General features: G+C 41.6%; 1 protein-coding gene across 2 annotated transcripts; it reads right to left on the bottom strand.

Moving 5' to 3' along the window:
• Positions 1-4406: 4406 nt before the first annotated feature.
• Positions 4407-99856, bottom strand: LOC118790863 (spectrin beta chain, non-erythrocytic 1). Of its 2 annotated transcripts, XM_036547970.1 has the most exons (36): positions 99733-99856; positions 69381-69575; positions 40890-41041; positions 36320-36493; positions 35835-35926; positions 35007-35087; positions 34631-34746; positions 32925-33037; positions 32478-32665; positions 31906-32023; positions 29957-30115; positions 29024-29326; positions 28202-28355; positions 27110-27980; positions 25764-25901; positions 24350-25106; positions 23071-23273; positions 22695-22785; positions 22083-22229; positions 20418-20681; positions 19707-19931; positions 18543-18632; positions 17841-18119; positions 17459-17589; positions 16910-17114; positions 16222-16596; positions 15484-15728; positions 14192-14330; positions 13155-13239; positions 12743-12939; positions 12085-12191; positions 11591-11645; positions 7867-8075; positions 7366-7539; positions 7115-7157; positions 4407-5841 (listed from the first exon to the last, which is right to left on the bottom strand). In XM_036547970.1, the coding sequence occupies exons 2-36, from the start codon at positions 69523-69525 to the stop codon at positions 5626-5628; spliced, it is 7041 nt and encodes a 2346-aa protein (XP_036403863.1). In that variant the 5' UTR covers positions 69526-69575; positions 99733-99856; the 3' UTR covers positions 4407-5625. The 2 variants fall into 2 exon arrangements, with proteins under 2 accessions (XP_036403863.1, XP_036403871.1); XM_036547978.1 differs by lacking the exons at positions 69381-69575; positions 99733-99856 and adding an exon at positions 56269-56404.
• Positions 99857-111748: the final 11892 nt, after the last annotated feature.

The raw sequence follows: 111748 nt of genomic DNA, 5'->3' as shown, positions 1-111748 counted from the left end.
TGTACAATTACATTAATATCCACAGCTTTCATTTGCTTACCAGTTGACTTCATCAGAGCTTAAATTTGACCAGAAGGGCAAGAAGCCCTCAGAGCTTAGTGGCATCATTTAGATAAAACCCTTTTCAAACTCTAAAGCACTATTAGTCAGCAGATGAAGTATTTTATGTCCTCAAAGTGTTACTTAATAAGGCAACTACTGTTCATATGTGAACTCTAAAATGCATTCTTTTTGTGTATATTCACTAATAATAATGCTGCAGTGTTAAGATAATAGAAAAGAACAGATAGCATTTGTATCACATGATAAAATCTTATAATGATATGATAAAAAGGACCTTTGTGATGAAGTTTAAGAATGTATAAGTATTTAAAATTAAATGAATTACAGAATTATTTTAGTGGGCCAACTAGCCAGAAGTGTGCAATGTTTTGTAAGTAAATTTTAAAATAATGAATTTAATAAAACTGCTGGGGAAAATTATACAAAAATAATATTTTGTGATCAAATCATATTAGGTGTGATTGACCTAGGTGTGTGATGTGACAAGTGTTTTATGCCTGATAAATGCCAAACATGAGATGAATAACAAAAGATAAAGGTGTGAGAAGCTATTGAAATGTGTGGAAAAATAGTTTGGCACACATATTTAGTATGGCCTTTTACTGTGGGTCAAGGAAAGGGCTTTACTAAAGCATACTTGCTTTCCAGATTCAGCCAAAAGTATAGCTCAGTCTATAGGAGTTCATTCCATATATACTACTCCTGTTGATGCTTAAGTGTATAAACATTGTAATTTACCACAAGATATTTCTATTGCAGTTCAAATCCACCACCACATATTTCTATTCCATTGACTCAGAAGAGCTTTTTTCCCCCTTTACAGTGCACCAGAGTATGTCACGTTTTGCCCAGTCGCAAAACCTGTATAAATAGGTCAAGGGAATGAATAACATTTTTCATTCATTCAGCTCTCTGCACTTGCTCCCATTTTGAAATTAATTTTCTTGACCCACAGGCTATCTATTATCTAGCTATCTATACAACACAACTATGTCCTCAGATGTTGTGTGCTCACTCCGAAGTCTTTGCTGTCTGTCTAGACAAATTGTTGATGGATTTTGGAATATGGGAAGAAAAAAAAAACAACTACACCAAAAAGCCAGAAGGCAAACTCTGTAAGGCCACAGATTTTTTGTACATCAATTAGATAGTGAGCTTGGCATTTGTCACGTTGTAAAGTCTGTTTCTGCAATTGTTGAAGCTACAAGTATTCTGATTTACACATTCATTGTGAACATTCCTGAAGGGGTGCAGTGCAAAGTAGAATATTCATAGGAATGCATAGGAAGGGAAACAGTGTCAGAATCTCCTGTTTCAAAACAAACATATGCATAGTACAGGTTGAGTGCAGGAGTTGAATATCTGGTCACGAAAGACTGGCTGTGATACCCCCCCCCCCCCCCCCCCCCCCCCGTGAACAGCACTGGGAATTACTCTCAAGGTGGTCTCAAAAATCACCCTGACTCACCAATGCAGTCTAAACAAAGAGAATCTCTGCCTAGTATAGCATGATCTGCCTTCTGTCCTGGCACTGAGTGATGCCTAGCTATAGCTGCAGAAACAGGATTTAATGCCCCCTAAACATTATGATTGGTATACTAATGCAGGTATATACTAATGGTCAGTTCATGTCACTTTGTAGTTGCAGCTGCTGCAGAGTATGGTGACATGACTGTCTTTTTATTGATAAAAAGAAAGAAAAAAAAATACTGCCATCAACTGATACCAAGCTCGACTACAATGCCTCTGCAACGTGTCTCAATACTGACCTCCTGTGGGCTGACACCAACAATACAGTTTTGTGATCTGGAAAATCATTTATAGAATAAAACCTTAAATATTTATTGCCTTCAATAGCTTGGTGGAGTGATATTCAAGTATATGGACAGCAAAAACAAGAAATTTGACTGAAGTCACAAACTGCAAAAACTGACCTCACACGTCTGGGCTACATATTTTTGTAAGGTATGGCAATGCAACACACTTTGTCATCATATTGACTGTACTGTCACCACAGGGCCTGCAGATGTATCAAATGTTTGAATTGTGGAATAAGATGTCTGCTGCAGCCAATCAAAACAGACACTTGTGCGAATTCAGTCTCCAGGGCCTTATTATATTGATAAAGATCAGAGAGATGGTGCTCATTCAGATTCAATGGATTTTCTGTGTCTTCTCTTCATGCGTTGGCTCTAACAGTCTAGGCACTGCCTATCAATGTTTTATGTTTTATGATCATTTCTGGGAAGAATTAGGCAAAAACTCTTCTAAGCATAGTGCTTACAATTCAATAACCCTGTCATTAACCTCCCCCTCAAACTGAGTGAATTTCCCCTTTAACCCCATTAGTGCAATGTTCCCCAGAGCTTTGCCATCTGTGTGATTTTAAAGTGGCTGGTCCTGATTGACCTGTGTGAAAATAGATATCCTGTAATTCTCCTTCCCCCTTATGGGTTGTAGCGAAGGGCAAGAGCAGTCACCCCACCCGGCCTCAAACCCAGGTCTACGGGGTACCAACCATGCGACTTTGACCGCAACGCCAAAGAGCCTGGCTAGTTCAAGCTGACAGAATGGCTACAGTAACTCAGATAACCACTCTGTACAATTGTGGTGAGCAGAAAAGCATCTCAGAATGCACATGTTGAACCTTGAGGTGGATGGGCTACAACAGCAGAAGACCACGTCAGGTTCCACTTCTGTCAGCCAAGAACAGAAAGCTGAGGCTGCAGTGGGCACAGGCTCACCAAAACTGGACAGTTGAAGACTGGAAAACCTTGCCTTGTCTGATGAATCTCGATTTCTGCTGAGGGACACAGATGGTAGGGTCTGAATTTGATGCCAGCAGCATGAATCCATGGATCCAACCTGTTGTGTCAACAGTGCAGGCCAGTGGTGGTGGTGTAATGGTGTGGAGAATGTTTTCTTGGCACACTTTGGACCCTTTAAAACCAATCAATCATCGCTTGAATGCCACAGCCCATTTGAGTATTGTTGCTGACCATGTGCATCCCTTCATGGCCACAATTTACCCATCTTCTAATGGCTACTTCCAGCATGATAATGCACCATGTCACAAAGCAAATGTTGTCTTAAACTGGTTTCATGAACATGACAATGAGTTCAATGTTCTTCAGTGGCCTTCGCGATCACTGGATCTGAATCCAGTAGAACACCTTTGGGATGTGGCAGAACGGGAGATTCACAGCATGAATGTGCAGCTGACAAATCTGCAGAAATTGTGTGATGCAATCATGTCAACATGGACCAGAATCTCAAAGGAATGTTTCCAACATCTTGTGGAATCCATGCCACGAAGAATTAAGGCCGTTTTGAGAGCAAAGGGAGGCCCTACCCAGTATTAGTATATTGTTCCTAATAAAGTGCTCAGAGTGTATGTATCGCCTGTATATTAAGGAAATACACATCAAGTAAGTTGTTTTTATTTTATGCCTTCCTATGATCACATGGACAGTGCATATGAATTGTTGATTCAGTGCTGAACATCTCACTGCTTCCTGCTCCACTCTCTCATCCTGACCTTGGGAGTTTCCTGGTGAGTTTCTTGGACTCCAGATAAGCCATGACAGCAGGGTACTCATAATCCCCTAATAACCCATGACAAGGTCCTTATTAAGGTAATCTAGTCTCCTGAGCAAGTTTCTGGCTCAGATGCAAAAAAATGGATACCTCTTGCATCTTATTTGATACATACACACGGTGTCCTAAATGTCAGCTCTATTGTATGTTTTATCCAACTGAAGTTGGTCTCTGGGATACTGCAAAATTTCCTAAAAGGTTTGTTTTTTGAATGAGTATATTGAAGAATTTTTGCAGATCTACCAATGCAGCACAAAATGTTCCAAAAGCAAATGAAGATTAGAGTTTTAAGAGTATTAAGAGTATTAAGCTTAAAAACCAATCATGAATTAGCATGTGAGTGGGTTACAGTTGATATCAGTATAGATTTACTCCACAACAAAAAATTGCTTCCACAGTCATGGTCTATCATTACAATTCAGCTCTATCTGAGTGTCTATCTGAGTTCAAACCAATTGGGTCACAGCCACTCTACAGCTCCAGGGTAAAACTCGTACCAGTGTTTCACTGTAACCTTCAAAATCATGACTCTGTGTTAAAATACAATGCAGATACTTATAATCATTAATTCATTCATTCATAATTCATCCATACATCTATTCATTTGTTCATATAATCATGAATCAAATTAATATATTTTACGTAACTAAACTGATGCCACTTCCATGTACTTATTACAGATATTTAACCTAAATGGCCAGTCACCCTTGGGGACAAAGCTTAAAAACACACCAGAAAATGTACAGTCATTTTTAAAAGCATTTTAATGACATCGCACATATTTAACAGAGAGGGTAAAAGTCTACAGGTGCAGTTCCATACATCTGACAGCCTGGCCCATGTTTACTATACGCCTACAGGCCCAGCCATTGCAAAGGAGTTCATTCCTATTATGCCATTTTTGATTGTGCAATAAGATGAAAATTTTCATTACAATAGTTACAGTGACAGAGAAATGCACACTATGTATCAAATAGCGAGATAATGTAGCAAAAAATTATGACACGCAGTGCTATAGCCAACAAGCAAGCAACCGTTTTTGAGTAACATTACTTATTTTTTCCAGTAAATGCTTGGGTTCCACTTTTCCACTTAACATCAATGCTTTAAAGTGTTTATAATACATCTAGTTCTTATACTCTGTACTAGAATTATTTGAAACATATATTATAATGCAACTCAAGATCAACAATGAACAAAACAAAAACGATAAAACAGAGGAAAAATGTGTAAAATTACAGATTTAAAATTCATTCGGAGTACTATCCTTCATGTGTATCCAACACTTTTACATTTCACATTTGTTGTACAAGAGCCCCAGCATATGGTTATTGGCTGACATTTGAGTATGGGTTCTTATCCAAATGAATTCAAGTTTATACTAAGAATTAGCTAAGACAGTATACCATCTTTCTATAATGGATGGAAGTTTCATTAGTCAAGACTTAGCATAGCTACCTTAGTAGATGGAATTCAACAAACGTCTGCATTATTGGAATTTACAGATCATGAATGTGCAGAGTTATTGTTTTCAAAGCACCGCTGCCTTGCTTTCCAACAGCATAAAAGGATATAAGTTGTCCTCCCAAGACAGCCTCACAAAATTGAGGAAATGTTTTAATATCCAGACCCTACCAACTACATACAGTTAAACCAAAAAAAGAGAGCAATATCAAAAATCTGTTAAAAAAAAGAATAATAACAAGACAAAGCAACAATCTGGTCCTGTTTTGACATTTAAAATTATTTTAAGAGGGAAGCTGCCCAACACACCTCATACCCTGGCTTCAAAATCAAATATTTTTTGTGTCTGCGTTTTTGAAAACTCTCCGTAAGTTATTTCTAAAACCAATTGGAGGAACATTAGGCACAGAGAGTGGTGTCTTGGTTCTGAGCTTGCATGCTGGAATATCACCGGAGGTGACAGAAAAAAAAAGACTGCACAAAGGAAGGTAGGGGGGGCCTCTACTTCTTCTTGCTGAAAAGGCTGAAGCGCTTCTCTTTGTCCTTCTCCTTCTCCTTCTCCCTCTTCCCAGGGCTGGACTCTGTGGTGAGGGTGACGGTGGCTGGCAGGGTCTGGGCCCGGCTGGAGGCTGGAGTGCTCTGGTTGCTGGGTGTAACCTCTGACTTATCAGAGGTCACCGCGCTTGAGATGGCCTGAATCCAAGTGTTCATCTCCTCCTGTGGATTGAAAACGGTCATTTGGCCTGAGGTGACACAAGAAACATCCTTGGGATGCAGTGAAAGGCAGCCCTAGATGTTAAGATCTACTGCATTGATTGATTTCTCTTACACTTGGAAACTTTACCAACTTTTATTCACTATACCTAACAAGCCAGTGTCTCTCCTTATTCACATAAATAACCTAGACTTGTTCTAGGTGCCTGTTTCAGAAGTGCTGGAAATCAAATAAAACCAATGCACTACAAATGCAATGGGTTGCATATAAATTTAACATGTATTTTTGTCAAATATGGATTTAAAAGCACCCTGACCACTCTCCTCAGCAGACAGGCTTTACCTCATACATAGAGCAACTGTACTCAACATCAACACGATATCTGCACATATGATTGTGAGGATGTGGACTGAAGAACAAATCCTGTTTGTCAGCATTACCAGTTCTGTTTTTTCAATTTTTACTGCATGTTTTTTTTCCTCAATTTGCTTCTGCATATATTTTTAACCCCTTTGCCTCATTTACTGACCTTACATGTACTCAAAAAAGGTACAGGTAAAAAAAAATTGTATAAAACGTTCATGGAGACACATGGACTGACAGATTCAGTAAGTAATGTAGCTATGACCGTATAATTGCCTTCTCTTGGGTGCAAAAATTTCTCATGGTTGCCACGCTGCCACTTCTACCCACAGTGGTCAAGCTATCAGCCATTTGGGAAATCAAAGCGAAGTACATTTCTGAATGTATGTTTTTATGAAAAAACACATCAGTAATTTCAGTAATCAGTACTGAGGAGGCAGAAACACAAGTTACAGTTGATTAATTAATACTTCTGATTTAGTGTACACCTGTGCTTCTATTTAACTTAAATTACAGGAGTGTACATGCCATAAATTGCATAGCAGTAGAAACTATGTGATTCCATTTTGAAATGTCCAATACAAGAGTGCAAAAATCAAGCAAAATAGTGCAAAAAGCACAAACAAGCTAACATTCTTTCAACAAGTAACTGATATAACTGCGCCTGTTTTTAGCCTGTGCATGTAGTGACCACTAGGGATCAATGTAGAGCAGCATAACACAGCAACCCCAAGACCCGATTTGACACTCTCATTGTCTCCCTCCTCAATGCCTAAATAGACACTGAGCTCCATAAAAACACCGTTCAGCCACCCGAGTCTTACTTAACAAGGATGGGTTAAGGATAAGCACAGCACAGATCACAAAATTTTTGGAAGCACATTGAAAGCATATAAAAATAAAAGGACTTACGTCATCTTTGGCTTGGAAGAGATATTCATTCCCATCTGTTACTCTGTAAAGACAAAAATGAATGCGTTCGATTTCAATGTATCTTATACCTCCTCACATTTGTGGATCTCGGGGGAGATGTGCTGGTGAGTGGCAGTGATACAATACTAAAACACAATTATTAGTCCCCCATTTAATAAAAAAATCAGATGTGACAATAAATGACTACACAAGGTTTCATGTATATTTTCATCATGTTTGACTATCATTACCTGAGCTTGAAGACATGCTTCTTTTTCTTGTAGTCCACGGCGACCTCACAGACCGCATCCTTCAGGCTGATGGGAATCTCATTGTGGTATGGAATGCCTTGACTTGCGTTCTTATTGTCTTTATAGAAGCCCATTTCTTGATTATTGATCACACAGTACACGTTATGCCAGGATCTGAAAGAGCATGCACAAAAGGGCCTGGGTTAGGCTGAGAGCCGCAGTCATGGAAACACAGGACTGCTCCTCTCCAAAATGGGATGCCTGTACGCATTCTGGCCTTTTCTCTTATTGGTGAATTCGAGATATCATTATAAAAAAAGAAGCATGGAATGCCTAAAATTGTGGCTATTTATCTATACTTTTCCATTCATTCATCCATACATCTTTCAAAAGAGCTGATTTGCTTCTAAAAAACTAAAGCATGACCCTTGTTTTGTCCTATCCACCACTGGTTCTTGTCACTCCCATTCACTGTGCCCTGAAAAGGGGTGGGGTCCATACCTGCTGGAGGCCTTCTTGTTGTGTCCCTCCCACTCATGCTTGCGGTGCAGGAAGCCCTCCAGCTGGGAGGAGGGCGAGTCCTGAGATTTGGCTGGCAGAGTGGAAGCCTGCTTTCCCTTGCGGTCCGCAGTGGGAGACGGGATGGGACTGGGCTCCTTGGAGCTCCTCTCCGCCACGCCATTCACAATCTCTCCTCCGTCCACACCGTCCTGCCAAAAACAGCCAGAGAGAGGGAAAGACGGGGGGAGAAAGACAGAGACAGAGAGAAAGAGGGAGAGTGAGTTCACTACTGGACATGCCCACCAGTGGCATGCTAAACCACACTTGAGCTGCATGCACGTTAGGGTCAGAGACTGTGTGGAAACGTGAAGAAGACAACAGCAAGCAGCAATGAAGGTGAAAAAACAATACAAAATGACTGAAGGGCAAAGGGATAAGAGGAGAATTATGTGGCTATACCAAGGCACACAACCTCCCTCTTACAGTAGGGAACATACATAACCTAAATAATTTATATTCTGTGCTAATGGAATGAATACCTGAGGAGGTTAGGAGTAAAAATAAAAGATTTAACAAATCAATGTTTCCACTTTTATGACAGGTGAATGCAATTTTTCAGAGAAAGCATTGTTTTTTTCTTCCATTGAGCAATCAAAACCTATATTCACTAACTACTTCAAAAATGCATAAAATCCTGTCAACAGGGCACTACTGGAATCTGTGACAGGGTTGTTAGATAACAAGCCCTGACATACAACTAGGTTAAACTGATGCCCATACAGCAGTCTCAAATTGTTAAATCTGTGGTACATTTAACAATTGTGCCCTAGATCCACAAACTAGGGATTCGCATGAGATTCACTGCTGCACAAGGGTCTACACAGTTCTAAAGTTCACACATCAACGTACTGAAGAAAAGTGAACAGAGATTGGCTGACTTTGAGCTTTCCACTCCAGTGCAATGATATAGACAAGAGCAATATCATTTGAAAGAGAATTAAAGTGAGTAAAAAAACAAGACAAAAACAGAAGTGGAACGCTCATTCACTTGCTCAAGCTCATACACTGAATTCTGACAATGTCACTGTATGAGGCATGTCCATGTCATATATTGCAATGGCTCTGAAAGCTTTCTTGGATCACTATTGCTCTCACATTGAATTCACATGGATAGCACAGACCCATGGATATTTTGGGATTACATGATTAGAGGAGAGCAGAATGAAAAAAGTGACATCATCTCCAAAGCATGCAGTAAAATTTAGATTAAAACATGCACACAACTGGCACTGCCACCCCAACAAGGAAATCTGATTGACACCATACAGCACACATCAAAAGACACATCAAAAAACACATCAAAAGAGTGAGAGCTAAAAAAAAAAAAAAACAATTCAAAAATTGCTTGATTGACACTCATAATAATTAATCACTACTACCATTGTTGTAAAATGGTAGGAGAGTATAATGCTAAAAGATATGCAGACACCACATTCACTCCAAAGTATGGAAACCAGTTACCCCAGTACAATGACCACAACGAGGATGATGGGATGCCAATCCCCACCCTCTGTGGACTGTTGCTGTCAAGCTGCACACCCTTTCATGGACGGAGAGGCTGTCGCCCCCCCCACACCTCCACTAGAGCACGTACCACTAAAATCCTCATGCCTACGGAGGCGACTGCATATCCAGGTACACTCAATTTTCCTGCAGTCATCCCTATTTCATCGCTATATCTTTTTTTTTCAAACAGAGTTTGGGAACAGCTCACAAACAGCTCATTGTCTCACAAAGGAGGTCTCTTTCAGGTATGCATTCACTCAATCAAGCAGATTGGGAGGTTTGTTTTGACATTACAATAGTGAGACTCCTGTCAGTTAGAAATCACAAGGATTTTAATTTGATGATTTGAAAAATGATTGAGTTTGATCAAACAAGCCTGATTTACGCAAAACCTTTGTAAATTGGATTTTCCTATAAGATGGTTGAATGGACTAAGATAGGAGCAGCTTAAAAATTTTAAACTTGACAGTTCTGTGGATTAGTTAAGATGCAGTAGGAGTACAGAGTCATGAGCTAAGGATGAAAACAACTAATGAACATCCAGCTAGTCTGACCCTGAAATGTGATCTGATCTGTAAACCACAAAACATAAAGGTAAATCACAGAACAAACAAGCAAACACAAAAATAAATACATATATGAACAATCAGTGGTTGGTGACAACTTGCATGTAAGACATGCACTGATAAACATGGCACGGACTGACATTAGTCACAAACAGAGGGTTATTACTCAGACATGGGAAACATAAACATGTGGACACTGCCTGTAATGAACAGCTCACTGACTTGGTTTTATTGTTAGTTAAGGGGGGGGGGGGGGGGGGTTGCGTAAATGATTCCGCTGTCAGGCAACATGCAACACAATTTTGACAAAATGAACAGTCGTAGCAGGGGCAGAAAATAGAATTTAAAAAGGCAGGCAAAACACAAGAAACAATAAAATCACATTGGTTGTATTGGTTATTAACATTAGCATTAGCATTTCGTAAGTTAAATCCGCAGATGAGCAATGAATATTTTCGAAAAGGACAAGAAATCAGAACAATGGACAAAAAAGGGACAAAACGTGATGACTGGCTCCAAAAGAATCATTGATCATAATCAGGACATTAACCTGCTGTAAATCACTGCTCATTCTGCTGCCCTCTCCACCTACACAACCCTACTCACACAGACACATAGGACTTAACTGGACACTGCGGGGCCTCAACAATTCACAGGCTGACATACAGCTGTTCACCGGCTGACAAACATGCAGCTGTATGGCTGACTTTATTAACTGGCCACCAGCACTACAGACATCTGTGGACATTGACATCAATGAGCCACGTGCTGGAATCACAATTAACAGATTATTATTGTGGTTCAAGGTTATTATGTGGGAAAATCCCTGGCTGTATTCATTGTAACATCTCTCAACATGGTTTCAGATCTGGGGATTCCTCCAATGGGGTTTCCCACACTGGGAAAGACATTGCCATGGTTGACATCATCAATTAATTTTCATGACAATAAGAGAGGCCAATCCCCTTCTACATACACTGCCCACTGTGACCATACATTACATTGTGCCATGGTGCAGTCACTACACACCTTCATGCCTGTTGCCCTCTCTATAAATCAGAGAAAACAAGATACTAATTAACTGCCATCTATCCCTTTACTGAATGACAAAGATTTGTGTGTCTTCCCATAACTGAATTAATTTGATTCCCACAACTGTATCAGACACTTCATCATATCGAAGTTTGCAAGGCAAAGCTTTAGCCTAGGACACTATATACCTGATTTCAAAAAGGTGTGATCCACATTGACCAGGCTTACTTGACACTACTTACTCTTCCATTCTTATCTCCGTTTTACTCACTGCTAAAATCTATTAATGAAAAGAGAACTGCAAACATCTAACCTACATCAGATTACAAGTCTGAGGCAAAATTGCAGGAAAGGTAAACAAGCTTGTTGGGTGGAAGCTGGGAGAACTGCAAGCTGACGTTGAGAAGCTGAAGGAACAGAACTGGACTGTGCATATCCTTAAGGGGTGAGGGTCTGACAGTTACGATCAGGCACAAAGGTCACAGTCCACCACGCTCGTTGCCAGTTCGTCGGCTCTGAAAGCTGGTGTAGTTTTGGTAGACTCTGGAGCGGTAACTAACCCGTGGGGAGTCCTGGTCTGATGGCAGCCCATTCTGAGCAATCTGCTCACCCTCCCTGTGGAGACACAACCAAGCGCACAAGCTCTGTAAGGCCACACAGTGAAGAGCACTGAGCTCACATGCAAGTGATCATCATGCACCATCAAAGATGCTGAAATAGAAAAGAAAAACTAGGATGTAAAATATTACGACCATGAGTGCATGTGTGAAGCTGGGAGAAAATGATTCCTCTCTTTTTCTCTTCTGAGTGTGCAATATCTAACATTATATGGAGACCATGTAGGTTCTCAATCTATTACAGCCAGTTCTGAGTCATCTGAACTGTGTGCCAGGCTGTTAACTGTTATAACGAGACAAATCGACAGAGCGGTGGCAGTAGTGTAACTGTTCATACTGCACTGATAATAACAGAGGGCAACGGTGCCACTCTCTATCTAGCCTGTGTAGCAGATGGAAAGCAGTGTGTGTCCCCTCCTTTCAGGGAGAGATTTTACCGCTGCTGTGGGGAGTCCGAGTCGGGTGCATGCACAGGTTCTGGTGACGGGGGTTGCCTCCTTCTCTCTTCTTCCTCTTGCTGTCTTCTCACTTCCAATAACTCCATCTGCATTGGGACAAAGTATAGGCCAATATTGAATGTTTTATAATGTTGCGCAGCCATCCATTCACTGTTGTCTCAATGCAGGAACTGTATAATGACACCTGACTAGAATGAAGAACAATATTAAATGATAAAGTCAATACCATCTGAAACAGACAGACAGCCGGCATCTTACAGTCAGCATTAAAGTCTGAGCTTATATCATAATGCACCACCTGTCCTTTTTCCTGGTCCAGGAGCTTAAGATAGATGCTGGTGGTGCTCCATCTGAGCGCATAATTATCTAAATGAATCATACAGTTCTTTGAGCAAGTCCAGACATTGTCCTTCCTCTTGACGAGATGCAAAGTTTCTAACAGCATTTAGATTAGATTTAGATTGGTGCCCTCCTGGACAAAAAGGAAATAAACAGACTGAAGACATCACCTAATGTGATTGTGGAGGGTTAACATACAGTGTAGCAGCACCATTCCATTTGGAACCTTGGTGCCGAGCCTGTCCACCCTTCAGGCCCCTGAAGGTATCCCTCTTCCAGACAGCTTCCCTGCACCCACCGTGGTCAGCCGCTCCAGCGCAGAAAAGCGCTCCTCCCAAGTAGCAGCTGACTTCTCGAAGGCCTCGTGCCTCTTGATCAGCTTCTCCACTTCGTCCACACTCTGGCCCATCTCCCGGCTGGACAGGTAGGGCTCCTGTCCCAGCAGCCACGCCTCCGCAACCCCCGCGTCCCGTGAAAACTGGTGCACTTCCAAAACTGGATGACAACAGAGGCCACAAAGAGAGGGTCAAATTACACAATCAAAGGGAGCTAGCACTCTTTCCAGCACAATGGGATATATAATAGAAAAAGTAAAACTAACTCATTGCATAACTCAATTGCAATTGGCCGAGGACAGAAGTCACGTGGTATGAATTTAAACAGACACACCAAAGCACATGCAAAAAGAGATATTGCACAAATGACTTTACTCAGTCTCAGCCACTCCCATCGGTCCTCCCACTTGTCAATCATGTCTTTCCTCTTGTCTGTCAACTGTAGCAACTTCTCTTTGATCTGAAAAATGGAGACATCAGGTGGTTAGAAGACTCTCACTCTAACTTTTTAAGGGTCTTACTAAAACAAAATGCATGTTTGGTCTATCCAGCAGGACTATAAATACAAATAGTTATATATGAAATGATATCTGTATAGTGTGCAGCTGAAACAGTCTTGCTATTGCTATCACTGTAGGACCAGTTAACTGTACAATTTGCATAATACTAGTGTTACCAAATAATGAACAGCTATCAAACACTCATATGCTCCCATTTTAATGCTGACATACCCACTTACATAACTATTTAAAAATACACATATAGTCAGGCTATATTTGTATAACATGTCTAGGTAAACAGGGGTTTATTTTGATTCTGGATAGATGTCTAGAGTGCCACCTGGAATTAGAATTGAAGGTAAATCTTGCTGAATTATTCTGGATTGTGAAAAGCTCACAGTAACTTATAGAACTGAATTATTGTATTGCCTCAACACCAATGAGAAATAAGAACTAACCACAAATGTAAAGCCAAATGTAAAGCCAAATGTAAAACCTTTGACAATTAAGTATAAACACTTTTTCAACAGTATTATATTCATACAGCATTATACAAAATAAATCTACTAGACTCTAGAACACATCAACTTGGGCAAAGAGCTGCCCCTCCATTGCCTACAGTCTCATCTGCCTCACATGATCCATGGTGCTGCTGTTCATTTGCAGAGTCTTACACAACATCACAGGACCTGTTCTCCATCACCAAATGACATATTCCCCAAGAAAATCACCCTGTAAAAACTGAGTCCCAGGCTTCAGGGCAAAGCAAAATGACACTGAACATTATGCTTTCAAGCTGCACTCCCTTCCCAATTATGTACACTCTGTCTGTCTAAAGCCAAATACTCAAATGACAGGGGAACATTCAGGGCCCCATCCTGTTGTGAAAGGGTGTGTGGTGATGTGACCCACCTCCTCTGATGCATAGTGCTTCCGTGCCAGCAAGGACTTGCCCAGCTCGATGCAGGCCGTGAAGCTGTCGTTGCGTGCGTCAATCTCAGCCTTGATCCCTTGGTGATTGTTCATCAGCAGCTCCACCGACGACACATCCCTGCAAGGCAGCACACAATCACATGGTTAAACAGTGGGAGCACACACTCAGGAGGGGGAGAAGCTGGTTAAACTTATGGAATTCTGACCACAGGATTGTGGGGCCATATTCCAGCATGAGACACTGAGAATGGTACTGGGTCAGCAACATGGATAAGCGGAGGGAGTGTGGAGCAATGGAAATGGGTTTTGCCAATAAAATCCCATTTAGGGCTTTCTTAAATCCTTGCGTAAGGCGTTTCATACACATACAGGCACTGCAGAATAAGAAAAACAATGGCTATCATAATGTACATGCATACAAAATAACCTGTATAACATGTCATTTGTAAAACGTGTCTTCAGATGTTTTGTTCACTATGCCGCAGCATCACAGGAAGTGCAAGAGGTCCTTTCTCATTAGACAGCAATGTTAATGCCTGGCTAGAGTTTCACCCTCTCTGCCATCTAACATCATTAATCAGACATGTGATCAGCAAGCAGACTTGGGTGTCTCTTAGGCACAGATAAGGGCCGGTCAAAGTGTTAACAGAAATTTATTGTTCTTCCTTTTGTGCCAATTGAAGTCAAACTGGTAGTCAGTAACTGATTAACTGATTACAGTAAAACTGTAAATCCAATACAGATCAAACGCTGGTTCAGAGACAATGCTAGACTTTACCGTGGCAACTGAGTGCAACTATACAGCTGTAATTATATATTATTTTCAACTACTTTCTTGGGACCCAGTTAAGTCAGTCTTTCTGCCCCTGACCCATATACTAGACTCAACCTATAAACTCTTCATGAATTTGCTTTTGACAACCCTCCAGATGAGACCTCATGGGATGATACTGCTGCGAAAAATTTGGATGACTTAGGAAAAAGCTGAACATGGCAACAAAATCAATTTCAACTTCATGGCATTTTTACTTCCGTGGAAGTACATGTTGGAAATACATATGACATGCTATCATTGGTCCCAGCAGATCCAGTTTACAGTTCACAATCCAGTTCTGAATTAATTTCTGCTTTCAATGTAAGGGCTGTCTGCCATGTAGCACTGACTGCCTGCTGTCCAGAAACCATCATGATGCATTAATGAAGATTTGCTTGGATTCGCTGTTGTCTGCTTCATGTGTGGTGGTGATTGGGCTGATTTTGTTCAGGCATACCTGGGCTTCTCCTGGGCCTCGATGAGGCGGATGACATCCTCCATCCAGAGCATGAGGTCTCGCACCATGCTGAAGAAGCGGAACTTGTCGCCTGTATCCAGCAGCCGGACCCGGCGGCCCTCGCAGGCCTCCAGCAGAGTCTTCCAGGCCTCCAGCACCTCGTTCTCCCTCTTCTGGATGTCGTCTGCCTTGTCACCGGCATAGGCTGACTGGAGGCGAACAGCGTCCTCCTGCAGCTGCCTCACCTGGGAGCAAAACAGACACCTTCATCACATGCACACTTATCACTGAGATAAACGCATTCATACAAATACTTGCGATTTTCAGTCCTGAACTCCTATGTTACTATGTTGCTATGTAACAGTTTATCTGGTGTTAAATTAAATGTGGGCTCCTACTGTCAGTTGCATTAAATGTTATAATACTGTTGTCTGTCCATAACTTTTTATGTAAAACTTATGTGTTACTTACTTTCACAATATTTACAATCTTAAAAGTTTGCAATCAATGAAATTAGAAAAAAATACATATAAGCACTGAGAAAAGTAAGACCAATTTCTTCATTCAAAGCGATGGGAAAATCACAGTGTGTTTGTACTGAATTTATGAAGGATTAACCAGTAAATCGCATCAATCCCAAAAGGTTCTCACTGTGTTCAGTGGATGTGTGATGGTATCTCCCTCGTCCCTCCCTCATTCCCTCCCCCAAAACCAGTGTCAGTGGTTCAGGGACCCCACCTGCGTTCCCAGGGCCTGGATGTCGTGCTCGAAGGTGGTGTGCATCCTCTGCAGTGTCTCCACTGTGTTCTGGTCGCGGCCCAGCTCCTCGGGCAGCTTCTTGTGCTTGTCCAGGATGCGGCCCAGGATCTCCTTGGCGTCGTGGTAGAACTTGTGCAGCTCGTAGGAGGCGGCCAGGATCTGCGTGCGGGTGTCGATCAGCTCCAGCAGGTCTGCCCACGCCTCGTTCAGCCCGTCCTTCCACTCGGCGATGGTGGCCGCGTCCGAGTGGCCCGAGTTGATCAGCTCGTCCGCCATCTGGTTGACGGCATCCACGCGCTCCTGGCCGATGTTACCCGTGTCACGGGCGAACTCCCGGAAACGCTCCTGAAGCATCTGCAGGGATGCACACATGTCAGTAATCCTGACAGCAGATTCACCTCATACTGAAACTCTCTCTCCCTACTATCTATCTCTCTGTCACAAATGCTCTAATAACATTACACGGCAGCAAATCATTACAATGGAATAAACTGATAATTTTTTTAATATGTTCAATGAGCACCATTGTCTATTTCTTTTCTTGCTTTACATTTCTGTTCACGCCTCCATTTTGTGTTGGTTAGCTTGGCTTTCCCATGACACCAATGCACTCACAATGTCAGTCTGGTCATGTTACGGGCATATCACAGGGGGTGGAGAGTCTTACAGTGACATGCTCGTAGTCCTGTCCCAGCTCATGGGAGCCAGCCACCACCTCCCGCTCAGCGATCCACTGCTCCAGGTCATCCACCTCGCGGTTCAGCTGGAAGAGCCTGAACCTCTCGTCCAGCTTCCCTCTTCTCTCCTCCGACAGGTCCTTCAGCCCTGCATACAGCTTGTCAACCTGGGACTGGCGCATGCTTATCCTCTCACTGAAAGGGGAGTCACAGGGGACAGACGGTAAGGGACAAGGAAACCACTGGTAAACCTTCAGCAAGCAACAACCTAAAGGTAATTTTCTGACATTTCTTCATGTTGTTGCAATAATTATATGTTGGTGGAAACTGAAAGTAATGCTGTTACATTGTAATGTGTTAACTTGGCCAGAGAGAGAGAGAGAGAGCATTAAGCAATAATAATGTAGGAGTAAGCTACTGACTTCATTAGTTCTGCTCTGGCGGAGCAAAATATTATCATCAACTAACGGTGGGTCAATGAAGATAACCATGGCTGCATCTGCTCTTCCGATTTCCCACAGTCTAGGTGCCTAACTGACCTCTCTGGATGTCCCGCAGCCACCAGAGCCCTACTGGTCTTGGACAGTTGGTGGACAGTCTCAGCATAATCCTCAACTGCCTGCTCAAGGATCTGGTGTTTCTTCAACATAGCAACTGAGCTCTGCTCATCCTGAGAGAGAGACAAAGAGGGTGGTTGGTCAGTACAAACAGCAACAGTGTCGTAGTTTAAGGTCAACAACCTTGTCCTCTGCAGGTTCTTCCCATATCCCAGCTTCCTCCCTGGCCCAACTCCCTTTCCCTTCACTATCCAGACTGTCAGATCCTCCATGATCCCTGAAAGAATTTTAAAATCCAGACTCCCTCCCCGCCAAGTCCTGCCTCTGTGACAATGGAAAGTACCATCCCTATTCCCACCCGAACCTTGGCCTTCTCCTCTGACATCATGTAGAGCTCCTGCTCACTCATCCAGGCCTCGGCCTCGGCTGCGTCGAAGTAGTACTGCTGGGCCTTGTGGGCCTCCTCCAGGCGGCCGTGCCGCTTCTCCGTCTCCTCGATCATCAGGCCCCAGAGCCGCTGCAGGTCAGCCAGCCGCTGCTTGATGGCCTCTGCGCTGGGGCTGTCATCTTTCAGGATGTTCTGACTCCTCTCAAAGATGTCGTCACAGCGGGGCTGGTGGCCTTGGATTTCCTTCTGCAGGGTCTAAGGAGGGGGGTACACAAGGTACACAATGCATTTTAGAAATGAAAATGGACACGTGGCCAGACCTTCTTAATATAGGCCTGTAAATCTGTAAACCAAACATTACTGTTTATTACTATTATTTATGCACTTCGCAGACACCCACACTTAAAATACTTAAAATTCAAACACATTTACAGATGCTGTATTATACATATACTATAAAGAGAGAACTGGTTCTCAATTGATCCTAGCTGATAAAATAAAGGTTAAATAAAAAATAAAAATGGAACAACGTGAGCCATTCACACAGATGAATTTTTCTGTTGAGTGACTAAAGTGGCTTGTTGAAGGACAGAATAGCAGTCTGCTATATAGGCTCAGACCCACAACCCATTTGCCTGCAAAATGTTTTACCAATAAGTCAATTTTACAGCATCTTACTTGATTTTTCTTGATGAGAAGCTGAACAGTTTGTAAGTTGTGACCGTGGTCTGTGGAAGTTGCAAGTGGCATCCTCTCTTCAACCCAGAGCTGTGGATAAATTAAAAATATATATAATCAGGTCCAAGTATTTAGCATGAGACAAAGGGATGTTCATTTAAATGGTATAGATACAATTATACACCAACAAATCAGCAGGGACTTGAAACTTGTTTCAGAAACAAGTCGATGTTTAGAGTATGGCTACAAGCATTCTATGTATTCAGGCCATCATTTTGAAAGAGGCCTTGATGATGAAATCAGAAATGCGGGAGCTTCTTCCCGCTCCACAAGCCAAATCAATGTGCATGACCATGTGAACAAGGCCACTGCAGTCTTCTGCATAAATAAATAACTAACCCAGGCCTTGCATAAGTGCACCTGGTACTCAAAAGCACAGCTGCTTCCCACAACAACAGAAGCAAAAGCCTACATGAAGATGACATACTGTAGCTTATTCACACAAGTTCTGCTGCTGCATAGCGAGCCTCTTGAAATGGTGCGTTCAGGAACTTACACCCACATGGGCTGGATCTACACCTCCTCAGTGAATACATTATATTGCATCATATTTTTATCTGCTCCACAGAGGCCCTCGCCCAGGCTTACGTTGACTTATAATGACATCCAGTGACTTATAATTGTAACTGTTTTCACTGATGAAATTTGATGGGCCAGTACTGAGGCCACTTTGAGCTAGATTATGAATGTAAACATTGGTCTATAATAATTCACGTCCTACTTTCATAAATCACTTACATCGTTAATCATAAATTACTCAACTCTTTTCTTTCACTGTGGAATAAAACAAAACCTATTCAATTGCCCACTGCTAAATGAAAACCTACGAAAAAAGGAACAGAAAAAAGATAACTACAACTAAGAAAGGCAAAACTGACAGACTTCCACTGAGTAAAAACCTCTTTTTCAGAAGTCAGAATTTTGTTTTGTGAAACTATGGCATTTTATCTCACCGTTTAATATAACACGTAAACTCGGACTGACATGCAACACGGATTGCCCATAAACAGAAATCACCAGTCCAAACTCACAAACACCAGAGCTGGAATCAGGTGTTCAGAACATAACCCCACACACAACCCACTGAGAGATTGTGTCACTCACAATCTCATCCTCCACATCACGGTTGAACTGGTGGATCTCACGAGAGGCCATGAGGAAGTTCTTCCTTTTGCTTAGAGGTTCCAGCAGCTCCTGGAACTTCTTCTCCACCAACCGGCGGCGCCCATCCACCTCGTCTGTGTCCTTGCCCTCCTGGCTCAGGGCCTGCACCTGGCTCTGAAGCTCCTCCACCTCCTTTTTGCGCACATCTACCTGGTTCTCCAGCATCTGGAGGCATGGTGAAACAGGGATAAAGTTCAGGGGTGAAGCATGCAAACCCCAGGGTCAACAGCTGTTTTGCAACACATAACACAGGCATAGAGCTGGCCCCAGACCTCACCACGATTTCACATCGAATTATGTAAACTGTCTTCTCTCACTTCCTGGGGCTTTGCGGCTTTTGTAAGCTAGTATTCCACAGAAGATAATGAGCATGCAGTCTGACTGTCTTTTGGGGTCAAGACTTTCTTTGATGTATTTCCAGTTTATTGAATCAATGGCAAAAAACTCTATCTTGTACTCTACATGCGGTCTGTAGCTGCAGGGTACAAAAATGAGCAATGTTATTGTCAACAGAATAAGGGCTCTGAAAACCATGACCTGAAATGAAATTCATCACATACTGAAATGTGTGGGAGAGTCACATTTCCTTTTTGCCAAAAGACAAACAGAAGACTGATCGCCCCAGTGCTGACAGAAGGAAATAATGCACACCTGCTGCTTCTTGAGCAGGATGTTGACGCTGGTCAGGTCCTTGCCGTAGTCGTCCGACTGGATCTGGCCCTCCAGGCCCACCAGCCACTTGTCCAGGTCGGCGCAGCTCTGGGTGAAGAGCTCCGCCTTGTTGGCATCAAAAAGGCACTGTGCCTTAGTCTGCGTGGTGGACTCCAGCTCCTCCCACATCTTGTGCAGAGCCTGCAGCTTTTCCTTCACCACCGCCTCGGTCTCAGGCTTCTCCGCCACCAGCTGCATCCCGTCCTGCATGGAGCCGAGGGAAAAGGGTCACACATACTGTGGAGTGTGTGTGTGCGGGGGCATATGGGCAACAATGCTGCTGACCCCAACTGAATTCATTTAGCAAGGTCAGGGTTGTGCACTGGGGGTCACCACTGAGAGAGCATTATAGATGCTTTTGAGTTAATGTGCTTTGAGAATGTCCTGTGTGACACAACTGAATAGGATGAAACATTCCCTGAATTGACCCAAAAGTCTGTCCAGGAAAAAAGTTAACCCCCAAAGTTTATGTTGTGAAAACGACTTTCTTTGTTTGTGAATCATGTGAGTTCTCTATAGCTTTGAGATAAAGTGAAACCTCAAAACATGACACCTCAAGATGATTACTTTCACAGTCATGCTTACAAAAATGTCTGTGTACAAGAAATTTCTCATTGAATTGAACAAAATGAAAAAAAAAAACAGTAAACCATAATCTTAATGTTCATAGATAAAGAATGAAATGAATAAGTAAATAATTATCCCTAACAAGGTGATATCTAATGCATCCATATCCCTGATTATGACATTCTAGCAGTCATTTATGTCCAAAACTACACAATAATCTGCATGGAATATATAAAAATCAGATCCTCCCCTTTAGTAAATGAACCCTTCATCACATAAGAAATACATGGAAACAATTTACTGGGCACTAGGAAGAACTGCATATGAAGAATATGCAGAATTAGCATATTCTACAACTAGCAAAATGAAATCATTATTTTTGTGTTTTACAATCCTCTGTATCATCCAGTCTAAATTAAAATAAATTTCATATAATTTGGATTCTTTTACCATGGATTTTACCATGTACTGACAGTCATAGCGAAATAATTGTATTTACAATCTCAGTTTGAAGTCACAGGAGAATTTATAGGAAAAATACATACACCTCTTCTAAAATGAAAATGAATCTCAAATTCTCCATTTCTATACTCTGCCTGTACAGTACTCTGCAAAATAATGCAGTTATACATTTCACTTATATCATTTGCATCTATTTTTCATATAACAGAATAGAAACTCACTGCATCAAATCACTCTCCATTTCAGCAGAATCTTGCCCCACTTAGCATTCACAGCCAGTATGGCTCACAAGGAGAGAAAAAAATCTCCTTTGTTCCGAACATGTAGCTGAAAGCACTCAGTTGAAGGTGACTTCCTGTCCACTGCTGAGCCAAGGGACCTGCATTTTCAAGTCTAAAGCTGAATTTTATTTGGATCGTTGCTTGCTGAGGGAGAAGCCACACCCACAGAGCTATGGCAGAAAATATTACTGCCCTTAACTGTTGCACTACACATCGTTTAAAAAAAACACAAAGCCCCCATAATCTGAGCATCACACGGTTTCCCCTGGGTGGAGTGGTGGGAGGGCACACTTACTTTCTCAATTTTGTCCAGCCACTCCTTGTTGGACTGCAGCTCAGCCATGAAGGCCTGGTGTTTGAGCCACTTGCTATGTAGGTTGCGGGCCTCATCGTAGGACATGTCCTGCGCCGTGAGCATCTTCTCGTTGATCCAGAGGGACAGCTGCGCAGACAAGGGGAGCAATTAGAAGCACAGATGGGGATGGAGCTGTCACTGGCACAGAGCCTCATTCTCTACTGTGTGACACTCTTGCTGGGGGATTCCACTGGAGAGTCCACGGTTGGCTTTGTACACCTATACGTGTGGCTGTTTCTTTTGACGAAGCCCCTTGGAAATCAGCCTTATGCATTGTATAACGTAGCACAATGCTCAGAGATTATTAAAGCCATTCTGTGGATCCTGATAGCTTCACTACTCCAATACCATACACAAACCCTGGATTCCACCCTACTGTAGTGACACACTTTCATGACGACTTGCTACTCAAAACTCTGGATCAAACCAATTTGCCCTGTTGTGAATCACATGTGACAGCGTGGTCCAGTGATTTGGAATACATCCTCCTGGCTTCTATCCACATCTACAGTGGAACTAAAACAGGCCAGAAATGCTCGTGCAGCTGCTCACCTCCTGGCAGTCCTGAAGGAACTTCTGCAGGTCCCGGTTATCCTTCAGCCTCATCAACAGCTCACTAGCTGCCTCCCGGTTCTTCTTATGCCTGTGTGCATCGACACACACACACACACGGGTCACTCTGGCCAGCAGTGTCTCACAAAGAAATACTAGCATTCTATATGAAAAACTCAGAAACGCTACTGTGTACTTTATGAACTGCCAAGTGAATGTGCGACCATCCAACCTTATGTCGCAAACGATGAGTTGGGCATTAGGGGAATACCATATTCTCATGCCTCTGGCTTGCCTGATGTATACGTGACCTACAGCTTTGGCTCAATCAGTGCTTGGGCATGCAGTTATATCGGCCACCGGCTGGGTACGTTACCTGTCGTCGATTGAGTCCACCTTCTCCTGGATGCGGTCGGCACTGATGTTTCCATCGCTCACCAGCCTCCTGCCTGTCTCCACCACTGCATTGATCTTCTCCTCGTTGGCATCCATTGTTGTCATGAAGTCCTCCTGCTTCTTGATGGCTGCCTCAGCAGCTTCGAGGGTGGTTGGCATCTCGGTGTGAGCCAGCACATACTCCTGATGAAGAGAGGAAGAAAGAATGTGACATGCATGCATGGCATTGTCACACCCAGAACAGTCCAACAAGTCAGCAGACCCAGGAAAGGCAATGGAGAAAGTACATGGTATAATCACTATCCTCCAGAATAAATAGGGTCTGGGGACAACTGAGAAAGGAAGGACTCCAAAAGTTGCTTGTTTTCAATGATGCAAGTACACCACCATTTCCTCACATTCCTCACGTGATCACCATGACAGAGGCATAGATGTGCTGAAATGCTGGTGTGTAAAAAAGCATTAAAACCTTCGTATATTAGTATGTGCAACCTTAATTTATTTTTTGTTTACAATTGCCATCAGTCTACATCTTATCTATTTTCTTTTTGTTGTGAAGAGGAATTAACAAATCATTTAAAATTAGTGCAAAACTCAGTGGGTGTTTGCCAGAGAAATGTTGACCCTGACATATGTTTTATGACATTTTTTACATCTGTATAGAAAGCAAAAGTAAAAACAACCAAAATACTTCAAAGTAATATTTTTGTTGTGATTTAAACCACACGAGGTACTCACATTACAAAAACATACTCCATCAAAGCTGTCGGCGCTGTAGAATTATTTTTCCTCCATTTTTACCATACTTCTCTTATTGTAATAGGGCAACAACATGCTTATGTGATCATTTAGATTATGGGGGAGTGGTTATGTGGAGGGGTTAAACACACCTTCAACAGTGTGTTGTATTTTCAAGATTAAATGAAAAACATTTTGTCACAAATGTATATGCACATGCCCTTGCTCACAGTGTATAATGTGTACAAAGTAAATGTGATCAAATTGTAAAATCAAGAGGTGTGGTTCATATTTCATATTTCAGTTCATATTTTTGAGACAAATTCCCCTCATACTCATTTTTTCATTATTTAACCTGTAAATTAGCATATCTCTCCACAGCATGAGCTACAAACTGTGGTATGTATGCAACCTTGAACTTGCTGAATGGTTACATGCTTACAACATATCAATGAACACATCTGTGATCCAAGCTGCAGAGGTTCTTGCGGTTTTCCGCTTGCTGAGGTTGTGTGTCATACCTGGTTGTTGAGGAAGGCTTCAGCCTGCTTGGTGTCCCTCAGGAACAGCTGGTAGGCGTGGGACTGGGACAGCAGACTCTGCCGGTTCTCCCACATCTTGTGCAGCTCATTCCAGCCCGTATCCAGGGCCTGCAGCCGCTGGCGCAGGAACATGTACTGGGCGTCCGTCTGGCCCTGCGTCACCATCTCGCCCATGTCACGCATCTTCTGGTAGTCCTCCTCATAGTTGTTGATCTCGTTCTTGATGCCCTCGTGTTGGGCGAGCAGCTTCTCGGCCTCGGCCAGCGTGTTGGGCATGTCCTCGGAGGCGATGGCAGTCTGCGTGCGTGACAGCCAGGACTGGAAGTCGTCTAGGTCGCGCAGGAACTGCTGCAGCTTGCTGGCCTCACCCAGGGACTCCTCGCGGTTGCGCAGCGTGGCCTTTAGCTCCTCCCACACGCTTGTGATCTCGGCCAGCCGGCCCATGATTGCCTGTGCCTGGTCGGGATGCTCCGCCCCCAGCCGCTCTGCCTCCTTCTGCAGGTCACCCAGCTTGTCCTCAATGGCCGCAAGGTCCCGCTCCATGCCCGTCAACTTGCGCTGCAGGGCCATCACGCCCGCCAGGTCATTGCCCAGCTCCTGGGTGGACTCGATGACCTTGGTCTTCTCACGGATCCAGGACTTGGTCTCATTGCACTCCAGGTGGTAGTTCTGCACTCCCAGGGCGGAGCTGAGGGACTCTTTCTTCAGGTCCACCAAGTCCCGGAACTGGCTCCACCTGGAACAAAAAAACCAGTCAATACCAATTAGTGCAGAAATACCAGACTTTCATGGTGGGAAACCAAGAAGTTATCCACCTATGTCTACTCTAAAAAATGCACATCAAAACAAATGTAATAATATATTGCAAAATGTTTTTAAAACATATATAGCCATATACTATACAGGGACTCATTGTCAACCTAAACAGTTCCCTTAAATGTAATTAATTGAGATCTCTGGAACAAGCTGGAACAAAAGATTGAATACACTGTGTATCCACAGAACCAAGGCTTGAAAACACAGCTGCGTCTTATGATAAGCAATAATACATTGTGCATTTGATGACTTATTTCAGCCCATATCTACAGTCTGAAAGTGTAAAACAATAATTAACATACTTTATTTCAAAAGACATGCTTTTGAAATCAAATGTGCCACTACTTTGTCTACAAACTTTGTCACAAATTAAACAATATGCAAAACCAATGGACAGAAAAATGTAAAATGCATCTACCATTATCACAATTAGACAAATGTTTTACAAAAATGTGCAGTAATAGGAGAAATTAGGTTGTCTTGCTTCACAGTCTAAATATGTTGCTGCCAGTGCTTGTTGTCAGGCTGGGAGAGACACTGTTTTTGTCAAAGAGTCGCCTTAAAGTTGCCCACATACCTGGTGTTGAGCTTGTCTTGTTGGGCTTTGATCTCCTTCTCGCTGGGGTGTCCGCTGTGAATCAGCTGCCTAGCGATCTGGTTGACCACAGCTACACGTGAAGCCTGGTTATTCATTTCAGGCTCCAGGCTCTCAAACCTGGTTAAGACAGAACAGTGTTCCGATGTTCCCTTAAATTCATTTTCAAATACAACAGATTTATTCCCCTTTGGGGTTAGCATGATGGTAGAGATCTGGATACCTGGAACACTGACAAAGTCTTGGAATATGCCAGTGTGGTCCAGCTGCTCCTGAACATGTTGCTGAAAGAGCTGTTTTGCACCAAAGGAATATTTAACAATCTGGCAGATACCAATGTTATTTTGGCTATAAAACATTGTGGTCTAGTTGCTTAAGTCCAGGCTGAACTATAAAAATAAATTCTCACACTCCATGTCTGTGGGATTCATTGATTATAGTTTGTGTTTACTAAAGGTACAGATGTACCACTCCATTGCTGCAACAGAGTAATATTCACTACATTCAGTCCAAATACAACCTTATTACAGTGCAGAGTAGACGTGTTTCATGAAAAATCCTCTGAAGATAAAATATATGAAAATAAAATTAAGCATCCTCTGTTTGAATAGACGTGTCTCTTGCCTGTGTCCATTGTCTTTTATTATATTTTTAAACCAATTGTATCAATCCCTCTACAACGGCTACCGCAAAGATTTAATATCTATAGCAATAGAAAGAGGATAGTTGAAATTAGTTTTCCAGCTAAAAATCTGGAATTACAATGAAATAAATGTTTATTTAATGACTTAAATGAAATTCTGCTCTTTTACATACACAAGACAAAGATGCATGCTGTAATCTTAGATTAGATATTTCTGGAGCACACTGAAACAACAACTAAAATAATACCCTCATGCTGATGATGACCACTAATTCTGTGAAGACCAACACTTCTGATGCCAGTTTTTATAATGTAAAGTCACAGCTAAGGTTCTCCCCTTATTCTCTAAATTTGTATTCATAAAATGTTAAATCTCCAAAACATACCATCTATTCTTTCAAAAGGAAAATCAAAGAATGTCCCATCACATATTTTGGATTAACGAAAACAACAGGAGGTAGTAGTTGTTCCCATTAGCTATCAATTGTAGCTATCAATTATGTTTTAAATTCTGACGTGGTTTCTACTCCTCAGGCAATAAAATCTAACAATTAGTAAATCTATGATGACGCTCAAAGGCTCACTGTGTTTCCATAAGCTCTGAGCAATGATGACGAGTGCTAGAGTCTAGTGGCAGATCTAAGGTTAGTGGGCCCTGATGTGGACAGTTGCATGGATGCGTTACCTGTGTTGTATGACCTCCAGGTCCTCCAGCTTCTCTGGGATCTGCATGCTGTTGAGCCATAGCTCCTTCTCATCGATCCACACCTCGCAGGCGTTGGCCTCGCTGGACATCTTGTAGAGGGCCAGAGCGTCCTGCAGGGCCTGCTTGCGTAGCCGCGTCAGCTCCGCCACCTCCTTGTAGCGCTCCTCGATGCCCGCCAGCCTGCCTTGCACCTCGGGAGACTGGGCGTGCTCGCCGGGCAGCGTGCGGGACTGCTCATGCAGTGCGTCGATGACCGGCCGGTAGCTGCCGATCTCCTCCGCCACATCCTTGTGCTTCTTGACCAGCGCCTGCGTGGAGAACTCGTCGTGGCCCACGTCGGAGCTGGAGACGATGCGAAGCACGTCCAGCATCCAGGTGTCGATGTCGTCAGCGTCAGCCTGGAACTGGTGCATGTTGCAAGCCTCCTGGAGGCGGGCCTTGCGCACGGTTGACAGGCGCTCGAGGGCGGCCCACTGCTCCTGGATGTCGCTGTTGCGCTCACGGATCTTGTCGGCGCCGAAGTGGCCGCCGGCCACCATCTCCTCACCCTCACGCACCGTCTGCTGCAGGTGGCCGCTGCGGCCGCTCATCTCGTCCTCAAAGGCCTTGTGCTGGCTGAGCAGCCGCAGGACGCCCGTCAGGTCCTTGCCGCAGTCGTCCAGGGACAGGATCTGCTCCTTCTCCCGGATCCAGCCCTCCTCCTCCGCCATCTCCCAAAAGAACTTCCAGAGGCGCCGCGACTCCTCCAGCCGTGCCCGCCGCTCCGCCGCCAGCTGACTCAGTTCCTGGTAGCAGTACTCCATGTGTGCCACACGGTCACGGATCACCTGTGGGTCACAGGGCTTGTAGCCTGTAGTGGAGGTGAATTCACAGGTCAGACTAACACAAAATTAACCTACTGAAAGTCCTAGGTTGTTTTCTACATGTTTTGCTGAAGGCTACATTTAATCATGAGCTTCGCTTCCATTGTGAGAAAAGAAATGCTGCTGTGTCACTCGTGTCCAGATAAAAAGGTACTGAGCTACGACCAAAAATGCTACAGGAGGCTTCTGAGGCTCTCCCTTGACTCACCCTCGGTATCAATGGCGAACTTTTGCGCGTTGGCATTGACAGCCTTGACGCGGTCAGCTTGGATGCCAATGTCGGCCTCCACCAGAGCGTGCTTCTGCAGCAGGTCCTCCACTCCCAGCAGGTGCTTCCCATAGTCCTGGGACAGCAGCAGCATCTGTGCAGGAGAGACATGGAGTCATACTGCTCAAGGGACACTACCAAACCCCAAAGAGCATACACGATCTGGAAATACTTATTTCACTTCGTTATCTGTGGGCAAAAATTCAAAGTAGCCCCCATATTGATTAGGGAGACTGCTTTATTCAATACATATATCAGTGTCTTCTAACAACAGCTCGCTAAAACTATTGAACAGCCTATTGACTGTGCCTTTTTGCATTTAAGAAATACTGCATGAAAGCAATGGTCCTATCTTATTTCTTCAGGACTGAGACAAACACTGCAGTTTAACTGAATAAATGAGAGAAAGCAGTGTTTCTCAACCTCTGTGCTCAGATTCTACAATTTAGGCTGGTTCCCGTTACAGCTCAACTACTTAATAAATGAGGCTTCATTGAGCTGCTGATGTCGCTGGATTTGACATCACTTGAGAGTTAGGTGCAACAAGCTGACACCATATTACCTCCAAAAAATACAGAAGAACAAACATTTCTCCTCACTCCTGTTCATTGGTACCCCTAAACAATCCAGTAATGTTGTGTAGTACAGTAGTATACAACTTCAGTAATTACCAGGTTAGTTGGACAAAATAACAGAATTCACAATGAATCCCAGAGAACCAGCACTGAAAGACACTAACTCAGAGAAGCTCTGACTTCTCACCTTCATCTCATCCATCCAGTCCATGATGTACAGCATCTCCTGGAAAACCCTTTGCAGGCCCAGGTTCATCTCCAGCCTCTGTCGCCGTGCCCGCAGCAGCTCCAGCAGGTACTCCCAAAGGCGGATAACATTGTCCTTGCGGGCGGCAATGCGCTTGATGTCATGGTAGTTTTCCGCCTCCAGCTCGCGGGCCACTGCCACCACGGCTTGGACACGCTCCTCATAAGCGGCGATGTCAGTCTCGATGGCCTCATGCTTCTTGGTGGCCGCCTCTACCGCTTGCAGGTCGAAGCCAAAGTTGTCCTGCGAAGAACAAGCAGGAATGAAACTGGTTACATGAAGGTCTTCCAACCTGGGGGTGAAGTGATCTAGGATGAGTTACTAGCACAGGGACATGACGGACTGATACACCTCTTGTTTTTACGCCTTATGATGAATGATTGTAACTGTCTTGTTTTTGTTTTTTAGAATGACAGCAATACCATGCTACAGTAATACTGTGTAATCTGTGTGCTCACTAGGGGTGCTTTTCCATAACATCGGTTCTGAAGGGAATAAAGTGCCAAAAATTGTCCCTCAAGCTATACCCCATCACCTGCACTGCTAACGTTACTGTCTGTCACTCAAAAGAAAAAAATACTTGACCTGGTCTGTAACCATGTTTAAGGGTATTAGTTTGAGGGTTTCCGTAACAGATCACTAATGGGTGTACAGTTGCAAAGTTTATCGCACAGAGTTGCTTAACCCTGGAATCGGACTGCCACAGTGATTGCAGGCCTTCTTTTCATCCAGAAACGTACCCACCTGATGCCAAAAGGCAACATCATAACTATACAAATTTATCTTCCCCACCTAGTGTAGAGAGTGGGTTACTCTGTGGCATCTGGGTGTGCCATGTGCAGGCGGAGTATGAGGTGTAAGTTCAGACTGCACCTGTGAAACGAGGCGCTGATTTTCGCTCAGCCAGGTCTCTCTCATGGCAGCCTTTCGATCGAAACGGCGGGCCAGCTGTTCCAGCTTCTCCTGCCGGATCAGCTCAGTCCTCAGGGCCAGCTCCCGTTCATGCTCCGCCTTCTCCAGCCTCTCCCAAGCCTAGCACACGCCAAAAGACACTCACTGTCACTCAATCAACATCACCAGATTCTGCTCCAACTAAGCCCAGCTTGCCATGGTGTAGTCCACTTCAATCACACACATAAAGGCTATATTATGGGTAGATTACACAATTTCAACAGATCTACTGTAATTTGTTTTTTCATTGGATGAATGGTAGATCCAACTTCAGCCTGGGGTTGGTCAACCAGGATGACCTCTAGGAGGAGCTGACATTATTTCAATGATCATTAAAAATATCTAGTTTACAGGGCGTAAAGCAACAATTTTTTCTGAGCCTGAAATGTTGTTGTTAACAAAATGGTTACAAAATGGGACGCACATACATTTAGCGTTACCACTATAGCTTTAATTCAAAATTGTAAAACAAACAAACAAACAAAAAATACATTAATACAATTTTGCATACCGTGCTCAAATTAAAAGTGCTTCCTTTTTTTTCTTAAATTCTATTAAAAATGAAAAGTGCAACTTCAATAAAAGTTGGCAGAGTAGCAAGATGCTGTGTTACAAGTCATCATCACAGAATCGGACCAAGACATTGTAAATTCTGTCCATGTTGCGGTTTGTGGACTCGTTAATGTTCAGTGAAAACATCTGTTTTGACAGCTTGTGCGCTAAACATTGCCTAATGTGACAGGCAATGTCGTGAGTGGATAGGTAGCTGGCCTGTGTATTTGACACGCTAAGTTTGGAGAGTGCAGTTCTGTCATGTGGGGTTTTGCACAGGTCAGCTAGCGCTGGTGCTATCCTGAAAGACATGTCATGTCCCACTATAATTAAATGTGGACTTTATGATTGCACATGCAGCCTTGGATGGATGGATGAAGTGGCAGCAGCTACAGTGGCCACAACTCCCAGCAACATTGATGTATAAGAGCCCGAACAGCTGCTTTGTGTGAGGGATCTGTATCATGCCGAGACAATACCTTTTGCTGCTTGTCCCATACTGTATTGTTTTTGGTCCCAGACTCGTTTAATTTGTGACAACATACACCGAAAGCTTGTCCGTCATTACCGTTTCCATCTAACCAAGCCCATCGGCATTTATTTTTCACTCCCCGTTCTATTGTGCTTGTGTCTGAGCGAACCTTCACAAGTTTCGCTTGCATGCTCCATCTATTTCAATGCATGCTAGCCTACTGTGCAGTAATCAAATCATACAGTCCCCGCAAATACTTCCTGGCACCTCCTCACAGAAAGTTGAAACTAGTTGCAGACTGGATAAGAACAGTGCTCTTGTGCCAGTACGTCGCCTAAACAGGCTACCATTGGTTAAAACTCATCCGAAAAAAACCACGTCAGTGATTGTTTTTAATAAAATTGCGTTCCGGTCTGGTAATATCAGAGCCCGTATACACTAGTAATAATTCATTGGCTGATCCAAAATCAGCATGGGGCTGGAGATCTTTAACCCATGAGTTTATGTTCAATAGCTTGTGCAGGTACAGAAGGTAATAAAAAACATCATATTGAAAAATACAATAATATAGCCTCCTTTTTGTTTATACAAGGACATGCAAATAGCTGCTGCAAAAGTGTAAATTCAGCTTCCTGAAATGCCTGACATTCCTTGGCAAGATGTGTACCAGAGACATGCCTCATGTGTTGTGGGCTTAGCAGTACATTGAATTAGCACAAATATGCATCTCGTGAAAGGCAAATTATGAATTTAATGGTGATGCGTGACTTGTAATAAGTGCATGCTGCAGACTGCGGATAACCTGAACTCTTAGTTTAGGTCTGCTATGGGCAGGCCATAGCCTTACCTTGTTGATGTCAGAAATGAGCTTCCCCTCTCTCGGCATATAGACTTTCTGGTTGTTGGCCCTCATTTTGCTCTGGATGGTGAAAAGGAGCACTTCCAAATTCCCCTTTTCTGTAAACCTTGAAAGAAAGGAAACAAGACCATATGATGTCCGAGCAAGGACACCTCATGCTGCTGGAGTGATATTTGAACTTTTGTGAAACTTCTAAATCACATGGACACCATGGTTTCAAACCATTCTAAGGCTGGACAGTCTTGCATTTGTCATAAGGTTATGACAAAGTCAATGTTAAAGAAATACTTTATATTGTTTTATATCGCCCTGCTACGGTTTCTCAGATATTTTATTGGCATAACTGACCACCTTACCCAGATAAATGAGTTTCTCTATGAGCAGGACAGTGCTTTCTCACAGTCAAGGCCAAGACCTTGTCCACACTTTGCTCTCACTGGATTTTAAACAGTAACCCTTAAGATGTCATTGCAGACAGAAGGCAGCTTTCCAGCAAATGGAGTGCTTGGTTACCCAATCCATGAAGTAGAACCTGGTAGCTGGGTAAGAGGGCCACTTACTTGGGGGGCTTCTCCACAGTACGGTAGGTGTTGAAGGCCTGCAACTGCTGCTGGACTCCAACCAGGGAGTTAGCAAACTTGCGGTTGTTGAGGATAATGATGGTCTGTTCGATCCACTCCAGCAAGTCAGAGGCCAGCGACTCATACTTCTCAATCATCTTTTCAGTCTCGATGGCATTGTCCAGTACCTGAAACCAAGGAGAGGAGCATGAGGAGTTGCACCATCACTCCACCAAAGCACCAGCATTGGCTACATTACATTTCAGCTGACTGTTCACAGTGGCTCTGACACACAGATATCTGCTTAATGCATGAAATAATGCCAAGGTATTAATGCAATCACACGGATCTGAAAACATTGCATGATCACATATCACGGCCAACAGTATTTTCCCCGCTGCATTGTCTGTGCTAGTTATTTAACATGGAACCTCAGTTGCTTCTCACCTTCCCAATCCTCTTGCCTTCCACCTTCAGTGCCTTCATCTTGGAGAAGTAGTGGTAGTATGTCACCACATACGTGATGACAGACTTCTCATCAGGGTGGTCTACACTGATATCTGAAACATACACAGGAGTCAACGCTCACATGTGCTTCACTTCACCTCCAGCATGCATGCAAGTTTTCCTCCAAGTCTCCTATCTGCAAACATGCATATAAAGGTTTACAATCATAAGTACAAACATACACATATACACGACAGTGGCTATTGTATACAGGAATTATTACAGCTGGAAATATTTCAACAATTATTTCAAATGGCTGACTGGTCCTTCGCACGTGGGAATTTCTGAGCTTGTACACCTGATACCTCTCCATCAGTTGTGCATGTCCTATAGACATGGAGCTGATGGTGTGACTGTGTAATGAGGTTGTGGGGGAATTTAGATCTGCAGGGAGGAGGTGTGTGCGCCATGAATGTAATTCAGAGAAAAACTATATTGAACCGTGTGAGCTGTGATCAAGACCTGAAAAAATTGGGCTGTGAGATATGTCTGTGACTGGGACATAGCTTCCAGCAGATGGTGTGCTAGTATGTGCTGTAATTAATGACATGGATAACAGGAGCTGTCAGAGAGAGCACTGCCATGCAAACAGCTGGGTTTCAGTAAGTATATTACATTACATTACTGGTATTTAGCAGATGCTCTTATCCAGACAAGTAACTGTAAAAATGCTCATATACAGTCCCCTCCACAATTGTTGGCACCCCTGGTAAAGATGAGTAAAAAGGGTTATAAGACATTCACCTTTTGGTGAATTAGCTTAGTCTCGCACTGAAAAAATGAGAAAAATCCAACCTTTAATTTAAGTACATTTATTCATACCTCATCAAGAAATAATTATTTTTAACAAAATCACTGTGTTTTCCACTCTGTTTTAAAAAAGAAAGGCTGTGTGATCTTGAGAGAGGATCTATGGTGGACAGGACTAGAAAATTAGCTAGTTAACACAGAACAACCATACCAAAACAACACTCACTCCAGTTTGAGGTTTCTATTTTGAGCCACAAAGCGGATTGATTTTAAGACATCTTAAACTCCTTCCTCTCAAGCCAATATCCTATAGTGATATTTTATGGACTGTTTGCTGGGATGTTTATTTGGTATGATATAAAATTGTTACCGCATTCTGTGCCTTAGACGGAGATTCGGAGGAAGTTTATCCTGGATGGTGTCACAAAACTGGTATCGCATACCATGGAAGAGTCGAGCAGTGTGTGTTGATTTCTGTGTGCCTCACTAGATATGGTGTTAATATACGTTCGCCTAAGGTTTCATATTCCCTTTTACTATAAAACATGCAGTTAAACAATATTTGGACCAGAACTACCACAGAACATCTTTAAGGTTATTTGATATTAGTTATTATTTTATTCTTAAATGATAATGAAATTATAATTTTTTCTTTTCTTTTTTCTTACAGGCATGACAAGCTATAAGATCTGTACAGTGGGATTGGGGCAAAGAAGACTAAGTTATCTTGTAATACTATAATCATCACCTTAAATGTAAAAGCCTTTTTCTGCATACTTACAAAAAATGTGCCTCCAGTGAAAAAAATCACATTACATGAATAACAACTTGTTCTATCCAACGATAGTATATCATTAAAAAACAGACAGAGAGACTTGACTGAGGTGATGCCTCACCTTCTGGGTCCAGTAGCTTGGTGAGGCCCAGGTGCTGCTCTGCCAGGTTGAAGGCATTCTGCAGGTTGTAGTGGGCATTCGACTTCTTCAGCTTATCAAAGTCAATTAGGTCGGGTCTGCACAGACATACAAAGGAAAAGATTACATCAGAATACAATGATATGTCAGTGTATGTATGAATGAATGTATATACATTTTTTCACACACACACACACACACACACACACACCAGACACACACACACACACACACACACACACACACACACACACACACATAGATCTGTAAAAGACACTAGGCTTAAAGAAAACATAAACTGAACTGAATGCAGAATGAATCTTTCATCTGTCATTTTGAAATCCCAGAAGTGCCGCACCTGTGCTTGTGGATGAGGGCATTGAAGGCCATGCCATCTCGCCAACTGGTGGTGAAGTTGTGTATATTGACATTGGGATAGCTGCAAAAATAAAATGAAAGTGATCTCAGCAATACCTAACAGGTACAGTAAGATATGCCTTACAAACAATTAACTTTAAAATACTGAATAATGAATATTTTATCTTCATTCTTAAACAATGAACATATAATATTCATTATTATCAGGTACGTTAATATTCATTATGTATCAGGTACATCTTAACCCATTACTGGTTTACATGCATTCCTATCACCATAGTAACTAAATGAGAAATCTGTCTATTTTCTTTGCTTTTTGTCTTACCTAAAAATACCATTCAGTGTACCAACTGTTCAGTTATTTCCTTGTCTCAAGTGATCTGACATCTTGTTTACGATTAACATGCAGCTGACAGTTTGAAAATATTATATCAGGGGAAGTAAATTTAATAATTTGCTGCCTGCAGATAAAACCTCAACGCCATGAAGACTGTGCTGTCTTCTGATTTGTCAGGCCTACTCCAGTCCTCCTGGACTTTGATTAGTTCTGATGTTGATCATCCTGAGTTGAAATGGTTTTATTTGCGTGAATATGTGGGCCACGGTTAGTGGCCACACAGCCACTAATGATGGGGTGGGTGGAGATTGCCATCATCTACCGCCATGGGCTGCAGCAATATGCTGTACTCAGATGAGTCTGTGCTGTGCTGGGTAAGACTGTGCTGTGTTGGGTCAAACTAAGCTGCGTTGGGGGCACTTGTGCTGTCATGGCAGAGAGTGATGGTTGAAAATTATGATGATAACTCACCCTGCAGTCTTCATCTGGCACCAAAGCAGCAGGGCATCCTTGGCAGATCTCTTCTCCTTGTTGTCCTCTGTCTCCACACTGATGTCCTGGATCTGTCACACAGTGTGACCCAATACTCCAGCTCACACCAAGGCAACCATCAAAATAATCCACTGACTGGCATGACTCCTTTCACATGCATTCACTGCTCACACATTTTAACTTAGTGCCTTAATCCCTTCTGAATGGGTGGCACTGACAGCTCATTTATACTCCCTCTGATTTTTCATTTCGCAAATGCATGGATTCAGAGGTGACGAAGAACTGATTTAATCCCCCGAATTTAACCAACGATATATGTATATGCGTTTAATAACTTTTTATATTCTGTGTATGCTCTTGATGGCTTGCAAATTACCATGGGATTTCCATAACTGTTGGACATTTCAGTACAGGGTTCCTCTACCCCTGTGAGAGTCTATAAACAGAACAGTGGTAACACTGACCTGGAACCTGAGGATGATGGTCCAGATGAGGCCCAGCGTGAGGCGGTGGTTGCCGTCGACGATGTCGTGGGAGCCCATGTTCTCCAGGTGTACCCTCTGCTCTTTGAGGAACTGCAGCGCCTTGTCCACGTTCTCCAGGCAGTGGATCCGCATCCTGCCCTTTGTGGGCTTGGGCTGCAAGAAGGTGACAGAGCACACTCACCATATCAGTGACTGAGTGCACGCTACAGCCACTGGCTGCTCAGATTTAGTGCAGCTCATGCTTAAAGTGATAACATCACTTATGCTACTAACACCACTTAAACTACTAACACCACTTAACACCACTAAACTACTATAATCTACCTCATCCTTTGGTCATGGGATCCAGTGCAATATTTCTCATTAACCACGTGGTACTGTATGGCAAACAGGGCCCATGGGACATGCGTCACCAAAAACAAAGACTTACAACATAGAACAGAAAGTTGAAAGTGAAATGAAACATTTCATGGATGATGATCTGTTGCAGCACACTGTAATGTTGACATAATATGGAATATGTACAGCACAGTGTACAACACAGGGGCCTGATTTGTTGTTGCCACAGAAAGGCAGAATCTTGGTACTGGGGAAAATATTTTGTTTGGACTTTCACAATAATATTCAATTAATAAGTTCAGCATGTACAGAGTGAAATATGAAAAATAGTTAGCATTTGCATAAATGCATTATTTAATTAAATTTCAAATGTGATTTGTATTTCTAAATCAGCACATAAAACTGGAGTGCCTGTTGTCTGGACTGGCTCGTATGAGTCTATGATATACAAGACTGTGACATGGTAACATTTCTGCAACAAACTGTTGTTGTTACTAGGGAGATTCTTCAGCCTGAATGTACAGAAGGAGCGTTTGCGAAAACGCAGGGTGAATGAACAGACAGTGCCCCAAAAATCTGAGCAAAATGCAAAACTGAATCTCTGACTGTTCCTGGTTGAAAATGACTGGGCTGCATGAATTCATGAGTCAGCTTTTGGCGGTGCGGAGATTAAGAAACCGTGAAAGAGAGAAGCCCTCTGCCCGCTGCAGTATGCGCCACCTTGCTAAGACACGTGGTATGCAGATGCGGAGAAGTGGGCGGAGCCCAGAAGCATCAGTCGACGGCTGCTTTGCTTCCTGCAGACGCTGACACTGCAGCACTGGGGTGCCTCATTGGGAAGCAGAGCACACAAAAGAGCACAGCCGGCAACAATGACATCAGCACTCCTGTGGACCATTACTTCATGCGCTGCTCCCTTTTTTTTTTCAGCCTCAGTGGCAGACGGTGCACTGAATTCTTAGAATATTCACTGCCTGGTAACATTGGGTACATTCTGAAAATGGCATCACAATAAAACAACATGGAGGTCTTCTCGCTGAACAGCACAGGCAGAATATTTTGGTGGAAATAACCCAGTGTAGATTGTGGCACACTATGTTCCCATGTCTAAATTGACAATAGGAAGGTAAAACAATTTATAATAAACTCCTGGCTCTGTGTTTAATACAATATTATAATCATTTAAAACAAGCTGCTCAAGGAGTTCTTTCTTTAAATATCCTCTCTCCAAGCTAGCTTTCTCTTCTTCACTCAGTTTGACTGTCCTGTCCTTACATAAAGGGTGCCAGCTGCAAGAGGAAGACAACCAAGCTTTAGGCGATTCGATTTATCTAACAAGGGACAACAACAGCTGTAGCTATCAACAACTCTCCGGCCATAAAAATATACAAGGAGCATCTTAACTTGTTAGGACAGCTGGAGTGCTTCAACACCAGGCCAGAGGTCCATACAGCTCTGAGTAAAGAGCCAGATAACAAAGACCAACTGAGCTTTCCAAGAGCTCAAGGAGAGGTAATGTGACTATAGTGACACAATATCACAACAGAGATCTAATTTAGGGGAACACTGTGTAATCTAACTTCTGTAAGAGACAGTGACAGGGTCTTTGGCTAGGATTTGGGTGGTTACAGCAGTCTGTTTTCCTTGCATTTAGGTGATATATGAGCATATATACACACACACACACACATATACACGTATATACACATTTACATATATACACATATATACATATAGCATATATAAAGTCAAAACAAATTAAACAGTGAAGTGCATTGTATACTGTATCATAGTGTAACATGGAGAGATTTTGTTCTGGTGTTACTCTTTAAACAAGCCACAAAGAAGCTCTGAGAGCCAAGGCTGGCTGTGATCCTTTTTAAGGAGCCACTATCAGGGCATTCACAGAGGCCAGTTGACCTTGTGGTCATATTGTTCTCACAGCATGGCCCTGTGAGTACAGTCAAAGGAGGACCTGCAGATTGCAAATTTTACTAGAAGTCATGGGAGGTGAAGGGGGTGGTTAGGGGTGACAGTGGCACTGACTCTAACCTGTTTTGAGTGCAGTTTGATTTCAAATATATCTGCATGGCCCATCAGAGAGCTGCCTTTTTTAAAGGCCAGCAGAGGGGAGCAATGGAGGGGGATACACACTAAAATGGGAAAAAAAACATTTATGGAAATAAGTCGATTACTTGCTGAATCTTTGTAAAGCATGCATTCATTCCATTTTACTTAAATGGCGGCACCTTGCTTGATCACCGTGACTAGGCTAACAATAAACAGAGCCACAAAGAATCAAAATTCAAGTTTCTTCATCTGGAACCAACACAATGTACATTTACATTTGGTTGTCACTGTTCACGCCTGGTTCTGTGATGTTATGGGATTACCTCCGGTCTAGTCATAACGGACAGCTGATACAAGTTCTATTGCTTGAGAGCTATGTGTTACCATAGAAGCAAAAGAGCATCTTGGCCCCTGTGAATCTTTTTGGTTCAACTACACCATGCTAAACGGTTTATTTATTTGCCCTGTTGTCATGTTAAACTGCCATGCCTAATAAAATAATCTTGTAAGATTACATATCATAAATGAGAATTTCATTAGCCTTACCTTTCCATCTTTCCAATAGTACTGACCATACTATTTTCTATACATAAAAATATTTAAGGCATGGGTACTTGAAAATATGATTCATGATTTATTACAAAATCTAATAATTATACAAACTGTAGAATATATTTTAACATGTAATCTAAATTTAAATTGAATTTTATTTTGATTTCAGCATTGTTCCCAATATACAGTATGCATAAAACTGCATATATGGAAGTGGCAATAATTCATATATTAAGGATATATGCAGCAAATTTGAAATTTAGAAATTATACATTTCCCATAGGTAGAATTTCAAACTAAAATTCGTTACATTTTTGTGAAGGCGTATGCATAGATGTGTGCAGGTGTGTGCAGATCTAATCCTCTGCACCTTTGTTACACAACAGGATCCCAGTAATCCAAAACCATACATGCCCTTGCTTGGCAGTTAGCTCCTGGCATTGAATTTCAAGTTGAGCTTTACCTTGAAAAGGAGCAAAACCAAAACCAAAAACAGAAGTAACAGAGCTAAGGAGACCAGGCATTGGAGAACTGACTACTTACTTTCATTGTTAACTTTGTTTAGACTTCCATCCTTAAATGTGAGATACATTCAGAGGCTGAATGGATTAAAAGCAAGTATGTTTAGGGACATTTCACCATAAACATCCTCTCTGAGATCATAGTGGCAACTAGCCTGGTATTATTACAAAGCTCTGCCTCTCACCTGCTCAGCATTACTATCTAATTACAGGTGCAGTACATGTATCAGTCATACCATCTGAGGTTGTCACTGGGGTTATCAACATTTGAATACTCACTTTCACATATGTTTACCTACTCAATGCAACAGAATGATCCTGGTAGACCACAACTGGGCATGCCATGTAAAATACTTTCCCCTAGAGTGTATTTGTCCATTCTGTGTCTGTGTCCAGATATGTGTCTGTGAGATATTATCTTTCAATGTATCAGGAATGTCATTCACCGCACCTGCTCCTCCATATTCAATTGTTCTGTTTTACTAACAGAGAATCGACCAGACAGGCCTAGACTGGAAGTGAAAGTGGAGAGGCCAAGTTCCCATGTCTGTGCTTAGGTGTACAACATATTTGTCAATGCTATATTTGTAAACACACAGATTCTTAAAATAGTGCCTTATAAACCTCAAAGAATGTGCACAGTGTCTAAACTTGGCTCTAATGTGTTAGACTCCAGCTCTCTATAGAACAGCTGTTGGCTCTGTTCTTTCTAACAGAATGGCAAACAGCATGTTTGCTTGTGTCTTTTTAGAAGTGTTGGTGAATTTTGATTGGACCATACCCTTTCATGTGCAAGGGGTGTGGTCCAATTAGACAATAATTGAGGTCAAGGTGCATTGCAGTGGTGAGAGTGAACAGGTGCGTAGATATCTGCAGGATCAAACACACTTCAAGCTTTTAGTAACCTGGGGTAAGAGCCTCTACCTGGACTGCTCCAATCAAACAACACCACAGTGAGCACATCCTGCTGCTTGGGGTAAATGCACTGGTCATGAGCTTGGAGGGGGGGGAGGGGGGGGGGGGGGAATCTGGCTTTCACCAGGGTTCTTTTGTACAGCGGCACTCACCAGTCTCTCCCCGGACAGCACCTCCAGCAGTTTGATGAGCATACGTCCATCTCTGAGGTCCATGTAGAGGTCAGTGATCCTGCAGGACACTCGCGCCAGGTGGGAGTTCACCCATTTGGTGAAAGTCTTCTTCTGCACTGCCTCACGCTCATCTGGAGGTCAAACCACAAAAAATAACTGTCAGGTTTTACTTCTCTAAACCATGACACGCCAGAACACACGGATGCAAATGAGCGCTCTCATCCCCATATCATAGCTACACGACAGGCATTAAAAAGCTTTCACCACGTGGAAGAGCAGTACTTGCCAATCTTCATACAGCTGCGAAACAATTCAAGTGAGACGCATGGCCTTGTAGCTACAGACCTTTGGCTTTGGATGTCAACTTTCCTCTGCGAAACAAAACAAGCAAAGCAAAATGGGAAAATCCAGGGCTATCCTGTTTACGTAAGGTGGCTCTGCGGCTGTCCCACCCTCCTTCCGAAAGTACACACCCGTCTGAAGGGGCCTGTTAATGATCACCCCAATTTTCCTGTTATTGCATTCCTTATCCCTGTAAGACGTAAGCATCTGCTTCAATTGTCCTGAGAATCTGAAAGAATTTCCTCCAGCTGATTTCTGACAATGCAGCTGGAGAGGATTACAGGACTGAAAAAAATCACACCTTCCCATGTGTGAAACCCATTCAATACCAAAGCCTGAACAACACTGCCCATGTCCCAATGGGTCAACATGCATGTCTTCAGAAATTCATGTTTTTAGGAGAATCGTTTGCAGTCTATTGACCGGCTTCCCTTTCACTGCAGCACACCCACAGTCTTGCTACTTTAAAATCAACTCTAATGATCGCAGGGCCACTGTACACTGAGACATGGTGGATCCCTCAAAACTGCTGATTTTGCATCTGCTTAGCGCTTGCTGTTTGCTGTTGTCACACACACAAACTACTGCGCACAGGTTCACGTTTTGCCACAGCGTTGCATCACCGCCAGCTAGCTGGTTGCCTCTTCTCAATTTGCTTCCAGATTTACTATTCTGCAGGTGAAAGGTGCTGTCACTCAGGGGCTTCCCTCGCCTGCTGCTTCTATTAATATCACCCACCGATTCACTGCCCACAACGGCAGGCACTGCCATGCTAGCCAGCCCTCATCACTTCTACATGCCTCATGCTCTCTGCCCAAGTCAACACCTCTGTACCACAGGGAATTAATCACACCCCTAAATAGAGGAGTATGTCTTTTTTTAAGCTGTTAGTCTGAAGCCTGAATTCATCTTGCGCACTTCACGTTGTACTGTGATTGATCTCACATGAGCACCTCACCTAATCGTAACACAATGTCCCTGTCAAACAGCAAAATTAACAATGGGTTATTAGTAGAAGACAGAATTAAATAGACAATATGAGCGCGGTGGGCGTATCTTGTGGTTCAGTAAATATCACTTCCTTGGGGTTGAAGAACTCAGCATCTTACTCTTGATACACAACAAGCAGGAAAAAGGAAGCCACACTCAATGCGGTATTGAGGAGGACTCGTTATCTTGTGCTGACAGCCTTCGGGTGTTTCCCTTGGTGTAAGTCAAAACAACAACAATCTCTTTCAGATTCTGAAATATAAGTTCACGATTTACTTTGCCAGGGCATTCTGGGACATTCAACTCTAGTTGTTTCAATCCACTTTTTCTCTAGGTTACTGTTTCACTGAGTGGGCAGTTGTTTCAACATGTCTGCTTTCCACTTTCATGGTATGTGTGATAGTCACCCCACTGTTGGTGCACACGGACCTCTTTGGACAGGGAATATTCCAGCAAAGAAATCTGCAGTCTAATCTACTATAATGTAACTGTCTCAAGTCCATGGCCCCACTGATGAGCTAATTGTTTAGAGATTCAGGTTGCTACATTGATAGACGGAAGTTGCCAGGGTGTTTCTTTTTCTTTTAGCACAGTTATCTGAAAGTGATTTAAACCGGCAAATAATAATTTTAAGTCATCTAATGTAGTATGACAATTTATTTGGCAGATGCCCTTATCCTGGGGGACATACATATCAAAACTTAATTTCACATGCTATTCTTCTTCAGATGGAAATACTCTGAAGCAATTCAGATTACAGGGCTACAATGCCTCTGAAAAAGGCGCCAAACACGCATGTTTCTGTCATGAGCCATGTTCATGTATAAAAGAATATAACGTGTATATTAAACTCAATATAAAGAATAGATGTCATAGAAATTCTGTTTACTAAACATGTCATATAAATTGCATGGAGTGGTTTTCCGTGCAGAGGTTGGGGTTATTGTACATTATTCATTTTTGTATGCCTTGCCTTAAATAAAAATAAAATAAATACATAAATAAATAAACATTTTAAGTTTGGTGTTTTCAGTTTTCTCCAAAATCTGTAATGTGTTGTGTTCTGTGAAGTCTATACAATTACAGACATTTTTATAGAAAAGAAATTAAATGCATCATTTAACAGTAATGACTATGGTAATATTACTTAAGTCCTAATAAAGCAAAAGGAGCCAGAAACTGCTCAGGCTGAGGAGGGTTTAACAAAGAACCGAAACAGCTGTTTAAAGCCCTTTATGAATCATACAGAAGCAGCAGCTGCTGACTTTGCTGACTTATGGATGAACATAATTAGTGGCTTTCACAATCCCCTCCATTCATGTTTAAGTATGTGAGTAAAGCTGCCATTAACACAGAAATTTTGTCTATGTTCATTCCATTGACTTCATATTCATATCTACAAAGAAGGACAGGATGTTAGTAAATTAAAATACCTTAAATGTCATCATGTCCAGCTATGATCTTTGGCACATTCACTGAGTATGCACACTCTGTAGAGCACACATGAAGAAAATTCAAGAACCTGAACCTTGGTAATGAAGGAACAGCTAAGGGAATAAATGATTTTAGGCACAGGGAATTAGGAGGAGTGGTCAGTCTCCACTGATGATCCTCTGTGGAGTTCCCAGCTGGAAGAACTCCATGCCAGCAGGCCAATATTAGAGCAGCTTATCTCTTAATGTTTGAGAGTGTCTTGTGTGTGTGTGCGCGCGCGTGTGTGTGCATATGTGTTTGTGTGTGTGTGTGTGTGTGTGTGTGTTTAAGGGGGGGGGGGGGGGGGGCTGGAATACCAAAGAACATGTTTTAGAGAAGGAAATTCACAGTACACTAAACATTACCCCCCCACCCCACAGTCAGGATATTCAGGATGGACTTATCTAGACAAGCCATAAGGGTATGAATTACATGAAATTTATGTATTTTTGTATTTCTTCCACAGGACTTTCACAACACAGTGCTGTCTATAGCAGAATCATAGCGATGAGAATAAAAGATGTTACCCAGGTAACAGCTGTTGCAGGAAAATAGACAACGAACGACTTTTGAGCAGACCTGAATTTACATCAAGAACTGGTGGGAAAGCCTACACAGTGGTGATCTCAAAATGTCTGTAGGAAAGTAAGCATTTATTTTCTCATTATCTAATGTGAACAGCTCATACAAACAAAATGATCACTTCATATAAGCATAAGGCGTTATGAACAAACTCTTATTTTTCCTAGATGAATGCACTGATGAGGCAACAGAGCTTTTTGAAAGCTATACTATGCTAAAACTGCATAAAAAGCATTTAATTTTGCAGGAGCTGAAAAAGCAGTTCCTCAGTGATGAAGGTGATCCAAAATGTGCCTCAGAAATAATGCCAAATAAATCAGCGGTTATATAAGGATACCCAAGAAATCCATCTACACCACTTTTGTACAAGTCTTCAGAAATTAAAATGTTAAATTTACAGAGGCCAGGGCAATGGTGTGTGACCTTGACCTCACAGAGCTTTGTCCTTAGGCTGTGAGCACAAAGGAACCTCTCTGGCCAGTTGGGATGGGGCGACACAACATGACCACAACGCCGGGCGGACATTACTGATGCGTCCCAAATCTGACCCTCTCTCTTTCTCTCTTTGTATGGAAAACAGTCTGCTGGGCTAAAACACTATCAGTGCATTTGTAAATACTGTTAATACTTGTGTCACTTAAAAAGCAAGAGAATGTTGTTATTTGGACTTGTTTTCATTACAAATTTAAATCTTGTATTCATGCTAAGTAATGCACAAAATAAAATTGTTGGCCACAATTTAGAGGAGAAGACCTGACACAATTAAAATCTTTTGTAAGTACATGATATATATTTTTTTGAAGTCCAACCATAAAACACCATTCACTACTTAAGAGGCAGGATACATAGGCAAATACAAGGAAATCTAGACCTTCCCCTTTTACAATGCTTACACAATGCTCCCAAAAGCTTCCCTAAAAAATCCCTGGAGTGCTTAAATGGGCGTGGCTTTAAGGACACTTCCTGACTAACATTGCAATAATTCATAAACCAGTCCTCACATCTGGCCTTCGTATAAAACTGTCTTTGCATACAGAAAAGGGCTACCTATGCAAACCGACCATTTCAGTATGTCCTCAGACTGCTCTGTGAATAATATTTCACATGCATACGTCACACTTACTTTGCTGTCTCATCTCAATCGCTATATTCCTCACCAATTTCTTGTAGTGCAGAAATGTGACACATTGTGATATCAACAAAAATTGCAATATCAACAAAAGGAATGACTCAAATGGGTTTTTTGAAAACGCCCTGATGTGTTTCCTCTTCACAGTGTATTCCACAGCAGCTACCTCAGTCACAATGAAATAAAATGTGTACCTCATGAAACATAGTCCTGGCATTGTACAGACAGAGCCTGAAACTTAGAAGAAGCCAGTGGCTATCTTTGTGCTTCAATAACCTCCCTGTTCTTGTAAGGCTGGACTTGGGTGAAAGAGAAGACTTGCTTGAGTTGCATCAACTGCACTTAAGGCACTTTTCTGCCTGCTGAGGGCCTGTGGAACCCCACCCTCACCTTACAAGAAACCCTGCCTGTGCTTTGGTTTATGTGTGTGTGCGCGCATGTGCACTGTGCCTACACGTCTGCATGGTGTAATCCAATAACAGTATAGTAATAATAAAACAACTGAAAACGCATGTGCCATATGTTTGGAAATTATTTATTCACTCTGACAGATTCACAAGGGACATCAACTCTGACTGCAGATGACATGTATTGCTCAAAGGACTTCAACTGTTATAGTATGAGAGTAGTACTTGTACATTATATGTCCATGGGGACATTAACTCACGTGCCATTTTTGTGTATGGTACAAGCAAGCAACACTAAAAATTGGTATTAAACAGCATAATGTATTTATAGGCATGTGAATTCATATTAAATCACGAATGACGTTGAGATCAGGAATACCCGAACACTCTCTTGAAGATAACAGAAGCTTCATGTCTGAATGCCACATCGACCAACATGGTGTTTGAGTTTGATGCTTTCTGAAGATTGTGTGAATGTTCATATAAACTGAGGCCAATCAGAGACTGGAATTCTTTACTTGCAGTATCACCCTCCTCTAACGTGCAAGTCATAACAATGTAATTCCACACACCTCCGGAGTATTGTGAAATCAGCCTATGAGGTGAGGTTGAGATGATTCGTTTTGGGCGTAGAAGACTGGACTGGAGTTGAACTCAGTTGAAAAACAGACTGCTAATGTTGATATAATGTTGAATTTACTTGACCATTCCATGACAGCAAGTCATGTAATTTGCATCGTTCAAAGAGAATAAACAAGACAAAAGAAGGAAAAAAGACAAGCCATATGTGGGGTATTTGACTGCACGCTCTGTGTGTGTGTGTGTGTGTGTGTGTGTGTGTGTGCGCGCGCGTGTGTGTGCATGTGTGTGTGAGTGAATTTGATGTCTGTGTGTTAAGTTATCTGACTGCATTCTGCGCAGGGGTATGTGTTTGTTGGTGAATATGGTGGACATTTATTTCTTTGTTTGCTCTCCTCTCATTACTTGCTTTGATAGTGTTGCAAGGGTTATTGCCATGTGCTCAAGAGAATCTGGTGAGGCATGGCAACACTTCATTCTCAGGATGTCAGTCCTTAAACTCCCATGGGGCAGAACAATAGTGGGCCTGGATGGCTACGGATGTCTACGGTGAAGCGGATGTCTGCTCAGCCCCATGGCTTCCTCCCCTGTCCTTCTGCATAAAATCAGTCCGTCAGAATGTGGGCCAGTGTTATTCCAATAAATTATTCATTTCCCCACTTCCTGCACCACACTGAAGGACAAACAAGCAGGAAGAAGGCCAAAGCTCTCGTAGTGATCTGAGAGGCCATTTCTACATTGACTTTCCATAATCACCACAGAAACAGTATGAACAAAACAGGCTATGGATAACACAGGAAAATGGAAGAATCTCCCTGTATGGTTTTCAGAATGACCACAATCCAAGGTCCATGAATGTACAAACGTCCATCTATGAACTTTAGTTGTATGTTCTACCAAGTTAATGTCATCCCTGAGGGACAGTTTCACCTAATTTAAGATCTACATTTCAATCTACAGGTTCAGGACCATAAAATATTTCCAAACACTTACAATGGTGACATTTCAATTAGTGAGAAAATGGATCTCTTCTGTTTTTATGCAAACAGAGAGGTTTGCTCTGTCTTCTATTATCCATTCTAACCTATTCATTAGGAAAACATAGATTATCCTCCTTATTCAAATACACAGATTAAAAATTCCATTGATAGAAACTCCATTACTTGAACTTTTAATTGGTTTTTACTTTACTTCACAACTTCACAGAAGAGATGGACTGGACTGGGCCTAACAGCTACAAAAAGAAAAATATATACACACACACGCACAGTATATACATACACACATATGTATTATATATAGGCTATTGGTGCATATACTACACATAGGTGCAGATACTACACACAGCTTCTGATTTAGTCTGAAATTTAAGTAAAATAGGCAACAAGCTACTGTAAAACCAGGTGTCCGAAGCCTTTTAGCCATTAACAGCTAGCCTACAGTGTCTCACTATAACAGTACACAATACCACCTATGGAATACATATCAATTGGATCTGAACCAAAGAACAGAGAGTCATCTTCAACACCAAACAAAAAGAAAATATTATAAATATATCATAAAAAATATCATAAAAAAGTAACACTTACTGAATGCAAGTGTTTCTCATTTGCTCTCTGCAGTTACACATAATAAAGCATTTTGAAAAGAAATATATTGCACACTCAACAAGACTACCTTTCTAAGGCAGCAAGACAATGAAGTAAAAACAGCATGATGGTCATAAAATTATATGTTGAGAGCCCCACAGTAACATAGGATTTCTCTGCACTTTTGTAAGTCATTTTGCTGTGTTTTCCTACAGGATGATGCAGAAAAAAAACACACATGGTCTGTCAAGTGGGTGTCTTTCTCCTTCTGGTCACCACTGGCTGTGCTGTGTCCTACAGCGGGGACAGGGACCTGTGACACTAACATTCAGTAGAACATATGATAATGTAGGGTGCACTGTCCAGCAAGAGGAAACAAAACATCTGCCTAACAATGTCTAAGGGAAGGTATCAAGGTATGAAGGTTGGGATGAGATGGTCTACTTGAATGTTCAGCCTCAGGTTTTTGACCTTGTTACAAGCTAAATTTAAAATTACAGAAAAAAAAACCCAGAGTTGTAGGCTTTCCCGCTAATATTCATGAAGTACAGCCATAGAATTCTCTATAAAATCTGATTTTTCAATGACAGAATTTACTTTCCTGTCTGAATGTGTGACTGGGTGCAGATCTGTTTGGAGTGAGTCACTGTTTACACAGCAAGATCTGTAGTTTCACACAATGCTTGGTTTCAAAGGTTTCTTTTTTCTAATATTCAGTTTTAGATGTCACATAGTATTTAAATGTCAAATTATTAGAAGTGCACACCCCCTGTCATATATACACACTTTTACCCTTCTAATTAATTAAAAACTGTTTAACAGAACCTGATGTGTGTATTCAACATTTGAACATATTTTCATCTGAAGCAGACTAAACAGTACCCTTCTCCACCATCCCATCAAAACTAATGAAGCATTGCTGAGGAATACCCTACCCTTTCTCTGACACTCAGGCAACTTGCACATACAGCAGTGGGTCAAAGCTCTCAAAAGCATCCATGATTTTTCAAGAAAGAAGGCGAATACACTGGAGTTTGCCCTTCAGATGGCAGTTTTGGAGGGGGTCACGTTGGAACGCCTTGAGGTAAAAAGGCTCATTATACAAAACATCTGTGTTTAATAATGGAGAATGAGAAGGGGTGGAGGTACTTCTGAAACTGAGGGCTTTTTTCATCACGGAAGATCTGCCACACCCAACAGCAAGCTACACAGATGAAACACCAGTGACCACTGGGGCTGAACCAGCAACTTCTTGTAGTTAAGGGTAAAGACTGCTTTCTCGATCTTGCCTTTAAATAAGTGCAGCTCGCTAATACATCTAATGAACCATACATAGCTAATAAACATGTCTGTGGATCATCCAGATGACTGAGTATTAACATACACAACATTCTTTACAGCTGAACCTTTAAATTCTATGGTACCATGGTTTTGTGGAGTGATGAATTAAGTGTTTTCTGCAGACATTTCTTCAAGTGTTTATTCAGAGTTTCTTAGGTTTGTCAGCCATAGGTCACAAACACAAGGCCTTGTCTTCCACAGTGCACAAAACATCATTCATCAATTCATTTAAGATATGTGATTTTTTACTGGGTGTCCTTGTCATAATACCAGCTTAATACCACCAGCTTCAGAGCAGGTCCATGGGTTGGTCCTGGAGTATAGGTGAATTTCTACCCCAGTAGGGTTGAAACTGAATAATGAATAATAACATAATAATCTCAACCAGTATGTCTGGCAACTGTAAGGAGGGGCCATATGGAAAGTAAAAACTGCAGGTTGTGTTGGAAGTCCTACCACAACACAGAGTAAAACCAAGTCTGGTGTAGATTTGGCCTTTGGGGACTCCACTTTTCTTACACAATCTCTATGTGAATATACCTACATTTACAAACACTTCATACTTTGACAGGTCACAAATGCAACAAATTTCTACTCTGTCTACCTCAGCCATACTCTCAATTCATTCTGTGAAACTTCCCTTTCACTCAAACCATGTCCCATGGCTTATGACTGACCATAGAAATCAAACAGCTCCTCACTCCCCAGCTGAGGTTCAAAAGACAGTTTAATAAAAATGTAAATTAAAGTGCTTTGAAAATGTTTCTCTTCCAAACTACTATCCATATACCTTTACATAATATGACCGCCTATATCATATTTCTTAATCACCTGTGTTGAAGAATGCAACTATGTCATGACTATGCCTGATGGTGTTTTCTCATAGAAAACAGTAGAAAAATCCCAAAACACACTGATTTAACTGCATCGATGTCATTGTTTTTCAAAGAATAGTCTGATGAGCAGCACCTTGTTTGCCTGTGTTATACTGGTACAGGAAAATTATTAATACATATAAATACTTGACGAGGCCTATGGCTGGATAGCTGGACGCCCAGCACACAGAATGAGCTTGCTGATAAAATATGTCAGATTGAGACTGGTTCAATATTGAAACTGACAGTTAGATTAAATGACAGACTTTGGTCTGCTTTTTCTGCTTCCCAGAGTGAACATCATAAAGGGTTTAAATCTGCTGAGAGCAATCGGATACCTCTTGGGATCTTTCCCAGTGTCAGTGTTTGCAGTGCCAACATATTTCTTAATTTGCACCATCTTTCATCTAAGATATGTTAGAAGAGGAGACTATGTTAGAAGAGGAGACAGCCTTCACTTACACTGAACATGTCAGTATCAGTCATGGCTGTTTTTCTTTATAAACAGCCTGATTTTTTAACTGGTTTAGTGGTGTACTGTACCTTAGCTCAGGAGATTAAGACCATTAATTTAAGAAATCACAGACAAATAAATATCAATAGACCAGTAATAATCAGTCTAATTGTGAATCAGATCAAATTTGTTCAATAACCATTACAATTATAACCTTTAAAAAGAGACAGAAATAAGCATAGCCCCCAATCCACCCTCCACAGTGCATTCCACAATCTACTTCATGGATAAACACCCTTGATGTTTATGTCTGAGTGGTTTCAATGCTGGTGCTATAGCTAACTGAAAGTCTAGCTGGCTGAATTCATACTGAAAGCAAAAATCTGAAACAACGGCAACATAACTGATGAGTTTAATTTAGTTTTACATGTCTGATCTCTGATTGCAAGTTCCTGAAATTTATAGTATTTCTAAAAGCAACCTGCAGTGACTTTCTTTGCAATCAGAATGAAACTGTCTCATAGTTTTTCTGGCATCTAGATGAATAACTACACAGTTCAGCATGTGGATACCTCAACAAAATAGACAACTTTGTAAAATGCATGGCAAACAGTATATTATTTTTTGCGTGATTTTTGAACAGGCACCACGCTCACCACAGTGACCCGGAAGAGCTTAATATGAATGTAGACCCAATTTCCCACGACTCCCACGGACCTTACACTGTCTTGGCCACTGCTAAACAAAGCAGCCAAATCACCCAAATCAGATTTTTTTCAACCCAATCACTTGGCACTAACAAAATCTAATGATAGCACCCCACCAAGTCCTCACACCATCAAGCTGGGAACCATTTTTCTTTTGCTGTTGCTTTTCCTCACTCAGGGCTGCATAAAAGCCTGTTGTCAGCTCGAATTATTAATCACCATTTCCTGCATTCCTGAAGCAATTCTAAAGTCCATTCACTTTACTTTCCTCCTCTGTTTTATATAACCCAGCAGAGGCAGGATGGGGTGATGTTCCCATCGCTGTTTGGGGGAGACTCCGCTGCTGTGGAAAGTCAGGCAGACATGCAGTGCTGCGCGGAAGAGTAAATCAAACTCGTCAATGACGAGTACAGCCCACCCCACTGCTCCCTCTTCAAAGCATTCAAAGATGCTTTCAGTTTTGTGACTTTTTTCTTTCCGGAAAAAAGACATTCTTGCCAGCAGTGGAACAGAAGGTCATTGAGATGTGACGGCACAGATAGGTTGGCAGTGGGCTTGGGTGAGGCTGAGGCTCTCCTCTGGACAAAAGCGCTGCTTCAGTTTGGAGGCCCTGCAGTCCAGGCCCTGCATGGTAGGCCGCCTTTGTGCTGCAACCCGCATCCGATCCGGAAAGTCACACGCCTGGGTGAGTTCTGTTTGCCCGCCAGACCAGTCACATTCCATACGCATACAAAACTGTTTGACTTTTCCTCAATTTCTCTAGATCAGAGCTGTGACACAGACAGAGAAGATACAGACACAAACCAGCATACATACATTATAAATGTGCATGTACATGCACACACATCAACTCTATAAATACATGTGTGTATACCTGAACGGCAGCATCATCATCAGAGCTGTGTAAATTCAGGTTACCTGAATGTCCTCATGTACATCAGCACTTTTAACTAAATGAAAACCACACACACAATGTGCCAACAAAGCCTCCTTTCAGATGTGGGGAGCACAGGAGAAGGCTGCTGAATCTGTATCATCTCTGCATATGCTGCTGAACCAGCACTTTTCCAATGCCATTACACAAAATTCCTGTTGGTGGATTTCAGGCAGTGTGCTCGATGGGATGTGTTAACCACTATCAATGTCTTTATTTCTGAGATGTATCCTGAAGCAGGTTTTTGAAAGGTGGATTTCAAAAGTGAGGGACTGAGTGTCCCACATGGTTCTTCATTGTGTCCCTGTGTGTTGCTGCGTTTATCAGCAGAGCAGGGCGCCTCTCAGCCTAAAGACTCCCTCATTGTAGTCTGTAAGATGAGACTGCCCGTCTCAACGTCACCACATATGCCATCATCCCTTAGATATGCCTGTCCTTAAACATATATGGTTTTGCATGTGCTAATAAGAAGCTGATGGTGACTGTGCAGAAGTGAGGCAATGCTGCAGTCACCTTACCACTTCACATGAACTCCACTCACCCTGAGATTCTGCTACAGGAGCATGTACTTAGCTAGTGCGTGATGCATAAGCTACAGTTACAGCAGAGGGCCTTCCAACACTAACGCACTCTGTTGTTTGGCTGAAGCTATCAATGTCTTTGTGGCCATACTTTTTAAAACACCTCAAATTCAGGTTGAAGTCTAAAAATACGAAAAATACGAAAAAGTACAAGGACTGGTAAGTACTTCGTACTGTTTTGCTTCCTGTGACAACAGTGGTTATGAAGAGGGTGAGTGAGTGTCATGATCATCTTCTAGGGTGAATATGGTACCACTTAAGATATGTATCTTATTAGATACCATCATCAGATACGTGTGTGCATCCACAAAGAGAGATGGTAAGTGCAGCCAGCTAAAATGCTATTTTACCCAAAAGTCATCCACATTTATTTATTTAATTAAATAAATAACAAAAACCTGAAGCTAAAATGAAAGTAAATGAAGTAAGTAAAAGACTTATCACTCAGCAGGGGGTATTGAAAGGACTACATGTTTATGGTGATAAAAATAAAATCGTAAAAAAATCGCTATTCCATCAATACTGTGAGGAGTTAAAATAAGACAGCATTAGAGAACATTAGAGAACAAGAGAACAGAAAATTAAGTATCTGGTGAGGGACATAAGCAACTATTCACCTTGGCCTACGCTTGATGCTTTGTGAACACATCACTTTATTGGCCTGTTGTGGGGAAGCACAGTTTAGCACGCCGCTCTGGTCTCCCCGGGTTTCTAAACCTCTGGTGACCCTCCCTAAATGCAGAATACCGCAGGAATTAAGTCATCCGCTGGGAACAAGAGAAAACAGTCACACTTCAGCCTTACGTTTATTCTCACAATATGGTAATCCACGTTAAGAGATCAGAGAGATGTTTTAATGACTGGTGTAAAACCAAAAAGTGCTTTTAATATCAGCAATAAAACATCGGCCACTTGACAAAAGACCAAGTTCCTTACACAGCAGCTACACAATGATGAGAACAAAAACACAATTAGTACAACTTGCATTGTGACAACTCAAGAACTTAACACTCTGCCATACTCATAAGAAGGCCTGAGGAAAAATATTCGAAAATAGATTCATAATTAATTCAGCTACATATAGAAATATAAACATGGATGCTTAGGCTTCATTTGAAAGCTGTTTTGGTAATCCACTGGAAAGCATTGGAACATAATACACTGACACTCTAGATGCAGGTTAAAGTGACAGGAAGCCTCCTTTTCTATCAAGCACATGGTACAGAACAGACCCACTGGCAGAACAATAAGGACACTGCACGTTAAAAGTGCCAGCATTTCTCCATAGCCACCACCAGTGCTGCTCCACACAATTGCTCAGGTCAAATTATGGCATCTTTTGTCCACGTGTTGACACAATGGCCTACAAAAGTAATGAAATGAATAGCTCTTGAGAGGAATTTTAAGTGGAATGTCAGATACTTCAGTCTTCTCACCATTATACAACTCCCTTTTTATTTTCCACGAACTCCCTGAACACGTAACGCCACACAAACTACAAACACTCAGAAGGAAATCCCTGAAATACAGCACATAGAAACAGAAGCAAACTGTTACTTTGTGACACTGACAGTGTGTCACTTTTCAAAAAGTACAGAGACAGACTCAGATTGTAAGCAAACACACCAGAGAGAAAAGGTCTGTTGCTCCCACCTGGCAAGTTTGCAATTTATTACATTATGATCAGGGGTGCACTTCACTGACCATGCTGTCTACTGGATAGACTAGTTGCCAGCTCACTCTAAATTATGTAAAGATGGAATTTTTTCCAGAATGGAGAGCAGTGAACCTCACAAGCTACTGCGATGATTGGTCACAATGACCCATTTTAATCATCAAACTGGGAAGACAAAGAAATTGCAAAGTTGGCTCATGACAGTAGTATTTCTGGTGCCATTGGTTAACTAGGCACTGTTGACATCCCCTCTCTTCAAAATGCTAATTAAGTCCTTGTGAGGTGTGAATGAAACAAAGGACTGACACATTTGCTTTAGGCTCTGTTTAAAGTCATCCACCCCAAACAGTGCTGCAAAAGCATCCCTGTTATTCAGGCCAAAGTCAGGAAGTGTGCATCATTCAAACTATCTACCAAAGTACTGAGACCAAGGCTGTGATTATGGCTTGTCATCAGAAGAAAACAAAGCATTCTAAACCCATTTGTACTAAAATACAGTGTCCTCATTCCATGAAATAAAACCCATACAGCAGTTGCTTGCTGCTTGCTCACTAATGAATTACTACGGATATAGATGCTTGATATAGATGCTTTTCTTGGTTTTCTGTGTTTTCCTCCATCATTCCAACTGTCTATTATGACGTTCCAGTCAGGGTTTAATACGCAAAGTAGTCACAAGTCTGTTTCACCACTAAAAAAACCCCTCACAGGGCTCATGTGTAAGAACCGTACTGTCAGTTCACACCAGATCACACCCTGCCCTTTATTGAAACCAGACCATGTTAAAATGGGATGGAGTGCTTGACACGGCCTCTGCTGGAGAGTATCATGAAAGGGAAGAGCTGATGGTGGTATGGTGTTCCCATACAGTCTAATTGCTGAGAACATTATTTCAAACAGGGGAAAGAGAATGGAGGGCTTGATGTGATGCACATGGTGGTTAGCACTCTCAAATGACATTCCACAAGGAGGGGGGAACACACAAAAAACACATCCCATTTCTGGCCCCCTCAGAAATCTCAAGGTGTCATCTGCACATGGTAGAGACTGGAAGGTACTGTCCCCAACCCTCCGATTCATAATTAATGCACCAGTGTGGATTATTAAAAGGAGCCATAAACAAGCACTCTTTTATGGTGCAATGTGCACACAAAGCAATGTCAAAGCCCCTCTCCCCACCCCCAAATTCAAAGGCACCCAGAAAATGCAACATTTACTGAGGAGGATCATGTCCCCTCCCAAATTCTTCTCCTGCTATTGTTGTCTATGAGTAACCAATCAGGGGCTAGTCATGATATAAGCATTTGGGAGTGGGAGAGGGGGTGGGGGTGAAAGTCAACAGGAGCCTGTGTCTGATGTGCACCTCTTTCTGAAACCACCACTCCTCTCCTGCTGCTATCCAACATCTCACCTCAAATATTACTCCAATGAAACCCTGGATTCAGCCCATCCTGAACCAATAGCTGCTACACCAGATGTGTCATATTCTCATCATTTCTCTTTCTCCCTTTTGAGACTAAGGGGGCTGTTCTGAATTTATGACAAAAAACAAGGACAGAGAAATCCAACTCAGTTGCTCCCCCATCCAGTGTTTCTTTACAAAACACTGGAATTAACACACAACACAGAAGCTGTCCACTGGGCTGGCTGCCACTACAAAGCATAGCAACGTTTATAAACAAAAGGCTTCCAGCCCTTACCTTGCAGCTGCTTAAAGCGCCCCTCCAACTGGTTGTAGTTGAAAGCCACCTGAGTGGAGTAACCTGGAACAGGGCCAGGATCTGGGCCAGGGGAGAGGGGTCCGGACATGCTAGATGCCCGCTCCAGTTCCATCATCCCAACTGAATCAGCTCAGGAACTCCAAACAACAGGAAACAAAAACCGGGGGAGGAGGAATCCAATGTGCAGATATTGTACCCTCAGCCTATACAAACATCCAGCTCAAAGGAGCAAAATGACTTCTTCTACAAGGAAGGGGAGTCCAGTAAGCTCCAGCCCAGCTCGGGGTCTTCACTAGCAGCCGTAGCCTACTGCATGCAGTGGGCTCCGATTCAGAACAGCAGCATGCCTCTCCTTGATTGTTCCGTCTTCCCTCCTCCTCATTCAAAACAGACTCCGCACACACCCCTCCAGCCAGCAAGGGGGATAGCAAAGTCACAGGAGCACAAGTTACAGAGATGTCCCTCCAGACATCTAGAACAAGGAGTCCCTTGCTTGTATCAGCACAGCACAGCTAGAGAATGAGTGGAACTACCAAACTGTGCAATTCTGGACTGAATGAACAGATATTCAGACACAGCACACCTTTCACAAACCTTTGTGGGGAGGGAGGGGGGTGTAATTTAATCAGTAGCCAGTCAGTGCTCATGTATTTAGTGGTGATGTCACTGTCTCATTACCATGAGGAACGGTGGGCAGGAGAGAGGGAGGAGGAAGTGGGCCATACCAAATCTGGTGAGAGGGGGATCCTGGCCAGAATATTCACTATTTCCCATGATCATTGTTCATTTAAACGAAAACAATCACTGCAAACATTTAATACACAACCATCAAGAGGTAACCTTAACCAAATTCCTTCCTAAATTTTCCCTGCAGCGTCCTGCTTTCTGAAAACTTGACAGATATCCCCACATTCCTTTTAGCAAGTGTTTAATCCATGTAAAAAAAAAAAAGCAATGGCTTTTGAACAGTCTCTCCTCCCAGACAAAGCGGAATTACATTCTCTTGTGGAGAGCCCAAAGTAGTGGAAAACTCTCAGATTACAATCAAAAGAAAGTGAGAGAGTGCCCTTCTTAACGCATGGACTTCAGGAACCTCCTGTGTAATCTCTCATTGCTTTTCTCTGCAAGCCAAAAGCACAGACTGGATGAATTCATCGCACTTTCTCTGTCAGCTGTCTTAAAGAGGCAGTGGTTTTATTTAAGAGGTAAAATAAGACACATTTGTCAAATACTGCTGACATTCTTGATATGTGCTTGTCTTTGGGCTCTTAAATGGAGTGCTGTTGATTATTCTGGGTCTGTAAAATGCTTAAGCATAAACCCATTATTTTTCTGATGATACACAGAAACGTAATCTCCAGTCAGGGGAGCAAGAGAAGGGTGCTAAATTATTCACTAAGAGGACTGGCAGAATCATTTTTCAAAGATATGGATCAATGTAATCTTTCCTGAAATGTAATGTTCTTACATTCTGAATTTAGAGGCCTTTCACCAAGGTGTTTTACTGATAAACCTCATTCTTGTCACACTTCGCCAGTTGAGTGTTTGATACTGGTTTTATTTTAATATGTTGACATGGAACAAGTTCTATCCATATGCCACTCACAAAGAAGCACAATGCTTGCTTTGACTCTTCACAGCTTTGTTGCGGTGTGGTCTGCTGGAGATGTAGGTCATGCATCTATACTGTGAGAGCTCTGATGAAAACTGCACCTCATCTTGTACCTGCACCTGCACCTTCACCTTGACCTCAAAGCCCAAAGCCTTGTTGCTAAGCAATCTCCACAAGTTTCCAAAAACCTCCAACTGCTAAAATTACAGGAAGGATTTCCTTTTCCTGTTCTCACTGTTTTCCTCTACAAATCACAACTTACTACAGCTACAGAGGTACAGCTATACTAGTGCTATAGACTGTTCTGTCTTTTGATTTCTGATGGAAGGTATACACACACCAAAAATCAATAATCCTCTCCATCCTGTCTCTTGAGATACCCAAAGTCATGAAACATAAAGGGAGCTATTTATTTAATCATTTATGTTTTATGTTTTTTATAATCATTTCTAATCACTTATAATCATTCACCATTTATTTTTTTATAATTTATGGAATTATTTAATCATTTAATCAATGCATTTAAACTTTGTGCCCCTTATGATGCTGTATGTCTTCAGAATTTAAAAATCACAAGGCCTCCAATGCACTCCTGGTAACCAGCAAATGAAAATAAAAAACAATGTTGGGGATTTGTGAGAAGCCAGAGGAGGTTAGAGTGCAGTCACTGTGAAGGGTTCTTTGAACTACGAGCGCCTGTTTGTCTGTGTGGTCACACTGCCGATCACAAGGCCTCCATGCGCCTGCATCCCCCGGGCCATGTCTTTGCCCTCTCAGCCAGCCTCTTCATTTCTCTAAAGCTATTTCCCTTTAAAAAAGAGGAGAAAGTCTTGTGCTTTACCCACACCAAATATGCCTCCTATTATCGTTTCTTTGTGAAGGGAAGGAAGGAAAGAGAGAAGGAGGTAGGAAGGGAGGGAAGGACAATTTAAATCTCAGTCATGAAACCTCCAGGAAGCGAAGTCATTCAATACTATTTGACAGCCCTCCCTTCCTTGTCTATAAATAAAACTGTGCTGCAGAACTGTTGTAAATCACAGGGCCGGTAAAATCTGTAATGTCACAGAATAAATTTCTCTTCAAGGTTTATGCAGTTATTATTGACAGGCTTCTGATGATTTTAAACAACCTAAATTCTAAAAGTAAATACTCATTTGCTTTTCTAAAGTCACATCTGAAACCTAAATGAAGACATTTAGCAACTTACCAATTAAAACCAATTGTCTTTGTTTAACAAGTCCCATTTGTGATACTACCTCTGACTTCCCATTTCCTTGGTTGTCTTTGTATAAAATGCAGGTCTCAAGCTCTCAACAAAGAAGAAGAGGGAAGAAATAAATAAAGAAATAAGAATAATTAAAGAAGAAGAAGCAGGATACAAAGGCTCTGGTGTGTTGATCATGCCATATTTTTTGCCTTAGGCAGGAAGACACTTCCTAGCATGCTTGACAGACTGTGGCATGATAAGACTGAGCTACCTGGAGGTTGCTCCCTCTTTCAGGCACTCTTCCCTTCTTGAGGTGCTGTTCAGTGTGAAAAGCATGCAGGTGTTGAAGACAGGGTCAGAAAAGTGAGTGCTTCCTGTAAGCAGTTCTCATCTCAGTGCTTCCCTTGGCATTTCTAATGCAGCTATTCCATGCTTGTCTTATGAAAATTCCATGTGAGTATGCATAGGTGATAAACATTACAAAGACAAGGTTATTCTCTGTAAATGAGCCTGTGTGTGTCTATCTCAGGCCTAATCCATCTAATCCAGATGTTTGCATCCCATCCTTGGAAAACCTGAGCAATGATACACTGCAAGGTGATATGTGGGAACACTTCCAAGGATAAAGTGTTACAGATGCTTCTGAACCCCCAATCTGCACCCAAAAGCTGCTTAAACCTTGAGCCCCTCTCTCATTCTGGCTCTGAATCACTGGCAAAGGACTGCATTATCGCTAGGGTTAATCTAATTTGCAGGCTTTGTATTTGTTTCCTTTTTCACTTTATCATGTTACTGTCTTACCATGGGGTGCTGGTATTCAATGTGTTCTGTGCAGAAACTTCTGAAGCCACTGTGGTACATTTCACAGGAGGACTCTGCTTAACATTTAAATGAGGGTGGAATTCTTGCATGGATGCCTTTCATATCACATGTTCATTTTAAATGGCAACAGGAGAGAAATCTGTGGTCTGTTTGACTTCCTTTACTATTGTGAACATCAGAGAAGATTCAGATTGTTTGGAAGGTGCAAGTAAAGGAGCTCTGAGACTGGTTTCAGTTACACAAAGTACAGGACTGGTCTTGTAGAATGTGTCAATATCTTTCAAGGATCTCCAGACAAGCCATTTACCTCATCTGATACTTCTAGATTGTCTCCCCACTGTGATCCATTAAAAGCAGTCTGGGCAGATCAGCAGATTTGTACTGCAGTTTCATACCACCCCATGGCTGAGAATTCACACCGTGGGTGCACCCTATGTTCATATGGGCTTGGCCAACATTCCCCAAGAAGGCACTGGAATGCCCCCCCACACTAGGAACATGAGTTCCACTCCATGTTGTAAGCCCATGATGCTTTCATAGTTCACAATGATAATCACTGAAATGGATACAGACCCTCCTGAGAGGCTTTCAATAACCAAAAAGAGATGTAGTTGCAGAGCCCTACTGCCTATGAGACAGACAGGGGAGTGCAGTGGCCCATTTTTATGACTACAAGTAAAAGGGAGCAGATGTTTTTGTGGGTGTAGAAAGACACCATAAAACTGAGTTTGCGTTTATCATATGAAAAATCTCTGGAGGTAAATTTTCATAAAAGATCTCGACATGTCCTAAAAACATTTTTCTGTCCACAGGCATACGGTATTGTAGAACATACAATGGCTCTAGAAAGTCTACATACCCTTTCAAAATATCTTGTTTTTACTGTTTTGAGGCCTGAAAAGGAAACCAATTAAATCAGATTTTTTTCCACCATCATTTACACATTCTAAATTATGCCCAAAGTTAATTGATTTCACCTATAACCAACTGTATTGATTCTGATTAGTTCATGGTAAAAATCAGCTGCTACTGTAGGTTTTCTCAGCAGGTTTCCTTGTTTCTTAGTGTATGCCAGTGTAAGGAAACAACTATGAGTAACAAGGAGCTACCAAAACACCTCCAGGATCGAATTGTTGAAAAGTACCCTCTACAAAAAAGCTGAAGATGGGGAAGAATTTCACCTTACAGTATGACGATGAGCCAAAGCACACAGCCAAATCCACAGTGGTATGGCTGGAAAAAAGGAAGATCGATGTCCTGGAATGGCCCAATCAGAGTCCTGCTCATGAGCAGTCCCTTTGCAATTTAAGTTAATTCTAACTCTACTGCAAAAAAGAATGTGAGAAAATTGCAAAATCTAGATGTGAGAAGTTGGTAGAGACTTATCCAAACAGACTCACTGCAGTTATCAAAGCAAAAGGTGCTTCCACCAAGACTTACGCAACCAAGACATTCAAATTTTTTCTTTTTTAATACTTTTTTGGAAAAGGTGAGGGATTTGACTTTCACTCAGACATTGTTGGTTTTAATGTGTAAATTGAGATGAAAAATTTCTGTCTTCACTTGCCTTGATTTCAGCCTTTAGGACACCAAAAACAAGAACTTGTGAAAGGGTGTGTAGACTTTCTAGACTCACAACCTGAATTTCAGAACAAGCAGGTACTGAAACTGTTGAAGCACAGACCAATGATCTGGGAAAAATTAACCTGGATGATTTGGGGACTCACCCTTGCATCCTCATCCTTGCTCTGCTCTTCACATTGATGTACCATACTGTGTAATCACTAAAGAAAACCAGCGTCACTAAAGAAGTCAGTAAAGAAAAACAGCGTGATGTCCACGCAGTGCTTATAATGGGTCAACATTAAAGCATGCAGAATGGTGCTGAGTGTGTGATTATGCAGAACTGATTCAGTGCAAGCTAAAATGAACCAAAACAGGCAGCCTATGACAGACTACAGTATATGCTTTACAGATGCTGATGTAGCCAGCTGGCTCAGTAGAGCTGTTGCTGACAGTGGCAATGATCATCTTCAGCTTCAAACTGGGACTGGATATTAATCGTCCAAAGACACAAAGACATTTGAAAATGTCAGCACCAAGTTGGACAGATTTCTCTTTCAGTCTTGGTTGATACAAAAAAAAAAAAAAACAAAAAGGAAACTTAAACCAGTTCTTCAAGTGCTTCCTTTTGTCAATGTTGTGTTGCCTGGTTTGTATACAAAAATGATTGTTGGATATACTCTACAGTACCTTGAGGTAACTTAAGGCAAGGAGAAACTGGATACTGCTCAGTCCCTGAGGGGATAAACCTGTAGTCGAATGAAGGTGATTCTCTAAATTAGGCAGTTTGGTTTTATGTTTCCCTACCTATCAGGTAAACACAGTGGCCGCCTAATGAGCTCACCTGTTCTGAGAACCCCTTGACTGCCTTTCTTCTATATGCATTATTTATCCATTCACATTGATGTGATAGGCTCTGGCTTGAGTGACATTTGTCTGAGGCACTTCCCATATTTCCATTTTCCAACATTCATTAATGTAGGAAATGAGGAAAAAATGGCAAGCTACGTTTCTTATTACACTTTGCTATACATTGGCAAATTGTTAATTAAAGAGCAGCCACATCCCATAAAGGGCCTCTTCTTATGCAAGTAACAGATCTGTAAATTGAATCAAGCTTCTTTTTGACACACTATTGTAGATCGCTGTGGTGTAGTTATACATTCCATCCACCACTCACCTCCTGTACATTAGCATCTTCTACAGACAACGGGTGGTTTACATTATTTCTCTACTTTCACAGTCATTCCTACATTCCTGTAAATAATTAACCTCTTCAGACACAGTGCAGTGAAATTAAAGTGGCAGGCCTCACTAAAGCCGCTTTCACATATGAACTCCGGACAAAGTGCGGAGAATCAGGTCCGCAACTCGGCCGGAATTGCCCTTTCACACATGTAGCACACGACAGGAGATTGCCCGTGACAGACGCGTTCTCACCTACAGGAAATACTCCGGTTAGGTGAGGGGTGGGACCTGGGTAGAGCGTGCAGGAGGCAGGACATGACGCAAAAAGTACGTGGCAGAAATCGCAGTGGCTGTATTCGAAACCGCCTACTGCATACTGTGTACTGCGTACTACACAAGTATATGCTGTATACTGCATGCTATTTTTCAGTGTAGTACCCAGTATGCGACCATTAATAATTACATTTGTAGTATGTTACACTGTCGCTTGAAATCATTGTGAGTTTAGAAATGTCCAGATTTCCGAGTGGTATTTTCCAGTTAGATGCCACTTGCATTCTCACGAGTGAAAAGTATTGACGAGATCGCGAGTTGAAGTATTTTCAGTTTTTTTCTTTTCAATGTCTTACCTTTCGGTGGTACAGGTACATAATGTGGCACGGAGGAGGAGAAGGCGAACATAGCTATTGTACTTTCGGGTAGCCTATAAAAAAAATCACACATAGCCATCCGGTACACATAATTTATTATTAATTATAGATTTATTATAACAGGAAGGTAAGTTTTTGTTGTTCGCTATGTAATGATGTTCACCTATCTCACTATACCTATCACCATTACTTAGCTACAGCTTAGCTAGCTACTAACCAGATAATAAACTACTAACCAACGTTATTAATCATCATAAGAGACAAGTTTTGGCATTATAGCTATAGCTAACTATCTCTTTAATGATCATTGGACTCAAAATAGCATGTATTTGGACATATCCGCAATGTCAACAAAACAGTGGAAAGCAATGTACAGGCACGCGGAAAAGAGTACGAGGCAGATGTTTGTATTCTTCCGGTATCGCGCCAGTCACATAATAGAAACGTCATCAACACGCCCACTCGGTCGCGGTGGATTATCCAGAACGTTGCCTGCTCTATTTACACATGGGCTCACTCCGACATGAGACAGACCTTGTACTAGGGAGCTGGCAGAACGGTGTCCATCTCGTGACCAGTCCGACTGATTCGGACATTTGTGTTCTCACATACAGCTCCTCCGGCTAAGGGCCGGATATGTTCCGGCGTCCAGTGCATGTGTGAAAGGGGCTTAAGTAATCTTAAAGCATGAGAAACATATGAGAGACATTTCTCAAGGAAGATTCTATGATTGGTTTTGGAACTATGCTGACTGCTGACAAGTTCTTTTGTACTAATTAATGTAACTGTAGAGTTTTGTCAAAGTCACTTTGGTTGGAAGTAAAACAACAGCCCTATTGGAAGGCCTCTGAAATGGGCTTTTCAAGTGTTACCATGATATTCTGTTATGATGTCCTCCATGGGGTCACCACTGGCCAGAAAACACTGAAACATTCATGAGGAGATGCTTTTCATTTACAGTACACAAATACATTCTTGCAGTTCTTTCAAATTATTTACTGCTGACCTATGCCAGGGTAGGGCCTTTTGATAAAGCATCTGATTAATGTCTTAAAAAAAACAGGAATCTCTGAATCTGCAATTGTAAATGCTCTCTCACAAATGATGCTGAGAGAGTGGAATGTCATTGCCACAGCTATGTTAAACTCACATGTGGTCCACAAATGCTCAGAGAAAGAAGGATGAGACAGGACTTGGGTGACTGTTGTGGAGTACTACTATATTGAATAGCCAGCAGTTATATTCATGTAAGGTCAGCTCACTGTCACCCCATTAACTATGCCAGCGTCACTATGCAAAAGCTCTACTGGCAACTTAGCTGGCGCATAACCAGGTTTTTGGAGCCGGGTTTCATACTTCCTCCCCTGTTTTATTGCCACAAGTCAATGATTGTACAGTGTTAATAGAGTTGGTGAATTGCTGCCTTTTGCATCATGTGGGCAATGACGTTTACGTGTCAGACATACCACATAGTATTGCCAAACACAGAGCTCAAAAGTGATTCTCCTTGCACAGGTCTGAATACTCCCCATTATGATTTAGAACAACCACGGCAATGGCAACACAGATATTCCCTGCTTTCTCACATCATCTGTTACCACAGCTTCACATAGCCTCCTGCTCCTCCGTAACCATACCTCAAACAATCTCTGCATTTCTGGCATGGCAACACACCAGTGCACTTCCCTTAAGTGGCATCAGACACCAGTGTAAAAGCTCACCTGAGGACGACAACATGTTTTCGGTGGTGGCAAATTGCCAGCATGTTTGGTGTCACTGGATGCTGATGGGTATTATGAACTGCATTTTAGGAACATTTTTTAGAACACCTACACCCTTTGAATATACACTACACAAAATACTGAGAAAAGGAAAATCGTAACTCTTTTTCAACAATCCACACATGATGAAACAAGGTCTCAAGATATAATTACTCCAAAAACAACAACAACATGCTATGCTATGATATTAAATTTTCATTTTTGGCACCCACTGCGCCGTCTTCAAATTTGGAGAGATATGTGCATCTTCATCACTTCATACTAGCTTTTCAGTTTTTCTGCACCTAACCACTGTGTGGGCCTTCAAAGTTATTTTCAATAGGATCCATTAATTGATCTTGTTCAGGACTTGAATATAAACTACCAACTAATGATATCCAACAGCTAAAGTATAGCAGCACTAAACACTCCATTCAAAAGCTGCCAGGTAAAGAGCAATTCTCAAAGTATTACAAAGAAGAAAAATGTCAACTTCCAGGCTCATGTTTAACACACCCAATAAACTGTCTAGGACTAGCAAACTGCTCTCCTGATCATGGTAATTACTTATGATCTGAGCATGCAATGAACTCAGAAAAAGGGATCCACAATGCAGTGTCCCTTTAACGTGTTATCAGCTACCGCCTCTTGCATATTTAAAGGATATGTAAATAATTCAGGTGCTTAAGTTTCCTGGGTGGAACACTAGCACATCGCCCTACAACCTACTGCACCTCCTGGGCTCAGAAACACACTGCAGCTACGGATACTGCAGACGACTCATCTATAATTCAGTGATGGGGCTTCACCAAGATTTGGTGATCTGGTTTCGTGACGCAAACAAAATGAAAAATGTCACTGAAATGGAATAATGTTACGATTGCAACATATATACACATTTTATTTTGCTTATTTTGATTTTGCTCCTCCAGGTTATATGGGAATTAAGGTAAAAAAAAGGGGAAAGACAAGCACACAAGTTTGCATGTTTGTTTCTGCCCATGAACAGACTGGCAGAAATATCTGTTCTGCTAGCATTATACCAACCAGGAAAGAAGGAAAGAAACTGGGGGAAATTGAGGGCTCCACTGTAGCTCCCAGTAAAGCACATGTTACTATCTGAGTTGCACCTCACCTAGAAAGTCTCAATAGCCAGACGATGAAAAACATCAACTTAGAATGAAATACAAATATTGTTTTAGAGTTAAGCTGTGTTTTACTGAAACTCTCTGAGGATTACAGGAATGTGGGCCATGTACAAGTTTAGAGCACCCCAAGACTTGAGCAAAATCTATGGGAAATGCAATCATGTGTGTAATGCACCCTAGCTGATCCTTGGTTGGGGGCCAGCACACTGTTCCCGTCATTGGTGGGGGCACCCACGGCCCTTCTTCATGTATCACTGCCCTCCATCTCCGCTCCAACAGACTGTGTGCATCAGACGTAGTGGATATTGGTGGAGAGAGAAACGAAGGAGGTTGGGAGGCCCGAAGAGGCAGTGCCTTTGAGCCAGGGCCTCCCAACCTGCCACATGGTTTGCATTAGTACATGCACTGACTGTTCGCAGGGATACAAAGACACCGCACCACTGGGACTTCGCTGTACGGTAATGTTACATAGCATTTCCTTCTTCATCTGATTGGAGTCACAATGGCCTGAAGAAGAAATGGCCTGCTGTGATCCAGGTAGGGTTCCAACGCACGGGGGAGGATGGGCCAAGACAGACAGACCTCCTGATAAGAACTGACTCACTTTCTTCAGAACAGCAATAGACATGGCTCTAAGTAAACAACATAACATAGATTTCACAGAGTCATAGGTTAATTTCTGCTAAGAAAATAATCATCAATATCTGAGATGCTGACTATTCCCCCGAAGTGTTAATAAAACATCCAACAGATATACTGTATATCCACTGTGCACTTTAAATTGCACAAGTTTTTCTTTATATTTAAAATGTCTTCTCCCACAATTTTGTTGCACCCCAATGACAATAAAGTCTATTCTGATTCTATTCTGATTCTGATATAATTGTTTTATTAGAAATGACATTAAAATTACATGATGCCATGGCAACGTAATGTAAACACCAAGCGTAGCGCGTGCTTGAACACATAGGGCTCAGGGAACTTCACGCTTCCTGTTTTTCCTCGCCACACAGCAGCGGTGCAGCTTAGGCCTCCCCTCCAGTGGTCTAGCATGTAGGAGAGCACAGTCATGTGAAGGGAGGGATGCTTCGAGGAATGCAGAGCTTTACTCCGCTTTTCTCCTCAAAACAATCAGTGGTTTCTATTCAACGGCTTGGGAAAAAGAAGGGCTTTGCATGTTGCAGCACTCTTGCTATGGGTAATTACTCCAGCAGTTTCCCTGAGTAGGCTGGGTGCTGAGAGCAGTGCTGTCTTCAGAAAATGGGAGCCATCTCTGATTGAAGCTCCCTTTGTTCCTTATCCCCACCTTGGTCCATTGTGGCTCTAATGTGAGCTTTGCAGACGACCACCCCACCCCCACCACATTGCAGACAATAGGCTACATCACTCTGTCCTCATCAGAGGTGTGAAGCTGCCACTGTCTGTCACCCATGATGGGCATACAGGGAAGTAACCAGTGGCAAACACCAGCACCTCTATTAGTCCTGTGCTGTTTCCCAAAGTCCCCCGGGGTCAGGGGCTCCAAATCATTTGTGAGGTGAGACTATGAAACAGACCCTTCCCGTCTAATCTCATTACAAAAGCTACAACCTGAGGCAGGTAGGTTATATGTGATAATTATATGTGATACGTGATAATTCAAAAAAATTGCAAATTTGATTCAAGTATTGTTAACTATCATAGTACCTTTTAGCATGGCATTATCTGACATTTTTTGTCTTGGTATGAGACGCACCAATGAAAACAAATCTGGAAATCCTTCCCTTGCTTTCTTCTGTGGTACTTGCAATGAACACTGAATGACTACTGCCAAGGCTAAAGTAGCCCCAATGCCCTCAAGGCAGAAGTATGTGTTCCATAATGAATTCAGGCAAAATAAAACTGGGCAATAGTCACAATGACAATATGGCAGTCTCAATGTGACCAACTACTGTTATAACTCTAGTTAACAACCACAATTCATTTTGATCCAAAGTAGCCCAGGTTCTTAGTTTCATTTGTTCAACAAGTTTGATATCCTGAAGCCGCGACTGTCATGTACTAATTACTTGAGAAATTAATAAAATGAAGAAACCCTTAAGTCTCTTATAGCCTCTTAGGCATCCATTTTAGGTACACTATACATGCAAATGTGTCACATTGCAACAATTCACCTCCTTTTGAAGGACTGTAAAATGCCTACACACTCACATGGCTCTGTAATACTTAGGGAGTAGTAGTAAAAGCCTTAATGAAAACGCTTTCTGCTTCCGTGAAACATCAGCACTGTTCCATTGAAAAAGAAATGTTATAGTAAATTGCACAATATATTGTAAAATATTTTCTATGATGCAAGTACACTTGTAAGTCGCTTTGGATAAAAACATCTGCCAAATGAATAAATGTAAATGTAAGTGTAAATCAATATGTTGGCTGACACTGATTTTTCATGAAAGCTATGGTATTGCACTACCCCTTCCATTTCAGCTCTTTATTTCCAGCACTGATGGAGGAGACCACAGGAAGTACAGAGCATCACAGTTCTTGGAAACCATACGTACATATTGATTGGATTCACTTGGGGCATCCATTAGGCAACACAGGATACCCAACCACTGGCTGATCTATAAGAATGGATATCACAAGTCCATCTCAACTTAACCTTCCAGAAAATGTTCCTACTCAGAAATATTAGTTAAGATGTCTGCCAAAGCATTTCAAATTAATCAATCAGAAGAGCATTTAAGATTGATGAAACGCCTCATGTACAATAGTACATACATACATTTTGATGTCATCAGCATTGCAGAGAACTGAGTATTCCTCAACTGACTATTACTCAATGGCATGTGTTCACTCACCCTGCATTAATCCAACACTCTCTCTGAACATGCTAATCCCCATCCTCTGGACCAGTGCCAACAATGTTAACCTTTGAGCAAAGTGCATCCACTTGCGATTAACCTGCTTATAAGTCTTGAGGAATGTGTGTACAGAATTATTACACTCGGTTGCACAGTATTTGGACAGGCCCTCTTGGCTTTTTCTCTCCAAATCTTCTCTGTATTTGTCTACCACTGCGATTATTAGTAACCACACAAAACAGTAGTGTGTAGAAGGGGTGCAGCAAGAGCCTGTTTCAGATTCCCCCATATTTTGTACCTGCCAGGGCCTTGATGCGGGAGCGCTCAAACAACCGGGCAGAGCTGTTCTCGTTGTCCCAGTCGTCATCCCACCGATTGTTGACGTCGCTGCTGTACTGCTGCTGAATCTCCATGTGGTCGTACTCTGCGGCTACTGTCGTCATCCTAACCCTTCACCAATCACACTTCGTCATCAGCTTCTTCTCATGAAGCCCTGAAGGCAAAGAAAAGAGGACAGTGCTTCTGTCATCACCTCTCTCCAAAGATCACATGTTGCTGTCAGAAGAAATGTTAGAAGGAATGGGACTCATAATGGTGGAGAGACAGATACAGATGACAGACGGACAGATACCAGTTTTGACCTTGGTTTTGGTTTACTGAAAGAATCCAAACAAAGTTTACTTTATAGTTCTCTTTATAATTGCTTTTATGTTATCACAGGCACAGCTGATATGAAATAAATAAAAAACTTGTTTGTGGTTTCTCCCCAATTTTTTTCACTTCTGACTGAAGTGTGTTAAGAGGCTAGGTGTTCAGACACTGTTCCAAAATATTTTCATGAAACACAGCCCCACCCTCTGGGGAATCAAGAGAACTGGTCCCAGCACATTCACTGGGACAAACCAGTGCTGTGGCTCCATCTGTAGGACACAGTGCATAAAGACAAGATAAAAATATTAGATATGGTTATACAAAAAGCTTGCTTACTGCATTCAGAGCCTTTTGGAGCATGGGGCCATCTTCCATGGTTAAAACAGCTGTCCTTTTTATCTTGTAGCTTTACTTATTTTCTTAACATCCAGTTTACATCTTTAATATGCGTAATTCCTTACTGAGGGCAAAGAAGCTGAAATTTGCATTGCAGCCTTGTAAAATGAGCATTTACAGAAGAGTGAAACTGAAGTTTAATTGAATTTATTCACATTACACATTGTCCTCACTTTCTGAATGTGCATAATCTTTCTTATGACATATGCTGCTTCAAAGTATTATAGCAGTGTTTATATTCACAAGACTCACCTTGTATACATACAAGTCACATTTGTTAGCTAATACTGAACAGATAAGCCACCAAGTGTTTTTCAACAGCCTTTTTAGACTACCTGGACCATATTATGAAGGACAGTGACCTCTGGATGAGTGCTTCACTTTTTAGGGGAACATTTTCAAGAAGAGTCACTTCTAAATCTCATGACAACACAACACTATACCAAAGCACCAGATAAACCCTCAAAAACTGGTTTGCCTTTTTCCTTATTCAGGAAAAAAATAAGGACTGATCATCTAAAGAACCATACTCATCAGTGGAACAATAACAATATCTCTTATAATGTTCTGAGCCACCATGTCCTTTCCACAACACCTCCCAAGAAGCATATGGCCTCCACATCAAATCTACCTATAATAAGTGCAATCTTGTGATGATCTTCAGCAACATAAAATTCACAAAGAGTTGCAGACGTCTCTGGCTGCCTGCTGGCATGACTTGAACTCAGAAGCGTGGCTGTTCTGCCAAAGCATTACGGAAATTCCCTCCTCCCCCTTCCTATTTGCTGCAGTCATATTAGCGGCTAGCCTCCTTAATTGAAATCAGCTCAATACGTTTAAATGGATCAGTCGAGCGCCACTGGTGAGCTCAGCAAATGCTTTGTGTGGAGCCTTCTGTTCAGTGAAAGCCAGAGTCAGCACTGTGACTTGACAGTGGCGAGCACGGAGGAGCCACTTGAACACAGACACAGTGGCATTGTGACGCCCGTGAACATGCACCAAGTGGAATTGTTCGGTGCAGAGTGAGGAAAACACGATTCTCTTTGTGCCTGGTCTATTGCTTGCAGTCCATGTTCGAGTTCAAGAAGCTGGAGTTGCTAATTGCTACCAGAAGTCTAAGATGTATAAAATAAAGCCTGCGGTTTCCTCCTGTGGGAGTTTTTTCTTTTTTCTTTCTATTTTTTTTTTCCACCTCCAGCACTATAAACAGCCATTTTTGTCACTATTTTCCATTGGCTCTCGTGAAGTGAGTGCCCCATTAAAAGAAACCCTGGAGATGACAGGGTACGCCACTGCCCTTCAGGTTACATTGTGCATTAACTCGTTCTGCACCAAAACGGATTAACGAGCTTCCAAGTCTCATATCACTGGGCTAAAAATAAACCTGATGCCAGGACCATTTCTATACGCCGAGCAGCAGCCGGGTTTAGATAATGTGAGCTCAAGCAGAAAAGATGGCTGAAGCCAAGAAGAAATGGTCTAAAAATACAGCACGGGACCTCGAGAGGAGAGCTGCAAAGTACATGACGAAGAGCAAACATGGAAATTGCAACTATGTAGAGTGGAGCAAAACACTGGGTTAAAGGACAATGTACAGACAAACAAAGGCAAAAACAGGATAACAGTATTGATTGACAAAATCTAATCATAACACATTAAACAGAAAAAAGCCTGATACAGTACAGTAACAATTGGTGGTGGTGGTTGGGGGGGGTGATAGTATCATCTAGTGCTAGCAAATTATTGATTTTTTTCAGCCATCAATACTGTGAGGGATGCTGTTGTGTTTGCTCTGGATAATGACTATGTGTGTAAAATAAGAGCATAAGCATCATCAAGGGGTTAATTTCGCTTCAGCTACAGATTTCCTGACAAGGAATCATCTCCTGCCAAATGAAACCTGTACATTGATCCAATCTGAAAAGCAGTGCACCCATATGGGCTGTACCTCAGCATTAACAAGTTTGGCATGCCCAGGATGAATGCAACATTTTCCATGAAAGAGAGACCTTTCTTACCAGCTTCCTGACAAGAAGTCAAGCAATACAGACAGTGCTTTGCAAATCAGATGGACAGAGAGGGAGGCTTACCAGGATTTAGGACATAAAATACTGGTCTTTTGTGCACAAACGCTGGCTTTGTTTTGAGTCTAGTTAATAGCCAGGGTGCATGGTAATAAGCTGTCCAGTCAAAGAGCAGGAGAGCAAGAAGGCAGCTTCACCAAAGGTCCTATTTATAGCCCTTGTGGCGGCAAAGGGCATGTACTTACCCAGCAGTACTTGGGGCAGCACTGCAGTGAAAGGAAAGTAAACAGCAGCAGGGAGCATCGGAGGATATGGAGATGACTTTCTCAAACCTCTCCATCTGCTCACATGACCAAGGGCCCCAAAAACAGCAAGCCCTCAATCGTGGGGCCCAGCTGGGTACTAAGAATCAAAAAAACACCTATTCCGTTTCTTACATTCACATTTGTGCATCAATCGCTGAGGCCAATTTAGTCTCGGTGAGACATAACAACGTGTAATGGGAGCACCACCTCCCCATCTGGGAGCAGCAGCACCATTAAGATCTGAGTGTACCTGAGATGCAAGCTCTTTATCTTATTGAATCCTCCTGTAAATACTCCAGTGACCCCACTGCCTTTATCAAATACCTGTTTGCCACCTGAGCTAATCAATGCTAACTGCTGAGTTATTGTATATTAAACCTTTTTTCCCTTATTTGGCCCTTCAAGATAGCCTTGCTTTGTTTTTGACCTCAGTCTATACCGTGGATCACAGGCATGTACAGTGGCTTTGGAAAGTATTCAGACCTCCTCACTTTTTGCACACATTGTTGTGTAATAGAAAATCTACAATGGATTAAATGCATTCTTTTGTCCATCAGTATACACACATTAACTCATAATGACATAACAAAAACACTTTTTTTATTTTTACAAATTTATTAAAAATCAAAAACTGTTTGCTTTACTTGCATCCTGTTTGCTTTGATTATCATTCAGAGTCTCTAGAACTTGACTGGAGTCCACTTGTAGCAAATTGAATTGATTGGAAATGCTTTAGAAAGGAACATAACAATGTATATAAGGTCCCACAATTCATAGTGCATGTCGGACCAAAAACCAAGCCATGAAGACCAAGGAAATCTCTGTAGACCTCCTCAATCAAATTGGGCAAGTGTATAAAACCATTTCTAAAGCTTTGCATGTTCTCAGGAGCACAGTGGGCTTGTGAAATGGAACAAGTTTGGAACCACCAGAACTCTTCCTAGAGCTGGCCATCCGGCCAAGCTCAGTAATGAAGCAAGAAGGGCCTTTGTCAGGGAGATGACTAAGAACCCAATGGCCATTCTAACCTAGCTTCAGAAGTCCTCTGCAGATATGGGAGGACCTCCAAAGCACTCCGTCAATCAGGTCTTATGATAGAGTGGCTAGGCAGAAGCCACTCCTGACTAAAAGGCATATGAAAGTCCGCCTGGAGTTTGCCAAGCAGCACTTAAAGGACTCTGAATGCATGAGGAAAAAGATTCTCTGGTCTGATGAGACAAAAAATTAACTCTTTGGGTTGACCACAAAGTGCTACATCTGGCAACAGGTACTGCTCATCACCTGGCTAATATCATCCCTACAGTGAAGCATGGTGGTGGTAGCATCATACTATGGGGGCGCTTCTCAGCAGCAGTGGCAGGGAAACTGGTCAGACTTGAGGGAAGGATGAATGCAGCCAAATACAGAGAGGTCTTTGAGGAAAATCTGCTCCAGAATGCACACAATCTCAGGCTGGGGTGAACGTTCACCTTTCAGCAAGACAACGACCCAAAACATACAGTTTTGCCCAGCCAAAGTCTGAACTTTAACCCCATGCAACATCTGTGGAGAGACCTGAAGATGGCAGTTCACAGATGCTCCCCATCCAATCTGACTGATCTTGAGGATCTGCCAGGAAGAATGATAGACACTGCCCAAATCCAGGTGCACAAAGCTTGTAGAAACTTACCCAAGAAGGCTCGAAGCTGTAATTTACTGTAAAAGTGAGGCTGATGCTGTGTTACTGGGGTGGCTAATGACATATCCTTTTTTGGTGGGGGTGGCTGGGGAGACGACGAACTGGACCAAAAACTGGAACAACCTGGCTTGGAATTGTTCTGTCCACTCTGGCTGCCAGACATTACATCCTCAAAGTCACAATTAAGAAATGTTAAAAAGAGAGACATACACTACAGCAGTGCCATAAGAGCATCCACGCCATCAGGACCGCATCATACTGGGCAGGGAAAATGTCTGTTTTTCATTCACTGTCACTGTTGCTCTTTTAAGTCCCACCAGAAAATTAGAATTAAGGGTATTTAATTACCCCTGTATGGTCTTGAGCTTGGACTATTCAATGATATTGTATATAGCCTCTCTTCCTTATTCAAGGACCCTCACATTGGCTGTCTGTTTTGAAAAAAAGGAAATTGATAAAGTAAAGATTTAATCAAATCAAATCCAAGGAGTCCGAGGCCAACCTGTTTATTGTCCATTATCAGATTCATGACTTGCACAAAGATAAAGTGATGAGAAATGAAATTCTGTTCTACGAAAATACAGTAAATACTGTAATATAGAATGAGGAGTCACAGAAATGGCTTAAACCCTTTCGCTGAATGTAAGAATCCTTTTGTAGGCCCAAGGGATCAGACTAAAGAGATGGACAAACCCTGTCATGAAAACCAATATGAACATCAGCTACTAAGGTGCAAGGAAAAGAAGTACTGCTCAAGTGCAAAAGCCACTCTCACCTCTCTTTCTGGTTTGTTATTCTAGAAAAATGGCAATCAATCACATGTGCACAGCAAGGCATTTTTATGTTTTATAGCTTTTCAATGGCAACAGTTTACTGGCACCTGGCAGAGCAAAGCAGCATCAAATCCGATGCTTTAGGGTTTAGGCACTGTCAGCTGCGCTCAGCACAGACAATGACACCGGGCGAGTCTGCCCAACAAGTCGGACAGAAGCCAGAACAGCTGCCCGTCCTAATAGAGTTTCCAGCCCTCCTCTCTGTTCCGGCTCCCGCAGCTATTCCAAACCTTCGCCAACACCCTGTTTGTCTGCAGTTGTTGCATTTGTCACTGTCTGCTCTGCTGTCATGTCCCTTCTCACCAGGGATCCTGACACAGCTGTGGGGCCCACCCAGTGCACACCCTCCCCCACCCACCCATCCATCCCACGCATGCCTGTCTGAGAGACCCTCTGACAGCACTGCTGTGCTGGTGACACACTCTCCATAGCTGAAAATGAAGCTGTGGAAGAGTCAAATTACATACAGAGATGACATGAGATTTTCTACACTGGCTTGTTAATAGTTTTATCAACAATTAACAAGGCAGAGAACCTCATTTGCTCATTCTGCATGCATGGTGCTGTGTGGTAATGATTCTTTGTTTATCCTCAGTCACTTCATTTCAGATAAAATTGTTTCTTTCTCTGTCAGTACAAAGTCCAGCCCCCTCTTCACACGCACACAAAATTATATACCAGATTGTTGGCAACTGCATTCTTTCTCAGCAGAAACAGCCCAGCAGGCTACTTGAGAATGGGTGCCTTCACAGACAGTAGACAATAACTAAAACCACCCTTCCCACTGTACTGTGCAACAGAGTGTGTTTTTAATGATGCAACTGTTTTAAAACTGACTGACAGCACACAGCTTAAATCCAATTTGTAAATCAATTAACAAATAGCACTACTCTGCTCATCAACCATACTTTTGAAACATTCAATATACTTGCATGCAGTGCATTATGTTTTCCTGTTTGTACTTAATTATGAGAGCATATTTAATGCGGAACATATTCAACATCTGCGATGAGTGATCGTTGCTGTGTCTCCTCCTCTCCTTCATGTATAAATTAAGCAGGGGCATCAAGAGCAGAAATGCAGGCTGGAAAAAATCACCATGGATACAGAATACACAGTAACCTTTGTGCTGAAGAGCAGAGGGGGACTGTATTCTGAAACCGTTTCCAGATGTACACAACATATGCCTGGCTAGTGGGACATGAAACAATGTGTGTCCTCTCGACAATTAAAATGGTCTGCATATTAAAAAAGTGCCAGTCCATCCCAAGTGCAATTCTGCACTTAACAGTTAATGAATGCTGTTTTTTTTACCAGCTCCATTTGCATTTGAGTTTCTCATGCTCATAGATTTGTCTTCATAAAAACATGGCAAAGGATTATATTTCACATCCACTCAACAGAGGTTCTTTGGTAACAACACTATACATTATTTAAAACCTCAGGGAGAAATTCTGTTGTATCAATACGACGCCTACTCCACCATTTTCAGGAAAAAGTTCTTCAAGCTCTTTTTTTTCAATTGAGTGATTGAAAATATGCACTTATCTGTAAATGCAGGTGAATCATAGTGCCTGTGGGAGGTTGTTTTTACACAGTTTTCCTCACTGTTTGTATGTGATAGGGCAGCAACCACAGTGCCCTCCCTTGGTGAAATTGTGGGCCATAGCTCTATCTGTGATACCCCCTGTGCTCCCTCCCCCTCCCCTCCCCTGCCAATTCCGTGCTACATCCCACACAGTTCACACATTGCATTCTTGTCTTAACAGCCCCCCACACATTCTGCCCAGTACCTCACACTGGAGAGCGGTGCTATGGATACCAACTGTTCAACACCATCCGCTTATGCTTCTTAAAGCTACAGCAGAGATATCACTCTACCATTGTCTGCTATGCATAGCATTTGGATTAGCACTAACAAACCGACAATACTTCCTTATTTTGCAGCAGTCCAGGAGAAAAGAGTATTTTTAAACAAGAGGCCAGCCTCCTCTGCATTTTTGACAGGCTGTTACACTTTGCAAGTGTGACTGTGCCACCACACAATGCTTCTGAAGCCTCAGCCACAATACATCACTTTTAGACAGGCATGACTCCTTACTTATAACACTTCATGCTGTCACTGCATGATATGATGCAACTGGGATAATTAGAATGAAGGATACTAAAATGGTTTCATTCAATTTTGTTCTATCTACCTAGTGACATCTATGCACCTAGTCTGTTACTGTAGGTACTGTATACTGTATGTTATTGTATGGAATCCAGAATGTATTATTATACAATGAAATTATACATGAAGGTGACATGAATTATGAATTATTGTCATATAATCAGCATATTTTGATATCAACAATTTTTTTAATATTTTGAATGTGACACTTAACATACACTTAACATACTTTTTCAAAAGAGTGAGAGTAATCTTGTGTGTGCTTTGTCTATAGAACAGGTGTCCCCCCACAGTTACTGCTATTTATTTTATGGAGAGGATGTTCCCAATTTAACAATGCCAGGATGGCTATTTTTGCCTCATCTGAATTACTGGTAACTCAAGTGTTTCTTTCAAAAGAGAAATTTAGTATTGTGAGGCCCTGATAAAACCACTATGGAGCTGCATTTTTAAAAGTTACCAAAAATCTGAAAGCTAAGATCTGAAGCCAAGTTTTCTACACTAATCATAAAAATGGAAAATGTATCAATGAAAACATTTCTACAACCTAAATCCCACAATATCACAGATGAAACTCTTCAGATTACTCTCAAGAACAGCATGTCATTTTAAAAGCCACCAATTTTAGTCCAAGATGACAATGACAAGTGAACAGCCAGTCCAACCACAACAGCAAAACAATACACATAAATAAAGCTGGAAACTTCTGCATTCCACGGACCACATCAACCGTTACACTTGAGCTGTACTCACTGCGTGTGAAATGCACAGAAACAAATTGACTTCATTCCATTAGTCCATGTAAAAGCACACTTAACAGTGAGCAACTCTCGCCTTAATGGGACAAAAGGTACAGGCACACTGTGAGACACACAAAGTGACTGAGATAACATCTTCCAATAGGTTCTTCTAACTTGATGGCTACAGACAACCAACCTTTTTACAGATAATTACCAGAAAAAAGAGGCAACCTAAAACCCATGCAACGGTTTCTTACAGGGGTGCTTCTTCACACAGGCATGAAATATGCAGAAATAATCACACATTGACTCTCTCAAAATACATGTGCTTGTCTCTATTACTGCACAGCTGAAATGAATAGTTAACTGTCATCATCTGACATCAAAATACTACGATCCCAAAACACTGGGGACTGCTGTGTGACCTGAAAACATCTGGAGGAGTACTGCTGTACTCCTCCCCAGAACCCTTCCTCTTGTCTGGAGGGTGAATCTATGTGCAGATGGATGGAGGGAGCTGGACCCCACCAGGCACCCTGGAGTCAGTGCTGCAGCCCTGCCAGTGGGGTGGGGGGTGGGGAAAGCCATCCAGAGACAGGCTGGGATATCTGGTCCCATCCCAAGCCCAGGGGTTGGGAGAATCCTACAGCTGACATAGTTGACATCCCTCTATCTCCCCAAACACTTCCGGCTTGTGCAAAAGGCTACTACGCCCTGGTTGCAACAGAAATTCATATAAAGCGGTAGCCTTCAAATCCATTTCTGCAGGTGGAAAGCAAAATATCTTGTGAGCAGGGAAAAGCCTAACCATTTTCTGCATATTACTGGTCTGTATTAAACTGATTTGTTAAGTGAACTGTGAGGGTGGTCTGTAGTTTTACATAATCTATGTTTTCTGTTCATGTAATGGCCAGGAATTTTAACACATATGATAATACTGATAACTACATAACCAAATAGCTATGAATCACAAAATGTTTCTTATACTTTCAGGAATACACTAAGTTTGTGGACAATGTAATTTTTAAAAGCATTTTATACAGCGCAAACAGATGGCTGGTAATTGGCTATGCAAAACTAACAACACCATGTGAATAGTTACACTTTTCCTGCTGTAGCATCTCAAATTCCAGTTGTATGTAATATGCTAGGGTTGTAGGATACAAGAGCATTAAATTAAATCATGTGGGTAATCACTATCAGTTAATATGTTAAACTGTTGCTATGCATTGTGTACATTGCTGAATATGAACATTGCTGTTACAGCATACACACCATAGTTGAACAGTGAAATAAACAAGTTTGACCTTCATATTCAAAAACAACAATGGGATGGAGATTTCAAAGAATGGCAACACCCTCTAAACTAAACACAACAAATAGAGAAATATCATATAGCAAAGGGCGAGAGCAGTCATCCCACCCGGCCTCGAACCCGGGTCTACGGGGTACCAACCATGCGACAAAGAGCCAGTCTCATTGGCATGGCAGTCAGAGCGCATACTCAACCGTAGTGACGGCACTCCGTCACACATCATGATTAAGATCATATTTATATATTTTTTGTATTATGATTATAGGTATAAACTATTTTCTCAATATAAGAAAAGACCACAACGGTAAAAAAAGAAAAACAAATGGTTACAATTAGCTTTTCCAAACCAATCTTGTCACCATTCTCACAGAGGCATGCAAGACTAATTAATTTAGAGTTACTAATCAAAAGATTTGGAGCCATTTTTTTTTGGTCTGGAACACACAATGCCAGCTGTACAATGCTGGATTTGGAAGCAGTTGCAAGCTTGCTGGTTTTGACAAAGCCCGGTATTGGCAAGCCAGAGGACTGTTTGCAAAGGCAGTGGTCCAAAGCTTTTATTGTTATGTTTTATTTAGTTCTTTGCTGGACTTATGAAACATTCAGAGCGTATTGGAAATAGGCTACAGATGTGAGAAGTCTATAATCCTGCACATCATGAGAGCTGAAAATTCCAAGAACACATCGCAGGCTCCGAAAGTCCCAGAGATCTGCTTTATGATTAGTCAATGTTCAATGTTTACACTACAGTCATGTGATTCTTACTCTGCAACCCCTGTAGCAAAAACTAAATGATCTAATGGGCACGTGTTTTACGCTGCAACTGCGGAGACTACGAGCTGAAAAGGGCAAGGGAATTGATAATTACAGTGTAGATCCACAGTGAGTGTTCCCATTCACCTGAAACAAGCCTGTCCCTATGGGGGTTAGAGTTCTGAAGACTGTTTCCCCTCACAGTGACTTCATGAGACAAATCAGAGGTGCAGTTCGTGACCCCAATCCACTCTCTGTCAGTATCCCATGCATCATGTGTCACACACTCCTGAGAATTTCACTGCCACTGTAGTGTTACCACCATCTGTTGAGGAATAGGGGGAGACACTGACCCAATCTTCATTAAGCCTTGGCAGTACATCCCCCCCAGCTGCATATGACTTCACTTCCTGGAACACCCCTCTGGAAAGTGTTATGCAATTCTCCACCCAGTCCCAGGCTCCATAATAAAGAATGAAGTGACTGAAATGCTCCCTGCCCTTATCTGACTGAGGATATCAATGTAAAATTGGCCAGGGAACACCACAACAGATCATTAAAATGAAACAAATCTCTGTATTTACACCCTTTCATAGTTTTACAGTGTATGCTTATGTATTTCCTCCCCTAAATTTATGGTTTTAACATTTAACGTTTTAAAGACAATTGCATGGATTAAATCATTTAAAGACAACAGCACACTTCTTCCGCAGTGATTGTGATCATCCCATTATGTTGATTCTGAACACCTAAAGCTTTCTAGCTCCAAGCAACACTGAAAATCAGTTCACTGAATACGAGACAACAGACATGCTTTCTTTGGAGTTATCTGACAATACAGACATCATACTACTGTTATTAAATAACCTCTCTGTTTTCCATGATTCCAATACGCAGTTGCGTCAGTGGAGAAAGGAGCCATGCGCAGACAGTGAGGTGCCATGCTGGAGAGACCAGAGCAACACATCAGTACCATGTTTTTCAGAATAAACTAAATTATATCTGGGACCATTAGAGGCCCCCTTCTGTATTCCAAGGTGGTCAGTGCAATATGTGGAGTTTTTCTGCCAGACTGGTTAACCAGCTGTCCTATCAAGAATGCTATCTCTATTTCATATTTTTTATGAATATTCTCAGAGCAGCAGAGAGGTCTGCAATCTGAGATCGAATGGTGTTAGAGATAGCTACACACACTAGCTACAAACACAAAATTTCAAAGTGACTCCACCATAATCATGAGAGCAGCACTTGTCTGTAATATACAGTATTTGTCAATTCAAGGGCCACATGCCTCATTCATTAACATATAATTAAGTTTCTGCACCTAACAGATCGCCAGCTGGGTTGGATGTTTTTTTTTTCCTCGACAGCTTCCTGACAGCATGTATACAATCATATAAATGGAAATGATCATCAGATGCAGTCTGTGACAAAGACTCACGATCTGCATTGGAGATATATACCTTTGGACATATGATTAGATTTTATAATAGATTATAATTATACAGTATATGTTTAGTAAGTACATGTTAAAGTAAGAAATCTATTTAATGTAGAAAGGGACAGCAGCAGACAAAGGAGTCCAGAGTGAGTGCAGCTGCGTCAGGGAGCGCGTCTGCGTCAGGACAAATATAGGTAAGAGAGGCAATAGGGAGCCCTACAACTGTTAACATAGTATATTTGCAAATATGGTTTAATCCCCCCCCCCCAAAAAAAAAAAAAAAAAAATTAAAATTGGTCCAAGTGTCCCGGTTTTTCACAAATCAAAGGTGGCAAACCTAACCACAAGGTCAAAAACAACTTTAATCAACTTCAATAACTATCACTATCTGAGGATCAGCTGCTTTACTGATGTGGAACAACAGCAGTTGATCTTAACAGGGAGGAGGAACCTTTTTTTGATAACAAAGGAAGGGTCCATTTTCTTTAGCTGAGCTATGCAGAACAGCAGCTGAGGCCTCTGTCCCCAGGCAAGGAGACTGAGGCTCATTGATTAAGACATTACATGATGTCAGGTCGGCTTTGAACAGAAGTGAAAATATTCAACCCTGGTTCAGAGTTGGCGCATCAACGTGCCTGAAGGTGACATGGAGTGGCCCTTATGTAACAGTCCTCCTTTCCACCTGCCCACTGCGGCTCTGCTGTTTCTGTAGCTGCTGAGAAACACTCGGCTTCTAGCACTTCTAGGTTTGCTTTGAGGCCTCCAAATCTGGCGCCTCCGTGTACACTGCATACCCCCCTAACCTCTTTGACATTGCAAACCCAGCAACATATAAAAAACAGAAATGGGCAGTGTCACTAGACAGGTTGAATTTAACCAAATAAACATCTTTGAATTAAGTGATTAACATTATTATTGCAAAAATACTGAAGATACCAAAATACACTGTCACACAAAAACCACACAACCACAGCAAATCACTGTTACAGGTCTTCATTGATTCAAAAAGGAGAAGAAATTACACGATGTGAAACTATCAGTACTGAGTATGAGACATGGACAGCTGCTATGATTGGACACTGCAATGTCCATTTCCATTTTTACATAGGGATTCCTCATTTCCTCTTCTCTCCAAGATTCTGCTTTACAAACAATCCCAGTTCAACTTGTTCTGGAGGATGGCAGAAAAGAGAATATCCAGCTGGCTAGCCACAAGATTTGTTGTCTTCTTTAGCACAACAGTTTAATAACCCATCCTCCAAATGTCTGCACTAACTGGGCAGTCCTAAGCAGTAAGTATTTATACAACTGTAAAGTGACTAAATCCTGAACAGGCAGCTCTGCTAAGGTTAGGCAGAAAAAGATGTCTATATACTTTGTGTGTGTGTGTGTGTGTGCGTGTGTATACATATACACATATACATATTTTGTATATTTGAGATGAATATCATTAACATAAATTCAAAATCTGATCTACCTCCTAAGATTTGGATACAAGGAATACAGTGCAGAAAGAGCAAGAATTGAACACTTCCCTGCAAATTCAGCCTGCAATTTCAAACACAAGTTGAAAAGCATTCAGCTTTGCACTGAGGTCTGGTTGCCATTATCCTCCCACTCCTCTCTCGGCGCATAAGCGCTCATTCCCACATGCTTCCCACGCTTATGCAACTCAGGCGCACACCCCTTCAGCCAAATCTCTTCCCAGCTACTCTTCCTCTACACAACCAAGTGCACCTTATTCACACAGCCTAGTTTCTTCGCTTTGAGCTTGAGGCGAAACTCACTAAAGAGCCTTTATTTACCTTGTTAATCAGACACTAAACAGAACATAGCACCTTGTAATGAAACAGAATTACGTATAAGGTCTTTACGGGTTGAGGAGACATGGAGGGGGGCAATTTAGAGAATGAGGTTTCTCCAGTGAGAAGTAATGATGTGGGTTGGACAAACCAGTCCTGCTCCCAGCTCTTTGACTCAATGAGATGCTCTTCCAGACCATCTCTCCCAGCAATGAGGGCTAAATCACAAGCTGTAAATGCACACAAACTGTAAGAAGCACATGACCTGTGGAGGTGGAAAAGAGGAACCAGATTGAGAGGTATGCAAACAGCAGAGAGTGCAACATCCAGGGAGGAGTCATTGCCACCATAGACTGATGGAACTAGAAATGCCAATCTATGGCAACAGAAATGAACCCTTTCGTACATAGGTTTTTTATACTATGTAGTGCGTGTTACATTACATGGTTCATTATGTTTTCATTAGCGTTATTAAACTTCTCATAGTTTTTCACCGCCGCATTTGCTATACTTTGTTACATTAAATCACTGTTTCCTCAAAGCTAACGTTAGCTAGAATTTTTCCAATCTAGTGGTCTAATCACATCGGTGTGACCGTACACACAAAAGGGTTAAACCGAAGCCCAAAGGGGAGGGGAAAAAATGGATTCCAAATAAAGGAGACAATGTGAAGAGGATATTGTATTGAACTCAGGACCTTAATAACTGAAGTTAACTGTTCCAATAATGAAATGGGCAACCTTTGTTCAATTTTTGATTTTCAACTTAAAAGCCTTCTGATATCCAGGACAAGGGAAAATTCCGTAAAAATAAAGAAATAAATGAATGAAATGAATATATGGATCTATATACTGACATGTGTGCAGTCTATCCAGTCTATCCAAAAAATGTGTGTTTCCTGCTTACTGTCATTAAAGAAACTACTTCAGAGATGCAGAGATGCAGATTACTGAAAAAGATTTAGTCACGGATTTTCATTAAAATAAGATTCTGTTTTTTTTTTAATTTTCGTTTAAATTTCGTTTAAATTTCATTTCGTAATTGAGGTGATTTCGTGATTGGATGGTGGGCTGCGTCAGGCTCAAACATTTGGAGCTGCAGTGCCTGTTTGTACCTGGCTGCAGCATGCTTCTCATTGTTCTACCAATCCTTTATCAGAGGAATGATTGAGCATCTGTTGCCAGAGATTGGGGAGGGAGAAGCGCTGGTTGCTGCCTACGCACTGGCACATTGCAGCACGTCTTTGCACCAGGCTATGCGTGGGCTACCAGAGAAGCGATGTCACTTGTTGAGTTGTGGGCAATCACACAGCCACGCTTCACAATGGGCTGAAGTGAGGAAGAAGGCTCTGCCCTCTCCTCTCTGTGAGCTCAGTGGAATCTCTGCCCCTGGATTCACAAAAGAAAAAACTCTTTGATAAATATGGCATTTATTTTAAGGAAGCTGGACATCATTTTCAAGATACTATTTCAATTATATTGTCCTGAATAACACTGTCTGCCTGCATGCAAACATGTGCAGTGAATATTAAATGTATACATGAATCAATGAAGCAATACATGTTATGTTAGACATAATAGTATTTCATAAAATTTACATTGTTTGTAGCATTAAACTACAGAACTTTTGAGCATCTCAAACAGAGTTTAAAGCGTTAAGCACTAAATAGATCCACCATCTTTTTTGGCTACAATGTTCATAATGAGAAAGGAGGCACCACAGACACCTCAGTGTCTCTCATGAAGGGGAGTCTAATTTCAGCTGCTTTTATGTGCCTTGAGGCAGAAAACTAGTACACAAAATAAAATAATCAAGAAACTGCTGCCTGAAAAAGAATGTGATCAAAACAGCTCCTTCTGGGTGTGGTTTCTGGAATATGGCCAGGGAATGCTGTAACGTGGACCAGTGTGACAGAGAAAAATCTGCACAGCAAGAAACCAGATGCAAGAGAAAAGCCATACAAAAATACAAGTCAATTGAGTAAAGTTACTATGTATCAGACACAAACGCAACAAGCATCCTAACCAATGAAGAACTTGCCATCACTGCTTTCAGGGGCTTGTAGTAAATACATTAAATACATACAATCAATTGAGCAAAAAATAAAATCCAAATTAGTTGATTCATTGGTTGATTCATCTTATTTTTATGGGATAGTTACACTGGTGTTTTTAGACATTCCAAGACAATCTGCCTTTGTTTACAATGTTTTACAGTTTCCGGTTGTGACTTGCTAATATAACTTCTCAGTATGTAACACTGGTAAGGATTAATTAATATGCTAAAGTATTGTTGTAGGTTTTGAGAGCTCCCCATTAGATTTTTGTGTTTCTATTCTATACTAGTTTTCTCATCATTTTCTCTCAGCTCTTTGCAGTATTTGTTGAATGCTACCAGTCAGATAGCTAAATGTTATTAATTTGCAATGGCAGTAAAAAACCCATCAACCCAATATTCATTTTTTTTCTACCTCACTGCAGTTCAGAAAGAAAGGTTTCAAAGATGCATGTCTTAATCTGCTGAAGTAGATAATGTAAAGATACCTGGGGCTTACTCAGGCAGGATGGCTGCAGCTATGTCAGACCCATGTGCACAGTGCACTGCAATTTCAAACTTGTTCACAGAACTCAATCGATTTCCATCAAAGAATGAGATGTCAACAAAGACTAAACTGATTAATCAGTCCAATTGCTAGTACAGCCCCCAACGTCATACTTTATTTACAGTACATCTACATTTGCTCATTTGTAATAAAGCAATTTTGAGATTTCAGAGCATAAAAAATTGCAATACCACACACACCAAAAAGGAATGATATTAATCAAGAGTGAAACACAAACTCATACAGTTGTTAAAAGCATATTTGCTTGTGTTTCTTGATTACAGGTTGCGCAGAATGACAATGGGCTCAGTCTTGAACCAGGAAGAGATTCGGGGAACTGCAGCATGTTCAGTTTTGAAAATGCACTGGTTGCTGTTTTGAGCTCCCTGTGGACATCATGACCACAGGAAATGCTGATAGCTCGCTGTTAATGGGCAAAAAACAAAGAAATGGCAAGGTGTTGTTGACAGAGGCCTTTGTTCTATTCTGTTTTTCCTCTTCAGCAGCTGTGTCCTGTAATTTAATTACACCTAACAAGAAAACTTCAACAAAGTAACAGATGCCAAAGCTTTCTCAAAACAAACTCTATGGCCAGACCGTCCCTCCAAATGGTGGATAAAAACAAAGGTCAGTGGCTCACACACAGGGGCAAGTGGAATAACCTGTGAAAGAATTTATTGCGTAGGCATTCATGAAGTAGACTAAGTAATGCTTCTCCTCAGATATGTCTTGGAGTCTTCTCAACTGGTTCAACTGATATGTGGTTAAGCATTCCACAGAGAGATTTTTTTGTGTTGCAAGTGGCCTGGGAGCTGGCCAGAGAAAGAGAGGACAAATACACTCTAGTCCTGGAACAACAGGAAAGACAAGGGAAATCTCTTGGGATGGTCAGCAGGGGCCTATGCTGCAGTCCTGGGCACAAAAACTTAGGGACACATGGGAACTCTCTTGGGAAGTATCAGTGCAATGCAGCTCAGCATTAATCAGAGAAAAAAGAGAGGCCAAGCAGATCTGCTGGTAACAGTGAGAGGAAACAAAGCATTGTTTTCAGACAAGCGCTGAAACCACCACCAATCATTTACACTTCAGCAGGCCTCCTGATCAATGTGAAATGAGAGAATGACACTGAGAATCATGTCAGAGTACCTCATCACCTCAGCCATCCCTGCATGTTTCACATGGGAGTGAAAGTAGAGATTCTGCAGGGTGGGGACAGGACACTTCAGTGTTCTTGAGGTTGGACTTCAAATGGTACTTTCTGGAAACTGACAAGAAAGCCAGTCTTACCAAATTCCTACTAAAGTAGAACATTTTGAACAGCTTATTATGCTACACAATTTACACTATACAATTTTCCAATGCTTGTAAAAGGTAGCCAAGGTGTCTCCCAGCTGTGAGCTTCAGTGTAGCCACATATGGGAGAGAACTGAACAGAAGACTGGTACTTTATATATGACAGCTTTACCATGGAAACAAGCTGAGTGGCAGGTGAAAGGGGTAGAGAAAAACCTTCATATGACAATGAAGAGTATGCCTAAAGTAAAGACCATATTTTATCCACGTCCCAGGACCACAGACAGAAAAATATTAATAAAAGAAAGAAATATATAACTTGAGTATTTCATGTTGACACAACTCAGTATGATATATGATATACATAGTATTCCTCAGATTTTCAAATGACATATACTGGAAAAATGCTCCTTCTTCACAACAACCTTGACCAATTGGTCAAGCAACAACAGCAACAAGAGATCGTGGAACGACTGGGAAGGCAAGGGTTCACTGCAGATTAGCATGACCCGGGTGATAAATCTTGTGAAACCACATCACTTTTTCCACCTGCCAGGTCACCCCTTCCTTCTCTTTCAACACAAGGGAGGTTGACAGTAAGGATACAGATAAGAGGCTAAGGCCATGACCCTGGAAATGTCTCTCCCGTAGATGACCTTATCTTTTTCAGAACATCCTGCCTCACTGCCATGAAGCAGACAGGAATGCAACTGAATTTGTAAAGTTTGTCATTAAGATTGAAAGAGACCCGCATATAATTCTGGAAGTTGGCACAGCTATACCTGAAAGGGAGATTTTAAATGTCAGTTTGTTGTGTTATATTAAATGTTATGTCAAAATGTTATGCTAAAAGTTAAATGTACTGAGGTAGCATTTGTAATTTGGACCAACTGATTTTACATCTTTTCAGTTATCTTCTCAATGCTGTTTATTTCCTCATTCTGACTTTTTAAAAACTTTACTGGTATGTGATATAGTCAACATTATTTTCATTAAAAGGATAAAAACAAATTAAATGTCAATTTCCCTGCAGATGCATGTCATTTAAAAGACTACAATTTGCAACATTTGTCTAAAATTCACCATCGTAAGTAGGCTTCAGCAACAAGGTTTTTTCACTCAGATCTTAAGAGGGATTTTACAATGGTTGCTGTCCCAAAGCTGTCAGAGCATGCTATAGTCCCAAGGCTGTGATCTTCACCTTAGCAAGCTAAACAGACTCAAAACTGTATGGTGAATTCTAGTTCTGTTAATTGTATGACTCCCTTTCCTTCCTTTTGATCTGATCTCGTGAAGTCATACCAATACACCAATGAAACCTCCTTGAGAAAATCGCTTGACTTGTCTAAACCACTTTATTGCAATGTCATATTAACAAGCCCAGGCAAAGACTTGTTGATCACTATACCAATGACTGTGAAAACATTCTCTGACAAAAGAAAGTGCTACGAAAGGAAGTTCACAGAGACAAGGTCCACCTCCATGCCCTTTACAGGGACAGAGGTACCAAAACGGAGATGGCGGCAATCAACTTGCTAAATCACATGAACATTCACATGAAGAAAGCTAAAATGATTCCGTTCCTGCAGTGCATCAGCAACGACATATGTAACTGATTCCCTACTGCTTCACAGAAGTACACACTGGTGCAGTTGCTTCAAAGCAGTGGGAAATCACACAGGGAGGCCTGTTACTAGACTACAGCTGCAGAGAAACTCCACACTAAATTCCTGCAGGCAAAATGTGAGGAAGAACCCGCCAACACTTTCCACTTGACATTACGCTGTGACTGTGTAACACTGTAACAGTGATTCTGAAATATGGGACAGCTCAAAATTCCTCAGATACTTCACAGAACCATAATAAGTCCTGAAGCCTTAAAGGTTCCACGCATTTGGACTGCAAAATACTATCATGACCTTACCTCACTCTAAACATCTTTTGTGAGGATGGCTTCATTTCAAACTTCAACAGGGTGAGCCTGTGCCTTCATCACATTTTCTGACAACTGACAAGACTGTTCTGAGGAAATTAGTCACAAGCAAACCTTTTGTCTGCATTTACTCATAACCCCTGTATCCAGAATAACAAAAATCACAAGAATCATATTGACCTGATTTAGCACTGATGCATGGCCTTTATTTTGTATTACTTTTATGTAGGAGCTAAAATAATACTTCTGAAATATTCTCTGCACTCTGAAGATAAGATCACATCCATTAGAGGACCAGACACGTGCAACACCATCTGGACTGGGTATTCAGACCAGGGTGTAAGAATACATTGTGATGCTGCCAGACTAAGGGGAAAGGCATCGACTGATACCAAAAAATGACATGCTCAATGTGTGTTCCACATAGCTATGCGGCCAGTCTTCACAGCTGGACATTCTGGTCAATCTTGCTTTGATGGTGATGTTACTGACCACAATTCATACCCATACTTGTGCAAGAAAACTGCTTCATCATTACAGGGCCTCTTAACACACCGTGTTCCATCTATCAGTATGAGACACAACAGTGAAGTTCTCCTTACAAATAGAACAAGGGATTTCATGGCAGCCAGCTCCCTAATTACTTACCTGACCATTGTTTTATTCATTTAATAAGTGAAGCAGCGTGTTTGATTACCTAACAGAGACAACATGCACAAGAGGTGCCTCTGTCACATTCTCCACATTGGTAGTGCCTGCCAGGAATCTCAGGGGATGATAAAGGTGCTGTAGAGGAACATTATCTATCTGACTGCCAGAAAACTTTCAGGTTATGTACCACACTTTGGATCTGTACCTGCAGTTTTGTGATATAATATGTTAATATATAATATTTTTATGCATCTCAGTTCAGTGAACAGTGAATGAGAAAAGAGAAGGCTTGACTAGAACACAGCAGGACACCTAGGAGCACACCTGCCACATTTAGTGCCCCATCCTAACCAATGCAGAGTGAAGAGATTAGGTGCTGTGTCCAACACAACAATCTGCTACCAAGCATGGAGGCAGCAGTGACAAATAAGCAGCTCATAAATCGGACCATTTTAAATTGTACATAAGCCCTCCAGAGGCTGGATACACACTTACCACTTTAAAGCACCACTTAGCATATGGGGCCTGGATAGAGTTACATTTTGTTCCACTGCTGAAAGCCAAAGATAACATTTAGTTGTCAAGCGCTGACTGTCACTTATTCCCATCCCCGTTGATGAGGAATGTGATCTTCATAGCCTGGAACAGCAGTGTTTCAGCTCTGAAACGGCAATGCGTCTCTGCTTTGGACATTTCTAGCATTTTAGGTGATTGCACACACTGAGCTGCATCGCCTGATCATCTGTCTCCATAACGCTACAGGAAACAGTGCAGACGAGAAGCATATTCTGGCATTAATGATACTGGTGATCCACATACATATTTCTGGCACACCCAGCGATTACTGAAAGTTGGAAAGTGTCCTACAAATTCATCAAATTTCACTTTGGCTGGCTGTCTATTAGACTACACTGCTTTGCTTATATGGGTAATCAAATCAGGAATAAACACTGCCGGAATAATTACAACTGGAAAGGTTCACAATAAATTTGTATTAATCTTGGGCCTTGCATTGAATTTTTTCTTAGCTAATTTATAGATAGAATTTTGAGTACAGGTGGTCAATGAAAATCTCTGAAGAGGTGAGACAAAAAGGCTAATACACATCACAGCAACTGGTGTAGACTTAACAAGCCTGGTTGGTCATGAGGAAACTACAGAGGACTCAATGCTCTGTATGACACATCGTTGCCCAAATACCCTTATTTAGATCCCCCAACTCCCCACCAATGGTATATTGTTTATAAAAAGAGAACATTCACCTGAATCTGTTTCAGCTTGACTGTCAAGTTGCTCTGTAATTTTATTATTGTAATTGTAATTATTGGATTGTATTGTAATTATTTTATTATTAATACATTTTATTACCCTTTTCTATTACAACATATATGCACTCAAACTCTGAGTTCTTTTCTTTGGGCTACTAATGTTTCTAAAGCTATAAAATAATAATATCCAATCATCTCATAGTTGCTTTGTGAGAAGAAAATTGGAGGAATAGAAAATTTCTTTCAAGTTTAAAACTCTTCTTTTCAATACAAATCAAGGTCACAAGGTTGCAATAGTCTGTTACATTATCAAGGTGATGCTGTATATTTAGGTCATTTCTTAGCTTTATAGTGCTTTCCCTGTCTGAGTAGATATTTGGTTGTAAAAACCGTCATCAATATGCATATGTTTCTCAAAAATCAACAATGCCGAAAAAGTTGAATGTAGGCTAGCTAGTTAGAAATAAAACCAGATTAATGAGCTAAATGAGTATGCCTCATTACAGTGTGGGCCAATACACTACACAATTCCCTCTCCCTACATTTCTGGGGAGGCAGACCTGCTAGCAGTTTGGTTGAGTTGAAGACGCTGCAATTCAACCTCAAAGTTCCTAGTGCAAAGCAAACAACACAGTACTTTCCTACAAAGTTTATTAGATACAGAAAGATACACAGAAAAAATAATATGTACTTTTTGGACAGGTGGAAATAGCAGCCCTATTTTATTATCAGGTTTTCTGCAATGGTGGGCAGTAATACTATAAAAGCGGGCCCCGACTGAAAGGCAAAAAGTTTTACTTAAAGAGGAAAAAATATTTTACAGTCCACTGTGCATATAAGAGCACCTATTGTGCAATTACATGTGAGGGAGCTGTTTCTTAACATCAGATCATTTCCCTTTCTCTCCTGGCTGACAAGCAGCTCCACCCCATTCAAAAATGATGGTGCGATACTACAACTCTTAATGCACAGATTTCACATAGGTCTCCACCAGGGGAAGTGGTTTTCCTTTTCTCCTTTAAAAGAGGAGCAAACTCACAGCCAGACTTTAGTATATAACTCATATTGCACCTCGACAAGAAACAAGGCATAGTTGTCCAGCACAAGCTGTGAAAATGACTAGAGAGCCAAGCCAACACAACATGTTCCTGTATGTGCACACACAGTGTGAACAGCCCAGGGATATCAATGATGCACATCACCACAGTTAAGTAATACAATGGAAAAGAAAAAGGGAGGAACCGAACACTTCCAGATGTGTGAGGGCTGCTGAACCTCCCCTAGTCCCAGCGGGAAAACAAATCGCTGGTTTCCATCAGTTCTGTTTGGGCTCACTTTTTTAAAGGTACTCTTCTCATTAAGCCAAAAAAGCACACACACAAATTCCAGTTTTGACATACTCCCAGTTTTTTTTCTCACATTCAGTTAAGTCTAAGACAGACCTTATCGTTGTAAATCTCTGCCAGGCTTTTTTTTTACACCATGATCAAGACAAACAGAATGTAGAAGTAACTCTTCTTTTCTGTACGACAGCATTCTGACAACAGGAGTTACTGTATGTCAGAAATTATATCTGAAGTGCTTGAAACACTGGATAACTGCACTCCACCATACATTCCACAACTGCACAGAAAATTTCAAAATGCTACAAATGTGGAAAAGTCAAATTCCAGGTTTTTTATAGATTCCCTTTAGTGCAGCAGATGCCTGGTGAGTGATTCTTAAACGACCAGAATTCTTTCATGCCATGGCAATGTACCTTAATATAATACTGTGCTTTCCTTGTGCTAGCTACACTGTATAAAATACGAGACAAAACATACTTATACACATTCGTATCTTTGATCTCTTCAAATAAGACACATTTACTGAGTGCCCTCTGCCAAGAGCCTCAAGCACTAAGTGCCAAACCTTGCACTTTGTCCACTTGAGACAGACATAAATAATACTGCATATTAAAACAATAAGAAGATGACCTGTGTAGTATCATCACTGTATTAATGTTTTTTTTTTTTCACACAAGTGCTTTCTTGTATGAACATTCTATTTATCTAATCATACTCAAGGTTTCTGCTGAGTTGCTGAAGGTTTCCTGTCAGAGCTGTAGGCTTGCAAACTGCTCAACTGCCTTGCATTTTTGGGGACTTGCAAACTGCTTCATTGCCCTGAATTTTTTGGCATTCTCAGTTCTGAGCCAAGTAATATGACTCTCTGAAATGACACCAATGTCTGTCGGTCCTGTTGGAGAGGACCCACCCTGCTGCCCAAACAACACCCCTCCCCCGCCCAGCACAGTCAGCCATGCAGCCCTCACCTGTTATTCTGCTACGACAGCTGTCCCTTGGCACTCCCCACCCTGCTGTCCAGTCCCCATCTCTTAATGACACTTCCCTCCCTGAAAACAAAATAAGTTCCCCCCCCCCTCACCCTCCCTGCTGTTACACAGTCTGTTTGGTGAAATTATTTATCAGCCCTGCCCCAGGTACCCGCTCATAACATGACGGATGCAAGCTGTCAGCGGACTGGACTGCCCGTTTTGAGGCTATACAATTGGTCCCACTTCTGGCTCAAGGAGGACAGTGAAACTTTGCTTTACTTTTTAGAGCAACACCATTTTAGCTGTATTACTTAGTTATGTAGTTATTGGACACGGTTACTCTGCATAGTCGCAAAGGTACACTGGCAACTCCAAACTACACGGGGCAATTCAAATGCCACAGTTAATGAGCTACCCTTAATCGTGTGAGACGCGTGCACTGGGCAAGACAGGCTGTTGCTGAGACTGTTGCATTTGCTGTTGTGCTGATAATATGTTAACTCTGGCATTCTGTGAGGTAAACGCAGGCTTATAATGGCACCTCATGTTATAAGATGGATCATGAGGAATGGCAGAGCCGGGGTGAACAACACTCGGGGGCCTTGCGCGTTTTGTCGGCAGTAACATGTAAACAAGGAAGAAAAATGACATCAGCCCAACAGAAATGGGAGAGATAACAAGGACATTCTGAAACACGAGAACAACACACCATCACCTGAAATAAATCAAGTCTTTAACTTCATTTCAGACCATACTGGAGTTCTGTTCAATATCAAAGGCTATGTGAAATGGAGATACAGCATAACTCAGTGCATAATGGCTTCAATTTATTTTCTTTAAGGAAACAGACAGCACTTTCAGGAATGATGAATGGACAAAGAACTTTTGTTAATTTCTACAATTACGAGGCATAGCCTTTGCCAGTGAAAGGGTATTTTTGACTCTCTGTAAACTGTTTAAGCAAGACGTTGAATGGTTTGGTATTATCTATGGTGAATCTGAGCTATAAAAGAAACAGGTGCCTGTGCACCTTAGCTGATAAATCATTCTAATGAAAAAACGTGAACCAGTTCAAGCATACTATAAGAACAAAAAAAAAGGTGGGAAGACATGGTCCTACTACTGTCCTACATTCATTCGTTCTCTTGCAACTGATGACAGCAATGAACAGGCTTGACCTTTTTGGGTCACCATACCCCTTAATCTCTATGAGGCATTATGTTGGCCCTTTCAATGGTGACTTACCCATTTTGTTCTTCTGATGCATGTCATGCTCTGCATATGCCTAACATACCGTTCACATTTTCCACTTTTGAGGTGCTACACCGGACTGTCAAGTTGTTGCAGAAAAACAATGCAACAGGCCCAATGGAAGCAGTAGTAGTTTGCCTTTAACTCTCAGAACATCAACTTCAGTGTAAGAAACAGAGTCTGAAGCAACAGAGTGAAGCAAGGCTCGTTATCTTCTGTTAGACAGTGGCCTATGCTTTGCTGTGGGCTAATGCTTGACTACTGCACCACATTTTGTCACAACATTTCATTTAGTATACGCTGGCAGCCCTCCTACACCCCCCTGGCGGGACCCAAGCAGACTTTTCTTTTTTGGGAAACACAGTTTCCCACGTTGGAAGGTAACTCCATCCTGTCCAGGGCCACATAGGCAGTAGAGACACGACAGGGAGTTGACTGAGAGCAAAAGGGCTTATGCAAAGATCTATCTGTATTTATCAAGCGGTTAAATACCACCTCCACCATGGAATGCTTGAGTGAACACATTCCTTTAGAACATTAAAAACATATTTAACATACAGTATTTAAACTTGTCAGTTTTCTAAATAGAATGTAATGCAACGTCTGTCATCAAGACATAACTTAATCCCACATGTGTCTTGGTTCAGAATTATGCATGTCTAAATTTTACTATCACAATTCTGAATATACAAAAAAAATCACAGCATTTATTTAAGAAATGTCCAATTGTACATACTGTATAGCCAACAATAAAACAGGCCACATAAGAACTAGAGCAGCAAAAGAATATGACAAGACAGGTTTCTGCGTATTTTTTTCAGTACTTGTTATAGATTTCTTAACACATCTGAACCTACTCAACTACTCATATACACACAAAGAAGGCTCTCTCAACAGGAAATCAGTGGTCCTTCCCCTGAAACCACTCCTGAGAACAGGCCTGTCCCATACCCTGGATATTATGCTGAAATGCAGCCAATTGCTTAGAAGCGGCAAATTATGACATATCAGTATACATACTTTATTTAATCATTTTGTTGTCACGCATTCTTTTTATGTTCTTTCACATTCTGTCCCTGAGGCATAAAACATAGTCAACAATTCATTAAGTGAAAAGGACTGTGCCATCCAAACAAACAAGGCAAGGGCATGCCCCTTTTCTACCACAGAGCTGGAACAATGCTATTACAAGCTATACCTTAAGATGACTGACCTCATACAGCACAATTCCAAGTTATATTTACATGTATTTTCTAATGTCTGATATCTCATTAGCCAGCTAGTGCCAACTGGAAGACATCACTGTCAAAGTCATTGCATTTGTGATGGTGTATATCCCTAAGTGGGAATGGGGTAGCAACAGGAAAATGGCAGCACACTGAATTTGACTTTTTCAAACATGGAAAACACCATTTCTATTTGTAGGCATGGTGGGGCCCACTGTTAACATGGAGGATTACCATGTTAAGCCAAGGGATGGGGAAACTATGGTCATTCCATTATAGTTGATGACCATGTGACCTCTCCATTATCGTCACTCTCTGCACATTATAAAGCTGAGCTGACATGAATTAGAGCAGCATGTCAGACTGTGGAAAATCATCCAGACCCTGGCCTTAGCAACGCACGTCCCCTCTAAACTGGAGAAGAGGTACATGTCGCTAAATTAGATATTTAGCACAAAATACTTTAACTCAGAAATAATTAATGCACTATAATCACATAAATAGTATAGACTGATTTTAGCAAGTTAATTTGCACTGACCTCTCACTGGATGAAAGTGCAATGGTTGGTTAGCCAACAGTGTTGGGGGGGGTCAAACTGAACTCATTCACAGCTAGGACAAAAATTTCACAGAAGTAAACCATTCAAGTGACTATTCTTCCTATAATGGTAACTGTGCACTTCTGAGCAAACCACAATTATTTCCACCAAACAACAAGTAGGCCCTGTGCTGGTCTGGCTGGACTCTCCAGAGGGACAATCAGGAAATGCCACATTGCGCTAATTACTGCGGTGAGACACACCATGCTCCAGTTGACAAGAGGCACAGAGAGGCTCTTTCAGTATCTTTTATTGGATCGGCCTGGTGGAAAACAAACGACAAAGCCTCACAGAAAGCCATCATGACTGCCTAAAGCATGCAGAAGCCAGCAGATTCTCAGCCACTACAGGAAGGTTACCATTACTAAGAATCCAGAAGGGTCGGGGTGGCCCAGAGTCTCATACCTTTTAGAGTTACCTTTCCATTAAAAGTCGCTTTATCTCTGGAACGGCAAGTGAGTTCTCTTCAAATCCAAAGAGTGATTCCATTTAAGAACTGAAGCAGAATGGAAAACAAGCAGACCCTGGGGCCTTCCAGGCCTGTAAGTGTCCATCACTGCTCTAGAGAGGGTTCAAGAAGGATGAGTACTGAAGACAGCAAGACAGAGCAAGTACAGACAGGACCATGCACCTTTATCTGCAAAGAGCGGAACGTCAGAAGACCAACAATCAGCAATGATGCATAATGTCAGTTTGATACGCTCGTATAATAAAATTTGCTCCACTGGAGTAAACAACATAAACAAGGGCAGGTGCATGGGCTCGGCTGTATGGGTCTGCTGTGAAAATGCATGGAAATCTTACAGCATCTCCAGGGTGACACAGCTCTGACCACAGCGAGAACTGCCATATGGTGCAATTCTGATTACCAGTGATTTGCAGGTTTTGCATGGTCATGGAGCTTATAGCTGGTTAAGGAACGCTTCCCCTCTCTGCTAGTTTAACAAATAAGGTTCTTGTAACATTTAACACTCACAGAATATACCCCCAGTGTACCCTGTCACCATAAGAGTAGAATCACTTTGGGAGTCTACAATTCAAGTTTTCAAAAAGCTTCCCCTAATTAAAAAGACCAAAAAACAGGTTAAGAAAAATCAAGGGTAATCTATACATATAGCAAACGTATACAAAATCGGGCAAGCACTTTAATCAACTTCAATGAACATAATTATTTCTTATTATCATTAACACATAGTAGAAAATTGCTAAAAAGAGGTACAGCATCTAAATGATGGTCTAGTTTGGGGCACTTATTCTGTGAAATTTGCCTGAGAGAGCACCAATACTTAACAAAAACATTTATATTACACTACTGTCATTTAGCAGATGCTCTTGAGTGACCTACATAGGCTACAATTTTACCAGTTACCCATTTATACAGGTAGATACTTACTGGGGCAAAGGGTTAGGTACCTTGCTCAAGGGTACAGCAGCAGTGCCCCAGTGGGTAATCAAACCTGCAACCTTTCAGTTATGCACCCTGCGTCTTACCAAAAACATATCTAGTTAAGACATGAGAGGGCCTACCATACAGGATTACATACAGAACACACTACATTCCCCTACTAAAATGTATGTTTGCTTAGTGATATCCAATTCACAGCTTGCCATGTCCTACATACTTACACTTTCAAACATCCGAGACTGCATACAATCTTGATGGTTTATGTTTTTTAAAAAATGTGCTGTAGATGGTTAGGAGTCCTGAGGTTCCAGCCTATGCCAACTGTAGTACTTCAGTCTAAATGTCAGTTTTTCTGGAACAACCACATGAATTAATTAAGTCTGTGAATACTGCGTTTTGCTGAGGAACAGTGGTCTAACATTCTGAAATGGAATCCTCTTATTCAGACTACAACAGCACATCTTCCATATGGCCCAACATTTATATTTGCAGTGTATCTCCATGGCATTTTCACAACGGCATCTTTACAGCGCGACTGAAGTGCAACTGGACTAATTCAAAGCACCAGGAACACTGTTCCCTACTGTAAAACACTAGGCCTACAGCAGGCCTAAACCAGACTGTTCATAAAGATGTGCGTGGTAATACTACATCAGTGTCGACTGGGTTGTTTTACAGCATCCCATGCTTCTTCTTAACACTAACATGGTTAGTGTATAACCCCCCCCCCCCCGGGTGGCGTGTGTTTTCAGATTAATTTTCTAGAGCCGCAGGCTGGACTGGCTCTGACCGCATTAATGCTGCAGCGCAGTAATGTTTTAGGTAGAAAGCCCCTGCATCGCAGCAAAGCGGCTAAACCTACGAAAGTTACGTATGCTATGTCACTGTTCCAACTGCACACGACAGGACCACTGCATAGCATTTCAGAATAATCAGACGTAAGCATTTTACTGTAACAATCTCCAAAAGAACACAAATCCAGAATCTGGGTGGGGTATCTAACCAACCTGTGGACACTTAGCTTAAAGTATCTTAATTGTCGTCACTCGTCAAGTTGCCCGCTCGATGTAATCACTAGCAATTTTACGGCGTTACTGCCGTAAGAATGGGAATTCACTTAGTCCCAATAATTACAATTTTAGGGGTATCCCGAGCTACACTCAAAAGACAACACTGCAGAGCTGTGAAGCTAACATGACGGTAGCAAACGTATACCTGCGCCTGTCTGATAACCCTAAACAGTGAAGGTTGCGGGCAACAGCAGTTGTTGTGAAATGTCATTGTATGTAAGACAACTCTTACACCAGTGAATGCCATTTGTGTTGGGCACTGAAATAGCTGTGCATCAGCATTTATTAATGCACTTTATAAAACACAAGACGACATCTGCAATATTACCATCGCTTGCCCTTAACACGCTGCTTCCGAGCACAGCAACGAGATCCGCACGACCACGCCTGTTTGCATCCTCTAAGCTACTGTACCGTTATCCCTAACGTGTTATGAAAACGTCCATGTTGCTGTGGGTGTCCTGTGTAGTTGGCGCACAGCATAAAATAGAGCCTTCGCAATATATTTTTTTTAAATCTCCAGATACTCAAAACGTACAAATATAACCAGCAGACACCTTGATTTGGAATGAAACACTGACTATATTCTGTTTTATACAGGAAGGAGAAGAACGGCGAATATATCTTAATGATGTGTTAACCCCCGTGCCACATATTCAATCATTTCATGTCGGTAATAAGTTTCTTATTTCCATAATATTTATTTGATAAATGCAAAATAGAGGTTACTTTCATTCCTCGCTTATATATTAGATATGCATCCCCATCAGCCGAGATACACCAAGCCATTTTATCGCAACAGCAGCGTTTACAGTTGTTTTGAGCCATTTACTGGCTCAGTATTACACTCGACCGTAAACCATCCCCACCTCCATTATTGTTCATGCACCTTTTCCATATGTTGAAATTACTATTTTTACTTACCAGTCAAAGACTATGTAACGAACTTCACCGCCAAGGAGCCTACAATCGGCAAAGCGGAGACTGGATGGGAAATGCAGGGAGTGACTGGAAGAATCCGCACTGTCTCCTTTGCTCCACCAGCGCCGCCAACTGCAGCACTGATTCAGAGAGGGGCGGAGAGAAGACACTTCAGCATTTTGCTCGCTCTAGCTCAAGGCCGCGACATACGAAATTACTGCAAGGAGCATAATTACTTTGACACGGAAACGATAATGAACTGACATTTCTGATCCCCGATTAAGAGGAGGTGGAGGTGCGTTTTTACAGAGGAGTAGTAGAAAGAATAAGTAATTGCTACATTTTTAACAATTTAAATCTCCTCCCACTTCCGTCCAACATTATTGCAGGAGTTGAGCGAGTTCGTCGTGGATGTTGGGCACCATAAGGACTCCGAGCGTTTGCGCAGGGTTAAACGAACAGTAGACCCGTCACTTCACATCTTTGTGACATTGTGAACGCATGATTCAAAACTCTGTAGCATTACATTACGGATAAAGATGCGCCTCAGTGTTAAGCACATTTGTACTATATAGATGGGAAAAGCGTAATGACATTTACTTACATCGCCTCGAAACTTCACCTCGAATACTTTTTTCATACCTACATTGTGATATTGGGTTCTAGGTTATCAGTGAAAAGATTCAAAAATTAAATGTACTTTGCAAAGATTATGTAGAATCATTTATCCTGAATGTATGAAAACAAATGCAATGATCCCCGTAGATATGGTAGTTTCTCAGAGGATTCGAAAGTCCTAAGTTGTGCTAGTAAACAAACATTTTTAATGCACATATCAAGAAAACACACATAGAGGACCATGAAGCTACATTTCTTCCAGATAAGTTTTTATATGCTAATAGTGATGAATGCATACGATAGCCCCAACCAGATGCTTAGCCTGAAGCCCGTTCATTCACAATACATGTGTGATACTCAGTGCACTCAGTTTACATTTTCAGGATACACAGGAAATTATACAAAAGATACATATTTACATCTACAGATTATTTTAGCTATAGGAAAATGTCTTAAATCCACCACTGCAGCAAGTTTGGTATGTAAAAGCAATGGTGAATAATAGTAAAGAATAGTATGTTTACATTTGTGAAAGTTTAATTTCACAGAAGGTTATCTCAGGTCACTATAGGTTTTTGACTACTAGAGGCCCATTTAAAATATGTCATGCCATCCCCACATTTCTCATATGATGGCCAAATATTGATTAAGGATTCTTAGCAAACCAAGATAATTGCAACCCACTATAGGTAACACTCCAGCAACATTAATAATTATTATATGTGGTTTGTTTATTTATTGTATTAATTTTAATGTGGATCCTTCACTGACATCATTACACAGGCTAGAATATGCAAGTCTTCATCTGTAAATGAAAAGCTTAAGGAATACAACAAATACAACATATTTTTAATTTCGTATTTTCTTTGATTGTGTTGTTCTGGTGACTTCCACAAGTCACTTCTGGTGACTTGTTTCCTATCTAATTTTCCTAATTGGTGTTTCAGACACCTGAACTTTGAAGAAATGCAGGGGACTAGGACAATTTCCAGGATTTTTAAGTGTTGTCTTTTTGTCAGTCTTTAACAGTAACTATACACAGGTAATTTAATATTTGCTAAAATGCAGAGTTGCAAAATTTTAAATTTTTAAAATTTAAAGAGAACAGTTGTTGTGACCATAATGGTGCCAGTGATGCATAGAGAGGATCACCGGTGTCAGCTGGAGTTGTGGAATTCAGTAAGATTCAGGGCAGACTATGACTGTCACGAGCATACATGATGTTGGGCAGAACTGTGCAGATGTCGAAACTATGGGCCCTCTTCCAGGGTTTTGGTGCCTCAGTAACTGAAGCTGACCCTAAGGAGACCTCATCATGCCTAATACAAGAACCACCCTGATCAGCTTTCGGAGGGGTGCTCAGCTTCACAGGTGCTTTGGCTGACATTTGGTGACATGTACTCGCTGCCGCTGCCTTGAGGCCCTGCCCACTCGAGAGAGCTCCGCCAGTGTCCAACATCTGCTGGGGAGAGCACAAGGCCAGCTGGAGTGAGGTCATCCCATTTCCTCTCTGCACTTTCTGCTGTGCTGGTTGCGAACGTGACCCCTCTGAGCTCAGGAATGTGCAGTCCCCACTGGGAGCCCTAAGCCCACTCACTGGCTTTATCTCGTTCCACACAAAGGCTCCATGATGCTGGAAAGGGAAACAAATTTGAAATTAACCAGGGAAATACAAAGAGTGACCAGGAGATGCAGCTGTGTCTGAGTTCATTTATTAGTTCAAGGGCTGGCAGGAGTCCATTTTAACCCCCACCCCACCCCAAAAACCTTCTCCACTGGCTGCCTGCCGAGGCGTACACTGATAGAGGGTGGGGGGGGGCAACAAATAATGGATACTCTGTCACTGCACTTTATTCATGAAATGGCTGGGTGGAGAGAGAACTCCAGTCCGAGGCAATAAGCTAAGCAACCGCCCAGAAAGGGCCCCTTTTCAACACTTCTTTTCACTTTCAGGTCTTTCAGTATTCATCACTCCAATGTGTCCAACTTCCATTGCGTATGTCGAAGCACACAAGATTTCATACCCTGCAGACGTTTCTATGGATACAGTTTCTTCTTCTTTACTGAAGAATTGAATATTGTAGATAATAGTGACATTCGGTTTGTGAAATGAGAGGGTAGACACAAGCTTGTAAAAAGAAAATGCTGTCATCTATAGATGTTTTTAATACATCCCAAAATATCAAACTACAGCAAATACAAGTAATAATCACTAATAGTTTTCTGTTTTATAAAGAAGTGCTATAAATCCTTAGAGAAGCAATCAAAGAACATTGTGACCACAGGAACTGGACAGTCAAAGGGGAGACTGGAAATTTCTGACGATCTTTCACAACAAAGATCGTAGTCCAAGAAACACTGAGCAGCCTTTTCCTTCGTGACAGTGGACTATGGGGAAAAATACTTCAGGATATATGAAGTTGCTAGCACTGTTAGATCAGCTTTACTTTTCATAAAACAATGGCAATTAAAAAATGCAGAATGGCTGTTTTCCAATCTACTGTGAGAAGAGGAAGTCAAATAACTCATCAATGAAATTCTTACCTTTCCTTGATATGGTTGATCTTGTAATTTCCTCGAATTATACTGGTGAATGAAAGATATGCGCTCATGCAACACTTTTTGGTGGCCTAATGGGTTCACTGTTGGAACTACAGAAAGCCACAGATGTAAGATATAACCAAATGCAATAAAAAAATCATACATACAGCATTGTATGTAGCCATTAGCAAGCTCTTACTAGTCCTTACTACATATAGCAGAGTAACAGTCTAATTTGTCAGATTCCACTGGATTCATCCCTCTGAAGCCAGTTGGTTTGAATGATACAACTTGTATTTCTAAGTCATCTTGGATAAGGGCAGCTCATGTCTTGAGAATTTTTATATATAAAGGACCAAGTAGGGTAAGTATGTACCCTCTTTTTTCTGCAGCTCTTTTTCAAACCCAGGTAATCAGTTTTCCTATACCAAAGTCCCTGGATTAACCTCAAATGTTTAACAACAAGGCATGATATGAGTTGTTCCAGGTATGCACATGGGCATTCTCTTTTCTTCCACTGCTACTCACCACAATCTGAATTCTGTTATCTTTTATGGAAAAAAATGCAAATAAGCAATATGCCAAAATATTCTACCACAACAAATCTTCACTTACCAATACCTGAGGCTGCAGATTTATTAGGATTACTCCCATTTCTGGTGCAGGGCATGAAGACAAGTGGAGCTTGGAAGTCATTTCTCTGAGTGCTGTCTCTACTGTATGGTGCTTTACAGATCATGTTTTTCTCATGTCCTCTTGGCCACCAATGAAACTGCCAGTTTTAATAATAGCATATTTAAAGCATCATAATTCAAGATTACAAACTCTCCTCTGCAGTGTAAGTAAATTGACTTATTGAGTTGACCTATTTAAGTTATTGAAAGTGGAAAAGTAGATCTCTCTGAACTAATCATTTGGAAATTTGTCACTTACAGCCCTTGTTACAATATAATCTGCAATACACATAGGCTCTACATATGATGTCTGCCATATTTAGAGAATATCTTAATTAAAAATGAACTCATATTTCTGCTTTTGAACAAAGGAAACCATATGTAAGGAACCTTTCCAACAGTAATTGGATATGCACATCTTAATTAGCTTTCATGCCTGAGAATTATGCATGTCTGACATACCATTTGTTTTCAGTCTTGTACCAGACATAGAGTCACGGTAGTCAAGGAGTATAACAAAGGAAGGGTCAGAGTGGCAGACTGGATTTACTTATCACAGTGTTCACGCAATTAACTGCTCCCGCATAACCATGAAATTTTAGTATTGCGTTATTCAAAACATGGCATCATAAACCAATAATATGTTATTCTGAATGGGATCAAACATACAATATTACACTACGACCCTGACATTACAAGCCCTTAAATAATAGTCAAACACACCTGATCAGCAACTGAACTCTCCGTTTCTATGTGAGAAACAGGTTTATTGAGCCATCTGACATTGGTCCTAATGAACTTAGCGTTGTGCGGGTGGGGTATATTGTGTGTCTTAAGTGAGCTACATTCCTCTGAGCTTCTCCGTGGATATCCATGGTCCTTATAGGCGTTGCTAGAGTCCAATCTCTCTGGTACATTCTCGTCAAAGATCCTGTACGTGTTAGAACTGAAATAGAAGAGCAACATGATCTATTTTACACCAGAGTAGAAAGGTTTATGACTGAGGACAAATTCAACGCCAGCTAATCTTGGACTTGTGAGCCCAACATCCAAATTTTTTAGTTTATGCGTAGACATAATCGCCTTGGTATACTCTATTTAATTGTAAGTGTCACTGTAAGATTGTTTTTATTATATCCCAATAACCGGACAAGGACAATAATTCTGAATACCGTAAATCCTGCAACCATCCTATGATAACCCAATGAATGCTTTCACGCGCGCTTTACGCTCCTAAACTGTTTTTGGGAGAGCAATGAGGAGCCACAATACTCACTGAAAACATTCAGGAACTCTTTTCTTCCGTGGAAAGCAGATCTCAGCACATTGATACATTTCTTTCTCTTTTATGAATAGTTTACCGCGAGCCGTTAAACTATGTTTAGCAATGCCACAGCCAGTAACTTCCTTTGAGTTGCTAAGCAACGTGTAGACTTTAAGCACACGCTCGGTATTGTATCGTAAATTGCCTAGCGGATAATGAGCAAAACAGCAACAGGTTGCTCTATAAGGTCTTCGAAATATATGCAGTACGTGCCTTTTTATACCTATTAGAAATCATTAACCAATAACATTTCCCCAATGTACTATTTAATCGATGGAAAACGACTACTAATTAGCAGTAGTCCAGAGGTCTCAGGAATGATAATAGAGGTATGAAGGTTGAATTAGTATGCTGTAGAAGCCCAAGAAGTCTTTGTTCACTCGATCATGCACTCTGACATGTACCTCTGCCTTATCCATATGAGAAGATAATCATCCATAGCTGTGAAGAAAAGATGTAAATTTAACCAGTATGCACACAACAAATATTATAAACTCACTGTGCTAGCATGTTGGATCCTATCATTGCACATTTCAAAGGGTTGCCCCCTGCATACAGCTCAGTGACAGGATACCTTTTCCCATACAATAATATGGCCATGACCAAGCCACAGTGTATTTTGTCCGGGCCTTTTAACATTAAATTTAAGTGTTTCATTTATTCTTACAGAACACATTTATGTGACTGTTCTGTATGTATTGGAAAAATGTAATCCTGACTTGTAATAAAATGGAATACAAATGTAATGGAGCAACTGCTTTGCAGTGACATTGGATTAAACATGTGTTTTTGTTAAACAAAAAATGTTTTGGTGCTATATTTTTCAGGCTTAGCTGAAAATGCCCCATAGTGTTGATCCTATTTACACCCAGAGAACCAAATACTAATGTCCTGTGTTTGGACAATGTATGAAGTTTGGCTATATTATCAGAGCCAACACCATCCAATGCCTCTTCTTGCCCAGCTTTACAGAGGGGGTTTGAAGTGGTTACAGTGATCGTTTACATCAGTTCTACCTGCAAACCTTGAAACTGCAAGTGTGAGGATCAGGAGAGGAAAATGATGTGCCTCCACGGCAGAAATCATGCAACCAGTCAACATGAGTCACTAAGTGATTCAGCCGTGCATCTGCTGCAGGATCCGTATACTTCCATCTCAAATTTCCTCAATGCCATGATTTCAGATTGCTGAAATCAACAAAAATATTTGGTAGCCTCCCCAGATATGGAATGCTGAACTATCACTTACAGTGTCTGTCAACTGACTTCCAGACTTGGCATAACTCATGCTGCATCCTTTATTGAAAAATATCATCAGAGTAAAAAGTCAACAGAGGAGGAAGAAAGAAATGCCAGTCACTTTCAAAGTCACAATTTCACTGGTTAATTTGAAAATAAAAATAAAACACTTTCTTGCTGTGTTTCCATTTTCATATTTTCTATTTGTTTTCTCAGCTTATGTGCTCAATCCCCCACAATAAATATACATAGCAGGAAAAATATCTGCATTCTCACATAATACAGAAAGATGATTTCATGTTCCCCTCTTAAGTCATGCAAACCCTAGATCTCTTAGGGAGTCAGAGGTACTGTTTAAATAGTACGACACAATGCATCCATCAATACCAACTTGTCCACCATCAATTTTATTGCCTGGGTACAGACACCACTGCTCTCCTTTGGGCCCTGGCTGTTGTTGCTGGAGCACGGCTTTATGAGCTTTGGACAGTCAGTTGTAATATTGGATTGGTGGGAATGACAATTTAGGGGATGGGAGTGTGAGGTGGGTCACTGGGGTAATCAGGTGTACAGAATGTCATAGCCAGTGGTTCTCTGATAAAACTGCTCTTTTCTGTCCCAAAGACTGGGAAAGACTGTTAAGTGTTACAGCAAGAGTAAGACCAGTTTTCCTTTAGAATTTCAGTTTGGTTCCGTAGTTCAAGGTTTGTTCTAAGAATGCTGTTGATACTGGGACACACTGATGTGTAACGGAAAGACACTGCCATGTGAATTATTATTTATGCATGAGATTGAATGACATGCACACCAATAAATATCATGTACCATTACCAAATTCCTGGATTCATATTTAACATAACTAAACTGGATAGGCACAACACAGAAGACATCCTCCAATTCTTATTATTTAAAAGGATCATAAATCTACTGTATTGCACTCTCTGGTCTGAGCTGAACTGTGTTTGCCAGGAAATCCAAGTTTATACCATGATCAGTCCACAGGGGCATGGCAATGTGGCCTGGTCAGGGCCCCCCCCTGGTTCTTACGCCATCCCCCCTACACAGACACCCACAGACGCCAGCCCTGTTTCCCAGGCCGCTGAGACAGCAGCACAGAGAATGCTTTCTGCTGCTCTTCCACAAAAGGAGGGGAAGGGGACTGAGGTAAACAAGATCCAAGTTCCCTGACTTTCTTTGCACAAAGGACAGGGCAAGGGGGAGGGGGAGTGCAAGGAGTGCAAGTGCTGCTTTAAAGTCACTCCAAAAGGCAGAGGGAGACATGCAAACAAAGCGGCCTGTGTCTGATGTCCATGCAAAGACATGATCTCATTCAGACTGACAGCGGATGTGCTCTCTCACCACTCGCCAGCCAGTCCAGCAGGCGGCTACAATAGAAATGAGGGGGACAAGGGAAAATTGGTTTTTGCAGCAAACACATTCCCATACAACCTCCTACTGGTATATTGGGTTTCACTTGTTCATTTCTTCATGTCAACATGTGATTGAGAATAATTTGGATGGCACAAATGTGCCCCATACTGAATTTTTCTAGGACTAACGTAGGCTGGAGTTTGAAACTTTAATCCTTGTTTTTTACTGTTATTCAGACAGCCAACCTTGTAACCCATTTGTAACATGAAATCTCAATAACCAATTTCCTCCTAAAAAGTATATTCATAATTTGTGCCAACAAGGCTTTATTGGTCATAGAGAAATTAAACTGTAAAATATGTGAGCACAAGCCATTAGCATTATTTGACCTTTGCTGGCTTGTGTGAGCACCCCCTATCTCAAAACCTGTGGTCACTCCAGGGACATCTGAGATCACGGGTGACCTTGCACTGGGGTTCAGATAACATTAGTGGCTAATGACAGGCTATCTGAAGCTCGGTTTATAGCAACTGCTGTCAAGAATGTGAGGAGTCTGGAGTGGGCAATGGCAGGAGTCCCATCATTCACCAGGGCAGTTGTGGCATTACCATGGAAATGGCAGCTTTGGCACGCATGTGATGGACTAAAGACAAACAGCTTCGTTCCAGTATGCCAAAGTGGGTTTGCTTTCTTCTTTCATTACAACTTCAAATAATCACCTCCTGTTCTTCTAACAGAGTCTGAGGGGATGAGGCAGCCTGAAGAAGTTGAAACACAGAATGCCAAGATGGGGAGTGACCACTTCAGACAGTGCTGCCAAGGAAAACACCTGCCGCTATAAATTTAAACTAAGAAGGGAAAGCTCCCTGCAAAAAGTCTGAACAACACAGAAAAAACAATAAAACAGACTGACTGGCCACACACCGCTATCATACTCACAGAGAGACTGGTCCAGCTTCCATAGGCCATAGGAAGACCTCAGTGCAATGAGCAGGGATACAGAGATAGGTGAACCATACAGGGGCCTCACATATCAAGCAAATGTACATGTATACTTGTCTACAGTGCATATCAACAACAGTTCAAAAACGGCAAGGGGTAATACTGCCCCCCCTTGCGAGGGATTCCACATTGCTGTCAAAGCACGTGGCCTACAGAAAAGCTGTTCAAGCCTCCATGGTGGTGGCTGCGGGGATGACTGCAGAATTAGACATCGGATGTGCTGTTTTTAGATTGTGTGCTCTGCTCTGCAGGTAGGGAGAGGTGCTTAATGTCTTAAATGATAAACAGCATTTAACCATTCTGCTTGAGAGTGAGTGAGGCTGTTTGCATGGGAGTTGGGAAGAGGGGTGATGAGGGTGAACCCATGAGGCCAGATGATGGATTTCACTGCCATTTATTTGCACTCCACATTTTTACAACTAAATCAGCATATTATTTATTTTAGAGGTCATAGTTACACTGTTTTTTAATTCCCATGCTAAGAATGTTTGTAAGAAAATGTTTTGTGGTGTAAGATTGCTTGGAAATGTTTAGCAGGCGAGATCTTTGGGGAGGAATATCGAAGAAAACAATCCAAGGGGGATTCATTTCAGAATTGCTGTGTCCATCCACACAGATTGCACAGCTACATAATTTGTGCAGCAGTGCAGACACTGATATAATATTGTGTGTTTGAATGTTTTGTCATATTTTATATAAAAATGTTCTTATGTCATGTAAAGGAAGTACGCAATGGAGGCTGTACAAGGCACCACGCAATTTGGGAACCAAAGTGTATTTGTTTTTAATTTATGTTCACTTTTATCTGATTCTAAGCAATAAACAATGTGCAACCACTTCTCTCCCACTTAACATGTACTACCCAGAATTCCCTGGCCCTGGCATGCTCCAGTAACAATTCCCAGACCTACAGGCATTATGAGCAGAGCAGGGCTGAGGCCACTGAAGCAAAGGTCCACTCATGGCAATATTGTTTTCTCTTAAGCTACCAAAATTTAATTATCTGTTTTATAGACAATATGGCATCAGGGAACATTGGTAAATTCTGATGTGTTGTTATCTTTAATGATTCAGGTGATCCCTTGGATTAACAGCTTATCCCAAAAATGTCTCCTATAGTATAGTATCCCTATCTATGCATGTGAAGGAGTGCCCTTCACCTCACCCCCAACAGGTTAAATGTTCAATGTTTATTGTTTAATTGTTAAAATTGAGGATCCTCACTGTCTACTTTCCATCTTGTAAAATAAGCGCTTTATTCAATCAATTACAACTGAAACAGGTTACGTTTGTCTTTAATGATTGTTTAATTGTTTTGTTAATTGTTATGTCTCTGTCTTTGAGACCCAGTTAATTGGTCACACCTGCTTAGACCGATTAAATACAGGTGTGTGGCCAGAGGGAGGTCAGGTTGCTGGAAGCCATTTTGGTGTGCTGGAGGTTGTAGACTGGTTCTCCTATGTTTGTAAGTGGGTTTTTTTTTTTTTTAATAAATTATTGTGTTTTTTTGTAAAGTTTTACTCCTTCTGCTATTGTATGTACAGAGCATCGACCAGCTCTGTTACAATGCACCATTTACCTCAGAAACCTACTGTTCCCAGGAGGTCTCTCAACCTAAGAATAACCCCATTTACATTAACTTCAGGCTTTTGGACAGAGATTTGCCAACAGATAATGTGCTTACATATAGAATTCACTGCTGTCTCCGGATTCTGAAGGTATGTTGTGAAGTGATACCTCATGAGTGGAAAGAGATATTCATGTTCATGAGTGAAAAGATGCTTGGACTGAATGCAGCCAGTGTCAATGATGGATGACTGTTTTTTTTTGTTTTTTTTTTTACACTTCATCTGAATTAGGGAGTTGCTTCTACTAGCTGGAGAAGCAGGAACTCTTCTGTGGAAAATCACCTTTATAAGTTACCTTTTTTCATTCCTCTGTGTCACTAGCTACAATCTGGCATTAACAAAAACACAAACATCTGGAGATGACTGCTGCTTTCAAATTGTAGGCACATGCCTGAAGCCACCCTCTGTATCTGTTGAGGAGAAATTGGATTAGACTGACTGAGGGATCAGGTAGGTCTGCTTTAACTATGTGTGTGACACTGTGGCTATTGTTGGATGTCCCTCTGAGGGCTTGGCCTGGATTGACCTGCAGAGGGACACTCTTTATCCACCATACTCACACAGTGCACCCATGCTCCCTCTCTGGGTTTACATCTGGAACTACCAATAAATGTTCCTTTGAAAAAATCTTTTCCAGAAAACTTCAGGGCCAGAGTCATTGAGGTTCTCATATCTAGATACTCATACACCATGACCTCTGCAGTTCTTGAAAGCTGTATGATGTATTATCCTAAATGTATTACACTATACCAAAATCATGCACAGGTTTCAAAACAAAAAAACATCCACACTAGAAAACTAAACATAATTGCCTGAAAACCAAATAATTCCAGCCTCAAAATATGGACATGGTTGTTTCAATATACAATCCACTTGGGACTCAATGTTAAAGTTTAGAAATCTATCATTCTCATTTTTGCATGATATTGCATGCCTCCTGTTATTTTATTTCACTCTATGTGCTGGTGGCACACTGGACTCTGCATAAACCCTTAAGCCAGTGATCTAATCAGGTTTCTGCCCGCTAAGAGGATTCTCTCTTGTCAGCCTATATGCAGATTTGCGGTAGTGGAGCATGCTAGAAGAAAAGGAGGCCCAAAAGAGTTGTCACACAATGACAGACAGGTGTTCCACGAGCAAGGTCTCAAGGGACGCTCTGCTTTCATTTGAAAAGAGCTGGGGCTTAAAGGACCTGTCTGACTCAGAAGAGTGTTTCTACATGAGGTTGTCACTGTAAAATGACAGCAAAGGGCTCTTCCATCATTACCACCTTAAGCGGGAGGCACAGGGCCAGTCACAAAGTCCCATTGAAACAAAGCTGACAGGAGGGCACAGGTCTCAGCTCTGTGTGGAGGTGAAGCACATCTGCAACATCACTTCTCTGTAGACATTCTCCACAGGCTCCAAAGCATTCTCCAAAGCACTGCTCTTCTCCTTTTGTGGGTACACCATACACTGAACACAGCACCTTCTCATCTCATTCCTCATCACAGCTTCGATCTATCAGAGTGAGCAAGACAGGGCAGGACAAAACAAGCCTCTAACAGTATAAGGCCATTGATGAGAAGCATAATATTCATTCCAAATGTGAGGGAGAAAATGAATGGTAATATCAAGATGTTT

Source organism: Megalops cyprinoides, chromosome 1, assembly GCF_013368585.1.
Source record: "Megalops cyprinoides isolate fMegCyp1 chromosome 1, fMegCyp1.pri, whole genome shotgun sequence".
In the NCBI taxonomy this organism is placed as follows: Eukaryota; Metazoa; Chordata; class Actinopteri; order Elopiformes; family Megalopidae; genus Megalops; species Megalops cyprinoides.
The sequence above is the reverse complement of the archived record's forward strand: the minus strand, read 5'-3'. Positions and strand labels throughout refer to the sequence as shown.

Excerpts from the sequence above, each read along its gene's own strand:
- LOC118790863 (XM_036547970.1), bottom strand. The coding sequence starts at position 69,525 with ATGACGACAGTAGCCGCAGAGTACGACCACATGGAGATTCAGCAGCAG. Across the intron at positions 20,682-22,082 it reads GGCTGGACAAAATTGAGAAA|GACGGGATGCAGCTGGTGGC; the intron begins GTAAGTGTGCCC and ends GGCTCCATGCAG. Across the intron at positions 15,729-16,221 it reads TCCAGGCCCTGGGAACGCAG|GTGAGGCAGCTGCAGGAGGA; the intron begins GTGGGGTCCCTG and ends TTTTGCTCCCAG.